At 36.9% G+C, this 144,179-nt stretch overlaps 4 protein-coding genes across 5 annotated transcripts in view; 1 reads left to right on the top strand and 3 right to left on the bottom strand.

Moving 5' to 3' along the window:
* Tao (Serine/threonine-protein kinase Tao) overlaps nt 1–19,645 on the bottom strand; it is a 31,944-nt gene extending 12,299 nt beyond the window's left edge. The window contains exons 1-11 of one of the 2 annotated variants that reach the window (XM_089253044.1): nt 19,265–19,637; nt 11,471–11,604; nt 8,737–8,851; nt 7,916–7,987; nt 7,435–7,536; nt 6,334–6,379; nt 4,637–4,786; nt 4,323–4,475; nt 3,967–4,060; nt 2,958–3,039; nt 2,607–2,780 (exon numbers count right to left, since the gene is read on the bottom strand). In XM_089253044.1, the coding sequence (XP_089109170.1) occupies nt 2,607–2,780; nt 2,958–3,039; nt 3,967–4,060; nt 4,323–4,475; nt 4,637–4,786; nt 6,334–6,379; nt 7,435–7,536; nt 7,916–7,987; nt 8,737–8,851; nt 11,471–11,487 (1,005 nt within the window). In that variant the 5' untranslated portion in view covers nt 11,488–11,604; nt 19,265–19,637. Of the gene's footprint in view, nt 1–2,606; nt 2,781–2,957; nt 3,040–3,966; nt 4,061–4,322; nt 4,476–4,636; nt 4,787–6,333; nt 6,380–7,434; nt 7,537–7,915; nt 7,988–8,736; nt 8,852–11,470; nt 11,605–19,264 lie in introns of both variants that reach the window. The other variant, XM_089253043.1, reaches the window with a different exon arrangement.
* A 4,564-nt stretch (nt 19,646–24,209) lies between these two features.
* On the top strand, nt 24,210–39,869 carry LOC149067108 (peroxisomal acyl-coenzyme A oxidase 1-like). Its single transcript, XM_089252849.1, has 14 exons — nt 24,210–24,419; nt 27,837–27,981; nt 28,951–29,120; nt 30,903–31,010; nt 31,323–31,442; nt 32,422–32,537; nt 32,820–32,989; nt 33,915–34,077; nt 34,454–34,644; nt 36,034–36,183; nt 36,456–36,561; nt 36,760–36,906; nt 37,158–37,361; nt 38,534–39,869. The coding sequence occupies exons 1-14, from the start codon at nt 24,299–24,301 to the stop codon at nt 38,585–38,587; spliced, it is 1,965 nt and encodes a 654-aa protein (XP_089108975.1). The 5' UTR covers nt 24,210–24,298; the 3' UTR covers nt 38,588–39,869.
* Nucleotides 39,870–62,846: 22,977 nt separating this feature from the next.
* Actbeta (inhibin subunit beta) lies at nt 62,847–72,845 on the bottom strand. Its single transcript, XM_089252988.1, has 2 exons — nt 72,336–72,845; nt 62,847–64,342 (listed from the first exon to the last, which is right to left on the bottom strand). The coding sequence occupies exons 1-2, from the start codon at nt 72,739–72,741 to the stop codon at nt 63,459–63,461; spliced, it is 1,290 nt and encodes a 429-aa protein (XP_089109114.1). The 5' UTR covers nt 72,742–72,845; the 3' UTR covers nt 62,847–63,458.
* A 1,636-nt stretch (nt 72,846–74,481) lies between these two features.
* Nucleotides 74,482–142,644, bottom strand: LOC149067106 (carbonic anhydrase 2-like). Its single transcript, XM_089252892.1, has 7 exons — nt 142,204–142,644; nt 84,902–84,967; nt 82,018–82,185; nt 81,730–81,884; nt 80,953–81,045; nt 78,330–78,554; nt 74,482–76,514 (listed from the first exon to the last, which is right to left on the bottom strand). Exons 1-7 carry the CDS (start codon nt 142,316–142,318, stop codon nt 76,305–76,307), a joined length of 1,032 nt encoding a protein of 343 aa, XP_089109018.1. The 5' UTR covers nt 142,319–142,644; the 3' UTR covers nt 74,482–76,304.
* Nucleotides 142,645–144,179: the final 1,535 nt, after the last annotated feature.

Below are 144,179 nucleotides of genomic sequence, written 5' to 3'. Positions count from 1 at the left end.
CAAAACACTGTGAAAAAGAACGATTGTCAAAATGACTTGAAAATTGACATGAATATTCCTGAAAAAATGCAATTTTATTTGGTAAAGGGGGAAAAAAAAACCCTTAAAAATGTAAAATTAATGACATCATCCAACATGTGGGAAATTTGCTCGCAGAATGGAAACGATAGCCAGTCATGGCAAAATGATACCTTAATTATAGCATTGCATGATTTCATAATTCATGGAAACATCACAAAAAACGAAGTAATTGAACAAATAACTACAACTTACTTAAGAAATGTTAAATATGTTGTCCAACCTGAGGTTGAAAGCACAAAAATTGTTGTTCAACAATAGAATCGGAGTATGCGAGGATCATGATGTAGATGTGCTTGCAATTCAGCTTTATTAAACCAAATGCCCCCCCCCCCCCCGTTAATATTCCTGAGGAACTTCTAACATATAGGGAATGTACTGGAGATTGCAATTCAAAGTTTGCAATCTGACCACTGTTTATTACACCCACAGCCAGAAGTTGCAAGGGTTAAGGTGCATCCTGTCAAAATGGGTCTTCAGCAGCTGCTTTGCTGGTATTGCAATGTGCATCTTGATAGAAGTTCTATCCACACACTGATGCTGAGGAAGTGCTGAAATGATGTGGTTGCACAAAATAGATTATACTGCTTGGCCAAGTACAGCATCATCTACTTGCACATTTTGCACTTTTTTCTTTTGCGAAAGAAACTTCCATTGCTTCAGGAGTATCCATGCAAATTTTCAAGTCATTAAGTCATTCTGATCAGTACTTATTATATAGTTTTGGGGAATCAAAATTCAAATTATAATCTCCCTGTATATAGCTGATTATTTTTCATAAATCTGTTATTATTATTCAGTAGAACCCTGATTAACTGGGTTTTTTTTTTTTTTGTTTTTTTTTTTTTTTTTTAACGTGTTCCTCACGTATTCCCAAGGGATCAGCATGATCCGTCCAGGGAATTTGTTAGAGTTAGTAAACATCCATGCCTGAACCGGGATTCGAACCCAGACCTGCACAGTGAGAAGCTAGTTCCCTAACCACTCGACTGCCAGGCGGCTTAACAGTGTGAAAGTATAAAAAAAACTACTATTGAATATTAATACTGGGAGATATACAGTAGGAGACGTGCTACTTCTTATGGGAAAGAAAATGAAAATGTATGTGAGGTAATGTAACTACTAGTACACTGGTCTTTGTCCTTTAAGGCCAGCTGATGTCTTTATTGGATTATAGGACCACCTGCCCCTAGCATGATGGTGTCACTACTGTTGCTGCTTCTTTGTGAAGGGAAAAAGAAATGCTGTGAGATAATACACCACTACATTTAGATGTGTGATGCAATCCTTATTCATGAATTTGCTAAAGATAGAGCATCAGAATGTAGCCAAAGGGTAAAAAATGTTGTAAGAATGAGAAATTTTGGCTTTTGTATATAACTTTAAATGACTAAGATACTTCATATGAAAAATATATATATATTCTGGCCACTTTTATAAGACTTTTTGAAAAAAACCGCTTATAAAATATTATGTCATTTAAAGATATACCATCAGAATGTACCCCAAGGATATAAAATGTGGTAAAAATGAAACATTTTGGCTAATAATGAACCAATATGATATTTTTCAAGGGAAAAAATTATATTTAGGCAACTTTTATTTGATTTTTTGAAAAAAACCACTTGGTTGAAACCATGGTTTAAACCAACGTGGTTTAAACCAAACAACCCTGGTTTAAAGTATTCTAATTAGCTACTGATAGTTCAACATTTATCACCAAAAAACTATTGAAATGATACAAATATATAAACTGTCTATTACTTCAAGATCTGAAAAATTACCAAATATCTGGAGTCTGAAATAAGCATGTATAATCTAATAACATAGTTTTGATTTTTTTTAAATATAATGATCATATTATAAAACTTAATTATTGCATTCAGAACTTGACAAATTGAAAATCAGCCAATTTTTTTTTCTGAGAAAAAGGTCAAAAATAATCTTTTTCTTATCAGACTTTGTAGATATGTTGACATGAACTCCGAAAATTTTGTATTGCTCTCAGGCTAAAATTTTGTAATCACATGTTGAAAATTTTAGATGCCAACATGAACTTATTTGCCAAGGTGAGTTTTTAGTTACCTGGTGCCTGGAATTTGTCAAGCCCTTTCTTTCTTTCAAACTGAGCACAACTCAAGTCTATTACAATCTCTGTGAGCAATTTACTACCTAGTGAGTTGTGCCGGAAGTGTAAGTGCGTGTACCTAACAGTCTGAGTGTGTATCTAGTGTTGTGTCAGATTTTTCATTGCTGCTATCTATATTTCAGAAGGGAAGTGTAATGATTGGATTACATTTGTACCGTTTGTAGGTCTGCCGCTCTCTGTGGCAAGACTTTTTAAAGGGGAGATTGGCTCGAATTTGCACCTTGAAGTTGGGAACCACAGAAAATCAACTTCAGCAGACCACTGTCAAGCCCTGCATTAATTCATATCACAAGAACATAATACAAATTTTGGTCACTACATATTGCAACAGGAAAATTTGAAAAGGAAAGGAAAGAGCCATTTAAAATAATATACACACCGTGCTATCTTCTTCAGTTTCTCCACTACAAACTTCATTTTCTTGAGAATCAACCATCAGTATTTTTTTCATCTTCCTATAGTTTAAATTATCTAATTCCCTTACTGCAGCCTTAGTTCGTTGAATGAGGTCTAATATCACCCTAGTTGGTCTAGGGCTCACTATAAATGGATGCTGAAACAATGAAAAATAAATGCTCTGAATAATTTATGAGGGAACAAAATTAACCAATAGACCCAAGTATTAAAAACACCTATGTATTTTTCCATCTATTAATTATTTTTTAAATTACGATAATTATGTAATAATCTCAAATATTTCTGAAATCTTATATAGGTTGAGTTTAATTACCAGTAGTAGTTTGCTGGCAGTTGGTCGATCTGCTGGATGCTTTTGTAAACAAGTGTCCACAAAATGATGAAATGTATCAGACCTTAAAAAAAATTGATTGCATGTAGAAAAATCTATGTTCAAAGTTTGACAAGTAATAAGTATACCTCAATTTACAAGAAATGCAAGTGACAAGCAAAAGATATTGATAAAAAATACATCAACTTGCAAGCAAATATTTGACCAAGTGATTACGAAACACAGGAGTAAAAAAGCTCATGCATAAAATTTTGACACACTGCTGAAGTTAACATGTGCAATTACTGGTCATGCACTTTCAATGTTAATCAAAAAAAGATAATTAAATCAAAATTCATTCTTAAAAGAGGAAATAGATTATCAAGTATGAAATTATCCTCATATCGTCTGTAATGATAAATGTTAAAGTCGCATCACTGATGAATGCATTATTTTCGTATTTACAGGGGTGGAAAATGAAAATTTGATTTTTGTAGCCGCATTTATCAGTTCTGTAGCACTTAAAAATTTTGGCAGTAAATAAAATACATAGTATCTATATACATATATACAGTAGTGTACACAGGATTACGTTTACGGCAACTGTATTTTGGAAAAAATAAACTGTAAATAAAAACGGAAGGGTTTTTGTTTGACCCCATTTTATACATTGTCGGAAGCCTAGGTGCCGAATCCTGGGGATGGGGGATGGCCCCTCAAGCTAATTCCATTTGCGGCTCCAAGAAATAAAATTGCAGGAAGGGCAAATGACGTCATCGAAAAGTCACCTTCTATTATGACATAACTTCAAAGTTTCTTAAGGGAAAATTTTATTTTTGGCGCAAGATGGTGCAGAACTGAAGAATTTCTGCTTTTTGTAACAGAATGTAGCAAATGAGAGGAAATTGTCAAAATTGTCGCGAAATGTAACAGACGTCTGAAATTGTAGCAGATTTTCCACTCCTGTATTTAGACAGCATGATTGTTAAATAAGGTAAAAATATTTACTTACCAATCACCTGGCCCCAATGAAGGAGAATCATTCTGTGCAATATGATACAAGGCACTCATTGCATTCATATTAAAATAAGGTGGTTTTCTTTCCGCTATATGAGCAAAAAATGTTATTTAATTTTCAAGGACTCTATTACAAGTTGGAAAAATTCACAAAAGATCTTTTCAAAGTTTTAACAACATTCAAAAGATCATATTTTAAAATGATTAAATATTTTCAAAGTTTTCTATCTTTATCATCATAGTGCCCTGGAAAGAAAGAGAGATCTGGTATATTTTTTTAATATGAAGTATTTGGTATGCAAAACATTGAAAATGTGGCAGATAAGCAACTGATCTGTTTTAGGCACTCACCTAATTCAATGCAGGTAATGCCGAGAGACCATATGTCCACTTTGCCATCATATTGGCCTTCATCCATGGCAAGAATCACCTCAGGTGCCATCCAGTAAGGTGTCCCAACAAAAGAATTTGCAGGAGAAGCCATAGATGCAGAACCAAAGTCAGCTATGGTGAAAATAATAGGTGTAGTTATAAAGATATAAAGCATTGAAATTGTGTAAAGACAAAATTAAAAAACTTTCATGAAATTATTTGATAATATCTACCCAATAAATGATTTATAATCATAAATGATTTATAAAAATGCACATGAACGAAGAACATACCTAACTTCACAGTTCCATTCTCTGTGAGGAGTATGTTTCCAGCCTTCACATCTCTATGTATTCTGCCAAGTGAATGAAGATAATCCAGCCCTTGAAGAGCATCTTGGCATATGGCTGATATCTCTTCTTCTTTTAAAGGCTTTTTGTGAACTAAAGAGGGAAAAATATTTCATTCATATCAACATATTAACTACATGCAAATTAAATTTTGTAATAGTTTGAGTATTCGCCCATTCATCTGGATTGCACCACACAGAAAGTTTATACTAACTATGTTTACATGGTTATAGATAGTAATCTATACTAACTATAGGATTTCAATTCGACTTTCCACAAGGTTTCACATTTCAACAGGTTTGCAGAAAATCAATTTTTATAAGCATCAATTAACAATTATGTAATTATATACAGGGTGATTATAAAAAAACTATCCCGACATATGGGGCCCCTAACTATCATACCATTCACAGAAACTGAATGAAATTTTGGCATAAGGTATTTTGATGTATGTGCTCAAGAATGATATGGAAAACAACAGTGTCACTCTAACAGTTACAGTGAGAAAATTTCGAAAATATCAAATGGCAACACCAAGTTTTTTGAATTGGAATGTGATCTCCATTGTGAAAAATCCTAAATAGCGTTCGAACGGCAACTGTAGCATGAAAATCACCTGCGGTAGATAGGCTAAAAGTGAGGACAACCAATAAAGACAGAGAAGCAGCATAAAATAAAGCATTTTATTGTGTTTCACAAATTTTCCACATGACCTTGTGGAGGACTAATCAGGCTGGGATCTCAGCCGAAGAAACGGTGTCACGAATGAAACGAATATTAATGCTCTGGTGCACGGCAAAGTCCTTTTTACCTTTTCCTTGCCTAGCTCCAGGGATTTTCGTGCTACAGGTGCCATTAAAACGCTATTTAGTGCTTTTCAGTATGGAGATCGCATTCCAATACAAAAAACTTGGTGTTGCCATTTGATATTTTCGAAATTTTCTCACTTTGACCGTAACTGTTAGAGTGACACTGTTGTTTTCCATATCACTCTTGAGCGCATACCTCAAAATACCTTATGCCAAAATTTCATTCAGTTTCTGTGAATGGTATGATAGTTAGGGGTCCATATGTCGGGATAGTTTTTTTATAATCACCCCGTATATTGGTATCTTGAATTGCACCTTTCAAAAATCAACCAATATTGCATGTATCAGAAATCCAACTTTCTTGTATAAAATGTGGCAACTAATCTTTTCCACCACCTCCTTTTTTTTTTACATAATGTGTTTCCCAATAATTACCAATATCAGGGGTCTGTCCGGATTTTTCTTCATAGGGCCAGGTTTTTGTGAAAATGTTCTTTATTTTTGTGAAAACAGTCATTAATTTTGTGAAAAGTAATTTGGGGGAAAGCAAAACAATCTAGTTAATATTTTGTAAAAGAAATACAATGGCTAATTTATTTGGTTTGGTTAATTTGAATTTTGTGAAGGGTCCAAAACAACGGACCCAAATTTCGACTGGACAGACCCCTGAATAAACATGCAAGTAAAACCAATTAATACTTTGAAATAATATAGTAAGATATTAGATCAATAAAATAAATTTTGAGATCCATGCTTTTATGAATTTTAATACATTATTGAAACAATGGGAAAAAAAGATCTCCTACACTAAAATATAATTACTTTACCTACCTTCTATGATATCTGATGCAGAACCAAGGCAATATTCCATTATAAGCTGAAAAATAAAATAAAATTTAACTTAACCATTTCAGCACAAACATCACAATGTAGAATAATAAGTCTCGTAATACACTGGGCACAGGACAGTTTACAGAAAGATGCGAATCTGTTTTTTTCTCAATCACAGAAGGCTAAGAATGTAAACTTAAATCAGTGGGTCATTCGGTTTTTACATATTAGATTAACCAATATATTGAACATTATTATCAACAGATTATCAGAGGCATTTGTCATTGCAAAATTGTTGTATTTTTATGTTAACTGATTTCTTGTTTGAAATGTGCAGACTTCATTTATAGTTCAAGTTTTGGATGGTGGGTATAAAAATATTTTTGCGCATACATTTGGCTTTGATCTTGGTCTTTTTACTTACCCCCGCATGCTTTTATCATTACTATCATGAATCTGGTTTGAGTAGCACAGAATTTTACAATGTCTGCTTCAATTCAAAACCCAGCTAAATGTGTGCTCTATCATAGGTTTTCTCAATGAAAAATGCCAGGGCAAAGTTTTCGACTATCAAACCATACAGCTTGGACTCTATGCCCAGTTACTTCTACTTGTTTCTTTAATTGAAAAGCCATCTTGGGGGACACTTCCGCAACAATGAGATGAAAAAAGTTGAAATATGGTTCGCATACCAGGCAGCAGAATTTTATGACTGCAGGATACTAAAGCTGGTACTTGAACTTGACAAATGTTTGGCCAATGGCAGTAATTGCACAGAACTATAAGCATGTACTATCAAATAATTTGTAGTGGATATTTTGTAAAATAAAAATGTTTGAATGAATATTAGCTATTATACTTTTCAGAACACCCATCATGATAATCTACATGTCTAAAATGTGAAACTGAAAAATGTTTAGTTTCACAGTATACCTTCAATTATGTGATACCATTAAAAAGTTTATACATCAATCACCAAATGTGACCCGTTTTCTTTAAAAAGTTGTCACAGAAAAAATTTTATACATAAAAAAATCTACTAGACACTGATTTTTAATAAATACTTTGAGTGAAAAATTAGTTAAAATAAATAATTCTCACCCATGCTGTATGCTCTTTTAGATAACATCCTTTGTAGTCAATTGTGTTTCTGTGCTTCAGTTGACGGAGAAACTTGACTTCTTTAATTATGTCTTGCCACTTCTATAAAATGAGATTGAAAATTAACATAATTTGTAGAGTACAGAAAATACTAGCGTTTCAATTCTGAAAAATTTTAATCAACATATTTATGAGATTATTTTATTTATGAAACAAATTTTAAAAATGGAAAATTATGTTATTCCATGTGGAAAGTCTGATTTATTGATTGAAACATCCAATAATACAAATTACAAAAAAATAATCAGAATAGCATTGAATATACACGTGTCTTCACTAAAATATTTCTAGTAATCTGTACATGTAACAAATTCTGGATCCAAGGCTTAAGTACCTTACATAAAACAAGACTATTTTTAACGCGTGCAACTTTGTTTGATACATACAGTAACACTAGCATAAGTAAAAATGAAAAACCTGCCTCGGCAGACTGCTTCCCAGTGAATGACATTTTCTTGATCGCCACAACCTCTTTGGTAACTGCATTTCTTGCCTGAAGTGAAAAAATTTTCAATTATACACATTTTTTCAATTAGAAATTTACGTACACATTTATTTACTTAATAAATTTCCCAAAAATTACTGTAAAAACTAATGATTTTTGATCCGAACCTGGAATCAATTCCTATACATTCAATGTTCTGGGGGAGGGAAGAATTGAAATCAAGATTAAATAGTATTCTAGTCTCAAAAAATCTTGTTTTTAAATATATTTAAAATGAGAAATTTTTAATTAAAAAAAACCTGTAATAATTACTACAATTCTTTTACTTTTCCGTAGCTATATAATGATGTCATAACTTATAAAATACAGGTTTTAGAATTTCATAATTAATTTTTAAAAGGCTGATGAGTGGTTGAAGATTTTAAAGGCATGCATTTCATTACTTTAAGGCAACGGTTCTGAACCGGTGCTCTGCGGAGCCCTTAGGGCTCTTTGTGTACTCTCAAGGGGCCCTGCGGCTGCTTGAGGAAAATAAAATAAAAAAAATTAAAAATAAAAAAAAAAAAAAAAAATTTAAATAGTAAAAATAAATCCGAAAATTTGATGAATAATTAAAAAATTGGCCTACGGGGCTCCACGAGTCAAAAAAGATTGAGAACCGCTGCTTTAAGGAATTTAAGATTTTCATACTGAGCTTTTTTTTTAATTCAATCAAAAAAAAAATCTGTATATTTTATGAATTTCAAGAAATGAAAATTTAATACTTTATAAAAATAATTATATTAATAACTACATACATAATACACAGCTCCAAAACTGCCATGTCCAATTTCTCGGAGATCAACAAAAATTTTCTCTGGGTCATCTTTGTCGAATAATTCTGCTATTTCTGGATCTTTCAAGCTTCCAGGCCTGAAACCATTATTTAATGATCTTGAAATGAAGTAACCATATTGAATGTACTCATTTAAAAAGGATTTAAAAAGCATGCAACTCTTTTCAATAGATTTCATCTATTTAGGAGATATACACTTTCATTAATATGACCATGACATCACAAATACTCGTGTATAAGTTAGGACTTGACAAATCGAGAAAAAAAAAATCTATGTGCCAACCAAATATTTTAGGAGCCAAGCGTACAGTAGACGCTGCTTATAAGAATCACGTTTTGTTCAGCCATTTTGATTCTTATATCCGGAAAATTTTGCCGTTACTCTTCCAGTTACCACCGGAGTACGCAAGGGGTGGGAGACCTTCGGGCGAGGTTATGATGTTTTAATGTGAAAACCGAAAAAACCTTAATTTTTTATTGAATATTTTTCAGGCTAGTTTCTAAAATTTTAAATCTCTAGCAATAGCATATCATTGTGCTTAAAGACTGTTCATTTTCAATGTAGACTGGCTAAAATATTACACAGTAACTGTGGTACTATTGTCATGGCTCCTGCAAGGGTAGAGCTGCAGCTCAGGGACCTGGAATGGGGGGTTCCACCATTTTTTTTTTTTTTTTTCAAAACTACATATTCGCTATGGTGGGGGGGGGGGGGACCCCGCCGAAAAGTTTGGTCTGGGGACATACCAAAAATTCTGACCCCTTCTAGTCACGAGTACTACTACTTTACCCATACATGCACCTCGTGCACATTCCTCTTTGGAATTTCTAATGAATCAGCACATGTCGGAATGTGTGTCATTCTGACATGTGCTGAATGAAAGTCAGGAGCACCGCCTGCACACATCAAAAGAAGAGCACCCTTATGGCAAGTTTGACATATGAATGCATGAAAAATCAGGATTGATTTTAATTCTTGAATGCAATTTGTACTAGGTATTTATTCGGGGCATTGATCAAGTGTTCGTGAGCACAAAATCGGGCACAAGCATAGAGTACTATGGGTGCTCGTGAGCAATGAGTTGAAGATACCTGCCCTAGGGGGCTCTGCTGCAAGATTTGGGGGAGGGGCATCATGACTATTGTCCGAATGCACAATTCTAGATCAGAGGTTCTGAAAAAATTTTTAAATTGCCCCCTCTTCAGAATATTTTTTAATCGCCCCCAACTAAAGCCAACCCATAGAATCCTATGTTATGCCCTAGCTTCTACCACCCCTTGGAGATTTGTTACTCCAAAGGAGCAATATTGCCCACTTTTGGAAGCACTGCTCTAGATAGATCCACTTATCAGTAACTCTGAAAAAAAAAAAAAAATCCAGCTTTTTTAAACCATAAACCATGCAGATGAAGCTGTAATGGTTTTATTACAAAGGTAAAAGTGACAATAAATAGTATTCCAAATAGCCTTGTCAATAATCAAAAATATTCTACAAGGTCCCACTACTGAGATGAGCGGTGGCGATTTTTGAGGAATTTTTTTTTTTTTGATTCTTGTAAGCGGAAATCTGAATTCTTGTGTAACTGATGATTTTCCTGTGTTTGATTTTGTTTTGTCGATTTGATTCTTATAAGTGGTGGATATTGCATTTCTTTTGCTTGAGCAAAGTAATCACACACAAAAATTTAGGCATCACTATCAATTTTTAGTCGCCATGGTGAAGTGGGATTTGTCAAGCCTTGGTATAAAATTAGTATACTTTTAGATTTGCCCCCAAATATAAAAATGAATTTTTGAACAATAAACTCTGCTTATACAGGCTGACATATATTCTCAATGAATTTTTTATGCAACCTAAGAAACATTTAGCTAATCTGTTGAGTAAAACACATTTTCTAACAGAGATACTAAAATATGATTTTTATGTTTGAAATTTCAACGTCAATGATTAAAATTTCATATAAACAAGCAATATGCACCTGGAACTACAGTTTCCAGTGCCAACCTCAAGCACCATCTATGTTTTCCAGGAAAGGTCGGCTTGGTTATAACACATACATGTACGTTCAAACAATGAAATAAATATAGCCTACAACCAAAACTGTTATACAGCTCTATTGAAGACTGGGTTTAAACAGGGCTGGACAAATCCCAGACACCATGGTGACTAAAAAATTGGTAATGGCACCCAAAATTTTTTTTGTGCAGTTACTAAATTGCAGGCTGAGAGTAGCACAAAATGTTTGGAATTTATATGTCCCCGAAAAGTCAAAAGAAGCATTATTTTGCACATTTTTCCTCGGGTAAAAATTGTTTTGGTGCCTAGATTTTTTTTAAATTTGTCCAGCCCTGCGTTAGAGGTATTTCTATTGAATATATGTGCATAACAAGAGCTTGACAAATCAAAAAAAAAATTAGGTACCAGCCAAATTTTTTAGGAGCCAAGAATGATTTTAATATCAAGAAAAAGCAGCCTTAAAATAATGAGGTGTTTTTTCCTACTTTCCCTATCCTATACCCATTTCCTATGTTGATGTCCACTGTCATGAAATCAGAGAATTTTGTGACATTCATAGACTCCGATTTAGCAATCAAATCCTACAGAAAATGTTTGGCGCTCATACTGATTTTATATTTGCCATGGCAACCTGGCACCCGGGATTTGTCAAGCCCTGCGCATAAGCAAGATAAATTACCTAGGTAAGGAAGGCATAATTGCAGAGACCGAACCTCTGCTGGTTCAGGCACTTGAAAGAACAAACTCCAAAAGTTCCGATGCTACATTAATCAGGAATTTACACATCAGCTTTGGTGTAAATCCTAAAATCATCTGCAATGATGAGAATTACAATAAATACAAAACATTCAATAATGAATCAAATCAATAATAATAATCAAATAATAAAAAGCATTAAGTGAAACACTTTTTAAAGGAGCAATAGAGACAATGGAACAGGGGTTGACAAATCCATGTAGATGTGCAGACATAAATTCTGAAAATTTTATGTCTTATAACCTTAATTTAGTGATTGAAGACAAAAATTTTTGGGCACCAATTTTTTGATTACCACAGTGGCCTTATACGTATATATGTGTGTGTGTGCGTGTGCGTGCGTATATGTTAAAAATATTTTCCTCAAGATAGCAAGGACCATACTTGAATTTAAGTTATTTAAAACACACAGAAAACTTTCATAAATCAGGGTTTAATGAATCCCAGGTGCTAGGTTGCCATGGTGACTAGAAATTGGAATTGGCACATAAAACTTTCTATATGAAATTACAAACTCTGGAGACTGGTACAATAATTGGTTGGCGCCTATATTTTTTTTCTCGATTTACCAAGCTGTTCTGAATATCTATCTTATCATGAAAGATATTCAGTTTCAGAAATAGCTAATTATGTTTTGCAAAAAATCTCTGCCATTATATAATGATGCACATGTACCATGATAGGAAATTCTACTACTTAGAGAAACTTGAAATGCCATGAGCCACGAGATTCATCTCAAAATCAAATATCTTTCATATGTTTTAGAGACAAGAGCTTTAGAACCAAAATAATAAAAAAAAACCAAGGGATTTCCAGAGCAAACCTTAATGATATTAATTAACATCTCAAGATCATGTCAATATAGTAACTACCAACAAAGGAGATAGCACCACGTCACAAAACCTGTGAGAAAAGCTAACTTTAATATCCTAGGACTTGAAATGCAGATATCCAAGACCACAGAAATTGTGATTTTCAGGGTAAAAAAAAATTTCGTAGCAAAGATCCTTTGTTATTTTTTTCTTCCAGGGTAGGCCAATTCAAATCAACTTGATTTTTTTTAATACTTGATTTAAATCACAAAATTTAAATTTCATTTGTCCTTTATTTAACTTCAATGATATTCAAGTTAAAAGTAACCTAGTATAGTTTGCATATTTTATTGAAATATGGTAAAGTTCTTGATTAAAAGAAATATAGAAAATTTGTTAAATATAGAATTAAACTTAATCCCTAGATACAGTGCAAAAAGATAGCCATTCTGTTATTTCAAGATCATGTGATTGGAATAAATTGCAGAGAAATATAAGGAGCTACACTTAGCTATAATTGCACTAAGTATATGCAATGTATTACAATGGGGCACTAGGGTTCCCCATAAAAAAAAAAGCAAAAGTTTTTGTATAAAGTCTTGAATTCTATGGCCTAATTGCTGATTTGAAATAATAATAGATGTTGTACCAACATCAATATCATTGGACTTTAGATTTTTACACGAAAGGTGAAAAGGCTAGAGTTTTCTTGCTTTTTCACCAAATCTCATTAAATCTGTGAAAGACTAAAAATGTGTAAATTATCAAGCAACATATGATGCAAGCTGGAAACACATCATAATAAATACATCCATCAATTGCATAAGAAACAATCTTATCAATCGAATGCTTTCTTCAAGCTGAATGACCCTCTAGTTGTACATCGAGTGAATTCAGAAAGGTACATATGTGATACTGAGTCGCCACCAGGTATTTAAAGGGGAAGGGGCTCATGAATAAAAGCACTCAAGATAAATGTTACCTAATCCATGCAGTTGATTTAGGCTCAAAGGCTTTTCATGTTACATATAAACCAATTTTTAGTGTTTATATTTCTTGCTTGTGGTTCGTTTGTTAGTTTCTTTATTAGGCCTATCGCTGAATTAAATTTAAGAGATTGAGCGAAGACTTGCATTCTTAATGATTAACAAGATTTGTTTTAATTAATAAGCAGTCAGTTAATTTTAATTTAAAAAAATCTTATTTAAATTTAACAAAAATTGATTTTATATGATTTTTTATACCCTAAACCAAAACTATAGTTATTCAACAAATTTACTTGACACGATTTAAATCCCCAAATTTATAATAAACTTTAAATCCATCTGAATTCATTAGAAATTTTTTTTAATATAATAAAGCTTTTTTTTTCTTACAATTTTGGGAATAAATGATCCCTTTCATGATGTTGTTGGGCACGAACATAATTTCTGAAAATTGTGTTGGCCTCAGAATCCCATAATTGTAGACCTGAGAATGAAAATAAGGTAAGACTCCAGATCAATTGAAATTGGATCTTGCCGCAAAACAATGTTTTGCATTATTCTGTAATTAGCTCTTGGCTGACTGAAAATGTTATGTGGTAAAAATTCCCATAATAGTGTTTTCTACACCTTTCTTAAAATTTTTCAAGATTGTTCTGAGACAGTGTCACAGATTTCAGTATATTCTGCTTGGAAAGGGGGGGGGGAGAGAGAGAGGGGTTGCCATGTTTTCATTCAACCAATGCACAACATTTGGAGTGAGAGCGAAACAGGTGTAATTGACCGGTTTGTCACGAGAGACCAGAAGTATAAACCTAATGCTGTGAGTAGGAATGAGAAGCAGACAAAAACTTGGATGAGTCTATGAAATTAGTGTTTTTGTATTCATCTTGTTCTCATTCTCCCATCAACAATTATACATAGAAAAGTTTAGGCGCCAACACAAATTTTTTTAACTGTTAGGCCTGTCAGACTAGACATGACCTGGGCTCTGTCCCGTCCGGGATATAGTTGTTAGGTCTAGTACATTGGAATTTGTCAAGCTTGACACAGTTCATAAACATACACAACAAAGGAAGTGGTTTCTAATTTTAATGGAAATTGTTTTTCCAACATTGTCCCAAGCGTTCAATTGGGTGTTGTGAACTACATAGGGAATTTTGCAAGTGGCCACTCAGAACTACTGACATTACTTCTGGCTTCTTTTCATAACGATATGCTGAAGACAGCAATGTATAGGCTACCTCCTATAACTACAGCACAAAGGCACTGGCTTCAGTGACTAAAGAGATGTTTCAAAATGTTGTGCAACGTCTAATAACAGAATGTTTAATAAATTAAATGTAAATTGTTTGTATTTAATACTTCATTTAAAACACATTTCATCACCACAATTCAAAGTGGGTTTTTTTTTTCGTGCTTGTGATTTAGCAGCAATTTTTTTAAATGTCAAAACACTCCTGCACAAGGCTTAGCTGGTTTTTTTATTACCAATGTGTGGTTGTCTCAATAACTAACAAATACCAACAGCTCTTAAGCATTGTCTGTACAGTGCCCCCCCCCCGTATTCGCGGTTTCCATATTCGCAGTTTTTTTTTCTTTATTGGAAAATTTTTTTGAAAACACTCAGCAATCGTTGTTCACGTGTTTTGTTTACAAAATATGAGTTGTGCTTGTTTAGGATGGCTCATTCTTCTAAATATGCACAGAAAATGTTTTTTTTTTTTTTTTGGGTACAAGACTGACACAAAAATGTATTCCAATTGATTTTAATATTACAACAGAAAAGGGGAAAAATTTTATTCTGCCATAAGGAAAGGGCTGGTGAAACGTCCATTTCATCAGAATTTTATGCAAGTAAAGGTTGTTTCATAGGTTTAAGAAACGATTCGGATTGTGCAATGTAAAAAGCACTGGCGATCAAGCCTCTGCCGATCAGGAGGCAGCTAGAAAATTTCCAAAGACTTTATAGAAAATTATTGAAGAGAAGGGTTATGCACATCAGCAGGTGTTTAATGCTGACGAAACTACACTATTTTGGAAGAAAATGAAGCAAAGAAGTTAAGCAAGAGAAAAAAATACGAGCTCCTGGTTTTAAGGCAAGTAGAGATAGACTTGCTATGTTGTTTTCCGCAAATGCGAATGGGTACATAACACCCACTATCATTTTCAAATCTTCGAATCCGTGAGCATTGAAGGGAAGGATAAGCCAAAGCTCCATATTTTGGACAAACAATGGACTATGAAAACACTTTTCCTGGATTGGTATAATATAAACGGTTTTTCGTTCCGGATGTCAGGAGGTACAGTACCTTGATAGTTAATACATGCTATTCTCAAAGTTCTTTTGATATTGGGTTGACCGAGGAGGAGTTAATGCAGTTGACTGGTCCTGAAACTGAAGCAGCACCAGATGAAGATCGAGATAAAGAAGTAGAAGTTCATCACAAATAACATAGCGGAAGGGAATCGCAAGCTCAAATCAGCAATAGACTATTTTCATAACATAGATCCCTCTATTTTACGTTCTTCACATGTAGAAAAATTAGTAGAGGAAGCCTTGTCAACATACTCCAACATACTTGATGACATGAAGAAGACACGGCAAATATAAAAATCACAACATTCTTTCAGAAAACATCGCCAACAATCGCTGCACCCTCTTTTACTTTGCCTTCTACCTTTGCGTCACCCTGCTTTTTCTCATGATGTTCCATAAACGAGATATAGAATAAAAAAACGCATGGTTTCTGTTATTCGCGTATTTCCGTATTCGCAGTCACTCCCGGATCGTAACCTCCGCAAATACAGGGGGCTGACTGTATTCTTGTAATGGTGAAAATGAGCTCCAGTCTTTCAGCAAAGATCAAATGGAATAAAAAGATCTATGTAATATGTAAATATTTTTTATAATTAGATCCATTTGAGATTTTTTAGTGGCCTGTCCAACAACTCCCAGAAAAGTAAAACAAGAATTATTCAGAAATTTTTGGTTAATTTTTTTTTAAATGTGCCTAGCTTTTAAAAAATTTGGCTGGTGTCTAAATATTCTTTGGAATTTATCAAGAACACACTTCAAAGTCAAAAGATTAAAAAATAAAAGGAAGCTGAAAGATAATTTCAAATAACACATGACCATGACATAACTAACTATAACCAGATCAGTACTGAAATTATTAAATCAAGGCAATACATAAAATACAGGACTGAATACTACTAACTTCCTCCTCACTTGAAGTTAAAATACTTATTCACGAACAAAAATTGTGTTCAAATATAACTGAAGAATACCTTATAATTATAATGCAAATTATTGTTCATTCGTTTGAATATTGATTATTCAAAGGAGGTGTGAGAATATAAATTGGAAGGTGTGGTTTAATTTAATAAAAAGGAGTTAAACATAAAAGCTAAGAACCTCAGTATTTATTTTGACAGCAAGCAGAAAAAAATATAACTACTCTGTATACTATTATAGACCAACACCCACACAAAACTTCAGAACCACTGTTTTGTCGGTTTTGAAGTGTTTTTTCTCTACAAAAAACTGACCTGTATGTATATAATTAATATAATACATATGTATAAACCTTCATAACATGAAACCAAGGTATTTTGTCGACTACTACTTTACAGCACGGTTACTTGGGTCATATCACCAATTTCCAATCAGTGGAGTGAGGTGGGAAATGAAGGTGCCATCTATTGGCGATTGTCCCAGGCTCAGTAGGTAAAGAATTTGCATTTTTGATTTTCTTTCCCAGATTCGAACCTGTGGACCTTGACAGTAACCTTCATGGTGGAAGAGAAGCATCTTACCACTCGGATTAGAGATGTGAGGTGAGAATATTCTCCTGGATGTAAAAATTGGAGAATAATCGAGAATATTCATTTTTCTTTTAAATAAATTAAATTTTTTTACTAATTTTGTTTATATTGTGAAATATAAATCAGTTTTCATTGCCTGAAATATTTACAACACAGTTTTTGGTATAATCACCTCCCAATGACAACTTTTAGTTCGAGAATATTCTCCAGGTCATGATGAGAGGTTTTAAAAGTTTGGTTATAAAGATTTTAGAAAACATTAGATTAAAACCTAAAAAATTATTTTAAAATTAGATAAATTTTCAGAAATAAGTTCACAACAAAAGAAATTAAATCAAAGTTGATTGATAAAGGAAGCTATTCTTATACAACCACTTTCATTCTAAGAAGATACACAACTGTTGTTTTCTTCAATGCACATACACTTAAATTCTGTATCACTCACATTTCTTTAAAAGCTGTGCAATTCAGCCCTGTTGGTTTAATTTTCTTGCTTTCAAACTTAAATATTGTGGTCTACAAACTTCAATATACCCATCTTCTTGACGGGAAGAGAGACAGGGACATTCCCCGAAGAATATTCTCTCAAAGGACTACTATTATAAATTACTCGAGAATATTCTTAACAAAAATAATTATTCTCAAGTTATTTATCGAGATTATTTATTATAATACATGTTAGAAACATATATTCTTGATAATACTATCTGGAAAGATTTCGGTAACTGAAGAATATTCTCATCAAGGAGAATATTCTCTGGCAGGACTATTATTAATAACTTCAGAATAATTCTTATTTTCTATAAGAATATTCCCCAGTAAGGGGCCATTCAAGTATTACATAAGCAGATTTTCAGCCATTTTTGACACCCTCTCCCCCCCCCCCTTCCCCCATCAGCAGCTTAGAATAGGCCTATTTCATATCTTCAAAAAACGGTGGTTGATGACGTAAGCAACCTTCAAACCGCCTCCCCCCTTGTCATCAAAAGTCAGCAAATCTGAAACCCCTCCCCCCCTCGATGCTGATGTAATACTTGAATGACCCCTAATTTATAAAAGTAATCCTTCCATCAAGAGCTTACAAGAATATTCTGTGAAGTTATTTATAATAGTAGTCCTAGCAGAGAATATTCTCTGAAAGATTATTCTCGAGAATTTTACATCTCTAACTCGGATGCTGTCAACTAGGAATACAATTAAATAATTTTTTTTATTTTATGCGATAAAGGATTTTTCTGGTTGTTATGCCAATACGACCTTGGAAAGAAAAGTTATCCCCTTTCACAACCGACCCTGGGTCCTCTTGCGTGCTGGGCAAGTGCACTAATCAACTATAAAACATTTCTTCCCAAAGGTTTGTATCTACATATAAAGAAAAATCTATTTCCTGGTGTATTATGGGGTGAGATAACAATTTTTAAGTGTTAAAACTTGCAAAAAAAAGTCAAACATAGCATTACAACTATTTATTTCCTGTTAGGCATGATCACTTCACATAAGGGAAGAAGTTGTTTTTCAAAGTTACCATAAACTGAACATTTGGTAAAAAGGGTCTGTGAGATTCATTTTATCTACACAAAGTGTCCGTTGCTTCAATTTATTGGCACAAGGTGTCTGTTACCTCAATTTTATTGGCACAGTAAACTGTGACCTTCATCACACAGCACTATGTAGGGCGCAAAACGTTAAGAACCTAATTTAAAGAATAGCTATAGTGTGAGGTTTTGACTTTTTTTAATGAAAGGAATAACAAACTTAAAACTTAATGTATGAATTTGTAAAATGACAATCAACGACCACTTCATAGTATAGTGTTAATTTGTATCAATATACAGTTTAATTGAAACATTCATGCAATGATGTCTCATCTCTACCAATTGTCAAAACCAGTAACACCCTAGAACTCCTCCTTGGAGGGCATTTCTTTGGATTATCTCGATGATGAATTATCGCATCGAGAGCACTATATAAGAGATAGTTCTTTACAAATGTAATAGCGCAATAACAACGTGCACATCATTAAAGCATCCACTGACATTGATATATTACTAATGCATCTTTTATCATGTTTAAAGTATTGGGATTGCTGCTTACATTTTCGGTATCGCTGTGATACCATTTGGAAGACCCATCACTTCGAGTTCATGTTGTTCTTATAGCGAGGCATTCGGATAATAATAATTCCATCGCTTATAATAAACAGTTTATGGGGGTTGATGATAAACTGAGAGAGAGGCAATGAACTCAACCTTTGTTAGGATACATCTTGAAAGCATTAAAATACGCAATATTGCATTATAAACGGGGGCCGGTGAATTTTCCGATAATTCGCGAACCAACAACAAATCAACGTTAGTTCATTTTCCACCAATCACAAAAAAAAAAAAAAATTTCCACAAACACCACTTAACAATTTACTCCTCCCTGCCGCAGTTGGCTTTCAAGATGGCGTGGTGTTCGAGCATGCGCGTAGATGCCCATCCATACGCTCGCACTCGCGTCCGTGCTATCGAAATTGACGAATCACAAAAAGCCTTATATTACAGTTGCATTAACATCACGATTCAATAATTTATTTAATTAGATAGACGTGTACGCGAGAGTCAGATGAACGTCGCGTTAGCTGACTAAACTATCAATTTTTAATTAATGATTATATCAAGATAGCAGTATTTGAAATAGGTTTGACTTGATGATTAATCATTAGGTGTTGTTGATAATCCTGTGTGAGTTCAATAATTGAGATCAATCCGTGAATTTCATATTTGTGGAGATTCATCACCAGCTGTTTATCCATTTTTGTGACCCGCTCTTTATCGACTCGTTCAAATGATCTGAAATATTTAAACGTCGTTCATGTGATGGACGCTCCTATGGAAAAATTTCTTGATCATGGAAATTAGTGATAAAATGATCATACGTGGGGCCTGAGTTTGCATGAGCACAGGAGGGCGGCTCTTTTGGGGCCCCGAAATTTCAACAATTTAGCACTGACTAAACGAAGGGTCAGCCCCTTAGAGGAGAAATAAATATATGTTTATTATATGTTGCTTATATTTCTTCTCGATGGTCAGCCCCCACTCTGCAGCAGGGCCTCCAGGTTACAATTTTTGGAGCCCCCCCCCCCCAAACCAGACTTTTACGCGCGCTTTCCATAACAAATTTATAATGTAGGAAAAGACCAAAAATAGTGAGAATCATCCTGGGCTGGAACCCTTCCAGCCACACTCTGGTGAGGGACATGGGTATTCGCCCCTGTTTGCAGAAAATCCGTGCTTTGCTCAGGCACGGCCGACACTCAGTCAATCGGCCGTGGCTCCAGCTCCCGTGGCCGCCACAAGGGTTGAAGTTGGCAGGGTTCCCATTCTCAGGGTTGACAATTCCCACCATTTTTTGTTTTTTCACAACAAATACAAGTTGTATTCACTACAAGTTGGCCCGTAAAAAGTCTGACGTGAGTGGGGCGGCCGCCAAAGATCGTGGTCGGATATACGGGGGGGGGGGAAGACAGCGTCAAGGGTGGAGCCAACTGATCTAATATTAGATTAGAATTTACATATGTAAATGCGTGTATATGAATTCAATCATCATGCCCTTTCTGCAATCATCGTCATGGGCGGAGATACGGGGGGGGGGGGACTGGGGGCATTGCCCCCCCCCCCCCAGTATCAAAAAGGTGGAGTCGACTGATCTAATGTATATATGAACTGACATCATCATCATCATCATCGTGCCCCTAGCAATAATGACCATGGGCCCCCCCCCCAGACTTCCAGGTCTATCTCCACCTATGATCAATCGTGCGTCCCCCCCCCCAGACTTTTAAGTTTATCTCCACCTTTGCCAAAGATCCAATCTTGCCAATAGGAATCCTGTCGCAAGATGTGGGAGCCCATGAAGTCAGGCCCGTCTGCTGCTGTGGTGTTTGAGTGGTTATAGTGACGGACTCGCATCGCAAGGACCCAGGTTCCCCACCGTCGCCACAGTGGTGGTCAGCTGAAGTAGGTTATCTGTGGTTCCCAACTTCGAGGCGCGAATGCGAGCCGATCTCCCCGTTAAATAGTCTCCCCCACAGAGAGCAACTGGCTTACAAAAAGGTAAATATTCGATTATTACACTCCACTCATAGATGTCAACACTGAAATTCCAAACACGACACTAGACGCGCACTCAGACTGTTAGGTAGTTAATTTCCCATGGCGGTAGACCGGAATTGTGCTCTGTTTGAAAGAAAGGAAGGCATGCACGTCTAGAGAGCCTTATATATATATATATATATATATATATGGGGCCCCCCCCTTGGCAAATAGGTTTTTCGCAGCAACTCCCCCCCCCCCCTACAGCCACTGTCCGTGCCTTTAGCTGACAAGAAAAATTTCTCACCGATTTACACGCTCATTCTCGAAAATATTAATGAGATCTCATTATCATGAGGCCGTACCCAGGTGGACACATACGTTAAGACTGCACTTTATGCAGACCTTCCCCCTCCCCCGTGTCACAGTCAGGTACTGATCTGGGTTTATTAAATATGTTAATAAACTATTATCTGGATCGTGAGAATATTTGTTTTCTGTTGAGCTCATTGAAATACTAGGCTGACTCATCCGCCATCTTTGAGCAAAACGTGACGTGTCATGTCAGTTATTATGACTATATAGCCAATCGATGTTCCCTACCCTGTTCTTTTCTCAAAGATTAGTTGTCGCACGTCGCACGGACGATGATAACGCTCTTCTTCATAGGCGACTTTGGTTCGTAATAACGAATTGGTGCACGTCGGAAAATGTAACGTTGTGTGTCCCTACGGTTTTTCTTAGTTCCACAGTTTTGCATGCTTCATGTTCGAAAAGCACTGCCACCTTTTTCTCCAAATTGGAAATGAAAGTGTTGGATGTTTGAATATTACAGCGAATGTGCGTCTTGAAAGCATTATGGGCCACGGGCAAAGTGATTCTCTGAGGCCCTCTAGTCAGGGCCATCTTAAGAGTATCATGGGCCCCCGGGCCAAATGATTTTTTTGAGGCCCTACCAAACAACTCGAAAGTTTCAACCAGGGCTCATTTTCGTGAGGCCCCTCTTCGTTTGACCCCCGGGCCGTGCCCGGGTGGGCCCATGCCTTAAGACGGCACTGCCGCTAGTTGACTATAAAAATGTCTACTTAACAATTTACAAGCTCAATCTCGAAAATCCTAACCAGATCTCATTATCATGAAGCCCGTCCCTAAGTACTCAAGGCGGCCATGCCAATACAACACTAGAAATATTTTTAGTGTAGATTTGGCCATGCTCGGGTGGGTTCATGCATAAGGACAACACTGATGTGAGCAGGATCAAATACTTTGTTTGCCGGGGCAAGCACACATTTTGGCGCTCTCCCTGTGCAATGTAGAAGGAGAGCAGTGTGTGTTAAAGGTGAATTTTCGGTGCCCACTCTATTCCAGCACCTGAGGCAACCGACCTAGGGCCGTCTTGAGAGCATCCACCCAGGCCGAGTGATTTTTCTGAGGTCCTATGTGGAAAATTCTAGAAAAATTCAACTACTTTTAGTTTTTTGTCCCCAGGCAGTGCTCAGGTGGGCTCCATGAGTTACGACGACACCGACCAGACCCACCTGCTCATCCTAGTTGCGGTCCTGAATGTAAGTATGGAGTTGAAGGTGTGCCTGTTCTAGTGACGTTTTAGGAGATCAGGTCGTATTTGCGTCTCGAAATTGGAAAACTATAAAAAACTAAATTGCAACTGACCACTGTTTACGGGTATTAAACCCGAGCTCTCTCAATGCCCAACACTAAACATCTGAAAAAAATAAATCCGTACCCAAACTGCGAATCGAACTCAGACCTACACAATCGACGGCAGGTAAACTAACCGCTCAGCCATAAAGTGGCCCGCTTAAGCCGAGTTTTCCTAGAAATAGGTTTTTTACGCAGCGTGACCGAATTAGCCGATTTCGCGCCGGCAGAAACGTGTTACATAATTACGCTACGCGTTTGTGTTTTCCTAGCGTGGCGCATCAGATCAGGGCGGTTATATTATAGCATATGGCCTTGGCATCAGCTACTCTGTCGTCTGCATGCTCTGGTTTGAAGGGGAGAGAAAAAAACACACAAGAGTGAAGAGAACATCGGCAAAACGCGCGGCGAAAGACGCATTTGACTCCTCTAGAAGTCGGCCAATAACGTCCGACGTAAAGTGCTGTCGTGAGCCGTATTGCGCTCTGTATGAAAACAGTCATACTGTTTTTCTTATTGGTGAGTGGACGGCGTGTCGCGCTGGGTGATTCACGTTGCGCGCGGCACGGAAAACCTGATCCTAGGAATAGGTATGTTGCGCAGCGTGAACCGAATTAGACTATTTCGCGCCGACAGAAACAAGTTACATAATCACGCTACGCGTTTGTGTTTTCCTAGCTTGGCGCATCAGATCAGGGCGGTTATATTATAGTATATGGCCTTGGCATCAGCTACTCTGTCGTCTGCATGCTCCGGTTTGAAGGGGGAGGAAAAGAAAACACAGAAGAGTGAAGATAATATCGGCAAAACCACGGCGCACGACGCATTTGACTCCTCCAGAAGCAGTCGGCCAATCACGCCCGATGTAAAGTGCTGTCGTCAGGCGTATTGCGCTCTGTAGGAAAACAGTCATGCTGCTTTTCTTACTGGTGAGTGGACGGCGTGTCGCGCTGGACGAATCACGTTGAGCGCGGCGCAGGAAACCTGCTCCTAGGAAAACCCGTTTTTTTTTTTATTTTTTTTTTATTTGGGTCCTTCAGAAACAACTCCCCGTGTTCCACAGAGTATGCCACGAGAAAAACCCGGCTTTAGCTTGTGAAAAAAAATCGGTTGATTTACTAGCGGAGAAGAAAAGAAAACCGTTATATCAACAGATAATAGACCCTCTGTAATTGGCGGAAATTTTATACTGAAACTTGCTGTCATCGACACGTGATTGATCGGACACGTGCTCTCACGCGTCTTCAAACTAACGTACTCCCGCTTCGTGATTGGTCGAGTTGTGCCAACACCTACTGCGTGGATATCGTACGATGTCCCCTCCCCCTCATCAACTTCTCCCGTCTCCATCCCTTCTCGTGGTATTTGTTTACGTTTACGTTGTGAAATAACAATGTCCGGAAAAATAAATGAGGATTTGGTCCGGGAAAGGAAGAAAGCCACCTTCGACACAACCGAGTTGGTGAACCTATTAGATGGAAACAAAGAGAAGACTAATAGGAGAAAAGAACTAGGTGACAAAAAATTGTGAAATAACATGTCCTCTCACTCTTTATCAAATCAGATCATCACCTATGAATGTCATTTCAATGATTACAATCACTATTTTGCGAATTTATATTTATTTTTGTATATATTGTCAATGATTTGTGGAATTATATACAATTTGTATTTGTATATTCATCCCAATTCAGCTGTGGAACCCTATGATTGCCAAATACTATTGAATGTTTCGCAATCCAATTGGTATGATGTTATCTCATTATCAAGATTTTCCTTATTGCAGTTGCATTGTTAATGCTTCTCTTTCTTTGTGTATTCATAAGGGTTATTAGTATTTTAATTTTAGAAGTGGGAATAAAAATGAGTATCAATTACATGCAGTGGCATATTTATGGTGGGGGGCTTTATTTAACTAATGAGTGGCCAAAAAAACTATTAGAATGGGAGAAGAGCCTCAAAATTTGCATATATCCCTCAATAAAACTTCATTTCTTTTGATAGCTAGGGACTAGATCAGTGTGCGACCATAAAAGTGACCAAGAGAGTTTGCAAAAGAGTGAGTTAGAGGGCGAGCAAGCATTTGAATTACCCAAAATAATGACCTATAAAGTGAAGGACAAGATCAATGAGTGACCTAGAAAGTGTGGAAAATATGTGAATGACGAAAAGAGTGATCAAAGCATGTGTAAACGTATAAATGAATAAAAGAGTGACCATAAAGCAAGGAACCATGTCAATGAGCTACTAAAAGAGTGACCTAGAGCATGTGCAAGTATGTAAGGGACCAAAACTGCAAGCATGTGAGTGATCTGAAAAGTGTGCAAGCACGTGAATGACTAAAAATGGGACTTACAAAGAGCGGGGAAGTGACTAAAAGAGTGACTTAGAGACGCAGGTAGACTTGGAGGAGTTGGGAGGGGGGGGGTCAAGTGGGTTATTAGCACTGGGTGGCAAATTCGAGGAAACAGAGCACAAGAAAATTAGATTAGAATGCGAGAAGGGCGGTAAAACTTATGTATCCCCACAGGTGGCAAAACCATAAATGCACCTTTGGTTGGCACTGAGAGAGATACTTAAAACGCTACTCTTATTGTGCATAACACTGAAATATATCTAGCGATCAAAATACTAAATTGTAGGACTAAAATGTCATTTAATTTTTACATGAAGCTTAAGAAACTCCTGTAACTTATCCTTAGTCAAACTTAGTTTATTCTTACTTTTGCACTATGATATGGTATATTTACTAGCATTTATAATGCAATGGTTTTCTAATTGAAGCTCTATTTAATTTTAAATGTGCAAAACAAATGCTTTGGGTATCAAGTCCTGTTGGCTTTGCTTTGGTTGAAAATACTCTTTAAAACTCTGAATTTATACACCTTGATCTAAGAATTTTTTAGGTGAAAATAAATGAGTTTAATTAGTGTATTAACAGATGCTGCGTGAGAATTTTTATATGGAATAAAATTTTGGGCTGATCACAAAATTTAAAATATCAAAATAGATATTTTTTCTCAATAATTATAATTCTGAATATAAAACCCTTTAATCGACATAAAAGTAAGTGTTTTGTTATTTAACATATATATCAAGTTAACAAAAACTATTTGACATCATTGACAGTAAGATTTTGATAGTTTTAATACCAAGTTAGTTTCTGGGGTTAAAAACCTAACCCTGATGCCCTATCATACATATTTTGAATAAGCAGCTCTATTTCACTTAGCAAATTGAACACAGGTAATGAGTAGCTTAGATAAATAAACCATAAAATTATATTTTATATGTTCATTGTAATATGCAAAAAAGTAAGTTTTTCATCATGTTGTATACCTGTTGTGTTCAAAACATTATCAAAAAGCATTCATTTAGGTTTTTGACAGTTTTTGGCAGTTTAAACCAGTTTTTAATACTTGTCATGCCAAAAACCCAACCCTGCATATAATGGATGATAAGTGTCTTATCATGTTTTCCTATGTTCTCTCGAAAGAGGCTGCTGTTAGTGTTGAGACTGACAGGACCATCTTAAGAGCATCTGGGAGCCCCTGGGGCAAAGCAATTTTTCTGAGGGCTTGTACCTTGCTGCTTATAAATTTACATGTGTACTCTCAAATGTTTTGACCAGGTCTCAGTTTTACCATGCCCGGGTGAGCCCAAGCTTTACGAAAGCACTTGGTTTAACAAGGGCCATCTTTATAGCATTATGGAAGCCCCTAGTTTCAAACAAATCACTTTTTTACTGCAAACCAACTCTGGTCATATATGACCATATGGCAATTTCCAACCATTGGAGTTGGGTGGGAAATAAAGGGACCATTTATAGTTGGTCATCCAAGGATCGGTAGGTAAAGAACTTGTTTCTGATGTTTTATGCCCGGATCCAAACCCGTGGACCTTGACAGTTAACCTTCATAGTGTAAGAAGAGCATCTTACCATTCGGGCAAGCAATGCACTGGGCCTCCTTACAAATATGAGAGAACAGCTGCTGATCTACGTTTAATAAGAAGCTCTCTCTCCTGGGTTACCTAGGCTGAAATTTGCACCTATTTGCACAAAATTATTGTGCAAATATGTGAAATACTATTTGCGCAATACAAACTGTTGCTATTGTGTGCAATAGCAACAGTTTGCATTACAAAGCAGTTGGATACATAGGCCTATTCTAGGTTTGGTGATTCTGATGCTACCCAATAGCATTCAGTTGTCTTCTGTATTTTTAAGGCACGAAGAGGCATAAACAATATTTACAATGCTCAGCAAAGAGCTGGAAATGAAAGTGCTTCATTTGTCAAAAATGATTACAATGGTATTAAACAGCAAAATGTGAACAAATCCCTTTAAAAAAGGATGGAGGACGCAGTAAAACTATCTGGTTCACCATGCCTTATTTACATCGGATCTTGTAATTTAGACATTTTGCACTGTGCTTTTGAAAGTGGTCTCGAAGGAGCGTCATTCTTAAAAAAAACACACGTCTTCAAAATTTGCTGTGCATTGTCAAAGAGAGTTGACAAACTCTGCACTTTGAAAGACCAAAAAAAAAAAAAAAAATGTAATATATATGAGGAGAGACAGAAAAGAATTATCTGTGGTTGTTAGTACACTGTTTTGTCCAAAAATTGGTTTTGTAACCAAGTCATTTGTCATTTTGCTTTGACTTGAGTCAATCTTATAATATACTGAAATAGTGTTCTGAAAAAAAGGTAATTCCAAATTAAAAAAAAAAAATTAGGGATTTTTTTATTATGTATGATTATGTTGTTTAAGGGGGTTACCCTCCCCGTCCTGCTTTTTAGTCCTGCGTTTTCTTACTTTTTCTAATTTTTTAAGTGGGAGCCCTGCTTCCGTCACCTATTGAAAATATTCATCTTGTACTACATTTGCAATTATGAATGATATTAACATGTTTTTTTTTCTTTTTCAGAGCAAATGTTTTATAATGATCCTCAGCTGCAAGATAAAATTCCATGTGACTACCTCACACATTCTGAAATTTATGATGATTCTCTCAGGAAATCGTTTCATATTTTTCATAAGGCGATGGAGCTTGCAGATCCTCAAGAAATTTTGTAAGTTGGAAATCTGTCCAAATTTTGGTTTTTAATAGTTTCATTAACCAAATCATGTTAGGGAAAAAAATGTGCCATAACATGGTTAGACTACACAGCCAGAATTTTTTTTATGATCATCATAGCTGCCAAGTCTCCAGAATTTCTACTTCACCTCCCAGACTCCAGAAAATTTATTTTATCTTCTGAATTTTTTTAACTGTGATTATAGAAAAATCCCTACTTTTTGAAATAGAAAAATTATTCCCAAAGAATTTATTTGAAAAAACTGTTTATGTTTTTAATCTCCAAAACGACATCACAATTATGATGTAAATTGTTGCCATTGTGCCAAATCATAAAAAATATTTGATTTTTGGAGGAAAAAGCAGAATTCACCGAAACAGCGAGCGTAAATTCATCCTTACGACATCAGAAATTAACGAGATAACTTATATAAACTTTGATCATATGTCAGGTTTCGGGCCCAATGCATTTTTTTTTATTAGCATGATTTGATTAGAAAGTAGTAATGGCACATAATTTAACTTACTGGTTGGTGAGGATTGCCGATTTGGGCACTGATTAGAAATGGCTTGCACGATGTCACGTTTTTGCAAAGGGGTGAAATCCTAACAAGTTTACTTTTGTTAATGGAAAAATTCCTATGTTGTTTTCCAAAAAAATCCCTATATTTATTTTTGTATGGAATTCCGATCTGTGCAAAAATCTCTTTAATTCTCATTCTCCACAGGTGGCAGCTATGCCTTGATTGTAGCTATTCCATGTAACATTGTCCTATCTGTTTTATCAGATAATTCCTAACCAAAATGTCTTTGTATGGAGGAGGGGGAAGAAAACTCACAAAATGCACGCACTGTTTAAATTTCATTGGTTTATGAATAAAAAAAATACCCTGTAAAAAAATTCCATGTTTCTTCAAATACATATCAATATAAGATATCTTTATCACTCCCATTATTTTATTAGGGCTATTGCTGATGCAATATTGCAAGAAGCTTCTCCAATGACAGTCCACTTTGTAATGTTTATACCCGCATTGATGGGCCTAGCTACTGAGGAGCAGCAATCTAAATGGCTTCCGGATGCTTTAGAGATGAAGATAATTGGTTCTTATGCACAAACAGAACTTGGCCATGGTAATTATAATTTTTCCTCATTATAGTAGATTCCCAATTATTTGATTCTCACAAAACCAGGGGCATGTTGGATGATCAACATCATCATATTACCATAAGGATGTATTGTGAGTGATATGTTTTAAGTTTTTGTACAAACTTTTGTGAACATAATGGACAAAATTCTTAGTCTCATCCCATAGGATGTTCTATCATTAGATCAAATACATCAAATAAAATTTCCTTTTCCTTAAGGTTATAAAATAATTATATGTTATAATTATTTGTTATTATGAGTACTGCTTATAAGGAGAATCTGGCTATTATAAATAATTTGCAACTGACTGTAAAAGAGCTAATGTTAATAATCCAAAAAAATATTAATTTATAGTGAGTTGGAAATTAAGATGCCTTCACCAATGTCAGCAATATTCTTGAAAATGCTAGTTTTTCTTTTGCTTTTTCTTAAAGAATGGATTACTATCATATGTACTCCTAGTAAAAATTATTTTTACACACTTTAAAGGAAGGTCTGACACCAGGTTTTTTTTTCTCGCTTTTATTTTTAGCCTTTGCATACAGGACATCTGACTTTTGACACTTTCAGTGACTGACATGCACTTTGACATAATGTAGTCATATTTCACTGTTAGGGTTTATTTGACAAGGACTTCCAGTTTAAAGTCATTTCTGAACAACTGGACAAATAATGATAGAAAGACTTTTAGATTAGTGGGAAAATGTTAACGAGTCCATAAATTCAGAGAACTGAGCAGTGAAATAACAATTTCATAATAATAATCATTAATTAATACTAATTGTTTTGATAACATGTAAAAACATTTTAAAAAATCAACTGGTGTGAGCCAAATCAATATCATGATTAGAGAATCCTGTTCATTTGCTGGCATCAGAATGAAATGATCTTAAAGACAATAATAATGTAGGTAAAAAATAATCAAGTTCTACAGCCAAAAAATTTAAATTCACTTATAAAATAATCACAGCAGTTTCTCCCATGATTGTGAGCAGCCATTGTAATGTCTGTTACTGTAATCATAATAACATGAATGAAATATTATTAGTAAAAATAACTGATTTTATAGTTGAACCTTGTTAACACAAAATCAAAGAAACAAAATGTTTCATAAGTTTTTTAGAAAATATTTTTAACAAACAAAACAGTTATTCTCTCCATCATTCTCAGAGTGAAAAATATATAATTTTTATCAAGCGAGCTCATCTTAATGAATTTCGACTGTAATAAAAATTTGTGAAAAAATTCTGTAACCTTTTTTTTTTAGTACTCTTTCATATACTCAGCAGATTTTATCAGTTATCTTCTAATTTTGTGTACCAGTGCATAATTTTTTAAACTCTGATAATTTTGTACCAATTATAAAATCAGTTTTTTCATTTAAACTAAAGTTTTAATAAAAATTTAAATTAAAAGATAAATTTGGAAGTGTGTATTTTTAGTATAAAAAATTAAAGCGTTTTGCATTGGATTTGAAGTGATGTAAATGAAGAAGATGGATAATTATGGTATATAATTTTTTTGAACAAAAGCGCATTAAAATTTTTTTGGTTTTATTTTTTTAAGATATGTATATTTTATTCTAGATGCAGATGTGCCATTATTTTTAATTTGGTGTCAATTTTATTCATGCATTTATTAATAAAATGAAAGTGAAGTTATAATAAAAACATGATTGTATTGATTTTAAGTTTATATATATTTTTTTCCCCTCCTTTTAAATGTTATGAGTGCAAGAGAAAAACTGGTATAAATTTTTTTTATAGGAACTTTTTTAAGAGGATTAGAAACAACAGCTTCCTATGATATAGAAACAGAAGAATTTGTTCTGAATTCCCCAACATTGTCGTCAGTGAAATGGTGGCCTGGTGGTCGTAAGTCTTTTTTTTTTTCTATGTCTGAGAAATTTTGCTGAAAATGGCTTTCAGTTAAATTTTGGTTCAAATTAATATGGCAAGCTCAAGTATTGCTCTATTTTCACCAGATATTTTCATCTGCTTCTCAAGTTTCATTTAGTAAGCTAGGTATTTCTATGTGATTTGTAGCATTAGATAAAATTTTCATCTATTAACTTTCAAAAACGCTTGATAAATATTTACAGTATGCATGGGCTTGTTTTATGAAGTTATGTATGTTATGGTTTTGTTGTGAACTTATATCATAGAAGTGTTTATTTTTTTTTCCAGTGGGAAAGACAGCTAATTTTGCTATTGTTCAAGCTCAGCTGTACATAAAGGGGAAATGTTATGGTCTCCATCCATTCATGGTTCAGTTGCGGAGTATGGAAGATCACAAACCACTTCGAGGTAAGTCTTGTGTCGATTTTATCTTGTGTGGAAATAGAACTAGTAGTTTAAACATGGTTCCTAACCCGCATGGCAAGCAATGCATAAAAAGCAGAAAAAACTTCACGTCAGGAGCACATCACATACATGCACATTCGACATGTACTTGCTCTTTAGCAATTCCATAGGATTCTACTCATTTATATTCCTATGGAATATAGATAAGGTGCATGTGCAGTTTAGTAGTAGCGGTAGTCTCAACCCTTTTCATCTCCCAACACACATGAAACAGTCTCTAAAATTCTACAGCACGCTTACTATGGTATAAATATTTGATTGCCAATGTTGGCTGTATTCATCGTTGTCTTTTAGCAGCATAATCTAACCTCTGTGGTGGGCAGGTAGCAAATTGCTATGCTGTAGTTCGATATCTGTCCACAAGAGTGCATAGAATTAATATTATAATTAAAATGACTGTTATTAATTAAATGAACTGTAAATGATAAAATAATTTTTTTTAGATGGCAAGTTTATTTTTTCCCCCAGTCAAATATTCCTGATAAACAGTCCTGTCTTGAAAATATGTACATGTGTGCAGTATATTCTTATTGTCTTGGATTCATTGAAATTGTTTAGAAAACCTGCTAAATGGCTACAGATTTTGTTTGTTAGGATTTGACTGCTTTCAATGAAAAACCATCATTTTGATCCATGGACTATAACGTGCATTATAACGTATAATTATAACGTGCATTTTGAATTATTTCACGTGTATGTGCCCTAAGGATTATTTTGATTTCTAATGTGGATTATTGCTGTGCGGTGGAGGAAGAAGGATGGGAAAAAACAGGGGAGTAGTGAAAAAAACTTTTTGTTTCCCTTTCTCCCTCTTTGCGGGGGTTACAGTAGACTCTACGGGGGTTATGGTAGTACAGTATTTACCTTTTTTTTTTTCGTTTTTAAAGATCTCTCTCATTCACCTCTTCAACTTTCTTTGCAGGTATAACTGTAGGTGAAATCGGTCCAAAAGTGGGTTTTCGTGCATCTGATAATGGGTTTTTGAAGTTGGACAATGTTCGAATACCCAGAGGAAATATGTTCATGAAAAATGCAAAAGTGTGTTTCTTGTTATGATTTTTTTTTTCATGATCAACATTAAACTAGTTGAAGCTAAATAGTATTTGAATGTGAATGAGTATCTGTAATATGAATATTATCATTAATGATTATTAATTTTGGATGGTTAAGTTGTTTGAAAAATTAATATCCTTCTTGAAATTTTTATAATATGCAAGATTTTTTCTGTTTCAATCAGTTTTTTTCTATCATTAAGTGTGATATTTTTTTTAGTTAATCTCTAAAGAATAATATTTCACTTTTCATTATCTCCTTCCAAAGGTTACTAAGGCAGGAGAATACGTGAAGCCAAAGAGTGATAAGTTGAACTATGGGACCATGGTCTTTGTTCGTGTTCTTATTTTGGATATGGTTTCTTATAATATTGCTAGAGCAGCAACTATCGCAGTTCGCTATAGTGCTGTTCGCAGACAAGGAGAAATAATACCCAAGTAAGTACTACCATCTTTTTCTCCTTGTTTCATAAGACAGCTATATAAGCAGTAAATGCCTCTCAAGTGTACAGTAGAAGTCAGTTGTAACAACAGCTTGCAGTCACGGGGGAAAAGTTTTTGCGATAACAGACTTCTCGTTATAAGCATGTGCTTCTTGTAACATTAGCTTTTTGATAATCAGCTGCAAATCACTTGTTATATTGAGATTGTTGTTATAAGCCATACTCGTTAGAATGAACTTTTACTGTATTTACTTTTTGAGAGAATGTGTATCATATCTTTCTATACTTTATTTACTACATAATTGTTTTATATCAGGGCTTGACAAATTGAAAAAAATACTTAGTTGCCAGCCAAATTTCTTAGGAGCCAAGAAACATGACCTTAAATAATGTTTTTTTTTGCTTCATAACTTTTTCCTATATTAGAAGACACAGTGTAATGAAATTAAAAAAAATTGTCATCCATACTCTAATTTAACAATCAGATACAGTAAATTTTAGGCGCCAATAATAATTCTATAGTCACCATAGTACCTGCATGTGGGATTTGTCAAGCCCTGGTTTATATGTCATTCAAGAATGCCCTGTTTAAAAGCTTCTGCATTTAATTGCAATCTGATGTTTTGATTCATGCTTTACAACTCGCCATGTATTTTGTACTTGTATTTTTGTAAAGTTTTGTTTCTTCTAAACCTTTTTCTGCTAATTGATGTATTTTCTTCCAAATACATAATAGATTGAAATGTCTAATTTTTTTGTGAAACAATTTTTTCTTGGAAAACTTTGTATGTTCTCCTTCTTTAAGAGCTGCTGTTCTTAATTTACATATTTATCTTCACTTTTTTTTTTAACAAGAAATGTTTTTAATAGTTATATTTTTGTGTATTTGCATTCATGTTTTCTTTCTCTAAACTCTATAGCAAATCAGAGGTGCAAATATTGGATTACCAATCGCAGCAATTCAAATTACTGCCTCTGATTGCATTCAGTCACGCTTGTAAGGCCACTTTCATTTCACTCATGGATACATATAGAACAGCCACACAAGACTTAGAGAAAGGAGATCTTGCAACTTTACCTCAAGTGAGTTTTTTTCCACCCGTTAAAAAGTAGAGATGCACATGAAATGTTCTGTTATATGTTTGATTCATTGTGCTGTGTTGACAAATAATCCACAAAGTATTTAATTAATTAGACTTTGTTCCTGGAAAGGTTTATCCCTTCGAGTTTCCTCATGAAAAATTTCATTTCTTGGCAGATATCTAACTAAATATCCTGAAGCTACTGTTTCCTCTACATTATATCTATAATACATATTTCATCACTTTACACATAAATGATTTCTTAATATTTTGTTATTCATGTTCTCAAAGATATAGCTCCTCTGCCACTTTATATTAATACTCTGCCAAATTATTTTTTGATGTGATATTTTAGCTTTTCCCAATTTACTTTGCAGCTACATGCAACATCATCTGGCTTGAAAGCTTTGTGCACAGAATTAGGCAGCACTGCTATCGAATCATGTCGAAGAGCCTGTGGTGGTCATGGGTACTTAATGATTAGCGGAATACCAAGAATTTACTCTACTACACTTGCAGCTTGCACATATGAAGGAGAAAACACTGTTTTGTATCTACAAACTGCTCGGTAAGGCACTGCATCATCCTGTCACAGCCAAATTTCTCATATTGAATCTAATGTGTGTATAAGATCTAAGTGTTTCATGGAATTTTTATCTCTTTCTATTTATTCTCACACAATTAATCAATTTGTTGACTTTGTGCTGAATTTAAAAAATCTTTTTTTTTAGATATTAATCCATTGGAATCATTTGACGTCCTGAAGTTATGCGATTTTTTGGCATATAAATCATATGATGTCCTTCAGGGCATCATACAGCTGTACATATCCATATGCATCCCCAATCATGCTGCTAGGGGATTTAAATCTGATTACTCAGGCAACTCTTTAGGTATTTAAATATGACACCATTGAGTTAAAAAAAAAATTACCCTCCTTTATAATCAATGAAAATGCCAGTTTCCTCAAAATTAAAGTCACAACGGTAAAAGTATGACCTGATAAATAGATTGTTACATCAAAAGCAAATGATTCATGATAAATTTCTACGTAAAGAAACTTTACTCAGTTTTCATTCAGATTTTTAATATATTTGAAAGACAGGTTTTTTCTCTTATTTTACTGGTTTCCACATTTAGGCTCAAAAATGGAAAGATAATACAAAGGCAAACTCTTATCCAGACTACCAACAGTAAACACCATTCCTCCCTCCAACGGTTTCATTTATTTGTGGTTTCAGACCATGATGTTCTGAAGACGGCTTGCCATTGTATGGCCGAAATGTGTAAATCAGTGGGGGGAACATTTGTGTTTAAAAGGTATTAAAAATTTTTGTGATTCTGACATGTTTCAGAATTTTTAGTGAAATAATTTGAAAAAAAAGTTGCAGAACTCTATAATGTAATGGTCAAGGCCGACCGCTCCTGTAAATGTTGGTGGTGCCTGAGATTTGCTCTTGTGGCGAGTAGTGTTTGAGAATCGCTCGAATGAAGAAGCAATTAAGGTGTCGTCCATCCGGTGTGTGTTGCTTTGTAGCCACGGTTTTCCCTGTGTGTGTGTGATGATGTAAATTTCTATTCCTTTCCTTTAAATAAAATTTAGTATATCAAACTGTATGAGCCTACAATAGGCGTTTTTTCTCAGAATGGAAATAAAGTAAATTTGTTAATCTTGATCCTTGAACAATAAATTTTGTGACAAGTTTGAAGTTTTGCTTTCTCATCATCCATATTAGATAACTGATTTAAATGTTGATGCATTTTTTTAATATAATAATGGGATCCTCACGGATTCCCAAGAGATTCGTATGATCTGTCCAGGGAATAGCACATCAAGTTTTTTTTTATGCATTCAATACTTTATTTTTTTCACCATTACAACACCCATGGATTTTTTTAAATATATTTAAGATATGTATTTTTTTTATATATTTAAGCTATGGATTTTAAATTTTAGGCATTTGCTGAAATGTTTAAAACAAAGAGATGTTGTACAGAAATCAATATTCTATTATTTGTTGGAAGAGCAGACTGTTCTTGATTTGCCATTTTATGAATGCCCAGCACCTACGCAACTTGTGTCATGTTATAGAGCAGTTGCTCAAAAGTAAGTTGTCTCCAATACTTCAAGTGCAGAAAAAAAATCAGTGATTATCTGTTCTTTACGATTACTATGTGAAAAACATGAAAAAGAGTTCATTATTTGAAGTAGTTTGAATTTTATTTTAATTCATTACATTCTATTTGATGTAGCTTATTTAAATATTATTTTTTATCTACTTTTATATCATGTTTGAAGCTATTTTTCTGTTTGTCTGTCATGATGCTTATGATTAGCTGTGATATTAATGAATTACTGAATTTATTATTATTTTGAAGGATGGTGTATAAAGCTGCTGACAGGGTGCAACACTTCATTGACATTGGAAATGTGCCAGAGGTTGCTTGGAATTTGAGTCATGTGGATTTGATTGAAGCTGCGAAGGTCATTAATATGATTATTTTCTTAGTAATTTATAATCAGAAAATTTCAAAAAGAATTCATCAATTTTTTTTTCAGATAAGTAAGATAATTTTATTGATTCAATCAAAATCCAATCAAAGTTTTTATTGTTGCTGTATGCAGAAAATTTGGTTTTAATATATTAACTTCATACATGAAATGATAAAATTGCTCTTTCAGGCTCATGTTCATTATTACATAGCTCAGAAATATGTTTTATGGGTTGAAAGAAGTGATGTATCTGAGAGCTTGAAAACCGTATTATCCCAGCTGTGCCATCTCTATCTCCTCCATAATATTTGCGAGAATGCTGGATCATTTTATATGGTAATAACTTTAGTGCTTTTGAATAATTTCTGCATATTTTCCTCCAATTTTAATGTTTCAAATATTTTATAGCTAATATTATTGTCTAAGAAGTTTATATAATGAATTATTACCTCTCGAAATGAATAGAAATGAAAGAGTCAATATCTTTTAGAAGCTCATGAAAAAAGTAATAAAATGTTTTAAAATTTTTGTTCTATCTTTTTTGTCATGTATTTATTTAAGTTATTCTGATATATTCTATTATTAAGGTTGGTTTATCAGCAGCTGATTTCGATAAGATGCATGATACCAGAATGAATCTGCTGTCTCTTCTTCGTCCTAATGCAGTGGCTCTGGTGGATTCGTTTGATTTTCATGACATGGTTCTGAACAGTGCACTGGGTAGCTATGATGGCAATGTATATGAAAGACTGTATAATTGGGCTCAGAAAACTCCCATGAATCAAAAAGATGTAAAAATTACTTTTTTCTTCCTCTTTATTTAAAACAAAGTTATTTTCATTATTTTATTGCAATGAAATAAATATTATTTACCCTTTGTATTTATAAACAGCCCTACATAATATCTGTAAATGCTTAAAAACAGGTGCCTGTTTATTGCATAGCATTTAGATGGCTTTTAATTTTAAAGACAGATGGCATACTTCTCTGGCACATTCCCCAAAACAATCACCCTTATATTGGATACATACCGCCTGATTCCACAGCAGGGATCAAGGTCCATATCAGCACAATCGATAGCTTAATTTCCATGCTTTTGCAGAAGTAATAGAGGCCAATCCAACTTGATGGAAGAGATTCTCAGGAAAAACTAAACTATTTGTTAGAAGGTAATAATCTTTATATCTGTGTCAGCCAGCAAGACAGTGATTCAGTATCCTATCAGAAAGACTCTTTGGACCAAATTCTCTGTCACTCCTGCAAAGTGATATGTAAATAGAGCTGCAGAATTTAATCATTTTGGTATGACCTTCAATTGTCTGGTCTAATTCATCACACTATTGCTTGATTCATTAAGACTAATGTGAAATTTACTAAGGCTATCATATGGCTGTCTACACTCGTTATAACGACTCCCCACCCCCATTGTTCTGATGAAAATGGACGTCATTTTGGGTGGGCATTATATCAAATAGAAAACATATATATAAGATAGTCGTATCTGTGTGTTATGTGAAAAGATAGTTTTGATGAGTAATTTTTTACTTCTCTCCAAAATTTTAATGGATATTTTTGTTAAAAAGATTGTATTTTTTTATTTGAAAAACAAGAAAAACAAGAAAAATAACTATTTAAAGAAATACATAAAATATGAAAGGGTATTTTACTTCTCAATGAAATCTGAAGGAGTAAAATTGAATTTAGATGCGTGTTGGCAAATATTGGCCATAGTGACCAGTATGTGAAAACATTTGGGACTTATTGTATTGGTCGTTGCAACAGAATGATCGTTATAACGAGTGTCGACTGTATTATTATTTTTTTTTTGTGTGTGTGTAACTTTGAATGTTTATATGTTTGGCAAATGATTTGAGTCATGTTCATTCTTTGACTGAGAATCTAATCACAGAAAAAAATGAAGCGTCACAATCATTTAATTTCTTTATTATTTTTTTCTTTCTAGGTTCATGATTCATACTTCAAGTATCTACAACCGATCATAAGATCAAAGTTGTAATTTTGTGCAATTGAGAGTTCCCTGCATTTTATAGAGAGGCTCGTAAAATATTTTCTATATATATAAAAAACTAATGTGGATGGGCATCAAAACTTCATTATTATTTTACTGTTGCAGTTATTTGTATATGTTATTATTAGTTACTGTTTGTATATGCATGAGAGTATTTCAACCGATTTCTTCATATCAAAAGTTGTTTTTTTCTCAAGTATCTCATATCAATGCATTGTTTATTTTCTGAATTCAATATACCTTTAAGACCTGGAAATTTTTGAAAACACGAATGTTCAGTATTTCACCCGCACGATCATTTGAGCTCGGGCTTAAAGGCATATTTGTAAAAATCATGATTTTTTTTTTCTTTCAGAAGTCTCAATTCCATATTTATTTTGGTTTAGGTCACGTGTTTTCACCTTTTCTGATCAGGCAAAAATGTTTTTTTTATGAACTTTGTTGTTTTTTTGTTATGGTTCAGAAGTACTTAAACTTGGTATTTTATCTGTTACTATTTTTTTTTTGTTGTAAGATTTTCTGTCATCCTTCTCATCAGCACAAAATTCCTAAAATTAACTGAAAATGTCTTTATGAAAAAAAAGAAAATTTTCATTTTATAGAGGTATATGCATGAGAGTATTTCAACTTGATTTCCATCTTAATGACAGGTGGAAATGATTGCCTCTTCTAATCTTGCTCTGTAGTTGCTAATAAATGAAAGTTTATTATGTTCAATTCTGAGAATATTACAAGTTAACTTGTCCTTATTGACAAAGCATTTAAATTATCTTACATGTTTCATATGTTATGTTACTTGTGATATGTTATTGTTGTTGACATTTTCACATGTTCAATGATACAGTAGGACCCGGATGGTCTAAGCTAATGTAGATATCAGATAACCGAAACTTCAGATGATATTAATTTACCTCACAGAATTTCGGGATTAAATGAAAAAAAAAAGGGGAAACTGTGAATTGAAATTATTTTTAGTAACTGTACAATACTCCTGGGAAAAAAATTATTTACTTGAAAAAAGATCATGTGAATAATTAATTTTCTGTGTGTGTGTGTGTATTTTTTCTATACAAATCCACAATTTTAGACCGATCATAGTTAAATTTTGCATATATATATGGAACAGGACCCAGATATTGAAAAATAGGCTATTTTAAAAGCTTGTCAATATATTTCACAATGCAACTGTCACGAGATTGAAAGAGTTCAGGATTACAACTACCTAGGAAGAATAATAAAAGATAACCTAAAATGGAACTCGCAATGTGAGAAAATAATAAAAAAAATAAGAACTTATGCTGCCATTTTATATAGATTAAAAAACACAATCGACAATAACTTTCTAAAAGATTTATTTTATGCTTAGATTTACTCAAAAGTAACATATGGAATTACTGCCTGGGGAAGGGCTTATCAAACAGATAATTATATAATAAAATAAGGTCTCTAATAACAAACACCACAGCAAACAACAATGCAATAGAATGTCACAAACTTACTATGAGACAAAACTATATTTATAGGCTAATAAAATTTTCATTCTTAAACAATAAATGGCTAGAAACAAAACAAAATAGAACCGTAGAACCTCATCTAGATTGAATAACATATATTAAGGGTGGAAACAAATACCGCCCCAAAAATAATGAACCTATACCCATGGCCGTCTTAAGAGCGTCATGGGCCCCCGGGCCAATTGATTTTTCTGAGGCCCTACCTGGAAAATTCTCGAAAATTTCAATTAGTTTCCATTTTTGTGAGGCCCCTCTTCTCTCGAGGCCCCCGGGCTGTGCCTGGGGGGGGGGGCCCATGCGTTAAGACGGCACTGCCTGTACCACGCAATTAATCAGACAAATAATAACATAAGATCCAATCACAATATATTTATATTCTCAATAAACACTTGTCTTGAATTCATACTACAACAATAATAGATCATAAAACAACACAAAATAAATCATTCTAAAGAAAGGGGGGGGGGGAATTAAAAAATATAACCATTTCTGCTATCAACTGAAAAATACATGTGATTATATGACCATATGCCTATGCCAACTGAATAATTTTTTTATGTTTGTATTTATACATATATATATGTGTTTTTCTTTGTTCAGCTAAAAAGGAAAGAAGGGGGGGGGAACTAAATAAATAAATATTTTTTTAATAAATATTTATTTTATTAAGTGTTATATATATATATATATATAAAACACTTAATAAAATATTTAACCAAGTAGTACATTAACAAGGCTGTTGCATAATCCAATTAACTCTTGAATCTAATTTATATTGACCCACTGGAAGGACTTGTAGTCCCTTGGGGTCACAGAGTGTCTGTGCTGTCATTGTAATGTCTTTTTTTTTTCATTGTTTTGATTGTATGTTTTGTGTGTTGTGTTCAGTCCAATAAAAAAAAAAGATATTTTCATATCAAATTATGTAGCGATACTACTCATTTTACTTTAAGAATTTGTTTTTGTATTCATATTGGCGCGATAACATCTAGAATCTCATATCGATGAGCATGCTGTATTTCATTTGATAATTTTGATAGCAAACAATTTTCACCATTTTGCAGTTAATGAAATGAACTTTTTAAACATTTACACTAAATGAAGTTCACCATCCATTTATAGGCTTCGTTTTATGTGGAATAATTTCTTTCAAATCGTATAAGATAAAATAAGGGGGATACAAAGAATGTTATATATTACTGTTGCCATATATTTAATTGAGAATTAGTTTTGAGAACAATTGAAGCATTCGGCCAATGAACGGTCTATGCCATTTTCTCAAACTTCAGAGGAGACAACAAAAGTCATCGTTAAATTAGGGAAACACTATTTTTTTGCATGGATTACAGCTATGTAAAGGTGCATAGCAACTACATCTGTTGGTTTGTACTCTATATTACTTTAGGAACGTGTAACAGAATCTATATGAAACATTATTCAGTAAAAAAACAATTTCCCCCAAAAAAAGGTAATATAGACCATTATTCTGCCAAATGTTTTTTTTTTTTTTTAGTAATGCAATACAAACAAAACGATTTGTTTTTTACAGCTGTTTTTACTTCCATATATTTTTAGAACTTTTTTATGCACTTTTTATGCTTTTATACAAGGTTTTTAAATATTTGTAGTTTTATATCCATTTACATTTGTATATTCATATATGTGAAATTGTTCTCAAATGCAAGCCGTCCAATATTTATTGATGCAACAAATATACTTATATATATCGATGGAAAATTATATAGACAGAAAATAAATATTTATTCAGCATTATGTTTTTTGTGTGTTTTGGTTGCTATTGTAATATTCATAGATTCTTAAACTTCATGTACATCAATGATGCTTTTGCGGGACCATATCATGGCCTTCTACATCTTAGGTCCATGGCCCCTCTAGGCTGAGATCTTTGACGGGCCATTTATAGTGTAAAAATAAAAATGAGATTTGTCTCAAGACTTCCCTTCCGGGCTGCAGCCCTACCCTTATGTGTGTGGGGGCGGGGACCAGACTTGCTGTCCTTTAAATAGATGTCTCTTATTCAAAGACATAAGTTCCTAAATAACGTTTTTCGATGTTTATTGGATTTTATAGATTTTTATGAATTTTATGCCAAGACAAAAGTTAACAAATATACTTTGGCTAAATATACTCTTTAAATCTGCTAATGATGGCCAATCCCATTGCCCTGGACGAATTTTTTGGGCAGAGGTCTTCAACCCTTTACTAGTCGCGAGCACTGCCTGTACCCATCATCAAAAGAAGAGCACCTTTACGGCAAGTTTAATATATACGATTGCACGGAAATCGGGATGATTTCAATCCTTGAATATAATTTGTACTAGGTGGGGCTAAATTGGAATGTTCAAGTGCTCGCGAGCACGAAATTGAACACGAGCACTCTGGGGACTTTAGGGTGCACCGTGGTTCTCACTCGCGAGCATCGGGTTGATGTCTAGTTTAGGGTGTTCGCCAAGGCCAATATCTTAACCAGGCCTGGTTTCCAGGGTGGGAGTGGCATGGATCCAAATTCATTGGAATCTTTTCTGTATTAAACTTTTTGATAAATTAAAATGTATTGAAAAATTTTGTCTTTTGAATTACTCTTACGTAATTCCATTGATTCTGAGATATGCAATTTTGCATGGAGTAATATATATATATATATGCGTGTGTGTGTGTGTATATATATATATATATATTCTCTGCGATTTGGAGATCGACCTTCACATCAAGTTCCAAAGAAGATTTTTATGCATATAATTTTATTTTTATTAGTATTTTTTTTATTATTATTGTTTAGCTCCATAGTCAGTTCCAGAATCGATCCGTTGCTTTGAGAAGCATCGGCGCCAGACATCGGCGACGACGACGACTATTCCTTTTATTTTTCTTATTTTATTCACTTTTTACGGAAAATAAAGAAATAAAACCACAACCGCACACACATACAGATATCTTCTTGCCGAACCACCCACTCATTCTTTTATCTGTCTATATCAATGCTTGTATCAAATTGTTTTATTCTGTCAGCCAAGCGAGTGTCTGCAGAAAAAGAGGCCGCTGCTCTCCTGCATCCGATCCCAGCATCCTTCTCTATTTCTCTTTTGAAGAAATTTCTTCTTGTTGAGTCTTCCACAATCGAGATCAAGAGTATCCATTTATATTCGGGAAAGAAAAAAGTTAAAAAACATTTTTATCAACCACGTTAATTACTTTATCAAACTAAAATTTTTAATTGCAAAAAAAAAAAAAAAAATTGTAAAAAAATAAATTGCGAGTTTTTTATCGTGAAATTGAATCTTTCAGGCAATGTACATAAAGCCAATTCCCGTTTTAACGAATACCGTTATAGTGAAAAAAAAATCTCGTTTTAACGAAAACTTTTCTAATCCCCCAGATTATGTAGCAACAATGTAAAAATCTGGAATGTATTCCTTTATAACGAAATTTCGTTGTTATGAAGTGATTTCTCTGGTCTCTTGGAGTTCATTATAACGGGATTCGACTGTATTAACAATTTTTTTTCGTTTAAAGTTATAATAATACTTTGGCTATAACGTGGTTCCGGCGGATTCCCATGGAGCAGTGGTTTCCAAACAGTGGGTCGTAAATGAGCTCTGGCGAGGGGGGGGGGGCACGAAAAATTTTCCAAAATTTAAAATTTTTCTCAAAATAAATTTATTTTATGCTTTCGTAACGTAAACAAATATATTTTCAGCCTTAAACACACCTTAACTCTTAGTTGAGCTACTTATTATCCACTCATTAGTGCAATGTAAAGCACACGACTAATAAATTAGAAACTACAGGTTGTCTGGGAAAAATAAACTCCATTGAAATTGAAAGTCAAAAAATGGTAAATGAACAAAAAACTAGTTTTTTTTTTCATGCTTGCAGGACAGACCTGTAAAATTTTAATAATCAGGTTTGATGGGAAAAGGATCGTCTTAAGGGCATCATGGGCCCCGGGCCAAGTGATTTTTCTGGAGCGCTACCTGGCTGAAAAAGGCTTGCCTACAAATACATTTACATGCTTACTCTCGAGAATTTCAACCAGATCTCATTTTTATGAGGTCCCAGTGCTGTGCCTGGGTGAGCCCACGCATTAAAACTGCACTGGATAGGAAGCCCTACAATTATTCAACTTTTATTGGTTGTCAAACCAAGGTTGATGTATCCTCCGCATACACACATACAAGCACGAGCGCTGACGTATCTCGATCTCAGAATGTCGGTCTTTCAAAAAAATTCAAAAATTGCAGACTTGATTATGCAGATAATTATGGATAATATTGGTGCAGCGTCATCTATCAATAGAATTTTAACTGAAATTGAAAAAAACAAAGGGTTGGGGGGGGGGTGAGTTTCGAAAAGTTTGGGAACCACTTCCATAGAGAATGAAGTTTATAAACCTCTTATAAAAAACGCTGATGAAAATGCAACGACGATTTTGGGTTTTAAGACGGGGTGAAGCATTAAAATGAATAATATGTTGGTATGATACTGTATATTGTTAATTTTTTTATACTCAATACCGGTGTAAATCCGATGCACCATAATACCGGTTAGTACATTTTGCCGCAAAATTATTTTGTGGTAAACATAGCAACCGGTATTATGGCACATAAGATTTACACAATGCGTGACATAAAAATGTATGGTAAATATGTCTCATTTTTTTTCATGCTCCACATCGGATTAATTAAAACCAACAACCAATTTTACTTCAAGAATTATTACAGATAGTTTTGTATTTATTTTGTAGATAGATGGTAAGCGATGTCCCAGCTTAACGGTGTTTCTCGCACGTATAGTAATAGACACATGCCAAGTAACAAGTCAAAAAGGTTAGAGAGAGAGAATTTTCATCCTGTTATTTATTTTATTCGAAAATAATTCCCCTCATTTATGCCGGTCTGCGAAATTCTTCGCTTGATTTCACCGCGGTCCGCAAGTATAAAGAAAAGGTTGAAGAACACTGGTATAGAGTAATATTCGTAATAAGCTTTCCGTAATGAATGTCTTCGCGCAATGGATTAATAAAAATTGAGAGAAAAAAAAAGAAGAAATTAATTTATATAAAAAAGTTTAAAAAATGAATTCTCACGAAGTGGAAACTTTAATTTAAATGTTAATTTTGTCCATTGTGAGAGTAAACAGCTTGAAATCGGGGTCGAAACCCACCATGGCGTCAGTAGACTAAAGAGAGTCTGGCTAGGCTATTTTCTCCAAATGTATTTAAATATTCAAATTCTGCGGTCATTTCTTCAACCATCGGACACAATAATAATAATAATTAATTTGAAATGGTGGCCAAGAATCGACACCAGTTCCATCAATTCATGTTTTTGAGAAATTAATTGCTAAACCACACGAAAACGTTTCACCTCAATCATAAATCAAAGATTTAAATGTTTTGATCACTGAAGATGATTCTTGATGCGATTTCTCTTCCCCCCCCCCCCCCATGTTAAATAAATTAAGACAGAAATTATTTTTTTATATATAAATTTCTTTTTCCCCTCTCACCGAACGTTTCCGATTCTAAATTAGGTTCTTCTTTTTTTTTTTAATTTTTCTGAAGATTCGTGTCGTGTTGTTTTCTTGTTGGCTCCGACCCCACATCAAGTTTGTTTTTCGTGGACTCGACAACTTGATGAAGGATGGGGCGAGGCCTGGTTACCTTGTTAATCATCACACGCGCGCACAAACACAAAGAGACGCCGAAGAAGAAATTATGTTTCGTAACATTTATAATAAGGTAGAAGTCCGCCGCAGGGTCAGTCCTGTCTTCGGCCATCAAAGGGTGTTAAGAAATTATTATTTATTTATTTTTTCTCACAGACAGCCTTGGAGGCCACTCCTTCGTGTCTCGGGTTTTATGTGAGCGAAATGTGTATTTTTCTATACGCACATCTCCTTTTACATGTATTACAACTAATCTTCCATCTTTCCATTCGCCAGTTCCAATATTCGGCAAACGCGCGTCTTAAAATCGACGATGACTGAAACGAGAGGAAAACGCTGACTTCAAACACTTTCCTACATTCCGGCTTATACATACATGTCTGTAACCCTTTAATTGGCAAATATTGAAATTTGCAAAGAAAATTTTTTTACGAATTATATATCAAATAGTCTTGAATATCATTTTTTAATGTCACGTGACATCTCGGGATTGGCTAAATTATTTTCGCCAAGCTGAAGTTGGCTCCAGTTAGCATGCAAATTCGTGCTCGTAAGCTGCATTGCAGTAAAACCCCCTCTTAACGGATACTCCCTCTTTTACGGACAAATAATAATTTACAGATGTATAATATATAAAAGTATGAATTTCAAACCTCTTTTTAACGGTCACCCATTTTACATGTATTTAATTTTTTTTGTCCTGTCCGTGTTCACAGAAAGGAGGGGTTTTACTGTATATACTAATAAAAATATTCATGTAATGAAATTTAATTTTCTATAACAATATTTGCCATTTGAAATTAATTCAGAGTTTAAGAAAGACAGCCTACAAGTTGACCCATTATTGATGCTTTTACGATTCGTGACCAAATCGCACAAAGTTTTTTATATATGATGACTGGAATCATCATAATTAATTTAAATAACATATATATTAAAAAACTATTTAAGTAACATATTTTTGAAGCTTTGGCTTGAAGAAAATTATTGGCCATGAATTTAGCACGTTTTTCTTTGTAATTAAAGTAAATTTCCAATTAATTAAATTTCTAATTAATGGAAATTAAGCACAATAATTGTAATTTTGGGAAACCCCATATGACCAAAAAAAAGTCAAGGAAATTCCTATCCTATTTAAAAAAAATATATTTATTTTGATGGTCAGGAAAAAAAAATTCAGATAGGAAATCGGAATGAAATTTCTGAATTTCATGTCTTAAAAACTGTAAAAAATCAATTTTTTTTAAAAAACATTATGATACTCATTAGACCTTTTAATTCCCAAAAATGTTCATTTGGAGACGATTCATTTATACGAAATTATTTACATGCTTCACACTAAATCTGTTTCCAGACACAGATTTATGGCTTCGCCACGTGTTGGCTATTCGAATTGCTCTGCCCCCCCCCCCTATTCACGTTATAATTTAAAGTTCTTGACCACGAATTACTCAAATTTGCCGCCCCTCTGAACTTGCTACCCCGGCCCGCTTAACACCCTGTACATACGACATCAGGGCCGCAACTAGAGAGGAGCAGGTGGGACTGGTGCCAGGGTAGTCTTAAGAGTATTATGGGCCCCCCGGGCCAAGTGGTTTTTAGGAGGCCCTACATGGTAAATCCTTGAAAATTTCAATCGGATCTCATTTTCGGGAGGCCCCTCTTCTCTTGAGGCACCCGGGCCGTGCTCGGATGGGCCCATGCGTTAAGACGGCACTGACTGATGCCCCCGAACTCCGAGCCAGACAGGAGCGCAAATGTTAACCCTTCATCTCTCCTTCAATATTAAAAGGGGGCGCCAAAATGCGTGCTTGCCCCGGCTGACCACGCATGTCGTTGTGGCCCTGTTCATCAGTATGTATGTTGCAAGGTTTAAGGTACATACAGGGCCGCAGCTGGATACTTTTTTAACTGGAGCTAGCAAGCTTTTGGCGTCCCCGTATAAGGAAAGGTTAGAAGGAGTGGTGTTAAAGGGGCAATTCGGCGCCCCCTCTAGTTCAGCACTCGATACAGTGAACCCGCTCTCCCCAGTTGCGACTTTGTGTGTGTATGTAAATTAAAAACTGCTTGAAAAGAACGGTAGGTGTGAAAATTGTTTTAGTGCACTCTTCGATATTACCCGCATATAACGTTTTGTCTAAATCAGCGGTTCTCAATCTTTTTTGACCCACGGAGCCCTTTCCAGTATATAATTTCTATGGCGGAGCCCCGTAGGCCTATTTTTTATTTATTCATCAAAGTTACTGATTTATTTTTATTCAAAAATATTAATAATTATTTTTTTCAAATTTACTGGTTCTTTTTTTATTTTCCTCGAGGGCCGCGGAGCCCTTGGGAGTTCACACGGAGCACCGGTTGAGAACCGCTGGCCTAGATGGTTTTTTTTCATTGCAAAAACAACAGATAGACAGCCACATTCATATACGATACAAAAATAAATACCAAAAAGACAGAATAATGAAAGCAAAACACACAATGCAGCTCTTAGGGACATATTTCATCCCCGGTTCATACTTAGGCTTTTAATAAATGTTTCAAAAGTTTGATATGGAGAATTTGCAAATATAAAAATATATTCCTTCAGATGTCTGATTATTTTTACTTCTAATTTTTTATGAATTTATTATAAATGGTTGGGCCCCGTGGTAATTTGTACACTTTTGGATGAGGTAACTAATTGGTTTTTTGCTAACACGTTATAATCGGGATCCAATGCATTTCATTCAAGTGTTCTAAAATATACATCTCGGTTTTAGCGTAATCACGTTAGTTTATGAATGCCATTATAACCGAGTTTCAATGTATGCTCATGTAGGAAAGCAAAAAAATTTCACTAGTTAGAAAAATTTAATTTTTCCTTCATTGGTTTTTTTTATTGTTATCAGTGCAAAAGCGCCAAACAAAGAATTAGTTTCCGTCGCATGGAACTTCACCATACAGTTCCTCGAATTTGTCTTTTCCCCTCATTTTTTTATGGCAGCCTGAGAAGGAGAGCAATTCCTTTGTCCAGTGCATCCGAAATCGCATCACCCTCCTTGTCAAACCACTTAATAGACAATAGAAGAGAGCAACCGCAGGTCCAGCCGAACCGTCATCAGGGAGCTCAAGCCTTTGCAATACATGATGGCAGCTTTCCGGTTACCCCAACCGTCCCAAAAAATGTGGATTTTTTCGGTTGAAAAAACCGCGCTCAGCGGTTGCAGTTGTATCTGTGCGTTGACAGAATAAAACTATAGATGATGCCAGGGGCGTAGCCAGAAATTTCGTTCGGGGGGGGGGACCAAAGTGACAGAACAATAGATTTGGCCATCTTTTTCCCTTTTTTCGGTCATTTTCTCACATTTCGGGGGGGGGGACCAGACCCCCAAGTCCCTGCCCCTGGCTACGCCCTTGGATGATGCCTTCCCCCCCCAACCTCAACCGCGTGCAACCGCGCCGTAGTCAGGTCCCAGCCTTACGGTCTGTTTCTTTTCACTCACGTCGATTGCCAAGCGATACATTTACAGCGCATAAATATATCGATTGCACAGAATGTGTAACTCCGATAGGCTATTTCATTCACAAGATTCACGTCAAAATATCATTAGGAGTATTATAGAGTAGTTTTGTCTTCACTGGTATAAAAAATTTAAGATGAGTTGGCCAGATCCGGTGAGAAATATCTTGTTCACCCAATCGAATGTTCTGGCGTTCTTCTGCTCTTGCTTTGCTTTTGTACTCTTTGTCAGTGCACATGTCAGTAAGAAACTAGTTCCTAGGAGTTCATCGCTTTCCGAACTATAAAAGTATTCTGTAGCTTCCTGATGAAAAATTCCCAACTTGCTTCATCATTGAAATATGACCTACTGTCTATCATGCTTATAACTGGCAATTTCGCTTACATATAACACATAAAGTATTGTATGTATGAATTACATAGATAATATAAAAATATCATTTATTGTTTGAAAACGTAACTGTGTATCATGGTTTTGTACATCAATATTTCTCCTCACACGGTATGTTTCACTCCAAAATCCAAGGGTTAGACATCGTTCTCGCTTGACTTATCAAAAAGTAGAACACGCGCGTATTGAGTCATCTGCAGGCAATTGTAAAAACTTCAAGCACAGTTCACAAGTAGAGCCTCCTAGTGAGGCAGTGGTAAGATGCTCATCTTCCTCTATGAAGGTTACCCCCATGGATTCGAATCCGGGCAAAGAACATCAGAAACAAGTTCTTCTTCTACCAAACCTGGGACGCCCTCTCATTTCCCTCCCATCTCCACTGGTTGGAAATTGCCGTAGGGCGATATATGACCCCGACGGATGTTAACAACATTTTTACTCACATAAAGATTTTTACTGTGAAGCAAATTCTCCTAAATAAAAGTCTGGGAGTTGCTTAGAAGCATCAATGCCAAAAAACGAGCTCAAAATATAAAAATAGCTTTACTTGAAAAATATACGAAATCAACGTTTCTCTTAAGAGCAACACGGTCGAATAAAGGGTTAAAACACACAGTAATCTAGCTGGTTGAAAGAGATTTACATGCACATAACATTGATATTAATCCATCGGTATATCCACAAGAGGAGAAAGCTTAATTTTGAAACCTTTTGGTGCGTATAACTGACGCATTAGCTATATGTTCGAAAAATATTTTAAAGGGCAGGGGCTTGACAAATATTAAAACATTAAGGTGCCAGACGAATTTCTTAAGGGCTAAGCATTTTTTTCCCAGATAAAAAGTTTTAAATAATGTTTTTTTTGTGTGTGTGTGTGTGTGTGTCTTGCGGTTTACGCCCACCTTGTTCAGTGCCTAAAGCCGGGTTTTCCTAGGAGTAGAATTTCTGCACCATGTGCAGCGTGAAAACGCTGATTGGTTGAAAACTTGAAATTCAGGTTTTTTTGACCAATCAAAGTTTTCACGCTGCTCACGCTGTAGAATCCTGCTTCTAGAAAAACCTGGCTTTAAGCCGATTATTCTATATGTTTCGGGGTACGACAAAAAACTATAGATTTTATAATTCATGTACAGTGCTAAGGAATGTTACTATCTTTCGACGCATCATGTTTAGTACATATTCTAGAGTCGGTATCACTTATGTATACATATATACAGGGTGATTCAGAAAAGATGGGGAAAAACTTAAAGAGGTGACAGTACACATTAATACAAACAATTGTCATCAAAGAACGCATGGTCCAACATGAAACGCAAACGCGCCAGAGCGTTTCAAAACGGCCGTTCCGCAAAAGTTGAAACGGAATTCCTGTCGAAATTTATCGGGAGAAAAAAAGAACACCGTGCATGCAAATGTAAAACCTGGGGAAGAAAAAGAAACCGCACGTGAATCTGCGTCACAGTGAATAAAAGGCGTGGACGCCAGCCCTGCGAAGTTATCCTAGCGTGCAACCGTTCTAAAAGTTGTAACGTACGGGATAATGGCGCACTTTAGTAATACTGAAAAAAGCAGACACGCATTTCTGTTACGGAGCTGCAAACCGAAGTACCGCATAGGCAGCACGAATGTACGGTGAGCGTTTTCTTCACAGGCGGTTGCCCAATCCGAAAACGTTTGCGCGCTTGCATCGGCAGCTGTGCGAAACGGAGTCCTTTCTTGCTTCCCGGTCTGATGCAGGTCGTGCAATGACTGCCAGAAAAGCAGGTGTGGAAGAGGTGATAAGTACATTCATTGGTTTTCTCCGATCAGACTTTAATGGTCCTACTGTTTTTTTTTTTTTTTTTTTGGGTAAAATTAATTGATCTTTTAATTTAGTGAATAGGTTTTTAGGTTTTACGTCATGAAAGTAGGTTGACGTCATCTAGTGAATAAGTTTTTTTACGAATTGATTGGCGGATTTTGTCATTTCGAGGTAGAAAGTTCAGCCCATGTTAAATCAATAGACTCCATGTCAATGGAGATTTTGGAGATGGTGGCAGATCAGTCAACACTACAAGCGCACGAGCTGTGAACAGCAGCCTTGGTGTGCCACATTCCACGACATGGCGGGTACTGAAGGGTGAGAGGTTGCACCCATACCATTTTCAACGAGTTCAAGCATTGAATGAAGATTATGCTCGTCGCGTAGACTTCGCCCCACTGGCTCCTATAACAGAGTGCAGCACGCCCAGATTTTGCGGCAACTGATTTTTTTTCCGATGAATGCACTTTCGCCCGAGATGGTCCATTTAATACTCACAATAAACATGTCTGGGCGTCTGTAAATCCACATGCGCATCAGCGACGCTTCTCTATCAATGTTTGGGCAGGAATCATCGGCGGCCACCTATTAGGACCGTATCTTCTGCCGGAACGCCTTAACGAGGGCAAATAAATGGAGCTCCAGCCCATTTTGGGAGAGAGGTACGGCACTATCTGGACGTCACTTTTCCAAACCGATTGATCGGGCGAGGTGGTCCTGTAGCTTGGCCACCACGATCGCCTGATCTGTCTCGTGTCTTGATTTCTTTTCGTGGGGCCAGCTGAAGAGTCTGGTGTATGAGACTCCTCTCTTGACTGCGAAGAGGACCTAATCGCAAGACTTTCGGCTGCTGCTGCTGGGGGAGGTTCGCGATATGCCTGGAATATTCCAGACCGTTCGCCAATCCCTCCTTCACCGCTGTTCTTCTTGCATCACCTTCTTGCTTCATCATCTTTTGAGCAATTTTTGTATATTATTCATTAAAATTGCTTTTTTAGGTATACGTTATCGTGTTTTCTCCTCGTATCCTCGGTTTTACTATGTTGCTCCCTGTTTAACATGAAAATTGTTTGTTTTTGTGTGTACTACCACCGCTTAAAGTTTTTCCCATCTTTTCTTAATCACCCTGTATGTGGAATCATTGTTGCGCCCTTTTTTTTTTTGAGGATTTAGCGTTGTTGTTGCGTTGCAATATTTATGGGTATGTAAATATGTGCAATATATATATACAATAAAGTTCCCCGACATGGGTCTGCTAAAATTGGCGAATTTTGCTGGTAGAGACACAGGACCATGTACGGTATGAAAGAAAGAAAGAGCGTCTGGTATTTTTATTATTTTTATTATTATTATTACATTTAGCGTTTTCATGCATTATATTACGTTGAGGTGCGATTAGTAATGAAATTTGAATTTTCCATGTTTAAAATTAGAGTTACCAGGGATTGAGAGCTATTACAAAGAGATTTATTTAATCCCCAACCTAATGTGGATATCAAACGGGTTTCATTTCCCAGATGAAAACAAAAATAAAAATACGGAAAATTCTAAAATTTCTGAAAACAGATGTTTTTATGGTCCGAAATCGAAATTTATCTCGTCAACATTAAATAGATATACATCACAACAGATTAGATACACATGTGAAAGTGTTATCATCATTAGTAGAAACATATGTTCCGCTTAAAGAGACTCATGTCGAAAAAGAAGGGAAGAAGAAGAAACAAGGGGTTGAGAGGTAACGCTTTTTCCAATTCATTAAACACGTTGCAAATTAGAGAGCGGCGTAAACATAAATGGTATTTGATAAACAGCTTTTAATTTACTTTTTTTCTTATAAGAACATAATATATCTTATTTCAAACAAGGCGACAACAGATTTTAACCCTTTTTTTTTGTATTATTATTCAGCGTGTTCTTTTTTCTTTTTTTTAATATTTTCCGAGAAGCAAGAAGTAGCAGCAGCAGCCGCCGCATGAACGTCATAAAACAGGTCGATACAGACGTGATCGGTGAACGGGAAAAGCTCAGCCGAATGAATAATAAAGTAAAAATAAATCGAATTATTGTTCGTCTAGACTGGGCGGAGGACCTCGTTCAGACTGACGGATAGTAAGTATGTATGTATGAGTTATAGTAGTTATAGTTGCTGCTTCTTTCTTTCTTTCTTTTCTATCCATTTAACCCCCAACAACTAACTCTCTGTCGGCGAAAAGCTTTCCTCTCAAAGACACGGAACTCAATTCACCTTTGCCGAAAAAATTTCTAATTTTTCAACCCCTCCATTTATTTCTCATGAAAAAAAATTCATTCGTCAGCTTGAACCTGATCGTAATCTTTTTTTTTTTTTTTTCCTAAAGAGAGAAGCGAGAAATGGTAGATGTGGGGAGCTATATCATCAGTGTCACCATAACGAGTTAATATTCTAAAACGAAATTATGGGTTTTCAGCCCGTCCAGCTTGAAATGACCCTTTGTGAAGTCCACCGCCGTATTTCCATATTCTTTTCTGCATGTAGCGGGATGGGGCAATAAGTCATATCTATATTATGCATATGAAAATTATTAAAATGAGAAATTGTATAACGCTGATTGCATAAAAAAAAAATATACATATATATATAATTTGTGTAGATGTGGTAGGAGCTTTCGATAACTACCCCGTTAGGTTCGAGACCAGACTGAATAATATGAATGTATTTTGGTGAAATAGATGTCTTATTTCCAAAAAGGCTCTCGAAAATAACTCTCTTTTTTTGACACGAATATTGTTCATTAATGTATAATTTTTTAACAAATATACCCTCCACTTGAAGCTGAATAGCTCCACAGAATGTAATAAACAGTGTTTCATACGCATACGCATTACTATTGCATTCTGTCTCAATTTTTCAAACATTCTATATTTTCTTGTATGGTGCGAGATTCAGCTCAGTAGGTGTCGTTTTTAGACTAATTTTTGGGAGAAAAAAAACAAGCAAAAGAATTAATTTTAAGAACAGAACTTTCATTTTGACGACTTCCATGAGTGAAAAAAATGAAGATAGAGAAAACGTGGGTAAGAGTGTACGCATCTAGTGGATTTTTGATCATGAAAATGAAACAGAAAGGGGAAGTCTTTTCTAAAGCCCCGAAAATTTCACGAAAAATAGTTCATTAAATCAGAAACAGAGATACGAGAAATGAAAGTGGTAACTTTATAAACAATTGAGTTACAAGTTTTCTAAAAAGAAATAGCGAATGCGGACTCTTCCCCCGTCTCGCCGGGAAAGAGTACGACGGGCGGGCGGCTAAGAGTGCGCCCTACAAAATTTAACAGTAATCGCAAACGAATGTCTTCGTAATTTCATAATTAAAGCATATTCTTCATGTTCTTACTCCTTACATATCACACACTGAGTCCAATCTTCATCGCCGGATTTTGTACAGGCCGTGCAAATGGGTTTCCATTGCATGGTCAAACTTGTTTATAAACGTTATTCCGATGGAGTTTTAAAAGCTTTTTTCCTGTGTTTTCAGAAAATTTTCAGTTCTGTCGTACTTTTTCTTTCTTTTAAGGCCTCAACGGGTCTTTACTTTCTTCATTGGCACGAACTTCATTTCACATAGAGAAAACTCCCATCTCAGTTGTGTGTGTGTATTCTTGGCCACCCGTGTATTACTCTCCTAAATTGATCATAGATTACAACAGCTTTAGATACAGTTGAATTTTAACGCCACCATATTGTCAGACGGAGAATGTTCTTCATAATGACTTAAAATATGAAAGCGCTTTCATATCAATTATCTATCTACAGACACTTACTTTCAAACACCCTTGTTGACTTGGTCCATAGTCACTTTACTTACCGTGTTGCTAATAGCGAAAAAATTTAATGCGTGCTTTTTTGAAATTCTGATATCATTCCGTGGTGGGCAGCGGAAAAGTAAATTTTGATTTTGGGAAACCCTTCTCATAAATACGTATAGTTTGTAGAAGACAGAGAAGAGAGAGGCTTTATTCTTTCCTGCTTCTTTTCCAGAGGTTTGCATCCATTTGTCATAGCTAAAGACCGAATCTCGAACTGTCCGAACTTTGGTCATTGGCCGTAGCATATAAATATACAGAACAGGACTCAACTTTGACTTGAAAATATTACTTTCACCATTTTCAGAGACGTCCGGTTAGTCAACGAATGTACGATAGGAAACCGATACTACAAGTACGGCTTGTAACGGGGATCCCGCTGTAACGAGTGATTTATTTGCAAGTGACTTTTCAAATATCTAATGTTAACGAACAAAAAATATTCGGTTATAGCGAGTTGAAAAATTATGACGCATTCGCTATAACGTCAAATAATTTTCAAAATGCGTTTCTTCCTTGTCTCACTTCAAGAATGAAACACTCACTTCAAACATGATGACTCTTATGATGGCATATGCTCCTCGTAAAAATTACTCGAGGTACTTCCAACAAAGAATGGACACTGAAGAGCCAAATTTATTTGCCTCCCCTCCTATAAATTTGTGAGCTTCTCAATTATACCCACGTTGGATTCGACTTTTGTCCCTCCCGGTGACTAAGAGACCATGGGATCAGAAATTCGAAGTCGTTCCCGAATGACTGAAAAAAATCAGACTAAAAAGAAGTTTGATGAACGGAAAATTGTTTAGATGAGTTTGTACAGCCATGAAAGTGAGCAGTGATGTAATAATTGAGAATTTTAAGGAAACATATACATTCGAATCCCGTTTTAACGAATACCGTTATAGCGAAAATCTCGTTTTAACGAACACTTTTTTAATCCCCCAAATAAGTTTACATGGGAACAATGCTAGGTAACCTGGAATTCCTTTATAACGAAATTTCGTTTCAACGAAGTGATTCCTCCGGTCTCTTGGCGTTCGTTATAACGGGATTCGACTGCATTTTCTGGATATCATGCCAAGTCGAAGTCAGAAAGGAAAGTCATTTGGTTTCAACAGGGACTCGAACCCAGGCCCTCTTGTAAACCGGCCAAGCATGCTATCATCTGCACCACTGAATGAATGAACGCCAGAACTTTGCCACTGGATTTATCCCGTTGCCGAGATCTCTTCCAGCCCAGCTTCGTGGCAGAGTCTGGAACACTTTATTTTGTGCCAAAAAAAAAAAAAAAACCGTACAAAATTTTTACAACATATTTTTCCCGGACAATTGGGTACTGTCGCAATTAACAAATTTTGTGGGGATTTCAGACGAGTTGGGGTTGGGAGTTGAAGAAAAGTTTATGGGTTTCGTTAAAACGGATGAATGTACACATATTAGGATGGATGTATATCTTAAAAGAAATTGGAGAGGGTCCCCCGCGCCATCTCATCTGTTATCTGCTACCATCAACACCACTGGAGACACGACCTTGCCTTCCTTATATCACGCACTGGGGCATGAGGCGCTCAAGTATAGGCATTAGTACCCTCTCTTAACTTCAGGAAATGGCACCCCCCCCCCCAGGTGGGATGGTAGAAAGAGAGATAGACGGTAAAGAGAAAGCCGTCTAATTGAGTATTTTAATTGTTCAGTTTTGTCAATTAAATATGTTTGATATTCTATGCAAAAATGTTTTAAAGACTAAACTGCTGTGGGATCAAAAAAAAATTTCGTGACTAGAGTTCTGAGCATTTATTAATATTAGAAAGAAATGGTCTGATAGATGTTTCAATGCAGACAAAGCAGAAATTTTCTACAGTTTTATAACCTGAGAGATCTAAAGATGGCAATTCGCTTATAAGGAGATGTCCGTTATAACGACAGTTTTCCTCGTGATTGTGGACTGCCATTAAAACAGACTTTTATTGCATGCTGTTCAAGTTTGATATCCCTCTGAGCAAACGCCTCACTCTTGTGTTCATGAAATAATCAAGCCTAGAAGCCTAGACCACGTGAGATTAACAAAAACGTACGCATATACCACGTTTTGGCAACGTTTTATTTCTTATTCCCCCTACGGGGGGTCAATGGCCATGTTACCATGGATACAACAGACATCGATGACTATGTGACCGATGCGGAATCAGTAAATGTGAGTTATAATATGAATCTCGAGTATCATCTCATATAATGAATAAAAATTATTCATAACTTCATAGCTGCCTGCCTTTGCAAGTTATTCTGGTAAACATGGAATTTAACCCATTAAAGACGACTTTGATTCTTAGAAAGAAAAAAAAAAATACTGAGTGAGAAACCACTGACAAACCATTGACAAAGAAAAATTAAAATGTCGAATGGCAAATTTTCTTACCAACCGGCGTCTCAATGGGTGAACGGAATCTTTTCCAGATACACTTTAATTTACGGTAAAGGTTTCGTATTGGTGTTGCCTAGAAATCTTAGAAACCTCCGTGAAAGCCTTATTGTTCTGAGGGGTTCCTGCAATGAAAATACCTATATTGGACAAAAAATACTCGCACGCGTTTACGTTTTGCACATTTCAAAGAATGTTCAAAAAAGTCAAAACATTGGAAAACTCATTGTCTGTATTTTTGTTTTCCGAAAAACCCTGACCTCTTGATGAAACACCAGTGTAGACAACCGCTGACCACCCAGAGAGACCATCTTAGGATGATTTTCACTCTTTCCCAAAGGGATGGACAGTCTCGGGGAGCTGTAGAGGCCACAGATTCCCTGCGCATTGCATTTTGCGGACCTCTTCACAAACCCCTACACCAGTGCTTTCTAACCTTTACGTACGTTATATACATGCGTTCAGAGCTTTCGTACCCACTTGAAATGACTAGGAAGCTTGCATAATCCTATAGATACGCGCAAGAGGAGTACGTTGCTTATATACTCCTATGAAGGCGTTCAAGGTTTGAGATCGCGCCTATAAATTTATGGGTTTGCGAATACTCCTTGAAATGGGCGCCCCTCAAAGTACGTGAGAGGTTTCCATATCCTCATAAATTTGAAGAGAAATTGTCGACCTCTTTAAATGCGCAGAAGGCTTTTGTATACCCAGAAATGCATATTACGAAGAGGGCTTACCTCTCGTATATTGTGCCATGACTAATGTTTTACATGTTTTTTATTACTTTACTCGTTTTCCTCGCCTTGATAATTATTTTGCGTGTGCCTCTCGCGAATAGCCCATCACGTTGAATACTTTTCAATACACCTTCTTTGAATACAACTCAGTCCATTTCCCTTAAACGGGTAAAAAAAAAATTATCAGTAAAAATGTGCCTTTTAGAAAATATTGGAAATACGTATATACACACGCAGTATAGTTGAGAAACACATCAATGAACTTCTGCCACCTATCAAATAAAACTGTTATGATTTTTCGAATGAAATTTGTAACCGGATTCTGAATTATGACCAGCATAAAAAAAATCAATGCAATACGATATTAACAAATATTTTATGAGCAATAATATTGATTAAATTATTACGTTTACGTCAAAATTTTAACCGTCGAATTTTATATGCGGTAAAGTAACATTAGTAAAATGCACCCATGTCTTTTTCGTAATTCTAATCAAAAAAATATTCGATTCTGTTTGATATTTCTTTCGATTACAATCACATTTTGCACATTGTACTAACGTTAATTTACCGTACATAAATAATAACGGTTAAAATTTTTACGTAAATTTTATAATTTAACTAATATTATTACTTAGAAAGAATTTATTAATATCCTTCTGCATTGATTTTTTCCGTGTGGTACATAATTCAGAATCCGGTTACCAATTTCAATCCAAAAATCATAACAGTTTTATTTGATAGGTGGCAGAATGGTTGCGGTGGTACAATATAATACTGTACTGATATACTTATTTTCTAGTAATATATATAGTAAAATATATTCTAGAGAGACAGAAGGCACATCCTGATAATTTTTTTACCCGTTTATATATATATATATTGGTTATGGACCAAAGTAACTAAGAAAGGTACAATTTTTTTCATGTTGAATAAGTTCACAAAGTATGGACGTTTAGAGTGAGAGAATGAGTATAAGCTTCCCTTCCCTGCACATAGTTTTTTGCGAGGAGAGAAAAATTAATTATAATTGTATAAGCATTTCAGCCATTTCACACGGATATCGAAGTTCTGTGAGGAGAGAAACAACAGGTCGGTACAGGTGAAAAAAAAAAATGTAACCCCCCCCCCCCGTATCTGGGAAAAAAAGTTGGAGATTAACTTTAGGGGTTCATTCAAATAAAACTTTTCTTTTCCTCGCGCTCATCTCGGTGCTCATCATGCCTCCCCACCCCCCATAACCTGGAGCTAAGCTTCTTAAGGCGCGTATACACTAGCGAGCCAATCTTGCAACGCACGACCACATTGAAGATGGATGCTTCATTTCGTAATCAGAAGAACATCTTCTGATTCAATGATTATTTCAATTTCAGTCAGAGTTCTTGCACGGGTACAATTAAAGCCGTTGATTCACGACTATGCCTTCCAATAGATTCACAAGGCTCCAACCTCGCGGCTATGCATCGACTTCAGGGACATCTTTAGAGCATTATGGGCATTCAGGTGCCCCTATTTGGTTGAAATTCACAGCTTACCAGTTTACATGCTTTCTCTTGAAATATCTGCTGTTATATATATATATATATATATATACATATTATATTTATATATTAAAAAATCTACTGCTGGGTCTCAAATAATCATATACATCCGAGCCATCTCCCCTCCTGTGTAAGCAAATACTTATGACCTGCCGCTTAGGGCGTACATAACAGGCCCCACGAGTAAGGCCTATGCGTTGAAGCGAAACTTGTGGGGAAGGGAGGAGGGGAATGCTTGCGACACCTGTGCAGTGGGTTGGCCAACCCTGGTATAAATCATACTAATAAATAAAATTGGAAAAAAAGTACACAAAACTACTAAATAGTTTTTTTTAATAATACACAATTGAGGTTATACAAAAAAAGGAGAAATAATATCATACATAAAGATATACATATGTATACATATAATAGATTATTTATATTTATAGCGTGAGAACATCACTCACTAGGAACTTAGGTGGAATTCATAACAAAACATCTTCCCTCGTTCATAATCATCATCATCCATAATAATTATAGGCCTCTTCTACAGCGGAATTTATCACAATGAACAAGATCAGATATCACAAGACATTTTTTTCACACTTTCTTCTTTTTAAAAAGATCTACATTATTCAATAATTATAAAAGAATAGTCGGTATAATTATTTATATAAGATGGAAAGGAAAAGAACACATTTATCGTTTGATAACACACATTAAAAATGGACGGAAACATAAATGTTTTAACCACTACTTTTTTTTTTTACCCTGAAATATATGCGATATTAATTCGATGGAATCGTTTGATATCATGACAGAATATAATCTTATTTTAAAAAATTGAATTTTTTTCCCTCCCATTCATCAATGTACACGTAATGGGTATAATTCGCTCAAAAGAGAGATCCAGAAATTAATGACTACTATCATGTAAAAAACTTCGGTGGTATTAAGTTCACACATACAGGGTGATTGTAATTGAAAGTTCCCGTACTCTGAGTAGTTTTATCTTGAAAAACCTGCTTATATATCCGAATACAGCCAAATTCTTAGGATGTCTTAATGAAAGACCATGGGGGAGAAGAGAGAGAGATTTATGAAATAAAAAAAATAATAGTTCAATTTTCGACCACCAGGTAAAAAAAATGCCGCTTTTTTATTGCACATTACATTTTCCCATTGCCCATATAGCGTATATATACCAAGTTTCAATGGAATATATCTACCAGAACGGGCGCTATTATAGGTTTGAGTAGTTTTAGTATACTGACACTGTTCCGACGTATGTAGCGCCCGTTCAGGAGGGCTTATTCCAATGAAACTTGGTATATATACCATAGTTTCCCAAACTTTTCGTTCCGTCGCCCGTTTCTTCAAAAAAATTTTTCTTCTCATCGCCTCCTCAGCTCAAATCAACCCCATAGCATCCTATACTAAACCCCGAGTTTCTACCACCCCTCCTGGACTTTTTCATCGCCCCCCAGGGGGCGATATTGCCCACTATGGGCAACACAGGTATATACGCTATATGATCCATGGGAAAAGAAGAAAACGAAACAAAAAAAAGGGTCCACTTTCTTTACCTGGTGGTCGAAAATTGAACTATTTTTTATTTTATTTCATAAATCTCTCTCCCGTGGTCTCATTAAGATATCCTAAAAATTTGGCTGTATTCGGATGAAAAAACTACTCAGAGTGAGAGAACTTTAATTTAATCACCCTGTATTAGGATCATTATGGGCCTCATATCCAAGGATACATAATGACTGGGCATGAGACACCTATTGTGGTTGGGATGTCCGTGCGAACGGGGCCACATAAATTTTCTTTAAAGGGCTTAGACTGGGCATCTTAAGTCACTGAAGCTCCCAAGGTTCCAAGATTATAGATTTAGATCGACATCCCATGTAAGTTGCATATAAGGTCATATAACACGTGCATGCTTGTCTTGATTTGAGTATCTGTGTTGCCATATTATACTCTTCTGATACTGGGCATAAACAGTGCTCCACGACTAAACATCAAATACCATATGCCCATGACCATAGAAGAATCGTTAATATCATTCCCCTGGAACGGATCAGAGGAGCGGCAGCAGCTGACGTAAGTTTCAATACGCACCTATGTATTTGAAGACTAATAGAGTTCATGAAGGAACGTAGTAACAGAAGCTAACGTGTACTTGGCTAAGAAATCATATGTAATTTTTCGCAATGTCCCAATTTTATTGTAAAAAAAAAAAAATGGTTACCCCTTTAACATAGCAACCATTTATTCTCTCCGAAGTGCCAAAGATAGGCCAGTCGGGCCAAGTAAGAATGGTGTGCCAAAATGCAAGGGAAGTTCCGCTCCACAAGTATTTTGTGGTTTCTCCTAGCGGCTCAAAGCACGAGCTTAGTATGGTCAGTGGTTGATTCAGCCCTGAATGTAGAGGTCCCCCCCTCCTGCGCGGCGTGAGGTGACCATTGTGTAACATTATCATCCAGGGAACGTCTCGAGACAAAATTGTCATCCGTGTGTCACTGTTTTGGTGCAGACCCAGGGTGACGTGTTGGGATGATAAATTTATTGTGTAGGTTCATTGGGTCATGTCGCATTTTGCAAAGACCTATTTCCCCCCCCCATATAGTCCGGCTCTTGGAAAGGATGACCATCTCCCCCCCCCCTTTCTGGAACCGTGCTTGGCCCAGGGTTCAAGAGATCGATTTAATTTAATAATTTTTTTTTTGTTCATTATAAATTTAGTTTTGATTAAATGCAATTTTCGATAAGTAGAAAGGGTCCTCTCTTGGTTGGGGGGAGGGGGGCACGAGAGACAAAATTTGGTTAAATGGGGCCATGGGCTGAAAAAACGTTGAGAAACACTGATTTAGAGCAGATCAAATTAGTTTAGAGCAGATTTAAATTACGAAAGAGATATGAGATTAAAATATTTTTATATTATGAGTATAGAAAAAAATATTTAGATGGCGGAAAATCGCTTTTTTTCCCGTCGAAATACAGTGCCAAGGCGGCCGTCAAAGGACCGGGCCGTAAACGAGAGGCTTCAAGCTAATATATTGATCCTCCTCCATCAATCTTTTCATTGTATATAGTTACGCTCTCCATCGTCTATATTCGTATCCACGGATGTAACGAATCGGGTTGACTTAGATCTTAACGATGTCTCAAGCATATTTATCATAAGCCTTTGCGTTGAAGCGGGTGTCACGTGTAACTGGGCTGAAGTTTTTGGCAGTGCGGATCAGGAAAAAGGAATAATTTCCTGGATTTGCGATCATCGTGAGAGGAAAAAACCCTTCAACCATTGCTAATTCAGTTTTGATACAATATGCGATGGGGGAAAAAAATTCCTTACAAAGTGTGACATTTGTTTTTCACTCCTTACCCCCCGGATGAAGAATAACGAGCGGTTAACTAATCAATCGGTTAACTCTAAGTGCAACCGCATTCGTCGACGATCATCTTCGGCAAGTCCGTCTTGATGATGTTGAGATCGGGATCGAAGTAGATCAGAGACATCGGCGATAACCTGGTCGGGGCGCAACAGGGGTGTATAGAAGCGTAAGGATTGCGGTTTCTGTACTCTTCTATGACGTGCGTGTGGAACGTGGCGTAAGTGTCCGGGGTGCGGCGCCCGACGCAGTCGCCCATGCAGAAGTTAGCGTAATACCCCTTGGGAGCTATTATCCAGTCATCCCAGCCGAGCTCTTTGAAACTGACGTACAAGTTCTGCCTGCAGCAGTGGGTGACGCGACCGTGGCATACTTTGGAATGGCGCCTCGGACGGTTCTGCTGCTCGTCGGCGCTCTCCGTGGCTATGGCCAGGAACGGGCGCAAGCTCACTAACTGTTCGTGGTGGCTGCTGACACCACCGTGACGCACCAGGCGCGCGGCCGTGGTCGAGTTGGAGGAGTTGGCGTGCGGCTGGCCGGTGTCGTGGAAGAGCACCATCTCCAGCAGCGAGTCGCATCCGACGCAGTCCACGAGCAGGGTCAGCTTGTTCTGGCGCAGCGATCCCCCGGCCAGCCACTGCTGCACCGCGACGTCGATGTCCAGCCTCCTCCAGCCGGCCGTCGCCGCTCCCAGCTTGTACGACGTCAGGAGCTCCATGGGCAGCGCCTCGGACGTGTCGTTGTTGACGCGGAACACGTACAGCGTCAGCTGGTGGTCGCGCAGCAGGTGCCTGAGCCTCTTGGGCAGGGACGGAGAATACCTCAGCTGGATCCAGAGGGTCGCCGCGGTCACTTTGAGGTTTCGCTGCGAGTGCTCCTTCAAGGGGAAGAAGTCCAACAAGACGTGGCCGTTCACGCTCACACCTATATTGATCAGACGAAAAAGTACTAATGAGAACAAGGGTTTGTGAAACATCCATGAAAATTATTAGAGAAGGAGAATAGAGTAGTAGTAGAATAGTAGTAGAATAGACATACATAACACCAAACATGGCCCCCGCTCTGTCCCTTGCGGGATATAAGCGGATTACCTTGCGGCTGGGCCATGCTGGAAGAATTCTCCTGACATCCGGGCCCGGCGAACATCCCCCGACTCGCAAGCCACCGGGTCCGTCTCGCCGGGACCCCACTCCATCCCAAGCAGCCACACTCCGGGAAGCTCCCGGAAACCTCCGATGGTCAAGAAGGAGCGCAAATGGACCGCCCGCGAGATCTCCGACCCAGCAAAAACATTCCGACGGCCCTCGGCTCCACTAGTCCACGAAAGAACACCCCCGTCCGCCACTCATCGCCCAAAGGAGCAACAGAACGGAACCAAACGTCCGTCCCCCTCCGGCAGCCCGTGCCCATCCATGCCACCACCGCACTCCGTCCCCACCAATCCATCCGCAGATGGACCCGTGGAATCTCGGTTGCCAATCACTCGCTTCAGCTCCTTTGCCACCTGAAAGAAAACATACATACATGGCACATGCAAGCACTGAACAGAAATGACAGCAAGTGCTTAACATCAAGTGGAAATTGTCAGGAAAGAACATGACAAACATGGTAGAATAGACAAAAATGGTTGACCCTTGGTAAAAGGGGGGGGGGGGACACAAGCAAAAAACATGCTCCACCGGGGCGAAATTTTCGGAGGTGAAATGTACCGGGACGAAACATGTCAGGGGCGAAATGTTTGGGGCAAAGATTCCGTAAACCGTATGAGTGACCAAGCACACATAAACATATGAGTGACCGAGTGAGCTACTAAGTGAGTCGGACATTCAGCCCCGGATATTTCTCACCCGACATTACGTCACTATGTGTAAATATTATGCGATCTCTGTTACTCACTTGGTCATTCACATAGTCACTCACTCAACCATACAGTCATTCACACTCACATACTCATACGGTCATTCAATTTGTCATTCATACGCTCATTCACTTTGTCATTGATACGGTCATTCGCTTTGTCATTCATACGGTCACTCACCCACTCATACAGTCAATTGCACATTCATTTGATCATTTATTCAGTCACTCACACACTTATATGGTCACTCACTTAACCACTTGGTTACTCACACAGAAAGTCACTCATACGGTCAGGGCATGCGAAATGTCAGGTGCGAAATTTCCTTGGGCGAAATGACAACAGACGAAATGTCCCAGGGGCGAAATGCCGGGGATGAAACATCGGGAGCGAAATTTCCGGATCCCGTCCAAAGGAGGGGAGTGAGTGAATAAAGGCTAAAAAAAAGCAAAAAAAAAAAAAAACAACAACAACACCGGCCTGTAACATTGTCCCTGAACAGGAGGAGGAGGGGGGGGGGGGGTTCTCCGAGAAATAATAATGAGTATCCGTGGCAAATAATTCTAAAAATTTTCTTTTGCACCCCTGCAGTGTATGAGTTTTCCTAGAGCAATACCTTTCAACCTTTCATATTTCAGATACCCTTGTAAACGGAGGAATCCTTGCATATCTCCAAGAATGCATAGAAGAAGTCATGTGTGCTTCTTGAATTACATTTGCCTAGAATTGCGTAGAATGTGCTTATCACACCACATGCCGGAAATGCTCTTAAGGTGTGCGTACCCCCCCCCCCCCCATGAGAAACGCTGTCTTAGAGCATGCATATTGATTCAAGAAAGAGTTTTAAGAAAAAAATTCTAGAAATGCTGCGGTATACAGCGGATATACCATCCTCATGAAAACAGAAGTAAAGGTCGCGGAATCCGATGACACCCGGTGTGATCCAATGTTTCCGTCATATGTGCACAGACATAGTCTCAAACATATCCTGAAAGGCAATTGCGCAGATAAATATTTTACAGCCCAACGTGAATATTTTTTTTCCTATTTGTTTTTGTGTCTGAGATGCGTCCGCAATAATCGGCAAAAAAAAAACTCTGCTTTTTTTTTTCCTCCCGCTCATCTGATGATCGTGTTCCTGGAAACGAGGCGCATTCACTTCGAAATGTGATGTAAATGTGTCTGACGGCTCGAGCTTTTTATTCGACGCATCGCATCACGAACCTGACTTTTAATTCACGTGTTTTACATCTGCGTGTTTGTCGTGTGTGTGTGTGAGAGCTTTTTTTTTCTCTCTCCATTTTTGACGCGATGACAATAAATTACTTGATGCCACCGAAACTGAAATAAACTGTCTGGATTAGTTCTGCGCCCGAAATGTTTTGGTCTGTCCTCTCGGAGGCCACGGGAATTTCGACAGTAACCGAAAAAAAAAAGAATTCAATAACGACTGCGGAAAAAAAAACCAAAAGAATGGAAACCAATTCCGTTCTGCAACATTCAACAATATGAAACAACGAAACAGGCCATGAACCTCGGCTATGTCGGTATCAACGTGAAATATAATACAGTATTTATATAGGGTGGGTACCCTATAACTAAAAGCATCCAAAACTTCTCTAAATCAGAGGTTTCCAACTAGGGTCCGTCTCGGAACCGTGGAAAATCCCGGAACCCGGAGATCTTTTTAAAGAAAAAAAAAACAAATTTTTATGTTGTTTTTCGCTTTATCTGGAAATTTTAAATAGTGGAAAAGATAGGGTTTTTTTTTGGAGTTTGTAACTGAAGAGAAATTATGCAAACTTTACGGGACACCCTGTATGTTAGAAATTGTTTGGTTTCTGTGGAACAGTACCAAGCTCACTATACAGGGTGATTCAAAACTCAACGTACAAACTTTCAGTCATGGCTTTTTTTCCCTTCAACTATCTAAATTAGATATATCTTAGATAATCCCTCTAATTATCTAAAAATTTTCGAATTAAACAAGACATTTTAACATTAAATTAGATAGAAAACTCAAGGGGGGAATTCGTAAAGGTTCGAATGAATCAAGTTCTACTGCAAAATGAATATTATTTTCATCCAGATTTTAGCAAAGATTACAAGTTGTGTACGGGACATTTCACAAAAAAAAAAAAAAAAAAATTGGCACGGAATAAACGACGATGTCTCATAAGATACGAATCATATCCTACTTATAACTATTAATCCTACTTACAACTATCTAGAGTTCCGTGGAACATCACCAGAACCATCAAGAGTCCTGCAAGAGTTTCTAACGTTACTAGGAAACCTCTGCTCTAATATCATCGAATCATGGAGGTGAATGATCAAGTTCGAATGATAGAAAAATATTACGGGTTTCAGTCACTGGTCGTTCAGTGCTATCACGAGAATGATACTGTTGCTGCTTTCAGAAAATGGTGGGATCACGAAAGACATTTTTCAAATAAAAAAAAACGCCAAGAAAATGGTTTATTACCATACTGAAACAATAACTACACTTTACGTGCGTGTGTGTCCTGTACCTCCCCTAACTCATAACAAAAAGTTCCCGAACTGGAGCTTCAATTCGGAAGGGAAAAATGCGCGAGACATTTAGTGATGATGTACATAGGCTACCTTCACACCTGCTTATCAAATTTTGCCGCGGAATCTCGTTTTTGTTAGAGATCTTTTTGATCTCGACCAAAAAATATAAAAAAAACAAAAAACAGTGATTAAAAAACAGTTAACTTACGCAGTAATTTCCTGCGCATTATCCGCACCTGGGAATTTCACTGATTTGACGGACAAAATTGAATGGTGTTTAATCCTCATATGGATGCCCCAGTTCATTGACATAATGAGCGAGATAAGACAGTTGTTGTTTATTATAGTATGTTATTATAGTGTTATTATAGTAAGTTATTACAGTGTTATTATAGTATTATTATTATATTATTATACGCTTTTGCCATCCTCTTTTACCATGACTCTAGTCACCTTTGGGATCTCACCCGCTCCACCTTGTTTGGGGGAAAACTTCTCTGACGTTTAACGCCACGGGGGTTTCAATCCAGAATACTTGTGGTTTATCTGTTGTCCTGTCTTTTTGTACACACAAATACAGGGTGGTCATAAAATAATTTTGCCGATATACAAGCTCCTAGCGGTCGTAAAAAGCACCGAATTTGGATGAAATTCGAGATATAGGTGTTTCAGTATGCGCTCGAGGATGTGAAAAAAAAAAAAAAAACTCTTGCGGTTTAACGAAGAAATTTCGAAAAATTGGAACTGCAATACCCACTTTCATGCATTGCAAAATGATCAGAGTGTCAAAGAAAACATAAATGTTGTGAAAAACATAAAATAATTGTAGCGGTACCTGTATCACTATAAATGCGAGTGTAGGACGCAGGCAAAGGAAGAAGATCTCGCCAAGGGGTTAGTGCGGTACACGGAGATTTGAAGAACTTCCCCGACCGACCATCAAGCACACCGATTCCTTGGTGAGATATTCTTTAGTCTGTGTCCTGCTTCCGCATGTATAGCGAGTACTACAGATATCGTTTCAACGCCATTTTGTGTTTTTTCGATACACTAATCATTTATACAATACTAATCAATATACAATAATGCATAAAAGTGGGTGTTGCGGTTAGAATTTTTCAAATTTTGTCCGTTGTGATCGTAAGACCTAGGTTTTTTTTATTTGCTCAACTCTGGGTAGCGTAAGTCGGGGTATTACTGTACTGTATTCGCATAAAACGCACTGTTTGACCTGGAAAAGTGAATCTGAAAAAAAATTCGGTAAAAAACGTTCGAATCATCAGTCTACAAAATATATACTAAAAGAGGGTGGGGCTTAATCACATATGCCGGCGAATATTACAATTATTTTATTCAATGGTTACAGTTAATTCCGCTCATTTTGAAGACTAATTCTGACGCAAGTATACAAAAAAAATATTTTTGAAAGCGTTTTTAGTTTTGATAACTGATTTTTAGACTGTTTTCAGTCCTGATTCCAAAAACGCGATCCATTTTTTTTTCTATCACGTCAGGTTTTACCACAAAACAATTTCATATTTTAGGGGGGGAAGTAACTCATATTCAAATATTTTGGAATTTTTATTTTTTACTTCATCACCTCATAAATATCGCATTTATATCCCAGCTGTGTCATTGCGATGATAGGCCGGACTAAAACCAATGAAATATCTTTGGCAATGACTTACTACATTTATTCAGAACTCACAGTTTCAATGTGATTCGTATGCTGCTTATGCATTACCATTGAAATTCGATTTTCACTTTATCTCAAAAAGTAGACAAAACAAATGCCAGATTCGGAATCAGCAGCCCAAAATGACTCTAAATTGAAAATATCTTTGGAAAGGATTTACTATCTTGCTTATAACGCATAGTTTCATTGTAGTTTGTGTGCTTGCTGCCTATGCATTACCGTTGAAATTTAGTTTTCACTTTATCGCAAAAACTAGACGTGATGGGATTTTTTAATTATTTTTCCAGTAATTAGCAACCAAAAAATTATAAGAAACATTAATTGTTTCTAAGAAAGCTTTTCCACATCGCAGGCCTGTGTAATTCACTTTCCCTATCGCAGGAGGAGGGGGAAGGGGTTTCGAATTCCCTTGGAAAATTTTTCCGGCCTCTCTGTTTGTAAACATTGTACATTTCTTTCTACGTGGTAATAGATAAAGTCGAAATTATCATATGCGAAACGAATCTCCGATCCCCTCCGGTTTCGTTAGTTTCTTTGCAAGTCAGGTATTCGTGGTGGAAAGCAAGCTGTACGACATTAAGTAATGATAACTGGAAAATGCCGGATATAATTATATAGTGATTTTCCCCTTTATTAAAGAAAAAATACCCCATTTTTAAAGAACCCCAATTTCTGAGTGCGTATTATTTGCAGATTTTTTTTCTTCAGAAAAGTAGGAATAAAATAATAATGATATTTTTCTTGAAAGGTAACAGTTGGTGCATTAATACGCACGGAAGAATCGATATTATCTCTATCAAAACATTACCAATGACATCCGTTCCTTCACATTTCATTATTGGTGATGACCAGAATCTTGCACATGCCGATAATATAGGATGACTTTTTTTCCGTCAATGTAGTGAATATTTGCATGTTCGGATTATACGCCGTCAATGATTGCAATCCAGAATATAGACAGTGACTTACGGTACTTCGGTATAGTAGACAAAGGTCTCATTTACTAATTATATTCATGTATGTGAATGGTCGTTCGTTTCTTAAGAAACCACATGCGATGCTCTTTTGTCGTGAGGGCAAGTGGGACACATGTTAGCAAGTGGGGCAATTTTCAGGGGCCCCAAAAACTATTCAACATATTTACTTTCTTATCTTGGTGAATTCTTGAATGGTGTTTTTATAATTGAAGACTGCGGCAAATTATAAAATAAGCAAATGCTTTATCTCTCATATTCTTCAGAATCTACTTTTAAATTAGTTTGCATAATTATAATTGTTACATGATAATTCCTCGAAGAATGCCAAGTGAGACCCGAGATATAATTCCTAGGCGGCTTGAGAAAAAAATCTCTACCCGTGCTGAACATATTTTTTGGTGCCCCTGACTATCTTTTTTTTTTGGTCGAAGAAAAAGCTTTTTTCGGCCTTTTAACTCGTATTTGGCACCTATAGTAGAGTGGCGCCCTGTGTGGCTGCACTGGTAGCACAGCCCAAGAGGGCCTGATCTTGTGAGGAAAGAGCTCCTGCCCACAGATCACACGCCTTATTCGACTTTTGACGGAAACATAGATGGTTGAGGATGTCATTCATGAAAACCCCAACTTTCTGTGCATTGTTTTGGTTTCCTTATCAATGTTTCTTAACATTTTTTCTCCTTGTAGTCTGTGTCTCCGTTCTATGGGCCTCACATTCTTGCACGAAAAAATTCTTACCCCCGTCAGACCTAAATGTTACCTCAAATTCTCTAACACGTCTTTTGGCTAATTAAATAGATTATTTCACGTGATTTTCACCCTTGCGGTCTTATTAGAATATCTCAGGGGACCACATGACATCAGGTCGAGAACCATTGGTTTATATACATAATATCGTTGAATACGCCAAATTTCTGTGAAAAAATAAAATTTGATTTCTTCCGAAATTTCAATCTGAAAATTTAGATTTTCATTCCTTTCAAACTGAAAACTTGCCAAAATATTCTCTGAAACGAGTTCCAAAATGGCAGAAATTCCATAAATTGAATTTAATTTTAAAAAAAATTGCTGAAAATTTTAATATTTTAAAAAATTCTAAAATAATAGTTTTTTTAAAATTCCAAAATAATATTTTTTTTAAAATTCCAAAATAATAGTTTTTTAAAAAATAATAATAATAACACACACAAAATAGGCCTTAAAAGTTAACGAGAGGAATGGAAAATTTCCTAAAATTCAGTGTAAATCTATAAAAATTTATTGGAAATTCTGTAAAAATTTCGTAAAAAGTTTTTAATGTTTCAAGTAATTAATGTAATTTTCTAATGAAAGGCAATTATTTTTATGCGGACAAACTTTTCGGTTTGCTGCCCGTATAGGAGCCCAGTTACTTTTTGATGGGGTCGCATAAAACTTTAATTAATTTATCTTGGCCGAATTTCGTCATTAAGGGCCGCATAAAAAAGAATTAAGGGCCATGTGTAATAGTTATTACTTCTTGGTGAGTCTTAAATAATGCTGGATATAATTTTTTGAGGACCATGAAAGTTTGAATGGGCATGATTGGCCCTGGGGCAAGATTTTGTGCACCTATATCTATATATTTAGTTTTATGAATTTTTGGACCATAAAAAGTTTTCTATGATTAAAATAACAATTTAGAAAGAAATTAACGAAACGGAGCAGTTTTTGAATCCAACTGCGGAATGAATTTGCATAAATTCAAAGATGCATTTTGAAATTCTCGAAAAATTTACTACCGTTATCATTATTGTGGAATTTTTTTTCAAGGTGACGTTTCTCCCTTGATGGTTGTGTCAGCAAGTGATTGCTAGATTTGTCGATTTTTCTTACCTGGCTCGGCAAAGGCAATGATTTCGGACGTCCTGGCGTAATAATCGTCACCGCCGACACCACGACTCTCGTTGTCCATCTCGTCCTCCTCGACCTCGTTCTCGGACGGCAAGTTGCCCTGGGTCCTCCTCAGGGCTTCCAGGGCCAGTTCCCTCGGGAGCGGCGTGGTGATGTTCGGCCTGCCCCTGAGGTGGAGCTTGGACAGGATCTGGTGCTTGATCGCGGCCACTTTGAGCTGGGCCGCCTGCTGCCGGTCACTGACGGCCTCGCCGGCGCACGTGAAGCACGGCGTTTCGGACGACGCCGTGGCAGTCAACGGGGCCGTGGCGACGGCTATGACGGCCCCCACCACGAGCAGGATGCTTGAAGGATTGTTCGGACGGCGCTGTGGTTGTTCGAGAGCCATCGGCAGTGTGCTGAAGAATCATCTCTCCATCACCGACTGGACTTTCACCCAATGCGTGCTGTTGGCCTAGTTCGCGCTGCCGCGACACCTACTCCTTTCTCCAACTCGACCGAGGCCCCGACTAGCGGCAGCCTATCGAAGTAACTTACGTAACGTTCACATAGGCCTTTATCAATCATATTCCTAACCATTATACGCTCTAATTCAAGGAATATCAAACAATTATTTTCAAATTATATATATAATTTCTAAAAATTTTAATTATTCACTAAAAATTACATTTATTAAAATACGGAAATTCAATCGAGACCGTAGAAAATAATTATTTAAAAATTTGTTAGAGCAAGTTCACCTATTAATTGTCACAAATAATTCTTAAAAATTGCTGTAGATAAAATAATTATTAAAAGTATTGCAGTGTAAAAATAATTATGGAATAACTAATATAATTTAGCAACGTTCACACATGATTTGCATACACGGTTAAGTAGTTATAGTAGTAGTAGTAAAAATAATTATTACAAAGGAAGAACTGAAAAATATTACTTAAAGAAAGTTGTAATCAAAAATCAAAACAGAAAAGGTTGAGATAATTATTAGAAAGAAAAACTCAAATAATTAAAAATAATTATTTTACTACTAATATTGTAATTAATTATAAAAAACTATTATGAAAAAGTTCTCTAATTAAAAAAAAAGTTCCCATAAATTTTTTATTAGCGAAACAATATTCAAAAAATATTAAACTATTATTGAGAGAATTCTTATGAACTCTCATTGATGAAAGAATTGTGGTAAGAGATGTTACAAAATCTGTTGGTGAATGAATTCTTTTAAACTCTCATTGTTGAAAGTGATTACACAAACTGTTGTTGTTCAAAGCATTCTCAAAAACTGTTATTGGAAAATCCTTATAAGCTGGTATTGTTAAAAGAATTCTCGAATGAAAGAGATTTCATTGCTGTTATTGGTAAAGAAATGAACTGCATTGTTGAAAAATTGTCATAAACTGCATTGTTGAAAAATTGTCATCAACTCTCATTGTTAAAGATTATTTCATAAACTTCATTGTTGAAAAATTGTCATCAACTCTCATTGTTAAAGATTATTTCATAAACTGCATTGTTAAAAAATTGTCATCAACTCTCATTGTTAAAGATTATTTCATAAACTCTCATTGTTGAAAAAATTCTCATAGAACTCTCATTGTTGAAAGAATTCTCATAGAACTCTCACTGTTGAAAGAATTCTCATAGAACTCTCATTGTTGAAAGAATTCAAGAATTCTCATAGAACTCTCATTGTTGAAAGAATTCAAGAATTCTCATAGAACTCTCATTGTTGAAAGAATTCAAGAATTCTCATAGAACTCTCATTGTTGAAAGAATTCAAGAATTCTCATAGAACTCTCATTGTTGAAAGAATTCAAGAATTCTCATAGAACTCTCATTGTTGAAAGAATTCAAGAATTCCAGTATACTCTCTTAAACTTTTATTATTAAAGAATATTGCATAAATCTTTGTTGTTTTCGAAAGAATTCTTAGAAGTCTAATTCTTACAACAGATGTTAAAGTTATTGTTGAAATAATTCCCATAAACTGTTATTACTGGTACAATTCTCAGAAACTATTAATGCCGAAAACATATTATTCATTGGAATCGTTAAAAACCCGAAAGTTTCATCGAATTGTTTTTCGTACTACCTTATAACATCAAGACAATCAAACACCACAACAATACCAAGATTCGGAAAAACTTTATTGATCATAACTTTAAGGTCAAAACACATATAGAAGCTATTTTCATTTAAATATCTTTTTTTTTCAACAAATAGAAGCAACAACAACAGAGGAAAAAAAAGTGAGGATTAGATTCCAACAAAACGAATAAAACACACACAACAGGATAATAATAATAATAATAGTAATAGTAATATTGGCACACGAAAAATAAACTGCCACATTTTCTTCTAATAATAAAAAATATTATTTCATTAATTTGAATGGGAGGGGAGGATCTCTCATCCCCCGTGACTATACAACAACAATAAAAGCCTTATTATTTCTCAAATACATATATATATAATTGCTACAATATAATAATGTCTCTCTCTCTCGATGCGTGGCAACAATCGCATTCAGACTCGGACCAATTGTTCGCAGAACGATCGTGGGTCATGATATGTAAAATAGCTTCTTGTTGTCAGGCGAGTTTCAAAGTGAAGTCTTTCATCGTTGTTATTATTCGATTGTCGGGCGCAACCACAGTGCCTGCTTCTCGCATTAGGCAAACGGGGCACGTGCAAAGGCCCTACAAATTTTCGGGGGACCTTTGGCAAGTTTCATCCGAAACTTTAATTTTTCAAAAAATATCAACAAATATTTATAATATTTGACCGTCTTATAAGTGGGGAGGGAGGGACTATGGGTTCTCCGTGTCCCTCTGCCCCCTGCGCACGAAGAACGCCCCTAAAAAGTTTTGCTTGCTCAGGTCGGGTTGCCACTGGGGAGGGAAGGGGGATCTGGTGTCCCGGGCGTTGGATCAGGAAGGGCACAAAGTTTGTTTTTTTAGTAATTTAGCAATTTAGGTTATTTATTTAATCGCCAATTGAGAGATTTAGCGCAATAGCGTTCTGCAGTGGCAACCCTGGACACAAATATATCCATCCCTGATTGAAAGAATGATAATCGAATTGAATAATACCGCAATCTGTGGTATTTCTCAAACTGGTGTCCGTGGACAGGATCGGGGGTACGGGGGAGAGATTGCTGAGACCATGATGATGAATCAAAAGACTTCCGAATTGAAACTTGCCATTGCCATCGAGTACGTACCGTGTATTATAGTTTTATTTTTAAATATGGCTATACAGTGGATATGTTTAAAACCGATTTGGAAGAAAAAAGTAAAAAAAAATATATTGGAACGAAAAATGGTGAGCATAATTATTATAACTTATTATAGTTGTTAGAAAAAGGATTATAGTGAAAGTAATTGTTAGAAAGTATTATAGTCAAACTAATTATTAAAAAAAATAATTATCAAAAAGAAGAATAATGGAATTAATTCACTGAAAATGATGCTCCAAAAGTATTATATTAAATATGATTCTTAAAAAGTATTATGAGGGAAATAATTCTTAAAAAGTACTACAGTGGAAATAGTTCTTAAAAGTACTATAGTGAAAATAATTCTTAAAAAGGGGGAAAATTCTTAAAAAATAGTGAAAACAATTCTTCAATTAGCACGAATTTCGTGTGGAAAATCAAAAATCGCATACGTGAAGGCGATAACAATGAGTGGTATGAGGGCTATATGGCACCTGCGTTTTCAGGTTAAAGCCTATGGCATCCAATGGGTTTTCTTATTTTTTGGCATGAACATGTTCAACGTGAAAAACAGAAACCAAGTTCTTGGCCTAGTTGACAAGGCCGTGGCATCACCCATTCATGAACAGTTTCTTAGAAATAAAATCGGCAATACAACAGAGAAAAACAAAAATAAAAACAAGAACACAATTATCTGCTCAGTTTGGATGTGTCTGTACGGTCATTACATGCATTTACATCTTACGGCCGACCGTCAAAGCAGCGACGGCAAGGGCCAAGAAGACGAGTGGCGAAGACACAGAGAACGACGCCGAAGATTTCGATTCGTCCGGTGATACTTCAATGACCCGGCCGTGGAGAGGCTGGACGTTCCTGTAATTGTCGTCGAGGTCCTCATCTGGTTTGCCGGCCTCACTTGCGAGGAGGTTGCGGAACTGTTGCATCTGTGGAGAAAACGGTCAAGTCAATATCATTGGGTGTTGGCCAAAGCTGCATCAAGAGTTACTATTATTACTTTTCAACCAGTAAGTGGTACACAATATAACTTCATACAGAACAATCCGAGAATGCAATCATCAAGCGAGTCTGGATCATTTTGCGACTCTACTCTACTACTACATACCAGCTCAACTCCCCCCCCCCCCGGTCCTCGGAGTCCGTTGATGAGATCCGTGACCTGGAACGCTGTTTCCGATCACTTAAGTGGTCCGCACTTCAATTAAGTGGTCCATGGTGCACTCCCAGATCACTTTAATTTAATAACTCGTGGCACATTTAAAAGATAATTTATGTAAAGCGCAGCATATATCTAGAATATCACTTAATTGACCTGGGATGCTTTTCCAGATCACTTAAGTGGCCTGCGACATGGTTCAAGATCACTCAAGAAGCCCTCGGCACATATGCGGATCACTTAAGCAGCCCACAGCACATTTACAGATGATTTAAGGGGCCCGCGACATGTTTTCGTATTAATGAAATGGCTCACACTCTCCAAAATTGCTCTACTTCATGCATGTTTCGCATTCGCTCGAACGATGTGAGAGGGGCTCCATCTTACAAACCCGAGGAATAACTCTTTTTTTTTCTTTTTTTTTTTTTTTGCTCTATAATATCAACGGTCCAGTTCAAAAAGGCAACAATTCAAAACTCAATGTTTTGAGAATATTTATGCATTTTAAAGGTTCACTTTGTAAGGAACTGAATGGGAATCTCAACTCTCGGGTTTAACTACACAGTAGGGAGCATGAAAGCAGAATCAAGAGTTGTTGCTATTTTGCAATATGTGGAGGCGTTTTCCATCGTCCTCACGGCGTGCATAACGCAAAAATGCAAATTTTCTGCATCTTGGAACTGGGTCGTCGACGTATCCACCGATAATCAATTAAGGCAGGGGCTCTTAATCTTTAGCAGCCGCGACCCAAAATCAATAACAGGATCAGCTTCGTGACCCATGGGACTGTTTGCTTTTCAAAATTAGTGAAACCAGTGACGCGATAAGTGAATTCGTAACAGGACCACAAGTGGACCCATCTCGGATGCCTCTGCGACTTAAGTTTGGGCCACGAAGAGTGGCTTTTGGTCAAGAATTCATGTTAAGAACTCCGGAATTGAGGGTACTTCCTAGCTATAACTTGAGGGAATGGGCAGAACTCGACTCTGAAATGAGGGGCCCGTGGGAAAAGCAAGAATGGGTGGCGGTGGGGGGGGGGATCCTGTATCTATGACGAAAGATGTGTTGTTAGTCATCGGATATATGTTATGTTGTTAAAATTGTGAACGCTCCGAAAATGAAGGAGTCTAGGCAAATGCCTTATTTGGCTAGCAGAAAATGGGCCCTGCGGTCAATCGCAAACACTGTCCCAACGAGTATTCTGCGTGGCAGGTTGCCTAAACAAGTTCGCCTACCCGATAGGGAAAGGCACAGGACCATCTTAAGAGCATTATGAGCCCCCGAGCAGGGCCATCTTAAGAACATCATGGACCCTGTGCCAAATGATTTTTCGGAGGCCCTTCCTTGCAAATTCACAAAAATTTCAACGAGATCTCACTTTCGTGAGGCCTCTTTTTTTCCCTCGAGGCCCCCGGGCCGTGTCCGGGTAGGCCCATGTGTTAAGACGGCACTAGCTATGAGTTCATGTTCATATGTGTGTGTCTGTTAGAAAGACTGTTAAGATACTTGTCAGCGGATTTTGATCTAATGACGGGGCGTTTGAAATAAGATTTAAGTATCAGAGTGGTCAGATTGATTTATTTACCTGTTTTTCACTGATATGAACGTAATCGGCGAAGACGGTCCAGGTGACGACTTCGCTGCAAGGTGGAGTGGTCAGGGAGCCCCTGTACCTGTAGTATGGCATCAGGTCGTCCGGCAGCAGCGACATCAGGTCGAAATCGTCGAGGTCGGACTGGTCACCCTTGTGCTTGACGTCGTCCAGTTTGTCGATTATCGGTTCGAACGCTTCATTGTCTTCGGCCGATATCTTTTCCGATTCATTAAAAAAGAAGAAAGAAAAAACGAGTAAAATGAGATTCTTTTCATGAATAGAAAAATGAAAATAGTCAAACACTTCTCCCTGAATCTGAAAATTCAGTCTCTGATTCACTCCTCAGAGAAATACGAATGACAGAAAGCAATTTATCAAACCTTAATAATTAAAACAAATCAAGTGACTTTCTGGTTATTATGTTCGGGTGAACTTCGGAAAGACAAGCTCCGGGATTGACTCTCCACCGGGATTTGAACACACGACCTCTCTTGTGGGCCGAGCAACCGCACTCACAGAGACGTGCTCCCATCATCCTGGGATGATCTGGATTTATTTTTACGAAGAAATTTTTTTAGTTGTATGCTCGGACCACAGAGTTATAATAATAATTATATCTTTAGTCTATGGCTCGAACCCTGATCCTCCGTATCAGATCTTTTTTTTTCTTATTTGTACGAAACGGAACGTCAAGAGATTGAAATAATATTCCATTTTAAAAACGTGCACGCATGCACACCATAGGCGGAGATAGACTTGGAAGTCTGGGGGGGGGGCACGATGATGATGATGTTAATTCATATATACATATATACATTAGATCAGTCGACTCCACCTTTGACGCTGGGGGGGGGGGGGGCTATGGAGACAACAAACGTTTTTCTCTTCTGAAGTTTACCTCGGCACGTTGTTTCGGAGAAAGTCTCTCTATTTAATGTATCGTGGGAGAAGGAGAAAAAATCATCCATCAATAAGATTTATCGTATTTGATAATTATAATTCATTTTATTTTTTTTTTATAATTTAACTTATTTTATAGTTAATTTAATTTAATAATAGTTTAATTAATTTCCTCTAATTTAATCACAGCCCCCCCTGGTAGATGAGTGGTTGAGAAGCTAGCTTCTGACTGCGGTTTTTTTGGGAATACGTGAGAATCGCATTATTGGCTGGGGGGGGGGGGGGTGCTTGAAGTCGATCTGCCTCGCCACAGAAAGAAACAGGCCTTAACCGTTTGAATCCCAAGCAGCGCTGTTGAGATTTTATGTCGAGAAAACCCAGTACATTTCGAACATTGTGGACAACTGACGGTGCGTTACCAATTGTTGGAGTCGCGCGCTCAGATTTACTGAAGCAAGTACATCACACAGCTCCTTTTAATGTAAATAGTACATTTTACAATAGGTAGGATAATACTATAATAATGCAATAATACATTACAAAATAAAAATTTTAATTTCATTGTTATCTTCTCAATAATTTTTATCGAACAAAACTTGAAATATTTATAAATTTACAGTACGCATATGTAATAATACAGATGTATTTTATAAAATAACGAATTACAAATTAACAATATTTTTGTGTTATGAACAAACAATTTAAACTGCAATAAATGTGGCGGAGCGATGAGAAAAAGACGAGAATCGCGTTACCTAACAAACACAAGAAGCGCTATTGCTCCGATTGGGATTCATCGATGTAAAATAAACAAAGCGCTATCGCGCCGCTTGGGTCTTTTCCTACTCATTCTGCACATAGCAAGCATTACACAGAAACAATCTTCATTTTAGGTTCGCAACGCGTACGCGCGCATTCCGGCATGTAGTACCAGTTCGTTAGAAATTCCGTTGAGGAATGTGAACGAGGTGCATGTGCGGTTACTTTAATTAAATCTTGTGAATAAATCAAAAATAAGCATTTTGATAAACTTTCAGAACAGTTTCAATTCAATTTTCATATTCGTTTTTAAACGAACGTTTATTAATAAATTTTTAATGAATTTTTTTCACTTTCGATAATTTTTAACAATTTCTGGAAAAAATATTTAAATGAGCAATTTTGTGAATACGTAAAAAAAATTTGCAAATTTAAAAAATAAATTATTTGAATTAATTGTTATTGTAATTGATAAATAAATTATTGAATTTTCCTCTAAATTTTAGATAAACTACATTAGCTTATTGGAGAAAATAACATACCCCAGGGAACCGCAAAATTTGCGTAGCACCAATTCTGTCGAATTCAATTTATTAGAAAAATTTATCAAAAATTTATTCGAACAATTATCTTATTCGAACAAAAATTATTTTAACTCATTAATATTTTTCCGATCATAAAACAACACTCGAATTCAATGATTTGTGCTGCCATCTTCCAGCCTAATGCGTAACCCAGGGATTTGTTCGATAAAATTCCGCTAGATGGCGATAAACGCTTCATAAGAAATCTTGGAGTAGGAAATAGCCCGAATGTTAGAAACAAAATCACTTCAACTTCGATATCTCAACACATCCAATCGCAAGGAAACGAAACACAGGATTTTTTCCCCCCATTTTTCGCCAAAATGTTTAAAAAATAAATTCAGATTTGTGGGAAAATGATTTGGCGGTACCTTGAAGAGAACTCCCAATACGGCCAGACCGTCTTCCTTCTTGGTGGCCGCTTCCATGGTTTTGTATTTCATGTTCCTGTGCACCAAATGCATCTGCAAAATAGCAATTAAATACCTGTTACATTATTCGATAATTGAAACAAAAAAAAAAATTCGTTCATTTTTTCCTAAATTTTTTCATTTTGACCGTGTTGCACTGGGTCCAGACTTGGTTTGAATTTGAAACCGATACCCAGCCCGCCAGGGCCGACGGTCGGCATACGAACTCACCAGGAAGGTCTATGAAGGGAGGAAGTTAAATTATGTTAGTGTTAAATAGTGAAAAGTGCATGTATGTAATGAGAAAAGTTTGACCGTGTTTCAGTGGGTATCACTGACCTGGCCTTAAATAATGTGACATGTGAATTCTCGCGTCACGGAATTTCCACGGATCAGAATTCACCACGTGACGTGGGACCACGTAACGTCAGAACAGTGTGTAGCGGTATGGTCGTTTCGCTCGCGTGCTTGCATGCTCTGTAGGTCATTCGTGTGGCTATTCACATGCTTGACCACGCCTTAGGTCACCTGTGCACCTGACCCTTGTTACGTCTCTGCCTAAATAGTTACTATCTAAGCAGAGGCGGATTTATGGTTTTGACGGGCCACCTTTTTCCTATTCTGCTCTAATTTCCCTGACCATTCATCCCTCACATTTGCAGCCCTGGCCCGCTTAGCCGCCACCCCCTGTAAATACTCATCTGAAATTCCCTGGACCCAGCCCAAAGGTGTTCTAACCTCGAGTGGGAAACGTTTGCCGTTGATGGTGTGCTCTGATCCCTTCTTGCTGTCCGATCCCCAGTGGAAGTGGAGCTGAACGAACTCGTAGGTGTCATCCATGCCGCCTTCTTCGATCGTCCTCTGCTCGTCACCGGCTGCGGGAAAAACCGCAACTAGAAAAGAAAAAGAAATAGGAGGAAAACGAGTGGGATAAGGTAATTGCCGCAACTGACCACATGTTAATGTTTGATATCTAAATGTGCGTATGTCAGACAGACCGAATTCGCGTCGTATATATTTATTTACCTGTATGGCCATTGTTCTTGATGACGGCATCGTCCAGGTCATCGTTGTAGTTGTCGAAATCGAATTCGTCAAGGTTATCGTTCAGGTCAGCCTCCGATGTGTCAATGTTTATCGGTGACTGGTCATCCGCTCCACAGGCCTTGAACATCTCCGGCCAATGGTCTTCTCCTGACATAATAATAACAAAAATTCATTCTAATGCATGTTATGTGCTTAGTAAGTGCCACCATCTACCGTCTAAACCAGAAGCGACAAATCTGCATAAATAGATTGCTAGTAAAACCACGAGGCACTCCACGAGGATAATTGTCCGAATTCTATATGAAAAAAAAGAAGAAAACTGTTTGGGGTAGTGAGAACTCTCGCCAAGTCTGGTGAAGAACACACCTGCGAAATTCCGGAAGGTAGATGGCAGCACTTCTGAACAATCGAGACACTTCAGAGGAACACAATTTTCTGGCATTTAATTCTACAATTTTCTCACGGAATTGTTACGAGGGGAACTGTGCACTTATATCATTGATCATTTTTTGTCGCACCACGGTCATTTTCTTCACACGAGGGCTAATAGACCGGGACCTACAATTTATTGCCGATTCCGAACGGCAGGCTTGTTTTTTATACTCATCGAGAGCTTGGTGCGCTAACCCCTCGATGAAGGACTCCCTGCGGTAGCAATTTTTTGCTGCGGTCAAGTCGTCGTTTGTTGTTGTACCCTTGTGTCAGGAAAGTTTTCTGACAAGGACGAACCGGGTATCGAACTCGCGATACCTCTAAACATCCTTCGGTACTTTAGGCGAGTATCTTATCGACCTGGGCCACCGCACCCATGTGCATTTATAATTCTTGTAGTCAGTGTTACACCTGGGAGACCAGTGGCGTCAGAACCGGGGGTGCTGTGGGTGCTCGAGCACTCACGAAAATTTGTGACATGGTTCCGAGCACTCCCAGAATTGATTCAGAAATCAAAATTTCCTTTATTAAGCTCGGGGTGAGCACCTTCATGTTTGAAACACTTACGTTGCCCCTGTGAGACCATTCAAAACCATAGCATAATCCAAAGGTATAATCCGTAGCATAGTTCAATACAACCCAACCATGTATAATTCAACTTTTCAGAAAGTGCGGGCCACTTCATTGGTTTGGAAACGTGTCGCGAGGCCACTGAAATGACCCGGAACAGCACCATCACAGGTCACTTTAAATGATATGGAAATGTGCCATGGGCCACATTTAGAATGAACTGCGAGCCACCTAAATGATGTGAAATGGCACCACGAGGCACTTAAATGATTTGAAACTGCACCACGAGGCACTTAAATGATTTGAAACTGCACCACGAGGCACTTAAATGATTTGAAACTGCACCACGAGGCACTTAAATGATTTGAAACTGCACCACGAGGCACTTAAATGATTTGAAACTGCACCACGAGGCACTTAAATGATTTGAAACTGCACCACGAGGCACTCTAGTGGTCTGGAAATGTGCTGCGGACCACTTGAGTAGCCTGCAACTTTGCCGTGGGTCACTTAAGCGATCTGGAAATGAGCGAGGTGCCACCTAAGTGATGTGAAATTGCACCACGAGGCAACCCAGTGGTCTGGAAATGTGCCGCGGGTGGCTCAAGTGATGTGAAACCGCACCAAGGGTCCCTTCAGTGATATGGAAATGCACCACGGGCCACTAGAGTGATGCAAAACGTTGCAGTTTCAAACCGATTTGCAAAATTAGGTTTGAGATCAAGGGCCACATCAGATTACTCCGCCACATTTGACCTACGGGACATGGGTTACGGCCAGCATTTACGGCCCAATCTCTCTCATGGTTATTTCGTTGTTCCTTATTCTCTAACACATTCTATGGGTTAGTCTTTGGACGAACATCTGCAAAATACTACGCCGAGGGGAAGGATCGCATTAACGATGTGGAACATTTTTAAGCCGGGTTTTCCTAGGAGCAGGTTTCCTGTGCCGCGCGCAACGTGATTCGTCCAGCGCGACACGCCGTCCACTCACCAGTAAGAAAAGCAGCATGACTGTTTTCCTACAGAGCGCAATACGCCTCACGACAGCGCTTTACGTCAGGCGTGATTGGCCGACTGCTTCTGGAGGATTGCGTCGCGGTTTTGCCGATATTCTCTTCACTCTTGTGTGTTTTCTTTTCCTTCCCTTCAAACCGGAGCATGCAGACGACAGAGTAGCTGATGCCAAAGCCATATAATTTATATAGCCGCCTTGATCTGATGCGCCTCGCTAGGAAACACAAACGCGTAGCGTGATTATGTAAGTCGTTTCTGTCGGCGCGAAATAGTCTAATTCGGTTCACGCTGCGCAACAAACCTATTCCTAGGAAAACCCGACTTTAGTGACTTTCATGAAATACGTGGCATTTCTGAGTAATGGGGAGGGGATGGTGATAACCACTTAGGTGCATAAATTTTGATAAAAACACCAAAAACACCGAATCGATAAAAAATATTATTGGGCCCCAGTCCCCCCAGAGATTACTGTGCAGATTCAGCAATTCCCCGATAGAGGGCATTGTAAACGATTTCAATTCTCGTGGGTAGAAATGCATCTTTCATAGTTATAATTAGCACTATTTCTATCAACACTAGATGCGGGTCCAGAGGGGGGGGGGGGGGCGAAAGAGACTGATAATATGGAAATTGAGCTTTACATTTTCATATTTTAAGGGATAGCAGTGACTACTAAAACACAATAAGTCACTCCCCTCCGACACCTGTATCCCTGCCTGACTAACAGTTTTGTTGTTATGTAGATGGTGTGTCGTAGCGGCTCGTTTTGTAGTTGACCCTGCACATTAGGCTATGCATGCACTGTTATTTTGAAAGTAAATAAAAGGGAGAGTGAAATTTACCTGTTTTACCATCGTACGTCCAGGCATGTGACTTGCTGTCCCTCTCCACCCTTACTACATCTGTATCTGAGGAGGGAGAGAAAAAAAATGAATTAGAAACATTAATCACATTTTTTACACATGCAACCAGGTGCCACATATTCTACAAGCCTTGGCCCTCGTATTCTATCACATATCTGGTTCACAGCGCTCGACTAAGTTTGATGACACCCCCTGGAAGCCGCGACGGCATGCATTTTGAGAATTAATTGTACTGAGAGACTCCATGATTAAAAAACACTCCAACCAGAACCACTATTCCGCTCTGCACGAGCTCTCCAAGACATCTGTAGTGCTTTTATTTCATATAATAACCATGTAGTTTTCATTTTTGTCGTAAGATGGCAGCAAGCGCGCTATATATATTTATGAACTCGATATTTTATTACTGTAAAAAAAATATATAGATGACGACACGTGCCCCCCGTAGCTTTTATATATATATATTATTTTGTACGTAGGGATAGGGGTCATTCAAGTATTACGTCAGCATCGAGGGGGGTTTCGGATTTGCTGACTTTTGATGACAAGGGGGAAGGGGGGTTTGAAGGTTGCTTACGTCATCAATCACCCCAATCACCCTTTTTTGAAGATATTAAATATTCTAAGCTGCCGACGGAGGGTGAGTGTTTTGCTGAGCTGACGAGGGGGGGTCAAAAACGGCTGAAAATCTGCTTGCGTAATGCTTGAATGGCCCCTTACCAGACGTCCTCCTACGTTTCAGAAAATTCGCCCTTTTTTCCCCCTCTTTTCAGGTTCCCGGAATTATTATTTATTTTTTGGTTTGAAGGTTGCTTACGTCATCAACCGTCCGTTTTTGAAGATATGAAATATTCTAAGCTGATGACGAAATTTTGTTGACGGCGGATGGGGGGGGGGGGTCAAAAATGGCTGAAAAACTGCTTACGTAATACTTGGATGTCCCCTAGCCAGATAGTTAAACATCGTGTATGAAATTAGTATTTTCGCTGATAGATGGCAGCACAATCTTCAATCCTGTTATGTCATTGTTTAAATATAAGCACCAGGCCCGTAGCCAAAAATTTCGTTCGGGGATTGGGGGAGACCAAAGCTGTATTAAAAATCTTGAACCGCTTTGGGGGAAGACCAAAATGATAGAACAATAGATTCGGCCATCTTTTTCCCCTTTTTTCGGTCATTTGCTCACATTTCGGGGAGGGGAAATCAAGACTCCCAATTCCCCCCCACCCCCTCCCTCGCTACGGTTTTGTAACGCGCCAAATTGAATAAGTTTTAATTATTCTTTTATTGAGATTCTGAAATTACTTTTAAATGATTTTTTGTGACACCATTTTTTTTTTCTCACATTTCTTTCAATTATTTTGGAACTACCCCAGCAGCACGGCGATGTCGGTATTATTCGGACCAATACTGGTCCGGCACTAGAACGTCGGATGAATATTGAATGTCGGAAACACGATTTTTAAAAAATACGCAAACTCTATTCACCCCAAAATACCGTATATACTCGTGTATAAGCCGAGTTTTTTTGTGGAAAAATCCCTTCCTCAAGTGTGTGTGGGGGGGGGGGGGTCGGCTGGCTTATACTCGGGTCAGTTTTTGATGAGAAAATATTGACCCCTCAATCAGTAGTCATTTTTGTAGCAGTGTTCGAGAAACCAGCATTATTGGTATGGGCTATGTTCAAAAACCCGATAATGTCAAAGACGAGGCAAAGAAATCGAAAACATCATTGGCTTTGATACCAGGTGGGCTAACGTCGATTGTAAAGCCTTATCTGAGCATCAACAAGTCTTTCAAAGACTATTTGAGGAATTTGTGGATCGAATGGATGAGTTCCGATAATAAAGAAACTACAAAAACTGGTGCCTTGAAGAAACCTGACATTGGCCTAGTGTGCCAATGGCTACATGAGGCGTGAAATTCTGTTTCCGCCGAAATTGTCCCTTCAAAAAGTGTTGCATCAGCAATGCGATGGACGGAACTTAAGATGATATCCTCTTTTAAAGTGTCAATGGCGATGACAGCCCGGATGAAGATAAAAACAAAGATGCCGCACTCCCTATGATGATCTGATGGATTACGATGAGCTTGGAGACTCAGAAGAAACGGATTAAAATGTTTGAATCATTTTCCATTGTAAATTTCCGTGAGCTATTCATTTTGCATGAAAATATAAGAATTTTTTTTCTCTGAAATGCACGGATTTTTTGGGGTCGGCTTATACACGGGTTTTCAATTTATTGCGGTTTTGGTGGTCCTGAAGTGGGGAGGTCGGCTTATACACGAGTATATACGGTACCTTCTTTGTTAAAATGGAATTGAATCAATAACTGCCTTTTGCTTTTTAGAATAATCTTTTTTTTGTGATCTTATCTCGTTTGAGATAATTCAAATGTTCCAACTTCATGACGTCGAAATTACGATTTGTACACACACACAATCCGACAATCGACCTTTTCAGACGCTCTCCCAGACCAGCAAAGGTCAACTATCATGACCGACGCCATCTTATTCAAGCAGAAAGCACGTGATGGTGACCATATTTCCTGGGATATTCACGCATTTTGACGTAATTTTGTCAAGCTTTTTTTGTAAAAAAACATCCCGTTTTTTTCCCCCACGTATTTGTAAGGAAGTCTGCTTGAATTTCTATTCTTTATTGAAATCAAGGATTGAAATTACTTTCAACTCATAAATTATGTTACGACAATTACATCTATGAATAAGAACATTGATCTTCATCATTTTAAACCTTTTAACTTCGCGGAAATCACTCTGATCCACACGGCAGTGGATTTTTCTGTATTACTTCCTTTCACGCACTTGGCGATTTTTCAGTGATATGTGAATTTTTTGGTAACTTTTTAACCTTTGGCATCGTTTTTGACGATAATCTGAGATGTTCCGTATTTTCCCGTACCGAATCCCGAAATTTCCCTTATTACTCAAGGAAATATGGACATAATCACCAAACATACTCCCGTTCTGTCTCCATGGGAGATATAAGTTGGTTACCGCAAATGGTGTGAGTATGTTGGAATAATCGGGCGATGTAAAGGCAAGGTTAAAAAAAAAGCGTTCCGCTCAGGGTACTACAGCCACGGCTGCCACCCCCGGATCGAACTCCCGTACTCCCCTCGCAACGACACCTCGACGCTTATTGTATTTTAAGAAAATATGGAAGTAAGTGTGAGAAATAAATGTGTATTTCAAGAAAAAAAGAAATACGGACAGACTAGTAAAGGCCCTCTGAGTACTGGTTACTAGGAGCTGCCAATAGATTGTGTTTCCAAATCGAACGTGACTCAGGCTCGCTCACCGATAGCAACTCCAGCTATTTCCCCAGTTAAGAAGATGGACAAGGACTGAGATCACTGTGCTGCATACCAAGCTTTTATTTGTGGATCAAATTGAAGACATCGTATTTCGAACGAACCAATGCCAATTTTATATTGTTCGATATCGGAGTACGACATCGAACCATATTGGATTTCTACATCGAACTATGTCGCTTAACATGCATTTTCTATACTGATCGATATCGAAATGCAACATCTAACGACATGGAGTTCTAAACTGTTCGACGCCCGATTTTCTACGTCTAACTGTATTGGCGAGCCTATGCCATTTTTATACATAGTTCGATGTCGCACTACGATATCGGATTTTCTACGTCACCCAATATGTAAAATATATAATGATAAACCTTACACAGCAATTAACATTAATCGCGTCAGATTTGTAGAGGGGACCTAGTACATTCTTATACCGGAAAACCACGATGCTTTTACAAGATTATCTTTCATTAATTTCTGGAGAATCAACTGAAATCGAAACTGAAATTCCAGACCTCTAAACACTATCATCATTTCGTGCCCCCTCCCCACATCCTGCAGCTGAGCACCTAGACAGATCTTTGACGGACCCCCCTCCTCTGGTGGCAAGTATTTTTATGGGCTTCTACAATTAATTTGTAGCGTAAAAAAAATACAAAAAAAAACCCCGCAAAAATCATTTGCCCCGGGTCAGAGCCTTGCCATTGATCATCATCATATGTCATTGCGTTGCGTGGTGCGCAAATCGTGGGTATCGCGTCAATGAACTCTGGGAGGGGGGGGGGGTGTCGCGAGATAGTCTCCAAAATAAAAACTTCCGAATAAAAAATTCATTTTTTATTTAAAAATACGTCAAAACTAAAGAATACCTTTATCCAACTGAGCTAATTACCTCACCGTCGCCACAGTGGGGGTCAGCTGAAGTTTGTTTTTTGTGGTTCCCAACTTCAAGGCGCAAATGCAAGCTGATCTCCCCGTTTAAAAGTCTCGCCACAGAGAGCAACAGGTCTACAAACAGTACAAATACAAATATAACGCCACAACTGGCAAAATGCCCAACGAGGTGGCTGAGAAAAAGATGCCCATAAGTACACAAATATTCAGTCACTACACTTCTGAAACATAGATGGAAGCACTGAAAAATCATACACAACACTAGATACGTGCTCAGACAGTTAGGTACACACACTTACACTTCCGGCACAACTCGCTAGGTAGTAAATTGTCCACGTCGATAGACCTGAGTTGTGCTCGGTTTGAAAGAAAAAAAAGAAAAAAAAGAAAGCTGAGCTATATATATAATATATTACCAATTATCTATCTTTCTTTTCTTTCAAACCGAGCGCAACTCGACATCTATGGGCGATTTACTACCCAGTGAGTTGTGCCGGAAGTGTGTAACTGTGTGTGTAGCATATGTAGTGTTGTGTTGTGTTTTTGATTTTTCAGTGCTGTCATCTATGTCTCAGAAGGAAAGTGAGTGATGTAGTTGGGTAGCGCTTCAAAAAGTTTGCGCACCACTGATGTAGCTTGATACCACTTTCATCAGTTTTAATTATCTAGGCTCGGCCGAAACGAGAAATACTGACATAACTGCTTCATCAAACATAGGGTTACCAGATTCGAAAACTGAGAAAGGAGGGCACGCACCTCTTGGTGACGTCACTTATTCTAATTTTCACAATCGATAGCGCCACTATTCCGATCAATAAAACTGGCCACAACAATAATTTTTCCTGACTCTTAAAACAGAACTGCTAAAAAAACAAAAATCTGGGAATTTCAATGGCTATTATTGAATGTATGTGGAAAAAACCTCTAAAACACTCATAAAATAATAAAATAAAAATAATTTTGGAAATCTGTGAAAAGGAGGACAAAAGGGCGAATCTTCCGAAACGTAGGAAGACGCTTGGAATGACATCAAAAAGGCAGAAGGGTAAAATAACCCTAATCAAACATCAACTCTATCGTCATTATGGAGGCGCATATCTATCGGTGGTCGCCTCAAGCTCTTTAGGAGAAAATATCTCGTTATCTTTATTCTTACCCCGCTTCGAACCTGGGACATGCCGGCAAGATTCGCGGTGGTTAGACAAACATCTTACCGCCACGTCACTCGGGTGACTACTGACATGACTGACCTTTTTGAAGAGACTTATGTCAACATGCCAACATTTCGGTTCAACCAGTATAAAATTTAATCACTAGATAATATTCGGCCCGCATCTGTGAAATGTAGGTCTCAGTTTTACAGGCCATAACATTCAAAGATGACCGAGGTTTGACTGTCATAGGACGTGACACTGGTGACCACATCACGAAGAGCGTAAACGTCGTAAAAGCTGGGGAAAAAAGAGCACCACGTCGACAAAAACTCTCACTTCCATTGACAGGTCAGTAAACGATTTTTTCCATTGGGTCAGGGGCAGATTCCAGCTCAGAACGAGTTCACCGAACTATCTCGTCCCTTTCATATCCATCCAGTAGGAACACACACACACACACACAAGGACAATACAATGCGCAATATATATCCTTGAACAATAAAGTCTTTTCTTTGTCTTATTGTATAACATATAAACGGATTATTCGTCTTATGGAGAGGGGTCCCGTCTGTCAAAAATTCCCAGATTGTCGAAAACAAACGGATCTCGAATCGTCCTGGGGCACGTTTCGGGCATTAGCGAGAAAAGGGCCATGGCCTATAATAAAATGTATCATGAATATTCTCGAAACCCGGTGTAACCAGAACGTTTACGTCATGGAGTCCGTCCTATCCAAACACAAAAATGGAAGAAACTTCGATGGCGGAAGTAACAGTGACATCAATATGATAACGACCGCCATCTCTTGGCACAAGGACAACGAATGACAATTGACGAATTTTTAGATTTGTTTCTCTCTGTTGTTCATTCGTCCTATGGGAGTAAATATTTCCGTCACGAGCAGCAAAAAGCAAAACCAAAAGCAAAAAAAAGAACGTTTCTTTTGTTCGCGTTGGTCGGAGATTTATTTTAACTCACGCAGTGAACGGGACAAGTGTTGCCAGAGGAATTTTTCGTTTTCTTTAAACTGAGTTCACCTACATGTCAAAGCCGTCCATTATTCGCCAGTTCGTGGATGCGAAAGCTCCATGTCAATGATATGAGTGTCCACATGACCCGCGTTTCACGGGATGTTCCTATAGTTTTTAGTCTTCATAAAAATGTCCCGTTTTTTTCGTATTTGATCTTGTATGTTGTTAACGATCAATGTTTTTTGTTAAGCACACATTCACTCACACATTTTTCATCTTTTTTTTTAAACACGTACATTTCTATTTTATTATGTTACGAAAACGAACGTTATGTTGTAAAACGAATTGTTCACCCATACCTTCTTTGCGACGTGGCCCTAAACAATGAAGATTTATTTATTGATAAATTTTGAAAATTTATTTTAGTATCGAGACAATCAAAAGTAAATTCAGTGCTTAGAAAATCAAAAGTAAATTCAGTGTTTAGAAAATCGAAAATTAATTCAGTGTTTAGAAAATCGAAAATTAATTCAGTGTTTAGAAAATCGAAAATTAATTCAGTGTTTAGAAAATCAAAAGTAAATTCAGTGCTTAGAAAATCAAAAGTAAATTCAGTGCTTAGAAAATCGAAAATTAATTCAGTGTTTAGAAAATCGAAAATTAATTCAGTGTTTAGAAAATCGAAAATTAATTCAGTGTTTAGAAAATCGAAAATTAATTCAGTGTTTAGAAAATCAAAAGTAAATTCAGTGCTTAGAAAATCAAAAGTAAATTCAGTGCTTAGAAAATCAAAAGTAAATTCAGTGTTTAGAAAATCGAAAATTAATTCAGTGTTTAGAAAATCAAAAGTAAATTCAGTGCTTAGAAAATCAAAAGTAAATTCAGTGCTTAGAAAATCAAAAGTAAATTCAGTGTTTAGAAAATCAAAAATTAATTCAGTGTTTAGGAAATCAAAAATTAATTCAGTGTTTAGAAAATGAAAAATTAATTCAGTGTTTAGAAAATCAAAAATTAATTCAGTGTTCAGAAAATCGAAAATTTATTAAGAATTAATTCAGTGCGATTTATAAACTATAATAAAGTAATAAGTACTTTTTCTAGATAAATAAAATAAAGTAGAATATAAAAGTTTTGCTTAATAAATTGTAAAGCTTGAGCTGTTCTTTTTCAAAAAAAAGAAATTGCTTTTTTTGGCAATAGATGGATGTGGTTTGAAAAATTTGTCGCGGATGCTATTTCGGGTTTGAGGGGGGGGGGAGGGGGGGGGGAGAAGCAAAATTTCACCGAGAAAATTTGGCACAAGCGCAAGCGAACGGTAACCAAGTCATTATACAGACAGCACCAACTACTGTCTCCGTGTCGACGACGATTTGGCAACGCGTATAATGTGATTCAGGCTGAATATGTATGCTATGCGTGATGCTACTGATCAAGATCAAGGTAAACCTGGTGTATAAAGAAAAATGATTTCATTTTCAAACAATAAGTTTATTTAAATTGAATTTTATAAAAAAAAATTATAAAAAAATAAAATTTCATGAATTTTTAGAATTTTTATCTTCCATTTACATATAATTTGTCAATTTTTGAATTATTGTACAGTTTCTAAAAATATAAAAACTACTTTTATAATTTTATTTTTTTTATCACGTTTCACACCAATAAAATTTACATAATTAATGTTTTGGAATTCATACAAAATGCTGTTAAGACGGTCAAAACGATTATAAGTTTTATAAAAGAATATTGCTAACGTTTTTAAAATTTTAAAGAGCATTCGTCAATTTTTTGTGCCTCGCATATTTTTTTTAATCTCTCTCTTCTTCACGATTTTTTAAAATTTTATTCAATTTTTTTCTATGAATTTTTTTTGTTATCAAGTTTGTGTTGAAGTTTTAGCATTGATTTTCATTAGGTATTTCTAATGACGTATTTCGAAATTTTCTCGATGTTTTTCGCAGTTATAAAGTAATACTTTGATAATTTTAAAATTAAATAAACACTTATGTTATACACGAGTTAAATACTCTTCAAAACATTCTTGATATATAATTTCAGAAATTTATCAACATTATTATATTTTTGATTAGTATTGAAGTGGTAAACACATAAATTTTTTATGAAAAACTTTTATGCATTCTTTTTTCAGGAATTCTCTTAAATAAAATAATTTTTTATATAATTTTATAAATTTATATTTTTTAAAAATTCAAATATGTTCATTACTTTGAAAAATTTTAGTTTTAAAATGTTTTTTTTAAGATTTAGTTAATTTTAAATTTATTTGAAGGTATTTTATACGTAAAAATTATAATTTTATGTAATCATAAATAATTTACTTTCAATGACTTGATATAACGTATACAAAAATTTCTCCCCAAATTTTTTTTAGAGGTTTTTATTTCTTAACCTTTATTTATAAAATACATTTTCAGAAAATCAATCAATCAGTTTCGATGATTTTTTCATTGGAATGATTTTTTTCATTGAAATGATTTTTAGTCTTCAATGCAATTTTTACAGTCTTCAATGATTTTTTTCATTGGAATGATTTTTATAGTCTCCTATTATTTTTTTAATTTTAATGATTTTTACATTCTTCAACGCGATTTTTACGGCCTTCAGTGATATTTTTCATTGGAATGATTTTTACGGTCTCCTATGATTTTTTTATTGGAATGATTTTTACAGTCTTCACTGTGATTTTTGCGGTTTCCAACGCGTTTTTACGGTTCTCAATGATTTTTTCATTGGAATGATTTTTTGTTTCATTGAAATGGATTTTCAATGAAACAAAAAAAAAACCGATATTCTAAAAATATTTGACATATTTTTTATCGTTCTTTTCAATTTTAAGACGTGTGTGTGTGTGTTTATTATTTTTTTCCCTTCATTTTCATCTTTTCGGGAATACTGAACATTTTTAAGTGAATTTTTCAAGCACAAATTCAAGTGTTATTTTCTAAATAGATTTTTCAGATGGAATCAGATAGAATATGTTCATTTATTCATTACGTTAAATTCTATGATCAACTGATTTATTTTAAGATTGCACTAACATTTTCAAAGAATTATATCCGATTTTTAATATAAGCCCTATAATTTCTTTCAATCTGCAAAATATTTATTTGGGATACTTTCCGCTCTGAATTTTTTCTTCAAGATGATTATAAATAGTTTTGAAAATTTCACAAAAATAGTTTTTTGATCAAATAAATTAAAAAAAAAAATAGAATGAAATTGAAAATAAATTTAGCGAAATTTGTTTTTCCTCGAAGCTTTTAGATCTTTCACATTATACAGCTTCTTATCTAAAGTGTCCTTGAACAGGGAATTCAGAGAGGAAAAAAAAAAGAAAGTGAATCCATCACTATCGCCACTTTAGCATTGGGAGGGCGAGACGGCCTTGATCGAAAATATTTGCTAAAGAAAAGAAAAAGAATATAAAAAAAAACAGATTCTGTTTGATCAGCCCCCCCTTTTTTTTACCATACTCATTATCAAAATTTCGCTTCGGAAGCGATTCATTATTCAGCTTTTTTTCTACCCCATCAAACTCATTCAATTGATTATTTATTGGTGATAGAACAGCAGGGAAACATTGATAATGAACCTCTTATTAGCGGATGATACTCCACAGGACGGATTTCATTTTTATATCCCTTCAAAAAAAATAAATAAAATGAAGGTTATGATGAAGCAACTCATTAAACATTGATGCCGATAGAGAGCCTTTCTGTTTTTAGTATCCTTTATGAATAGGTGTTCATTATGGAGGAATCTTTGAAGATTTTGCCATGAAAAAAGATTAAAGAATCTGGTCTGATTTAGATGTAGAATAAAAAGGTGTCTGACCTGGTAACGAGAATTTGGTTTCTGAATTGATATTAAAAATGTCATTTAAAATTAACTGTAGAACATAAGAATCAATCATTAATGCATGATCGGAAGATACGTTAGTGAAGTAATTATTTTTCATTTTTCAATATTAGCGATATAACAGGGTAATGAATGCGTCGTACTTCCCAAAACTGTTTGGGGAGTAAATATTCTGTTAGGGTATTCAATATACATGGGGTTCTGGGACTAAAGCGTCCTTGCTCAAAATCTGATTGAATAAAATTTTGTCTTATTTGGTTCAGCTGACTTCTGCTTTGAACATTCATTTACAGTTCTGGGGCATCAATGCTAGAAATGAGATTTGAAGAAAAGTTTTCCAATGAAGGAAAATTTTGTCTAACCCCAGGATCGAGAATTCAGAAAAATATAATTCTGGAACCTACGTGTTCATGCTAGAAATACGTCATATGACGTGTTCATGCTTAGAGTTGAAAAAAAATTGTTTCAGCAGGATTTGGGCTTACCCGGAATCGAGTATTCAGAAAGAGGGCGTTTTAGGGTAGATGGAATACATGCTAGAAATATGATGTTTTACTGGCTAACCCTGAGTTTGGGTATCCGTTAAAGAAGTTCTGCGGCTGCGTGATGGAAACCCACACTGAAGAAAGCGTTTCGAAGAGGATGGTTTTCAGGTTCGAATGGTTATTCGAAAAAGTGTTTGTCTTGGCGGGGTTCTGGTATTCATTATAATTGATACCAGAATCCCGTAGTTGTAAAAGTTCTAAGAGAGTTCTAAGAAAGTTCTTTTGATGGTGTCCGTGCTCGAAATATAATTTGAAAAAAAAAAAAAAGTTTGTCTTAGCAGGGTTTTGTTAACCCAGGGTACAGGTACTGTTCATTAATAAAGGGTTTTGGTGCTGAGAAAGTCAATGATGGAAATCGGGGTTTTTGGCTTATTTAGGGTTCGGGTCTCTATTAATTATGAGCGAACTCTGGGGTGAAGAGTTATAAATGTGTAAAACGGATTAAAACCCGTTCCCTTTCCCAGTTTTTAAATATTTTTTCCTACGCATGCGCGTTGAAGACAGAGATTCCGCTAATTATGCTCATTGTACGTGCAGTTATTGCAAACTGAATCTTTCTAGTCTGAACAAGTCATCATTAGTCATTTTTTTGTCACCCCTCGTTTTACGCAATCACTTAAGTAAGTAAATGCTTACAAGTCAACTAAATTATTATTAGTTCTTCTCTTTCTTTTTTTTTTCCTGTCAGTCTGAAAATGTTGATCAAGGCCGTTCTGTCTGGCCGTTCCCACCCAGAAATTATTACACCCATCATTATTACTGTTATGCAAAAGCATGAAGAGGATTGCGTATCGAATGTCTTGCAATTCTACCGCGTGAGTAGTGGAATTTTGCAGACTTTGTTATTATTGATATTGATGCGTAATGGCCGCGTAACACGCTACGGAGATCGAATTCAAGGATTTTTTTTGAGTAACTCATCATTACTGCTGTTACCAGATGCGGTAACGTGATTATATAAGATGTGTAATTCAGAATGATGTAGCGGGAAATAATGAAGAAAATCGGATGACACCTACCGGAGAAAAAATGAAACTAACACATCTTTGAAACACGATCTAAAGCTGTCCAACTATTATGTAATCTGTTAATTAACATTCGAATAGGATTTGAAAATGTGATTTCATATGGAACTAGCTGATGCCCGGTGACGTTGCCCGCCCCGTAAAAAATTTATATACGTATATTAATTCTTAATCAAAAAAATTCTGCATCAAGTAAGAAATAACTACTTTTATTTTTAAATATTTTAATTAAAAACTTGAAGCAATCGCTTGTGGATACACAGTATTTTCTGTTTTTCCATCTGGTGTGTAGATGTACAAATTTTTGGGATTACCAACACGCGAAAAGGCAACGAAAAGCTGTCCGTGAGAAATACAGGACTCAAGTAGGTTGATACCTGCCACTGCTAACGACTGGCCTTGCGCTTTGTTGATTGTCATGGCAAAAGTTGAACCAATCGGGAACTGTAATCGCTTGAAAGTGAATGGAATTTCTTCAGTGATAATTGGGATGCGTGGAATGAAGACGTCTTCTCCTCCGGTACATCCAGTTAGAATCGGTGCTTCGATGATGTAATTGTGCAATTTCTTCACGCTGAGTCTGCTGCCATTGCAGAGTATCGGTGTCTCCAAATTTCTTAAAAGCAATACAGGTGCTCCGACTTTCAGGGTTAAATTGTGTGGTGGCACACCCGGAATATCCAAAGACTGCAGAATACAGAACTGTCTGCTCTGTGTCTGTGACAGTGTCAACCGATTTGTAAGATGTGGAGTCTCCCGGAATAATTTTTAGGATTTTTTCGTTGATCTTGTTCACACTGTCATTTTTCGGTGCCGGAATCGCTCTCTCGCAAAGTCACTCATGGTTTCGGTGATTTTGTTGAATGTTTGGGAAGACTTTGTCTGCAAGTTCTTGAACTGAGTTTAACTACTGGCAAAATCCATTTGAAAACGTAATGAGTCCAGTGCTTGGGTCTCTACGGGAATTCTTCCATTGCCAAGTTTGATCAACTGACGGGAAAATGATCGCAGTGCTGAGTCATTTTTCAGTTGAACTCGCATGTTGGTGGATAATGATAATTTTTTAACTTCGTGCCAGAGTGTTGATGATTTGAGGCAAGCATTGAGTTCATCAGCTGGCGTTAAACATTTTTATTCCCAATTTTGTCGTCGTAGTTGTTGTCCTTTGTTGTTAGCGACGTCATACGTCCAGCTTGTGCAGCGAATATTATTCAAACGCCTTTTAAGCATTTTTTAATTTGAAACTATACCTCTACGATGGGCGGTTGATGAGATAAAGGCCGCATTAGCACTTACAGGATACCCTGTATATAGGCTAGCAGAAATACCCGGCGCTCTTCCTGGGTTTTCTTCAATTACTGGGATAATTGGAAAAGTTACAAACTGTTATAATAACAGAATTAAAGGTGTGACAAACCATTGTAAAGGCATATATACACGTCTGAAACGCATTGTTGGAAACCACGGTAACCAAAGTAAATGTTCCGAAAGTAATTGTTGAGGCCCCAAAACCATTGTTGCCTGACAGTTTTTCGCCCATTTCGGGAATTTGCCCAGCTCTGACGAACTTTTAAAGTAGCCTACGGTTCAATCCCGGTCCTGTTTGGTAAATATGCAAAATCTGGCGACGAAAGGCCTAAAACTGTAGATTTGTATAAAGAACAGACATACATACATACAGACAGACAGACAGACATACTTTCACATTTATATATAAGATTAAAGTTTTTTTAAAAAAGGAAAACAAAAGGAAAGTGTCAACAACACAATATCTAAAAAATAATTTAAGATATTGGGTGATATCTTAAATTTTTTTTGGCGATAATTGGCGATGTCCCGTATTTTCCCGTATTTGGAACTCCAATTTCCCGTATTTCTCTCGAGGAAATATGGTCAGCCTATTCATAAATATCTGAAAAGGGGGTGATAGTTGACTGACACTTGCACTGAAATGTTTGCGAGCAGTTGGACGGAAGTGTTTGGCTAACACTTACGCTGAAATTTTTGGCTAGCACCTGCGCTAAAATACTTTCCAGCACATTAGTTGGAATGTTTTCGAACAGCTGGGCTGAAATATTTGCTAGCGACTTGCTTATAAAAGTTTGGCTGACATTATCGCTGAAGTATTTGACAGATACTGCTGAATTTGCTGAATGGTGTTGAAATGTTTTGTCAAACCCTTGCGCTGATACTTGCACTGGAATGTTTCGATTAGATTAATTTGAGATTTTTCAACAATGATCTCTAATGAAAGTTTTTTCCCTACAACCGGTCTTGCACCATTTTTCAAACAATGGTCTTAGACCAGTATTTTCAGTGCTGATCTTGATATTTTTTCAACAATATAAAACAATAGGGGATATTTTCAGTAATCTATATATTTTTCTAAAATTTTTTAAAATTTGGATGACGCAAGAATTAGCGCCTTACATAGACCTATGTCAAAGTTTTTTTGCAAACACTTTCTTAACAATGAAGTAAAAAGAAAACGTTTTGCACAAAGAGTAAATTCTTTAAATTTCTCTTCGAATAATTGTCTTAATAATGCTGCAGTGAAAGAATATGCAACGGTTAAAAAATGCAAACCATCCCCCCTCCCCTTATTGCAATGGTTCTTTGAAAATATACTTTTTGAAGCAATTACTATCGTCACTAAAGACTTGATTTCTTGACTATTATCTTCATTAAATGGGGTTTTCAGCAACATTCTCGAGGGAAATAATGCTTGTGACAATTCTCTCGATGAAAACGAGTTTGCAACAATGCCATCGTAAAAATTTGACTTTTAAAGAATGATCAAATTTTGAGGAATGAAAAAAAAAACAATTTTCTTTTTTTTCCCATCCTGTAACAATAGCCTTTAAATTACGCGTCAGGTGAAAATGTTTCCATCGGAAACATTCAAAGAAGAATCATCGCATAAAGAAGAAAGGGAAGAGGGGGGGGGGGTAAAAACAATGACGTCCTGAATGACGTGTCTTGGTTTGTCATCATGGTGCAATCATCACCTTGTTGTGCTGCCAACTGTCCCCGACCAAAAAGTCTTGCCCAGTGAGTCCCATTCACTTCCTTCGAAGCACACGATACAAAATATGTGCCAAGTCATCATCATGTCACGGTTTGTACGAGACGCCAGAAAATGCGTCGTCGTCAAAGCAAACACACCATCTTTTTTCTTTTTAGTTCCATCTGAAGAAGAGTCTTGAGAAGAAAGGAGGTTGGGCCCAGAAACCGCTTCCAAAAAAGACATTCTTTGAATGTAACGGAATCGATTGATGTGCGATAAGTGGCACATATGCATGTCGTCCATATTGGATTCTCTCTCTAAACCCTCCCTTCTCTATACATTTTTCTGGTTCGTATTTCCATCGATGCAAACAATATCCACACAAAAAGACCAGCGGCAAAAAAGGGTGTGTCACTGCATATGTCGAAGGCCGAAAATGCGTAACACACATACACACAAGTGACTCTTTCTTGGCTAATGTACCATCACAATCGGTCTTTCATCTTTGCTGTGTTAGAAACATTTCTTTTTTCATTCTCTTTCTCTTCTTCTTCTGCTGCTGCTGCTGTCTCTTTTCTTGACGTGTCAGCTTTTCTTCAAGAAAATAAATACAAAAAAAAAGAAAGCCATCACATTCTTAGTCGCAGTTGCCAGCAGCAGCAGCAGCTGTCACACACGTACACAGGGTAGGAGCAACCAACGGAGAGAAATACCGTGCATATTATATGTTATATTCACATAAGTAGAGCACTTATGTACCCCCATGAAGATATGCGGAATCATTGGCCCATCCAACGAAGTAATGAAGTTCGATTGACGTGTTTCGCTCGAGTGTCATCAATGGGATGGAATGCCAAGTGGCTGTCGATTCTCTCGGAGACGTTTGAGATTTCTCTCAAATGACATTATTGAAATCTGGGTGACATTTTATTGAGTAAAAAAGGGCCCTCGCGATCCGGTAATGTGATAGCACACGTTGAAGGCTTGTCGACTTGAATGACGAAAAAGGGCCATGCTAACTAACTTGCTTGTATGAAGGGCCATGAAGGAAAATGCTCCATCATCCGTATTGGTGGAGGATGTCGTTCAGATATTTTGACACGAGCGTCGATGAAATAATACACAGTTTTAATCTAATCGAGACATTCCAATGCAAGTATCAGCCAAACGTTTCAACACCATTCAGCAAATTCAGCAGTATCTGTCAAATATTTCAGCGATAATGTCAGCCAAACTTTTATAAGCAAGTTGCTAGTAAATATTTCAGCCCAGTTGTTCGAAAACATCCCAACTAATGTGTTGGAAAACGTTTTAGCGAAGGTGCTGGCCAAAAATTTCAGCGCAAGTGTTAGCCAAACACTTCCGTCCAACTGCTCGCAAACATTTCAGTGCAAATGTCAGTCAACTATCACCCCCTTTTCAGATATTTATGAATAGGCTGACCATATTTCCTCGAGAGAAATACGGGGAAATTGGAGTTCCAAATACGGTAAAATACGGGACATTGCCAATTATCGCCAAGAACAACGCCAAAAGTGCACAAAGTTGCCAAATATAACTGAAATTACAGTTAAAAAATATAAATGGCGGGAAACGAAGCGTTACTGCAAATTGCAGTGTATTAAAATGAATTCCACGAAATAAAACGTTCAATAAGACAAATGCGAGAGATTAATGTTCTTATAGTTGTAATTATCATAATATAATTTCTGAGATGAAAAATAATTTCGATCGTTGAGACTTCAATAAAAATAAAAATCCAAGTAGGCGTCATGTAAAAAACGGGAAAAACTGGGACACTTTTGCAAAAATGTCCGGACGACCAGAAAAAGAAAGAAAATCGGGACTGTCCCGGGAAATACGGGACGTATGGTCACCCTGTTTATTAACTGATCTCTACGAACAATTTCAGCTGAAATTTATCCACCACAAATATTTCAACATTATTTTCACATAGAATCAAACATTCATGGGCAGTCTCTATCAAAAATGTCAACAAAAATTTTGAAAGTGTTCAACAAAACTTTCAATGAAAGCGTTCAGCAAAAATTTAAATGAAAGCGTTCAGCAAAAATTTCAATGAAAGTGTTCAGCAAACATTTCAATGAAAGTGTTCAGCAAAAATCTGACCAGAATAAACTCGAATCTGACCACGACAAAATCGTCTGACTGGAATTTAAAATTCGTTCTTCAACTACTACTACTACTACTACTCAACCATACATACTGTTACGAAGGGTAGAATTTGAAAAGGCTTGGTTAACGCATGCAAGGTTCGCGTGGCATGCGATTGTGATAATAGAAGAACGAGATTAAAAAATAGACTCGGAAAGTAGAACGCGAAGGGAGAAGACGTTCGGAAGGCTGCTCTAGTTTAGCAGTAGTTTTAGCAGCTCATGTAAATAAAAGCGAGTATTTGTTCTCGAATCCTCGTTCGTGTGATTGTCTACCCATGTTCAAGTCTTCGGCGAAGAACCCTGCAGAGATCCGCGCGACGGGACGGGTCTGGTGAGAAGAGGTTCGACGAGTGACCCGGCGGCGCGACGTAACAAAACTGGTGTCAGAAGAGCGACGCTGCAAGGACTTGAATGGTCAAGACAAGAAGTATGGAGAAGAACGAGACGGGAGAACAGTTCAAGCAGCTGATGGATATGATGGCCCAGATGAAAGTTAGCATGGAGTCCAATATCGCCGCCGTCAACACATCCATCGCTGCTGTCAAGGAGGATATCGTCAATGGTGTGAGGCAAGCCATCGCCGCTGCTTGTGAAGGAAGCGCCTTAAGTCGTGTGTACCATGGCTCACAGCGGCATGGTGGGGAGCGTAGACTGTGCAAGGAAATTGAGTTTCCATGCCAGATGGACATCGACCCTGGAGTCAACGTCAGAATCGTTTGGAGAGACCTGGATCGAAGATTCCAGCAGCGAATTCTGTACGTGGCACCGTCGTTGACCCTACAGACAGTCACGGGAGAGAAGGTGACTGTGCGTGGAAAGTTGGAAGTCTCAGCGAGGTTGGTGTCGGTCACCTATCGTCATGCTGTCTTCGCAGCCGACATCCAGGACACGGGCATCCTCGGACTGGACTTCCTGAAGAAGCATGGACTGTCTTTGGACATTCGGAGTGACCAGTTGTCTAAAATGAAAGAACAAAACGTCGTCCTACTTGGAGGTTGTCACGACGAAGTCCTTCAGCGGAAAGTGATGGCTGTCCCAGAAGCAGGAATCCCCGATGGGAGCATGGACGATGGTGGAATCGGAGCCGTTCTCTTGAGAAGGCCGGGTAGCCGTAAGAGAAGAATCCAGCATCGTGAGGGAGCATCGCGGAGAGATGCCGTTGCCATATCGAGGAAACCATGCCCACGGAACTGCCGTCATTGTCTCAAGGTAGAAAGGAAATACAGGTCTGCAGAACCTATTGCGAGGCAGCTACAGTCTCAGGACTTAAGTGACGATCGTTGGAGTGACGAGCACACTCGAAAGGCGCAACTGGAAGATCCGGACGTACGAGTGGTCATACACTGGAAGGAATCCACTAGAAACAGACCAGGGTGGCAAGACGTCGTTTCTTCCAGTCCGACCACAAAGAGATATTGTGCCCTCTGGGACTCCTTGGAGATGAGGAACGGCATGCTCTACCGCCGTTGGGAGTCAGAGGCTGAAAAGACTTTCAGATGGCAACTCATCATACCCGAAGGCCGTGTGAAAGAAGTTTTGAAAGGGTCGCATGGAAGCGCGACTGATGGACATTTCGACATCACCAGAATGGTACGGAGGATTCGTGTGCGATACTATTGGGACAAGTTCAGGACCGATGTGGAGAAGTGGTGTGAGAACTGTGACACCTGTGGCGCCCGGAAAAGACCTCCGAAGTGGACTTGTGGCCGACTTCAACGCTACAACGTTCGTGCGCTATTCAAGAGAGTTGCCTTAGACATCTTAGGACCGTTACCTGAAACCCACGATGGTAACAAGTCTGTACTTGTGGTGATGGACTGTTTCACCAATTGGACGGAAGCATTTCCTGTTCCCGATGAGAAGGCCGAGACTCTAGCACAAGTGTTGGTGCGGAATTGGGTGTCTCGATTCGGAGTACCCATGATGATCTATTCCGATCAGGGACGAAACTTTACGTCAGCGGTGTTCCTTGAGATGTGCAAACTTCTGGGAATGGAAAAGACGCGTTCTACTCCGCTTCATCCGGAATCCGATGGGATGGTGGAGAGATTCAACAGGACCCTTCTGAATCACCTCTCGTTGTTCGTGTCGAAATACGAACAAGATTGGGACTCGAAGTTACTGCTGGTTTTGCTGACCTATAGGAGTGCCGTCAACGAGGGCAGTGGATTTTCACCGTCACAGATGATCATGGAATGGGATCTTCGGCTGTCGAGTGACCTGCTATTTGGGCGACCGCAAGATGCTCCTCTTCGTATGGAAGAATACCTCGAGGAATTCCAGGAGCATCTTGAGGATGTGCATCGAATCGCCAGAGACAGGATCGACATCGGCCCCGAGAAGATGAGAGTTTGCTACGATGCGAAGGCCCCATCTCACGACTTCAAGGAGAGAGACCTTGTCTGGCTTTGGAATCCGAAACGCAGGAGAGAAGGACGTCCGAAACGACGGATAGAAAGGCGTCCGAAACGACAGGAAGAGTGGTGCCCGAAGCTCCGGAAAGGAGGGTGTCCAAAACGATGGAAAGGAGGATGTCTGAGACGTCGGAAAGGAGGATGTCTGAGACGTCGGAAAGGAGGATGTCAGAAACTCCACACTTCATGGAAAGGACGTCACCGTGTCAGGAAGAAACGGTGTCCGAAACTTCAGACCTCATGGGAAGGACGCCGTCGTCTTAGGAAGAGACTAGACATCATCGTGATGTGGATTCAAAGGACACTGAAGTTCAAGGTTGTCTATGTCATCAGACTTACTTATTACCATAAGGACTACGGAGGACTCACCGATTTGAGGACTGCATTGCCCGGGACGTGCAACTTTCGAAGAGGGGGGCAATGTTACGAAGGGTAGAATTTGAAAAGGCTTGGTTAACGCATGCAAGGTTCGCGTGGCATGCGATTGTGATAATAGAAGAACGAGATTAAAAAATAGACTCGGAAAGTAGAACGCGAAGGGAGAAGACGTTCGGAAGGCTGCTCTAGTTTAGCAGTAGTTTTAGCAGCTCATGTAAATAAAAGCGAGTATTTGTTCTCGAATCCTCGTTCGTGTGATTGTCTACCCATGTTCAAGTCTTCGGCGAAGAACCCTGCAGAGATCCGCGCGACGGGACGGTTCTGGTGAGAAGAGGTTCGACGAGTGACCCGGCGGCGCGACGTAACAATACATTTCGTAAAAATTTCTTTGCGGAATTTCTAACGAATTGGTTCGTTGTTCGGCTACTTTCTTCAGCTGCAGAAAGGGGCCGAACGAGAAATCTTTTGTCACATTTTGAAAGCGAAGCAAGAGAAATAGTTGTTCGAGAGAATTCGATCTTTCTCTTTCCCTTCCCTTTGTCTAAGGCCGGGATTACACTATAAAGGTTTGATGAAAGATCTTTTCAAAACTTGAAAAATAAACAACTAATAAGCCTATTGGTTAACATTCGCTCGAATGTAATCGATACGCCCGATTAGAGCCAGAGTGGCGCGGTGGTCAGATGCTCGTCTACCACTGTGAAAAAGTTGCCATCACGGTCCCAGATTCAAACCCAGGGAAAAAATATAGATAAGATATTTTTTCTAACGAGCTTGATAGATGGCACCTTCATTTCCAACAAAACCCATTCATGGCAGTAAATTGCAATATGACCAGAGTTGTGTTTGGAGAAGTAGTATGGCTCTTCGAAGAAACGATAGAACTATTTTACCATTATTACAGCTGAAAAAAAATCGCCCGCACAAGAGGTGTTACGTATCAACCAAACATTTCAGTGCAAGTGTCAGCAAAATGTTTCAACACCGATTTTCAATAAAAGTTCACGCGTTAGTCTTTGTCAGGACTTTTTTGGGGCACGCGTCAGCCAAACATTAATTACAACGCAAATATCATCATCATTTCAACGAAACTATCAACGAAACATTTTTCAGCGCAATTATCAACCAAGCATTTCAGCTCACGTGCCAACCAAATACAGTGACGTCTGAGCCGGGGGTGCAATGGATGCTCGAGCACCCACAATATTTTGCAGCACAGGATTTAGCACCCACAGAATTAATTCAGAAATCGAAATCTCTTATATAGACACCAAGTCCAGCACCCGCAGGCAGAGGCGTATTTAAGATTTGGCCGCTTGTGGGGTATACGGCGAAATTCGTAATTCCTCAGATTCGCCATGGGCAATGACCTGCTTAGTCCACGCCCCTGTAAATGCGCCTCTGTCTCTGAGTCACTCTTTTTTGTCACACACATGCTTGCGTGATCTTTTGGTCACTTCAGTGCTCGTAGGTCTTCAATGCTTGTGCTTTAGGGCACTCGTTTGATTCATTCACATATTTGTATACTGTTTTGTTTACTCTACTCGAATGCTCACGTACTCTCTAGGTCCCTTTTTGGTTACTCCCATGCTCATACACACTCTAGGTCACATTTTTGGTGATCCCCTGCAATGCTCACACATGCTCTAGGTCAGTGGTTCTCAACCTTTTTTGACTCATGGAGTCCTTTTCAACATATTATTTCTATGGTGAGCCTTGTTTGAATCGAGGAGTCTCTTTTTGTGTAAAATTTTTATGGCGGAACCATGTAGGCCCCTTTTTTTTAATCATCTATCAAATTTACTGATTTATTTTATTTTCCTCGAGTCGCCGCCAAGCCTCCGGGAAGTTCACACGGACCACCGGTTCAGAACCGCTGCTCTAGGTCATTCTTTCCATCACTCATACTCACACGCTTTAAAGGTAACTTTTTTGGTCATTCCTATGATGCCACAGTCTCTAGGTCACTCCTTTGATCATTGACTGACCTGATCCCTCACTTTCTGGGTTACTCTTTTGTCACTCTCACGCACTCTCTAGGTCACTCAATGACCTGATCCTTTGAGAGGGGTAGGTCACTCACTACGTCACACTTTTGGTCACTTATGTATCTGCACACTATTTTGTTCACTCACATGCTTACAAACTTCCTAGGTCAGTGGTTCTCAACCTTTGGAAGCCCGCGGAACGGTTTCATTCATTTTTATAAGTGGAAGGCCCGGTCAAACACATGATTAACGGAACATGAATGGGGGGGGGGAAAGGAAACGGAAGATCAGTCGCGGCCCGGTATGAATGATGTCACGGCCCAGTACCGGGCCGTGGCCCGGCGGTTGAGAAACACTGCCCTAGGTCACACGTTTGGCCAGTCACCGACCTAGTTCCTCACTGTCTAGGGAGAGGTGGATCTGTTCTGTGCAGTTTCACCACCTGGGGACTACACAAATTTTGCGACCACTCATTTCTCAAATTTTCCACCTCCTCCGAACTCGCCGCCCTGGGCTATAGCCCGCTAAGCCCCCACCCATTTTAAATACACTGCTGCACGCATATCAAAAACATTCCCGACGACTCCGACCGAAGAATATATAAAGAGGCTCAAAAGCCTCACAAATCTTTCAACACAAGTAACAAACTAACATTTCACACCACCTTGAACTTCTATTGATGAAAACATAAATCTAAAACGAGAAAAAGAGATAACTCCATCTTTTCCATCGACTGCCGGCACCTGATCCGTCAGACAGTTATCGATAACAAACAACAACAACAACAGTTTTTGGTCGAGTTATATCTCATCTCACACGCAAACACATACACTCTCACCAATATAGTAGGTTAGTGAAAGAGAAAAAGGAGATATCAGTTTTCTCTTTCTCCTTTGGTCCCAAACAAAGATAATGGATCTCTTTTTCGTTGTGGCACTACCACAGATCCCAAAATCGCTTAAAAAACTGCTGATGGCGGCTTCGTTCACTCACCATAACACACACCGGTTTTTTTTTTCCTCTCTCCGGACATTCTCTCAGTTGCTTCGTAGAAGATAACGGCAAGGCATTAGAGAAGAGATGATTCGTTGCTATCTTTGTATTATGTCTTTACCATGAAGATCTTTTTTTTTCCAGCGTTGGTAATAGGATCAGGGGAAGCGGGATGTAAGAAAATAATCACCCATGATCGTTTGAGCGCGCCTGTGTTTCAGAGGTGACGCCTCTATTTTCTAGGAAGCCGTCTCCCTCTTATATATATATATATATATATTATACATAATATTATATATGTGTAGATATAAACATACATTCCACCTGATTATCCTTATTCATTTGTCAGCAGCACCGGAAACGCCATCTCCCAGAAGAGGCGAAACTTTCCGAGAACTAGGGAGAAGACCCCAGCGTAATTTTGAATGGAAACGTAAATTACATCCTCTGCCTTGTTTTGGAATCGACTTGTAGATGTCATTAGTGTCGACGATAAGTGAAGGAAGTAGAGTAGATGTATTCGTTGGAATTTATGTTTGTGGTATTTCCTCGTTACGCTTAATTTCGCGACGTATTTTAGGTCTTTAGCGGAATCACTACTTAGGACTGGACTTATTAGGAGAGCGAAGATTCCTTTGAACCGATTCTCAACCAAATATGATGACTCACTGCTGACCATCTTGCCTTGTAGATCTGCTTCAGGAAGGGGGGGGGGACCATTTTCAACCTTTTCCAGTTCAGGCATTTGCCATCTGCACTTTAAAATGTGGAAAACAGGTGGCAACACCGGCACGAAAACGAAACAAGCATAAATTTGACAACATAAATACGTGTGTGTGTTAAAGCCACGCATATACATACACAATCACTATACATCCCTGCGTTACCCGGCGAGATTCGCCTGGTCGGGGTAAATAACACATACGTCCCTGCGTGTACCGTTTCATTAGAAAATCCGCAGAAGAATGTGAACGAGGTGCATGTACGATTAAGTAGTAGTAGTCACCAGCACCGTTTATAGCAAGTTATGAGAAAAATGCCGCCCTCAGTGCTCAAATTTTGTCCAACAACAATCGAATGGGAATTAATGAAGACCACGCGAGAGCACGGAATCAGGCACGCACAAGCATCTGGCACTCTCGAGTGCTCAAGTCAGTGACAAGTTGAAGATGCCTGATTAGCGTCCCTTGTTAGCGCCTATCAAGGGTTTTCCGGCAACCGCAGACTTTTGGGCCAGGATATCTTCTTGGGATCAAGTTCGAGTGTCCATCAAACGCCAAATCAGCCGATATGGGGATCAAGGATTCAGCTACAGGCCAGTTGGTAGATTGAACCAATTAATCTACCACCACACTAACGACCAGTTTAATGGTAATCTGGGGAAATTTATGGACTTCAAAGTCAGGGGTGATCCACCGTTTGGAGAGTGCGAGTTACTGCATTGGTTTAAAAACGTGTCGCGGGCCACTTTAGTTATCTGGAAATGTGTCACTGGCTGCTCAAGTGATATGGAAATATGCCGCAGGCCGCTTAAGTGCTGTGGAACTGTTGAAACTGTGCCGCAGGCAGCTTAAGTGCTCTCAAATGTTGAAACTGTGCCGCGGGTTATTCAAGTGATGTGGAACTGCATCGCGGGTTATTTAAGTAATGCAATCTATAAATGTGTCACATGTCACCTAAGTGATCTGGAACTGTGCCGCGAATCACTCAAGTGATCTGTAAATTCACAGCGAGTCACTTAAGTGATCTGAGAATGTGCTCCGGATCACATTTGTGTGATGTAGAACTGCACCACGGGTGCCTTAAGAAATCTATGCTAAGCCGCCTACTTCATTTTTACAAAATTGATTTCGAGGTCACGGGCAACATCAGATGACTCCGAGGGCCGTATTCGGCCAGCGGGCCATGGGTTGAGCATGTATGCTCTAAAACCAAAACCAAGCCTGGAATTTTAACCATTTGGAACCTTTTCTAGAAGATCTGGTTCCCAAGACTCTAATTGCAGTCGATTAGAATTTTGTGAAATAAACCGAAGATAGTATCACACCCACCGTAGATTTCTCACCATCACCTTTGTTTCCACTGAAATTACGACATGCGTTCAGGACAACAAGGGCATTAGAACCTACGAACAATATGACTTCGGAGAGAAAGAAGCTTGTTTTGATTGATTTCATTGTGGTGGGAGTTTTGCAATCGAGACTCGAACAGGCTTTCAGAGAGGCTCTCACGGCCCGTTGCGGAACGAGAGGTTGCTTTTTTTTTTCTAAACCTCCATTTATACTCCTATAATATACAAAACATTTGTTGAACCAAAGCAGAAGAAACCAGACAAGCGTGTATGGAAATACGATTCGCATAGGCATGCATCCGGCTGGCTTTTTTTCTTCTTCAATTCATCATTCAATAAAATTCAATAACCGTGGATAACTATTCATCTCTGCACACACACATATAGACTATTCAAGACTTTTCTTCTTTTTTTAAAAAACATGACTTTTTCGGAGAACAAATACATGCTATTCAAAACTGCCTTTTTTTTTTAAACATGACTTTTCGGCATAAAGTTAACATCTATTAAACGTTTTTGATTCAGCTGGGTCACACCAAGGTCTTTTATGCTCAGTTCGGCAATTCGAATGAGATTACTACTGTACCCGAAACGTTCGTAACTTTCAATGACGTATCTCGGAATCGTACCCCCCAAAACTGGAAGATTCGAAACTTCTGCTAAAAGAATGTCTACCTCGAATCGAGTACCAAAGCCGTTCCATCCAGCACCATCAAGAGTCCCAGAGGGGAAAAGAATATCCTGAAATTCTCTGCAAAGCGGAAATTAAAAGCGCACCAATTAATTAACATGAAAATCATAGCGCTACTACATCTCTTCATCAAAGGGCTTTCTCTGCATCTGACGCACCGGGGTCGTGTCCCGGTGAGTCCGAACATTTAAGCGCAGGTGTCAATAAATTTTTCAGCCCAAGTACTAAACCAAACATTTTAGAGCAAAAATTGAACATTTCAGCGCAAGTATTCAACCAAACATTTCAGCCCAGGTACTGAACCAAACATTTTATAGCAGATATTGAACATTTCAGCGCAAGTATTGAACCAAACATTTGTATCACAAAACATTTCAGCAAAGGTGTCACCAAACATTTCAGTAAAGGTGTCACCAAACATTTCATCGCAAGTATCAACCAAACATTTCATCGCAAGTATCATCCAAACATTTCATCGCAAGTATCAACCAAACATTTCTGCGCAGGTGTCGCCAAACATTTAAGTGTAACAAAACATTGCAGCTCAAGTATGTAACCAAACATTTTAGTGTAAGTGTAACCAAACATTTTGGTGTAAGTGTAACCAAACATTTTGGTGTACGTGTAACCAAACATTCTGGTGTAAGTGTAACCAAACATTTTTTTTAGTGTAAGTGTAATCAAACATTGCAGCACAAGTACTGAACCAAATAAAACATTTCAACGCAAGTAATGGCAATCAAACATTTCCGCGCTAGTTTCACCGAACATTTCAGCTCAGCTGTCCGCAGCAGTATAGATGGCAGCACTGAAATATCATACACAACACTAGCTACACACTCAGACTGTTAGGTGCACTCACTTTGTTCCAGACTCTGCCACGAAGCTGGGCTGGAAGAGATCTCGGCAACGGGATAAGTCCGGTGGCAGAGACCCTGGCGTTCATTCATTCAGCTCAGCTGTCCGCAAACATTTCGAGACGCAGTAACCAAAAAATTTAGCGCAAATATTAATCAAACATTACAACGTAAATATCGACCAAACATTTTATCTTCGGTACCCCAAGCCGAAACAAGTGTCAGTCAAACATTTTCAAATTGACTTACTAATATATTGAGAATATTCTGTCATCAATCAATGACAAACATCACTGAAAATAGATCCACACCCACTATCAAAAAATTCTAAATTGCTTCGGAACTCGTAAATAGCCGATACTCTTGAACGCGTCCTTACCTCTACATCTTTCTCAAGATGTATTGTTGGAGCTCTGCTCAAGAAATCCAAATAGTTGGATCCATCTTCGGAGAGATAAGAACTGATATAAATCGGAGATGATGAGCCCGATTGATCATACAAGCATCAATCAATCAACTACAGAAGTTATGCCTCCTTTCTCATTGCCGACTTTATTCGGGCCCAGTCTTTTATGACATCTTAACTCATTCCTCCGCCGCTGTCACCACTGGCATGCCGGCAGGCACGCACAGCAAGGAACTATACTTATCCTTCATAGGCCGGGCAGTCTAGGACACAAATTGGCAGAAACATTAAAAAAAAAGAAAAAAATTCTATCCATTCCCGTCTTATTAAGATCAAATCAACGCTTCTCGGCGCCTTATCAGCCCAAATCAACTTCAAATGGCGCAGAAGAAACACGCAAAAATAAAAATAAAAAGCCCCTCTATTCCGTTGCTGTCTCCAAAGTAGAGAAAATTAACTTTGTTTTTTTTTTTTTTCTCATTCGCAAGAAGAACCGCCATTACCATATCCTAGATTCCACTGAGTTTTTATGGCCTGAATATTCCCCCCCCCCCATACGCACAACACCAATACTCCTTTTATAGTCTCATAATAATCCTCCGATCGATCACCAAAGGATCGGAAAAAATACATTAAAAGGAAGCTCCAGAGGATCCTTATATTCTCTGCCGCTCTATTTTTCTAGTTCTCTATCTATAGTATAACCATTATCTATTTTTTTTCCCTCTCACCCTTCCGCCATCATCTTTGAAAATGAAGCTAGCTTTCGCGGCTCAAGATGGCGTTAGTAGAACGTAGTATACGGGACTTCTTTATAAAGTATTCAAATTATTGCCGATATAAAATCGGATGATTTATGTATGAGGAAGGATTTTTACTACTGGTTAAATGGGGAGGAAATATCGACTTGTGGGCTTTTTTTTTTTGCTTGGTTATCAATTTTAAAGTAGGCTGTGTGTTCAGTAGTTAAGACCCATAGACCCCCCCCCCCCCAAAGGGTGAGGCTAACAGGGCCCGGAAAGAACAATTACCATCATTTTTTTGTTTTATCAGGCTATAAATTCACTATGGAAGGACCCGTGAACAGTCGGACTCGGGAACCCGCTCCAGGATGTGGGAACCATGTCAAGACCTATATTATAGTCCTGAGGATTTCGTGTAACTACCACGATTGCTTGCAAATAATGGAATCAGGAGGTCATTGGTAGTTAGTTACCTGGAGTACCTTAAGAAGTTCCGGGGGGATTCCAAATAACTTTGAAGGCTCAACCCTAAAAGGGTAATAGACATGCATTTGCGAACGGAACTTCTTGAAAATAGGTTTCCAAGACGGATTTAAATAAGTGTCATTGTAGAAATTCGATCCAAACCAGTAAAACTTTCTACCAAATATGACATTAGTCCTTCTACTTGGGTGTGCGGACACATTCAGTGTGTGTGCGGACACATTGTTATGAGCACCTTCATTGGTTCAAGCGTGTGATGTCCCTCAAGTTATCCCACCTGCCTCTTCGGTCAAACAGGACTACAAGCGATTTCTGCAAAGGAATATGTCAGGTGACAGAATTCTGTCATTCATGTCACGTGGTCAATACGAGAAAGCACTCTGACATCAAAGAGATGCAGCCGTCCTAATCCTTCTCGGCGATTCGGGGTTCCCATCGGCGTAGGCAGGATTTTCTCGGGATGGTTTGGTTTTTTGTGGTTCCCAGACGCGAATGCGGGTCGATCTCACCGTTGAAAACTCTCGACATGGAGAGCAACAGGCCTACAACGGTACTAATGTTCGATCATTACACTTTGCTCATAGTTGGAAAAATAGATGGCAGCAATAAAATTTCACACACATTACTATAGATACACTTTCAAACTGTTCAGCACACGTACACACTTCCGGCACGACTCATTCGGTAGTAATATCGCCATGTAGATACACCGGCATTGCGCTCAGTTTGAAAGAAAGAAAGTGGAATGAAAGTCGCACAAAATTGAAATGCACCCCATATTATATGTGTTACGAAACATTAAGAGAATTTCCCCAATCGAATTCGATCATCAACAATTCCATTCGAAGTAGGACAGACACACTTATATAAGAAGCGGTTCCGTAACAGAGATAATTCCCATCATCACCCGAAGAAAAAAGAGAGTTATGTTAAGATGAGAATGATCTTGAACCTGATGACAAGATGGAGAACTTGCGAAGGACCTTGGGAGGGGAAAAACAGAACAGCGCGAGAGGGTTCTATAGATTCCTTTTTTTTTCTCACTCAGAGATGATATTTTTAAAAAGATTGTACACTCTTATCTCTACTCGCTCATGATCGTGATCGGCTGGAGCTTGTTCTACATCTTCCTGTCATCAACTCCACGAGAGAAATGGCTTAATAGCCCTCGTTGAAAGAGGCCATAAAAATATCACAAGAGCCAGATAAATGAGTACTAAAGGGATGTTTATTCGACTCCAGAAACCAAAATTAATAACGATCGCTCAGGGGGAAAATGGCCATTGAGTATATCGATCAGAGATTTTCCGCAGAACAATCTCAGAACTGAGATAATAACCGGTATATTCCAAGTTATAAAGCCTGGTTCAGACCCGGCGCCCAAAAACTGTGGTTTCGGATGGCAAATTTAACTAGACCACAACCTAAAAAACCGGTTTTTAAGCGGCTCGGTGTGGCGTAGAGCAGCAGATGTGAATCCAACTTTAGACAGAAGTTTCAAGTTAATGGCCCACGAGAGCTCGACATCAGACCCTCAACTGCACGGCCTCACATCCTGGAGCCTGGCCCATAGAGATTCAGTCGATCTCCAAATTAGAAAAGGATCCCATAGATATCATTCGAGTAACCTGCAGCGCAGTTATAGAAGCACCTCAGCGGCCCGCGTTGCAGCCTCGACATCGGACTTCTCAACTGCACGGCCTCACATCCTGGAGCCCGGCCCATAGAGATTTAGTCGATCTCCAAATTAGAATTGTTCAAGGATCCCATATATATCATTCGAGTAACCCGCAGCGCAGTTCTAGAGCACCTGAGCGGCCCGCGTTGCAGTTCCACATCAATCAAGTAGACCGCGGCACATCTAGAGCATTTAACTGGAAGGCGGCGCATTTCCATTCCTTACGTGACCCGCAGTATATATACATTATTCGAGTAACCCGCGGTGGCAATGTCTCCCCCCAGCATTAAAGGTGGAGTCATCTGATCTAATGTATATGTGTATATATGAATTGACATCATCATCGTGCCCCCCCCCAGTAATAATGACCGTGGCCCCCTCCCACAGACTTTCAAGTCTATCACCGCCTACGGCATCACCCAGTACATTTTCTTCTTCCTATTATTTAGTTCATTGATCCAAAAGTTCAATTTAAAAAAAAATTTCCAGGGATAAAAAAAAAAATTCGCTCCAATTACTTCAGTATTAATTATCTTCATTTGAAAGGAAAACGCAACAAACTTTAAAAAAGTCCTGAATTTATAAAAATTTTCTCAAAGGGAGAATTTTTTTCCCCCCTAATCTCTGCGTGGAATTCCCCTTTTTTGAAATGTGTGATTTCTCTTCCTCGGGGTAACATATCATTTTTTTTTTCATTTTAGAAAGAAAAAAAACTTACCTAGAAATAAGATTAATTATTCCTTCTTCTTTTTTTCAATTAGTTCTTAATGGAAAAAGTTCAAAAATGTCGATAATAGAGTCCGTTCTTTTTAAATGCTATTTCAAAAAAGATTAGTTTGGGACCAGGGGCCCGAATTCAATTTGAAAAGGGGTCCTGGACAAAGCTAGCATTAATTGGGGGCCCCCACGAGTAGGATGAAGAAATTATTTTTAGTTAGCAAAAAAAAAAAAAAAAAAAAATATTCAAATAAAATATAGATCTCAAATTCGCTTATAACGACATTGGAAATTCCGCAAACTTTTACCCATTATAACCGAGTTTGATATTTTCAAGATTTTTTTTACGCGTACAGTTGTATGAGTAAGCTGTATTACGCAGATGTATGCAGTTGTAATCTCATTGCAATTTCGGTGACCATATGTAGTGAAGAAAATTGTACACATGAATACGAGACGCGTATCGCCAAAAATGCTACCAATCGTAGGGGGAATCACCAAATATCTCTGACAAACAACCCTTGGCGAGAAATATAGCGATCCATCAAATCTGCAACCGTTCCAAATGTACAGGGTGTCCCACAAGATTAGTTAGTATATAGTTTAAAAATTTGTTCAAGAATTGGTACATTTTAATGCGGTTTTTATGAAAAAGTTATCCTCACGAAAGCGGATTTTTTTTTAGGTACAGGAAGAAAATAATAGTAACTCAGATGTTTTTGTTGATAGAGGGCGCTGCAGAAATGCAAATTATCCGGAAATATGCAAATCAGAGTCCTATAAAATGAAGGGTGTGCGATTAACAGCTCATTTCCCGTTACTGGCACTTACGTAAGGTTTTATTGTGATGTTGACACTGACGGATAAAGCACTGTTGAGATGAAGTTGTTTAACCTCAGCCAGCTAAGGTAAAATAACTTAAGCTTTACGAACGCTTCGGTCATTAAGGAAGGTTCAGATCCGATTCTTTCGCCGGACTTCTGTGCAGCATCGTCTATTGACAAAAATTTGAACTAAATTCTTTTTCCTGTACCATAAAAAAATTCCTTTTCGTGAGAATAACTTGGATAATAACCCCCTAAGCGTGCTCCCATCATCTAGGAATGATTCTGCGCTCATATGGCAAAATGTAATAAGTCACTTTTCAAAATTTCACGAATGTAAATTGGCAAACAATATTTTGTAAAAATGTGATACTGTGGCTTTTTTGGATTATTGCGATTTGTCTTCGTTGGTTCTTCATAAACCGAAAGAGATGGACGAAATCTTGTCACGTTCCAAGATTTTGATACACGAGACTCCAAAATGCGTACAACTCAATTTTTTTGGGGAAAAGTGACTCGTCACATTTTGGGCCGTATTCACCGACATGGTTCAAACTGTAGTTACAATTTCTTGGATAAGAGATCATATTCGATATTTTGTCTGTCATTGTGGGTTCGTATCCACAGATTCTCTGTTTGAACCACAGCTTTTTGTTTCGATTATATTCAATTTGCAAGTCCGAGTTGATTGCCATCTATCTTTCACAAAAGTCCACTGAAAAAAAGGGGGATTTTTTTTTTTTATTTAGCCGTAATGAGAGCAGCTTTCGCCGGCTATTCCCGAAGGGTTAATTTTGCAAACCCATTACACCAATTCTTTCAATTTTTATGACTTTTTAACTGTTTACGAATTTATGGGACACCCCGTATTAAGCCATTCGGTGTACGCGACTTCCATTTGAAGACACGTGTGGACCTACCTCACCATCATCAAAATTAGAATTATTAATGTGTCTATTTTTTACATTCAATCATGCTATCTAGGATGAAAAAAATACTTGTTGTGAGCTACGTTCTCTATCACTTCTAAGAGTTTGGCCCTCTAGTATTGAATCACCCTGACATCGATATAAAAGTTGGTTGAAGTCCTTTAAACAAGGAATTGGAATGTAAAAGAAATCTCAAGGAAGAAAAAATTATGTTTCACGTAAAACGGATGGAGGTACCACGGGACTGCTATATAAGATAGTGGGGCCTGGCTACAGTAGTCTCGTATTTATGACACAAACAACATAAGGTTTTGGCACTTGAAAGAATGAGCCATAAGGAAGTAAAAGACGTTGGTGAGAAGATATATTGTACACGATTTGTGCGACGAAAGCGCGAGCTTAAGCTTCAGGATTATTTTAATGGTGTGAGGACAGATCTATTTTAAGGTTGTATAGAGAAAAAAAAATTTCCCCCCATTTTTTTTCCATCCCCTGCAGAAATTCAGTGCAGGGACAATATGGTTAAAATAAGAATAATACACCTCATTGATGGCTGGTAAATGCATAGTTATTTCTCATAGTCGCTGAGTTGTCAGTTGTCTCTGGAGCACATAGTGAAACGAAGAGGGTACGCACAATACAAGAATTGCGACCAGGAACAAAAATTGCATAGGGGTGGAGAAAGAGATGGCCGCACATAGTCAACGAAGAGGTAGATAGAGAAAATGACTGACGATGATGATGATGATCCCTCAGAAGAAAAAGGAAAGAACAAAAAAAGGTGGAAACGGACCAATCAGCGAGGTGAAAACAAATAGGTTTGTTCAAGTCATGCACGTGTCCTCTTTGTCTCCTCCACCTCGCTTCTCGAGTATGTACAGCGTAGAAAAAAACAATACGATCGTTTTCGTCGATAGTCAGTCTTATACACTTCCGCATCTCCCTTGGTCGCTTCACATTTTCAAACTGGTATTCACCCGGTACAAGACAGCGAATCAAATCCTTTTTTTTCGATCATCTCGTGTTAAGCGTGTAAAAACAGGCTATCTAGTTGGTCGGCAGGAATCATTGAAATTTCAACCAATCAACCATACCTTAACTTTTGAATTAGTTCTCTGAAGCACTGGAGAGCTGAGTTTTCACTGAGTTATCAACTGTCAAAGCCATCGCTCTTTTTTGACTGCTCTCAAGTTTTCAAACTGGTATTCATCCAATAAGACAAAGAATCATGCTACATATTCGATCCTCTCTTTAAAAAAAGTGCAACAAGTACAAGCTTTCTGATTGGTCACACAGGAAGCGTTGGACTTCGGGCTACCCAGCTGTACCTAAGCTTTCGAATTATCTCTCAGAGAAAGATCCCCGTCAGAGTAAGATGAAGACCCAAATAGAAAACGAAATTATATAATTAACAATTACGTATTAACAGCTTTCTGTTTCCTTTAAGATTAATTATCTCGTATGCTACAAGGTTTTATTTCGTCTGCGTCAGTGTTGCTCCAGATTATCTTTTTTTTTTTTTCTGCAACTTCCGTTTTGTAAGAGAATATCTTCCGCTTTTTCAGAAAAAAAAAAAGTCCATAAGAAAGCTCAATGTCTCGAGAAAGTCTCGGATACACCCGTCTTAACATAACCTTGTGTGCGAATGCGCGAGCGTGATCTTGGGTCGTCAGAATTAAGAAAAGATTTTTCTAAGAAAACCTAAAATATAAAAGGAGGACCCCCAACCGACAGTTTCTTGTGACTGGAAACGAACGGAGGACACTGGGTAATGGCTCATATTTCATCTTAAAGGGCTGACGTTAGATGAATATATGTAGGACGTGTCTCTCTCCCCGCAAGACGTTCTCTGTACGAGGGCCTGTCTGGTGATGAGAAACGTCTGACGTCTCGGTAACGTTGACGTTTTTTTTTTTTTTAACAACGGCAGATCATGAATGTATTCCGATCCAAGAAATTTACTGTAATGTCAATTTTTCTTGTCACCGGTGATTTTCGGCCAACGATCCATCAAAAACTTAACGTGCACATTCACCAACTGTACAAAAAGTTCCCGGACTGAAGCCGTAAAAAAAAAGAGGGAGAATATACCGTTGAGAAGTTCCAACAAAACACTAGTCACGACAGCCGAAATCCCAAAAACATTTCAAAATAAATTTCACTGAATTTTTTTTTTCAACTAAATCACTTTGAAAATTTGTCTTAAACTTAAATTTTTTACGATCAAATAAATTTTGCAAATGTAATTTTACACAGATAAGCCACATTTTTCGTATTTTTTTTTTTCGAAATTTTAATTTCTTGCACTTGAAAGCCAGAAGTTTTTGGGTTGCAGATTTAAAAAATTAAGAAAGGAAGAGAAGTTAGACAAAAAAAAAAGGGAAAAAAAGGATTTTTTATTGCCGGAATATTTTAATATTCCAGTAAAATAATAAATTACGATCAAATACATTTCACGCAGTTTAATTTACGATCAAATGAATTTTACAAATTTATTTTTTGAATTTCGTAAAATTACGACCAATTTTTTTTATTCAAGTTTATCCACTTTTATCATATTTTTCATCCACGCACGATTCAAGTGTTGCAAATTTAATTTTGAAATTTCGTACAATAACAAGTGACGGTCAAATAAATTTTAAAATTTTACAAATTTGATTTTCAAATTCTTTAAAATAATAAATTGCGATCAGAGTAAATTTTTAATAATTTAATTGTTAAATTTAATGTATAATAAATTAAGATCAAATGTATAGGAAATCATACATACATTCAAGTACATTAAATCAAGTACATTACATACTTAATTTATTATACATCAAATATATAGGAAATTAATTAAAATTAGTAAAGTAATAAAATAAGATCAAATATATTTTGCAAATTTAACTTCCAAATTTTGTGAAATAATCAATTTTAATGAAATAAATTTAAAAATAATAATTTTCACAATTTCTTAAAATGATAAACTACGACTGAATAAATTTGAAAAAAATATAATTTTTCAATTTTGTGAAATAATAAATTACAACCTAATTTTTAATAATGATTTACTAATTAATTATCAATTAATTATAGAAATGGATTTGAAAATTAAATTTTACAAATTTAATTATGTAATTTCATAAATTATAAGTAACGACCAAGTTTATTTTACAAAAGTAATTTATAAAATTCTTAAATAGTAAATTCCAAATAAATTTTACAAACAAAAATTTTCCAATTTCGCAATTTGAAAAAAAAATTTAATTTTGTAAAATAATAAATTATGACAAAATAAATTTTACAAATTTAACTATCGAATTTCGTAATTTATTATTCTACTTTACCTCCCCTTAACAGCCTTTATGGCACGAAAGATTCAAATTTCGATGGGAAAAAAGCGAAAAATGCTGCTTAGGCCGGGATTACACTATAAAAGTTTTGTAAAAGCTCTTTGATAAAACTCGAAAAATTCAACCAATAAAATTACCGGTTGCATTTGCTCGAATGTAACCGATGCGCTTATTGGTTGAATTTTTCCAGTTTTATAAAAAAATCTTTTATCAAAATTTCATAGTGTAACCCCGGCCTTTACACCATAAAAGTTTTAGAAAGGTTCATTTATAAAACTTGAAAAATGCAACCGATAGACGCATCGGTTACTTTCCAGCGAATGAAACGGATGCACTTATTATCGGTTGCATTTTTCAAGGTTTATAAATGAACTTTTCTTAAAACTTTTACAGTGTAGTGCCGGAAAGTACAATTGAAAAATAAATTTGATCGTATAATACACTAATTTATTCTAAAATGATGCATACTTCAAAAATATTCAGTTGTATTCAAAAAATCTTGTACAGCATTTAATATTTGATTCGAAAGAGAAACAACGTTCACACAAGTGTCGTCTAGTCAGGGAAATAGGAAGACGATCGTCACGAATTCATCATGAATCAGAATATGCAAATGAGGCTTTCATCAGATTGATATACATTCGTACGTTAGATACGTTCACTTTTTTCTTTTACGTAATAAGCGGTCGGTCAGCGGCCAGAGAAAATGAGGAACATTTTCATTACTTCCTTGGAGCCCGAGGGCCCAGAACTGGTTGAAACCGTCTTGTTCTTCTTGGAAAAAAAGTTCTTTGATCTTTCCCTTCTTCGTTTCCTTTAATTATTCTCCCTGTTATTTCATTTCCATCTTCCGATTGTATTGGAAATTAGTCGTCATTTTTTGTCTCTGATGGACGTTGATGGATGCACATAGTTTCGGCTCTATTTATTCTGTGGATGATGTTGTGATATTTATGTGACGATCGGCAGGGTGGCTTTTGCCCGACGCGTAAAACTTGGTCAAGGCTATAAATATCGGTAATACGCTATAAAAGTTTGATAATAAATCTGTCATAAAACTTGGAAAATGAAACCAATAAGCGTATCGGTAACATCCGAGAGAATGTAACATTTAGGATTTAGAAGACTTATTGGTTGACTTTTTTTCCGTTTTGTGAAAGATCTTTTATCAAATTTTTGTTGTGTAATCCCGACCTAATCGGAATTTTCGGGAAAATTTGAATTTTTGGAATTCCCCTTTTGTTTCTTATTCAATTTGATGCTAAAATTGCCTGTTTAATTCGATTTTTTTCTCCTCATGTTTTAGTTAATTCGAAGTTTGATTCAGATATGTGATTTGCAAAATGTACATCTCAGAATTTCTGGCGAAATTTTGGTCTCATTCCTTTCTTTATTCCGTGGTTTACTGATCTTTTGCAGAATATAACATGTAGCCAACATTGAAAAAAGTTGCAATCCACAAAATTTAAACTTCTTTGTTGCGGCTTTTACCAATTAGTGAGAGAAGCAATGTTTTCGTTACCAGTTTCCACACATTAACTATTGTCTTTCCGTGGGCAGCTGGGGGGGTGGTGGTTTACCTGGTGGTTCTCGGGTGACTTCATTAGCTCCTGCCAAGAGCAGATGCCACTACTCAGCAAATACGAAAGTTTGTGTGTGTGAATGGAAATCTCAACAGTCTACTAGATGAAATGTTTAAAAGTTGGAGTCTAAATGTTGAAATCCCAGTCACTTGTCTGGTAAAATGTGTTGGGGGATTCACGTCTCTCTCTACCATTATTGTTCCTTTATTTTGGAATATAAATGTAGTTTAGCAGCATTTTCGCCATGTACCACCATACGCTTGTTCAACTCTAGGAAGAAAAACTGCTACTACTAAACCACGAGGAAGAAAAACTGTGGGTCAATTTTATGAAGAAGAAAACGAATGTAAGAAAGCAACAGAGGTCCTTTCTCCAAAGTTTGCATTAACTACGGGCATGTTAGAAAAAATAACACCGTTGAAACTCGAAAAACACATCTTTTGTTCCCTAAATCAATTTGAAGATTGATTACATACAGCGTTTGAGAGCATCCAAATGGAAGCGAATTAAAATCACAAATTTACTATTGAAATAGTTTTCGCGATCGTTTACTTTTTATACAGGCTTAGTATAAATATGATAGCATTCAATAAATTTTTATACCTATAAAGAGTTTTTGATTCTTTGTGAAAGTATAGTTATCCTATGTTGATGAATTGGATAATTCGAAATTCAGATAATCAATGTCAATCAATCATATAGTATTGCTGTCCCGCCCCTACCGCTCGGACCGGGCAGCACCCCTAAGGGCGGCTCTGAAATTGTAGTCCTAACACCCACCCCTTCCTTAAACTGGGATATTTAACTGAGGCAAATATTTTTCACGGGCGTCTTTTTCGTAAATTTATAGTGTAGCAATATACGGGGAATGACAAAACTGATCCCGACCTCACGGTTAGATCCCTGTCAACCTCCTCCATTAGGAGCCATGTTGACACTCCGTTGTTGACTGTAAACATCATAGGTAAAGGGAAGTAGATTGTTTTAAAAAACATTGTTGCATTGAGCATTGTTGAAAACGGACTGTTAAAAAATAATTGTTGCATTGAGCATTGTTGAAAACGGACTGTTAAAAAATAATTGTTGCATTGAGCATTGTTGAAAAACGGACTGTTTAAAATGAACTGTTGAACTGCTTGTAATTGAAAAAAAATCTCTGCATTGAGCATTATTAAAAATTTAATTGTTTGAAAAAAATCAACGTTGTATTGCGCATTCTTGAAAAGAAATTGCTGTATTGCGCATTGTTAAAAAAATTAACTGTGTAAAATAAACACTGTTGTATTGCGCATTGTTGAAAAGAAATTGATGTATTGAAAATTTTTGAATAGCTACTGTTATATCAATCACTGAAAAAAAACTACTGTTGGGAAATTGATTGTTAAAATGTCATCTCGACGTGGAACATTGTTGAAAGTCATCTCAACATATAACATTGTTGAGAATTCATTGGCGTATTTAACATCGTAGAAAAGTCATTGCTGTATTGAAAATTTTGAAAAGAGCCATTGCTGCATTGTTCATCGTCGAAAATTTTTGTTACTGTATCATCTGTTAACATTGTAAAAAAAAATCATTTTTCTGCATTAAACATTGATGAAAACCATCATCGCATTAAGCATTTGTTGTACTGAAAACATTGTGTGTGAATCATAAAAGTCATTATCACCAAGTTAAGATTCAATAACGATCACTGATTTCCTATAAATTGGTTCAAATTACTCTCACTGACTCTCCAAGAGACTACACAAACTAATTTCGAATACTTTTAGCGAATGGGGGATTAAACTTTCACAATGCATGGTTTTCAACAATGACGGTTAAAAAATTTGAAAAAAAGAGTTCAAAGCAAACAATGGACAACGTTTCTCTGAGGAGTTAAATCCTTGAATCCAACAATACACCACGACAGAAATAAAACAATAATTATTATTTTCGACCGTTTTAAGGAAACAATCAAGGAACAATATAAAATGAAATTTTTTTCTCTTATTTAAATACCAATTAAAAACGTATTTAGAGGTTATTTTCTACGGGTTTATTATTGTTTTCCCGTATTTTTAAAAAGTACGAGACGTATGCACTCGTATCAGGCTCGTGTTTCGTCATCACGTGTTGCAAAATCTCGTGGATACGAAGAAAGGACTTCAAGTCGTACGCACGGTGATACGCTGGCGTATAAATAACGGGAATACGCCCTTCTTGTTATTTTTTTTATGCGAATATACGTCGCGTGTGATGGATGCGGATTCTGTCCTTCGTCGCAGCAGCAAAAAAGAAAATTCCGGCGTTATATGCAAATAATTTAGGATTATTTTCCTTCAACCCCTTCTGCCATGAATTTTTCTTGTTAATAAATTTCTATCCGAAGTGGAAATATCGTTTGGGAAATATTCTGTCTCGTTAATCTCGTTTTCTTTAACGATGAACAATGTTTTATATATTTCGGTATTGTTATGTTTTGTTAAGAGACAACGATAATCCACATCAATAATCCGCGCGGTCACGTGAGGAGGGACGACGTGTTTTATCGCGTCTTGATGTGACGTCATTGGGATCTGTTTACTTTCTGTGCGGGAATTTGCATTGTCTTCCCAGCGTGGTCATTTTTGTTTTGTTTATCCCGGTGTTTACTTGAACCCGGGTTCTAATAAGCGTGATATCTCACGCATGACGGGTTTCCACTGTGGATGCTATCCTCAGTCGAAATACCGTTCCAGAGACTCCATCACGCAGAGTGGCCTGGGTGGCGCAGTGGTAATATGCTCATCTTCCACTATGAAGGTTACCGTCAAGGTCCACGGGTTCGAATCCAGGCATAGAACATCAGGAGCAAGTACTTTACCTACTGATCCTGAGGCAACCACTGTCTCGCCTTCAATTTCCCACCCAACACCACTAGTTGGAAATGGCGATATATGACCGGAGTAAACCAGACTTCACGAAGCCGGACTGGAAGATATCTCGGTAACGGGATAAGCTCGTTGGTAAATGTGATCATGATAAATGTAGTTATGCAGTCTTCAAATTAGGAAAAGAAATCGGCAGATACCCTCCAATAAGAATCAATGGCAGAAGTATAACACATGCCTCATTTATTAGGTACCTTGGTATTCGAATACAGCACAATGCAAGCTTCGTCGAACACTTAGACGAGGTTAAGAACAAAATAAATAACTTCACCAAAAAACTGCGAAGGATCGCAAGGGCCACTTGGGGATTACACCCAATGGTAATCAAGGAAATTTATTTGGGATGCATTGAACGCATAGCATTATACGGCTCAGAGATCTGGTATGAGGACTTAAAATATATTGATACCAAGCTTGAACAAATACAGAGGAAAGCTCTTATAATAATAATAACAAAGTGCTACACGACAGTGTCCAACCATGCCATGCAGGTCCTATCTGGATGTATGCCACTGAAATTCAAGGCCAGAACTGAAAAAAAAATGTATGATATTACCCAAAGAAACAAAAACATCATAATTAATGAGACGACTATAAACTATGATAATGTGTATAAAGAAACCACTCCTATAACGAACCCATGGGACAGAAGACATCTAATATGGGACAAAGAAGAAAAAGACCTAGAGAATATTTCGATTTACACAGATGGCTCAAAAATGATAACTGGAATAGGATTTGCCTATATCATATATAGGGGCCCTGAAAAAATAATAGCTGAAAAATACAGACTCTCAGACAACGCCACAATTTTTATGGCAGAACTGCTGGCAGTTAAATACGCCCTGGCTAGAGCAGTAGAGGAACAATTTAAGAAGGTTGACTTATACAGTGACTCAATGAGTGCGCTTCAATCACTGGACATAAGTAAATATAATACAGATATAAAGAATGAGATCTTGGAGATGTGTAACGAGACTAACGTAAAGATGCATTGGGTCAAAGCCCATGTGGGCAACCCTAGGAATGAGCTTGTCGACAGCATGGCCAAAGAGGCCACATGCAAAAACAACATAGACATTAATGTAAAATACACAAAGAAACAGATAAAGACATTGTTAAAAGCTGAAAACACCAAAAACTGGCAAAAACTGTGGGACAAAACCGAAAAAGGAAGACCAGAATATAAGTATTTCCCGACAGTGTGCAATAAACGATTAAAGTCAAACTTTTATATAAATCAATATTTCACAGAGCATGGATCTATAGGACACTATCAAGGGTGGAAGCACGGCAGAGACAGCTCATGTGTATTTTGTTACACACCAGACATTAAAAGGGAACACTATATCTATGAGTGCCCATTTTGGAAAGAAAGAAAGAAGAGATCAGACTATCCCCGTATTAAATCGACAACTTCCTTTTTTAACACTGATAAAGAAAAAAGAGGTGCGAGAACTCTACATCGAGATATTACAAGAAGCTACAAAAATCTATCTGGAATTTTGGCCATGAAAGACACAAATCCGTTGTTCAAAAAAGGAAAGGAAGAAAAGAGTGGGGGTAGCTGCCCCTAAGAGGAAAAGCTGATAACTATATCGTTGGCGAATTTGTTGCCTTAGTTTAACAAATCGATATGAATTATTGTTGCAAACCGTTTTGCTTTATTTACTGGGAACAGATTGTCCCAGAACTGCTTATTTTGTTTCCTTTTTGTCAATTTTCTTTTTTTTTTTGAGAAACAGCTTTCAAGTGAAGGGCTGAAAGAACTGTATGGGTTTGCGATCTTTTCCTTGGTCTTAGCGGCCTTGATTGGTAATGCTGTGTTTTATTTTGTTTTTTGGCTAGGCAGTCTTGTATAGGTTATCTTAGTTGATGGGAGCGGATAGTTCCCTCAAGCAATTTAATTTTTTTTTTCTCTTGTATCGACTTATTTTACTTAATTTACTTATATTTGCTTGCCCTAGTATGTATATGAATGTTTATGGGAGAAGCGTAATGACGACAGCACAGATATTAGCATAATAATTGTAACAGTATAATTTGAATGGACAGTTTTGATCGAATGAAAGAAACGTGCTCAGTAAAGGTCTCTTAGTGCGAACTTCGACCATCAGACTAAGCGCATGGCTTTAGGGCCGGGTCGCAATCAAATATGGTATACTCGTTGCATATACTGCAGAGAAAGGTGAAGACATCTAATGCGTCGGCCTGTTATATCCAATGGCTACAGGTGAAATTACCTCTTCTGTGAAGTGAACCTGTGTCACGAGCTTCGCGGAGGCCTTCTGCTATGGTTAGATGGTGTTAAAATATCTCGCCTCTTATTATTATTCTTAATCTCCGTACTAGCTTCTTATTTTAGTACTGACAAGCCCAGATATTTTATATAGTTGGTTTTTCTCAACAGAACACACTTTTTCCCCTTAGTTTTCGTCTCCTGAAAATTAAAGAGAAGAAAGGGTTACTTCATATTAGAAAAGATACGGCATTCTCGGTTTACTGATTTCTGCTGTGCCGCTTAAAGGGTTAATTTGAGCAATGGAAATGGAAGAAAAATGCTCACAGTAATAGTTGCTTAAGCACCACACACGTTACCATCAATCATCACCTGGCAATGGGGGGGGGGGGACCGCTGTTCTGGAAGCAATACCGGGATACAAAAACTCAGTACAATGTCTCAATTCGTTAACATTTTTTCCTGCATAAAGTTTGTGAAATAAATAAAATATACAAATATTATCCATAGGTGCCGGAACCTAGGAGGCTGAGGCCATTTGAACCCCCCCCCCCCTCCAATAAATTTTATATGTGAGCTCAGCCGTCTCCGTCCCCCAATAATTTCTGAAAAAAACAATACAATGCACCTTCCCCTCCCTGCGTACGCGCTTGAGTCCCGTATATACGGAACGACCAGAAACTTTCACACCCCCCCCCCTCAAGCAAAACATAAAAGACCAGAAAAATGACGAAAAAAAATTATGGGAATACATTTTGGAGCTGACTGGAGTTTTTCCACCAGAAAATTCGCTCATCCCGTTTGACTTTACATTATCGTATTGTTCAATACGCAACCGTGAGTCCACCTGCCATCAATAAATTTTTAACGTTATCGCGTAACTTCACCTGTTGAAATCAGTTGGAAGAGTTCATAATGCTAACGTCGCGATCACCTGTTCGATTGACTTTATTGCGTTATCATTGGTTTACGGTTCATATAATTCTACCTTGACTTTCCTCTTGTCATAATAGATGCATAATAACGCAACCGTCTCTTCACCTGTTGGAATCAGCTTCTGAAACTATCATTAAATCGCGTGTAAGAATTGCTACATCCTCTTCAATTTTCAGTCGATTTCAAACGTGAGCCAAAAAACTGACGATTAAGAAAAAAAAATTTCGACTGATTTGTGTTTGTGTTGTATGTCAAAATACCCTTTAAAAAGAAAAAAAATTAATTAATTGATCAATTAATTAATTTGGGGTTGATATCTTTATTTGGACCATTTAAGTTAGGTCCTCATGTGTGCCTAAGGTGTCTTAACGTGGGAAAAAAGAATCATTAGAATCGTTAAAATGAAAGTACACATACAGTCGGTCCCACTCAATCGGATAACGGATAAACGGATATCCCCAAATCGGATAAACGGATATCCCGCTTGCAAGGATAAAATACTCCGTCTCCGAAATTTCTCCCATAGAGACAATGTTGAAGTTCCCCGTTTAATCGAATATCACGCTTCACACGTCAACTGTTAGTACACATCAACTACTATACACGTAATTTTTTTTATGAATTTAAAAAAATATATATATTTAATTAATTCATATATATATTTAAGAGTAGTAGTAGTATTCCAGTTGCCTTTAATGCGTACATTTAGTTATTTTATTTTTGTTCCCAATAGAGGGAGCTAACTCTCCTAATGAAAAGTAAAAATCTTAGGTATTGCCGTGATCACATTGTAATTAAATATAATTTTCATTTCAATTTTGATGTTTGAGTTGTTCGAGAAATTTTATTAAATATTGATTCTTCATCAATTTTCAGTGCACAAACTATGCCAACGTTGTAAAATGGCAATTGAATTGTTCCAGAGGTACAACCTCGCCCCCCAGTACAACCTCAGGAGCGAAAAGAGGCTATAACGCTACCGTCCCATCGCTTCTACCCGAGTTATAAGTTTAGTGAAGGGATCTGCAATGCGTGGCCCGCGAGCAACATTTGGCGCCTCGGAGCTTTTTTGTCGTGTGGCCCGCAGATCATTTTCAGAAAATGGTTAAAAACATTCAAAAAAACGATCAATTCTAGAAAAAGTGAAAGAAATAATTCCTGAACAAAATGATGAAAACTCAAAATTAATGAAAAAATAATAATTCCAGCATTGAGAGAGAGATGAAAATTCAGAATTACTCAAAGAAATAATTTTTGAAACAAATAATTTCAGAATTGGTGAAAAAAAGGAACTTACAAATTAGTGAGAGAGATCATTTCTTCATTTCTGATAGAAATTATTTCACAATTGGTGAAAGAATAATTGCATAATTATTGAAAGAAATGATTTTTCAAGATATATTGAGAAGGAAAATAATTTTCCAGAATTATCGAAATAAATAATTAGAGTTACCAAATTAACTGCCAGCCCACTGCCAGCCGCTGTGGTGGTCGAGTGGTTATAGTGCCGGACTCGTGATGCGAGAATCCGGGTTCGAACCCCACAGTGGTGGTCGGCTGAAGTTGGTTTTCTGTGGTTCCCAACTTCAAGGCGCAAATGCGAGCCGATCTCCCCGTTAAAAAGTCTCGCCACAGAGAGCAACAGTCCTACAACGGTAAATCATTCAACCATAACACTTCACTCATAGTTAGTAAAACTGGGGGCAGATGGCAGCACTACACATAACAAGCATTACACAGAAACAAACTTTACGTCAGGTTGCACTACACGTACACGCACATTCCCGCATGTACCGATTCGTTGGGGGGTTCCGCGGGGGGGGGGGGTGTGGTGTAGCAGTAGTTGGTAGGGGCTCGGGGATCCATGATGTTCTTAAGTCAGCCACCTCGTTGGGCAATTTGCCTGTTGTGGCGTTGTATTTGTATTGTATTTGTATTTGTATAAATAATAAAAGAATCATTTTTAGTGATTTTAGATTAAGATTAATCTCGGAATTAATCAACTTAATCGATAATTAATCAAATACTTTTCACAATCAGTGAAAAAAAACTATTTCAGAGGAAATTATAATTGATAATTTACAAAAGAAATAATTTCAGAATAAATAAGTCTTGAATTATTTCTGTCCCGATTTAACTCGAGGTCCCTTCTACATACATGAGAATACCCGAATTACGTGAGTAGGTAGTCTATGGGCTTTTGGGAAGTTTCAATTGGGCCCGCCGTGTCCGAAAGGTTGAAGACCCCCCCCCCCCTGGTCAGTATATCATCATATGTTTAAAACGCAACCGTGACTCCACCCGCAATAATAAATTTATAACGCTGCTGCTGGGGTCTGAGGTTATACAGTCGTGTCACCTATCTGAATGAGTGCAAATTGTTACCATTGGTCTCAACCAATTCAGCCTCCTGGAATTAGTTCATCAAACTGTCGTTAGGGGATGTCCGCTGGGAATGAGTTGATAACAATAGCTGTCTCAATTTATCGCTTTTCCCATCCTGGTGTTCTTATTAATTGTATTATCATTATTTTTATTTTTTTTACTTTCTCAATTTTTGTAAAGTGCAGCCTTGCACACTTTCCACGGCGATTGGTAAATAAATAAAGAAATATGTCTACTGGGTTGGTTTATTAGTTTCTTTTGAATCTCAACCAGGTGCGAATCCAGGGCAACAAGCTGGCAGGGGAGACAGTGTGTATTTTCGTTGGATCGTCCCGTGTTTTTTACGAGACAAGCATTTCCCATATTATCCGGCTCTTGGGAGGGGCGATCACCCCCTATCGCCCCGTTTTGTATCAGCGCCTGAGTGGAGGCAAGCATCTTCAGCTGCGAATGAAACCGAGGCAGGCATCTTCAGCTGCGAATGAAACCGAGGCAGGCATCTTCAGCTGCGAATGAAACCGAGGCAGGCATCTTCAGCTGCAAATGAAGCCGAGGCAGACATCTTCAGCTGCGAATGAAGCCGAGGCAGGCATCTTCAGCTGCGAATGAAGCCGAGGCAGGCATCTTCAGCTGCGAATGAAGCCGAGAGCAGATATCTTCAGCTGCGAATGAAGCCGAGGCAGGCATTTTCAGCTGCGAATGAAACAAAGAGAGACATCTTCAGCTGCGAATGAAGCCGAGGGCAGCTATCTTTAGCTGCGAATGAAGCCAAGAGCAGATATATTCAGCTGCGAATGAAGCCAAGAGCAGATATATTCAGCTGCGAATGAAGCCGAGAGCAGATAGCTTCAGCTGCGAATGAAGCCAAGAGCAGATATATTCAGCTGCGAATGAAGCCGAGAGCAGATAGCTTCAGCTTCGAATGAAGTCGGGGCAGGAATTTTCAGCCGCGAATAAAACAAAGAGAGACACCTTTAGCTACGAATGAAGCCGAGGGCAGCTATCTTTAGCTGCGAATGAAGCCGAGACAGCCATTTTCAGCTGCGAATGAAGCTGAGGCATTCATTTTCAGCCGCGAATAAAACAAAGAGAGACATCTTCAGCTGCGAATGAAACAAAGAGAGACATCTTCAGCTGCGAATGAAACAAAGAGAGACATCTTCAGTTGCGAATAAAGCCGAGGGCAGATATCTTTAGCTGCCGATGCAGGAGGATCCAGGAAGATGTGTCGGAGAAGCGACTTATTGTTTCGCTGCATCGGATCATCCCGTATTTATATGAGACAGATAAGTTTTTTTCATATTATTCCAACTCTGGGGGACGGGGGACGGGCTGAATCGACGCTCGATCTCAGCCCCCAAGATGCTAATTTATAGAGAACTGGAAAAGAGTTGATATATCCATAAGATGGATTCCCTCACACACACACATTTTCTAATTAAAACGAGTCCTGATTCAAGATCTGTTAATGCTCATAGCAAAAAATACTAACAAAAATTGATATTTCAAAAAAACTCATTTTTTCGCAATCACTGGAAAATTTCTCATTTATCGATCGCAACAATCGATCACGTCGAGACGAAACGAAATCGCTATTGTTTTAAATAAGTGATTGGGAAACCGATTCTCTCTCTCTCTACAGTCACTGAAAACAACAAAAGTTCCATCCGAATTTCGATATTTCACGAGAACAACCACGTGACTCTTATCGTTGCGATTTTAATTGTTTTTCGTTTTGTTTTTCCCTATCATTCGTAAGACCACTGTTAAGAAAAGATTCATCGATGACGCAAAAGAGAAATAGGAATCAATTAATTCCACGTTTAATACGAAACTATCTCAACTCTTTTTTTTTTCCCCCCCTACCTGTAATCATCGGAGTTAATCGATTTTTGATGTTCTCTTCGTCACTAATGAGTCCATTACCCGGGTACTAAACCTTTTCTTCTTCTTTTTCTTACCACGTGATAAGCAAATATTTATTGAAAAATTATCACACAACAGAAGAACATCATGTAATTCAATGGCAAATGATTCCCCCGCTGGACCGATTCATATCGGTTTTGAACTCATCCCAAAACATCATTTCCATGAAAAAAGGCTATTATTGAACCATTTTTTTTTTCATTATTATGCTTCGGAATTCTTAAAGAATTGGTTATTAAATATTCTGAGAGGGAGGTTTAATTTAATAAAGAGTAAACGGATGCAGTTTAACCTCCACGAGATGGCACTACAGGTAGTAAACGGCAGGGAAACTCTCTCACTATGTTTGCCATTACTTAGAGCAGCGTTCTTTAATCCCTCGTCACTAATTTTAGATTTATTTCAAATCTTATATTCGTAATCTTTTCATTTCTGTCTAAGCCGTACAGCAGGTCTCGAATTATATTTATTTATTTTTGGCTGTCCCACAAATTATTTCTCTCATTTGTTTATTTTTTTAACCGGTTCGCCAATTATTTCTCCAACTTATCTAGTTTTTCTTGCAGATCCGCAAATTATTTCTCCCACTTATCTATCTTATGCCCCGGTCCACAAATTTTGCCCACTCACCCACACACAAATTTTTAATACATTTTTTTATTTTCTGCTGGTCCGTAAATCATTTCTTCCACTTATCTGTTTTTTACCCGGTTCGCTAATTACTTCTCCTACTTATCTTTTTTTCGCTGGTCCACAAATTGTTTCTCCCATTTGTTTATTTTTTTGCCAGTTTTCAAATTATTTTCTCCTAAAAATCAGGTTTTTTTTTGCCGGTCCGAAAATTATTTCTCCCACTTCTCTGTTTTTTAGCCGGTCCGCAAATTATTTCTCATACTTTTCGGGGTTTTGCCGGTCCGCAAATTATTTTTTCCTACTTTTTGGTTTTGCCGGCCAGCAAATTATTTCCTCCCATTGATTAATTTTTTGATGGTTCATAAATTTATTCTTATATTTCTACCGGTCCGCAAAATTGTTCGATTACTTTCACCCGTCTACAACTATGAAGAGGTTAAAGAATGCTGACCTAGAGGCATTTTATCACCAAGTCATGCCAAAAGCCTATCCTCATTTTGTGAAAAATCCAGGACGACTCATCATCCGCCATTAGTACGCAATGTAACATCAGTATTATCGCTACAGCAAATAACTGTTCTCTATGCCGTTTTTTTTTTTTTCAACGATTAGACGTCACTTTAAGCAGAAAATTGTTTTTACCACCCTGGATGAGCCCGCTAGGGCATATAGTCACTTTGGGACAGGATAGAACTCCCTGAAGTACTAGGCTGACCTATCTGATATCTCGTTTCTCCCGTGGTGGCGTTGATATTTGTTATTACTGTGTAGATTCTCGTCGAATGCTACTTTTTTTAAGGTTGAGTGTTTAGAGTTTTTTCCGAATTTCCGTCAGACAAACGTGAAAGTTCGATGCTGTTTGACACCGAAATGTATTTTTAAAAAATGATTCCGAATGTCACGACATACAAAAACCTGACATCCAATATGGCGGATGAGTTTGCACTTGGAACATGAGACACCTGTAAAGGAGAGCGGACTCGTCGTCTATCTTTGAGCAAAGAACCAGTTTCTCGCTACAAGTGGTGTCAGTGGTAGTTGATGTTGACGGAAAAAACAGAATGAGGAACACAAAGTTATAGCAGGGGTGCACAACCTCCGACCCGCGAAAGGTCTTCCGGTAGAAAAGTATCAACACACACACAATAGGATAAAAGCCTGGGCTGGCCATATTTCTTTCCTAAAAATACGAGAATTTGGGATCCTTACGGAATATCGCCAATTATCGCAAAAAAAAAAAAATGTCAAATGCAAGTAAGGTTATCAATTACAGCTAAAACAATTGTCTAGGTCAAATAAGGTTGCCAATTACAGCCAAAAAATTATCTAATTCAAATAAATGTTGCCAGTTACATCTAAAAACAATTATTGTCTCTCTAAGGCAAGTAAAGATGACAGTTATAGTGGAAAAAATTGTCCAAGACAAGTAAGGTTGTCAATTACAGCCAAAAAAAAATTATCTCACTAAGACATATATAGTTGCCAATTACAGCCAAAAAAAAATTGTCTCACTAAGACAAATATAGTTGCCAATTGCAGCGAAAAATTTATCAAATTCAAGTGAAATTGTCAATTGCTGCCGAAAAGATGTCTAAGGCAAGTAAAGTTGCCAAAAAACTGTCAAAGGCATTAATTTATGTCATGAAAATGACCTCAATTCTCGATTTCAAAAATTCAAGTAAGCTTCGTTGAAAAAAAGGGATATTTTTTATGCAAATGTTGGAATGACCGAAACCACGAGAATGTCTCGTAAAATACAGGCCATATGGTCACCCTATACACAGAAGTTTCTGGCCCATGGATGGCAGAAATACCGCATATTTGGCCAGTGGTTGAAAAGGTTGCGTGCCCTTGAGCTATAGCTATCAAAGAAAATGCGATTCTAAATACGGAACATCACTGATTATAGCCAAAAAATTTAATTTGGGCGAAATTGCTAATTTCTGCAAAAATGGATGAAGGGTGGGGGAAATAAAGGGTTGCTGCAAATCGCAGTAAAAAATGTATTTAACGAAAAAAAAACCATTCAAATGAATAGATGACCATATTTCAAAATAAGAGAATCTGGGATCTTAAATACTGAAAAATACGGGACGTCCCCAATTGTCATCGAAAACGTTGCCACAAGTCTGCAAAATCCTTAATTGTGGTTAAAATCACTGGAACATTGAAGAAAAACCGTTAAACATAACAAATACGTATGATGAATATTTGTATTTATATAGCCATAATTATCATAATAATTATGAAAACGCTGTTTATTCACGATTTTAGTATTGTATTAACATTACAAATTTAAATAAGTATCGTTGATAAAACTGGACACAAAAAAAACAATTCGGAAAATACTAGAATGTCCCGCAATACGGGGCACAAGTGGTCCGTCGAACTGTTTCAGATATTTTACTGGTCCTTGGGTTGAGATAGGTTGAGTAAAAAACGCTGGCCTAATGTTTCTCTTGGGCCGTTTCATTCTAGAAGCTCTTTGATGAGTTTTCGGAATGGATCAGGATCGGCTGATACCAGCCATACTGGAAGAAACGATACTGTCCATCACCAAAATGATCATGACGTTAATAAAATAATCTTCTTCTTCCTGACAAACTATTAGTCAAATAATGAACGTTTCAACGGACCATATAACGAACGTCAGAGATACCATTTCGGAACTCCCAAGACCCTTAAGGCATCAAAAAACCTAGACATTATAGTTAATTAAAACACAGGAACTGAATCTCAAATGAGTTTTCACACTGTTCATTGTGTAGCAGTCAAAAGGGGGGCCCAGAGAGAGAGAGAGAGAATTTTGAGACTCGCGCAGTTGAATTAGCATGCCTCAAAGAACTAAGCTAAATTTAAAACGTTGTAAGCTGTAGAGCTCTGTGCTCTACTAGTAGACGCAAAAACAAACTATTCAACACCAGTTTGAGGAAGAGAAAGGGAGCGGGAGCGGAAAATGTGCATAAAAAGAACAGCCGTGTGTGCGCGCCTTCACCATGTAAGTGTGGCCCGAAAAGTTCTGAAATTAAACCTTCCTCTTGCATACAATCACTTTTTTTTTTGCCCTTAGGACTAAAATAAGCCTTTCTCTTTCCCACGTCTGTCGTCTTTGAAAAAAGGTGACTGTGGGGCCTCCTTCAGCTATTTCGACACGCGCTCGGTCTAGATGCGCGATATTCTAATTATTTTGCTCTCACCTCAACCAATAAAAACGAACTGAATGGTTCTCAAGCGTTGTTCGGAAAAATCCGAACCGTTGTTATCTGAGCTTTGTTGGCGAGCAAACCATTGTCTCACTTTAACAATGTTAGGAAACTCATGTTACTTGAGTGGTATTGGAAAATCATCATCGTTAAGGAAAACACCTATTTCATTTGAGCATTGTTTGCAAATTTTGTTTCATTGATATTCTTTGGAAACTTGAGCCCTCAAACGTGTTTTTAAATGTTTCGATAACATTGTTTAGAAACAGCTTAAAGCATTGTTTAGAAGCTGTTGTTACTCGAGCATTGTTCAAAAACTACTGTTACTCGAGCATTGTTCAAAAACTACTGTTACTCGAGCATTGCTCAAAAACTGCTGTTACTTGAGCATTGTTTGGAAGTGGCTGTAACAGTTGAGTATAGTTTAGAAGTAAAGCTGTTTTTCTACTTGATCTTTGCTTGAAAATATTGTTTAGGAAAATAATGCCTATTTGATTATTGTTTGGAAATACTATTTAGGGAGTTTAATACTACTAGGGAGTTTAATACTATTTAGGGAGTTTAATACTATTTAGGGAGTTTAATACTATTTAGGGATTATTTGTGCATGATATAATAATTTATTGCGTACATTGTAAGTAATAACTGGAACATTGTTTTGAAAGAAATACAAGTGCTTAGTACATTGTTTAGAAACACTGGAACATTGTGTGTCTGGTTCTCAACTTATGACTTACTACTTGAACATAATTACGAAGTTCTGTAAAACTTTGTTTCTTTATTCGAAAATATGTAACGCTACCTTAAAGTGTAAAAATTCAATAAGTCTCAATATTGTATGCTGAATATAAATTAACGAGAAACCATTTATGATAGTCAGAACGTCGAACTCATACTGTGAATCTGGATACCTTCTCTAAGCCCGGAGGAGAATCAACTCAAAATAAATCTTACTGAAAATTTTATAAGCTTTCTACAAATCATAGTCTTAATTTTACGATCATTTCATGGCCGTTTACAAAAGAAATCAAATTCATACGGAAGGAAAGATAGGACATGGTCACAGACCGACGCCATTCAGCTGCTTATTTCTTCAAAACGGGAAAAAAGTAGTTAAGGGGAGTGACCTCTCTGCATATTTACGAGAAGATTTCTATTCGGTCGTATGAATGACCAGTCTAGATCCCGAAGACTTGTATGAACGCTTTTTATATATACGAGAAACCCTATGATAACGACAAAATACTGGATCGTTTGAAGCCATGGAAGTGGAACCAAACGGTATAATGACATAATTGAAGGTTCCATGCATATTCAACTTTAATATTGAGAAATAATGAAAAGTGTCAGTTTCTAACGATTTGTTACGATTCGTTGAACGTGTCTTTTGTTGCGGAAAGACATCTTTCTTTTTTATTATTATTATTTTTTATAGTATCACGGTCATGGCCACGGCCATATTAGGCATAATCGTAAACCGATTCAACTGGAAAATCTATATCATGTGTAACCGTAAGTTATAGTGATTTTCTTCGATGAAATAATGTCAAGGAGTGACAATGTTATAGTCATTTCCGATATTTCTATTTTTTTTTAACTTCGTGAAATTTCCATTGTTTATATTTTTTGGCAGGGATGGGCACCATATTGCAAAATTATAAGAAAAGAATTGAAACCGACATGTTTAAGAAAAGACAAAGATAACTTTATAATTTCATTGCGAAATGCTATAAGTGAAAGATTTGGGGATTTTAGCTTGAAATTTTAAAAGGAATTTTTTTCATCATTACAATTTTTTTAATTTACTGAAACTTTCAATTCGATTTCTTTAGATTTAAAATATTTTCCCCATTTTTAGTTGATTATTTAACTCCATAAATCGTGATTTTAAAAAAAATTGAATTCAAGTGATTTTTAAGTTGTGAATTTGAATCTTATTTGTTTGTTCGTTTATCTAGAGTCCAAATATTTCCTTTTCCTTAATTTTAAAAATATTCACTTCTACAAAATTTAAATTAATAGTTTATTTTTTTACTCAATTTTTATTAGTTTTTTTTTTTAATTTCTACAAAAAATTCCAAAAATGCAAAATATTTTCGTTTTTAATTCAAATTAAAATTTTTAAGTGAAATTTTCATTTCTTTTTTTTTAATTTATTGTCCTAAAGAGTGTCTAATTGAGTTAATTAAATCAACCATTCCAATTCTTTCAAATGTTTATAGAAATATATTTGAAGTTCATAAAAATTCATATTTAAAAAAACTGAAGAAAAATCTCAATTTTGTCAGGAATTAATTGAATAAAGATCGCATAAATATCGTACTTTTCCGTGAAGATTTAGTCGATTGATTTCACCGAAATTTCTTTCAAATTTTAGAGACCATTTGGGTAAAACAATGGTTTTTGTTGATGAAAGATGATTTTCTTTTCCGTTTAAAAATATTTTTCAATTTTTCTGCATAGGAAAAGAATTGGAATCGAAAACTGAAAACGAAACTATTTCTGAAAATAAGTTAGACTGTTGGCTGATTGTATTGATTTATCGATTATTAATCAGTAAGTGTAGTCGATAAAATAATACAGTTATTAATTAGACATCACATCAAGAACTGAATATTTCAACTAAGTTATGAAACGGACTGACTTCGCGAAATCAGTTAATCATTACATTAACCGATAAACCGACTTGAAAAATTTGATTCACGTATTCACTAATAAACCATTAATCAATGAATCACTTTCTACAAATTGATCAATAATCAATAAAACTGTTTAATCAGATCGACACGGAGTCATCTATATTATAAAATCCTCTGAACGAAATTGACGAGTACAAATACACAAAAAAAAGCGGGAACTGAATGTATTGATTTTATCAATTGATTGGTCAAAAAGTCTGAACGAAATTTTTTTTTTTCGTTTTCCTGCAATACACAAAGCACTATAAGAAAAAAATAAGTTGATTAACTTCATTCACGTAATCGATTTCAATTTTTAATTGACGAAATGTCAACCAATGGCACTGATTTCAACGAACTAATCGATACTAACGGACTAATATGTAAATTGACCTCGACAATATCGGTCATCGATTGATTGATTTATAAATACAAATACAAATACAACGCCACAACAGGCAAAATGCCCAACGAGGTGGCTGAGAAAAGATGCCCATAAAAATATGACTAATCGATTATAGAAATACTTTCGAAAAAATGATCGATAATTAACGAACACCGATCCGTCATGCCAATACAAATCAATCATATCGATTTATCTAATAAATCGATTTCAAAAATCGATTGATGAATTACTGATTATTGAATTACTGATTCATCGATCTCGACAATATTGAGTTTATCGATTAATTGGTTTAAAACTGATTTTTAGTGCGAGGCACCAAAGAAGAAAAATTAGTAGTAAAATTTATTCGTGGTAAATTTAATCGATAAAATAAAATAACCCGATTTCATCAAACTAATCGATAGTTGCTGAAAAAAAATGATCGATCATATCGATATAATAAAAATATTGACATAAAAATAAACATAAAATAAAATCTTATCGAAGAGTAGTGGATCAGATGATTCGAAAAACGACGAAATCGCTGTTGACAATATTGAAACATCATTAATTAGTTGATTTGACAATTTTGAAAATGAATTTTTTTCGCGAGGCACTGAAGTAGAAAAAAAATTAGTCGATTAAATTTATACACATTAAATTCAATCGATTTTAAAATTTAATTGATGAGCCATCAACCAAAGAAATCGATTTCATCAAACTAAACAATAATTGATGAAAAGTAACCAATCACATCGATATAATAAAATTATTTCTACAAAATAAATATAAAATTGTCAAATAATAGCGACATTAAAAACATTAAAATAGTTTAGACAATATTGAGAGATCATGAATCGATTGATTTCATCTCTTATTCAGTTATTCCCTCTGGAGAGAAGGTATTTGATCAAATTCAAATTATAATCTATTCATCAAACTGATCGATAATGAATGAAAACTAATCGGTCATATCGGTATAATAAATTTTTTTTTAGATTAAAATAAACACAAAATTGTTAAATAGTATTGAAAAAATTTCATGAAATTGATCTTGACAATATTTAAAAATTTGGAAAAACAATTACCTTGAGAGAAGCTATTTGATGAAATTCAAGTTATAATCGATTTTTCATAACTGATCGTATGTGCTGGAAAGTGGTCAGTCACATCGATGTAATAAAATTTTTTCTAACAAAACAAGCATAAAATTGCCGAACAGTAGCAGAACGGATGATTATAAAAATTTATAACGAAATCGATCAATATTATATATATATATCGCCATTGAGGATTCGATTGATTCATTTAAAAAATTTGAAAAAAAAAATCACCTGGAGAGAAGCTATTTGGTCAAATATAAAGCTATTGGTTATAATCGATTTCATGAAACTCATCGATAATCAATGAAAACAAGCCAGATCGTTAATCGGAATTAACAATAATCAAAATTTATAAATAATAACCAACAAAGGGGAAACAATTAATATAAAAATTAATAACAAAATCGATCGAAAAAATCAAATTAATAATTAAATTCGAAAACCTCAGACATAAAAAATTCATAAACATATAAAATTGTAATTAAAAACTAAATTTTAAATTTACATTAAAACTCAAAAATGAAAAAAAAAAAAGAAATTCTGTTGAAAATCCAAAAAGTAATCAATAAAAATTTAGTAAAAAAATAAACTATCAAATCTTAAAGAATCAAGAGAATTCGAATAAAGAAAATTAAAAAATTAAATTTAAAACTTGGAATTAAAAACGAAATTCAAACTGGAAAAAATTTCTGGAAATCAACTGAGTATGTATGACAACAAATATTTTTCAATAGAGTTTGTACTTGTTTTATGAGTACTTCTCGATAAGTCGAATGTGCAGTGGCCGACAAAAAACTTTAGTTATCTTTAGTTCGACTTATCGGAAATTCTGATTTCAGTGTAGGAAAAAATTATTATAGAATAACAGCGCTACATACGAATATTGTATTAAAATAAGTTAAGCTACTGAAGATGAAGAAATTCGAAAAGATAAGTTATTTAATTTAATCATATTTAGTTATTGAATGAGAATATTTAGAAATAAACTATAGACGTACAAACTCTGTATTACGGAAACGGACGCATATGGGATACTCGTATAAATGAAACGAATTATAAATAATGCGTAATGTTTATGTATATGATTAATTTCTGTCAAAAAATGCAGATTTTTTACTGTCTCTCTGTCTTTTGTCTTTCCTTCGTAAGAAAGTTATTCGCTTTTTGCAAACAGATAAATGAATCCGTTCTATTGCTAAATGCTGAATTATGTTCCTAAATGCCAAGTTGCATTGTTAAATTCTAAATTGTGTTGCCAAATTCTGAATTGTGTTGCCAAATTCTAAATTGTAATGCTAAATGGAATTTTTCTAATTTATCTTATTCCCGAAAACTTCGAGTTAATGGAAAATTTTAACATTAAATTACGGGAAAGTTCTAGAACCGAGTGAAAACTTCGACTTGAACAAGATATTCGAGTTATCGGAGTTCGATTCACTGCGAATTGACTGTATTTAACAATATTTTTAGTAGAAGAATAGATTTTTTAAAAATTAAGAAAAGAAAAAACATTTTGATTAACAACCTAACAAATAAGATTCAACTTCAAAACTAAAAAAAACTTGAAATTGACCCAAATTAATAAAAAAATATCAAAAAATTAAAATAATATATTTTTATTAATTAAAGCTAGTTATTAAATATTTTTTTCTATAAAGGGCATTTGACATACTTGACAACTTGACATACAACAAACACAAATCAATCAAAAAAAAATTTTTTTTTAATAGCCGGTTTAGGCTCAGGTTTGAAGATGTTAAGAATTTAAAAAAACTTTAAAAAAATGGAACTGTTTGTTTACCTGCGATACACAAGGCACTAAAAGAGAGAAATCCAAAGATGAGGAGGACCAATAGATTAATATAGTATCCAGCAGAACCACAACGTCTAGTCTTCGTCATCGTCATCTCGCACATCTGATCGCGATAATACACACCAGATAAATGAGAGGAAAACAAATACAATAAAAAAAGTAGAGAAGACCTACAACAAGTCTCTTTCTCTCTCTCTCTTCGGTTTGTGGCCGATATATTCCCTCTCACTCTCTCTCTATCTCCCTCTGCAAAGCACGTGTTTTCCAGTTGGAGAGAGAGCACAAGATTTCGCCAAGATGGAGCTCAAATCGTCTTTTTCTTTACTTTTTCTTGAAGAAAAAAAAAAGACGTCATGGCGCTTCTCTGCTTGAATCACTCTGTATCGCTCTTTCTTAGATATTTCTTATATCTCTAATGAGCTTCTTGCCGAAAGCCTAACCCCTGATGAGAGAGAGATACATTCAGAGAACTTTCCCCTCCCCTCTTTTTATGAAATCTATTCCATCATTAAAAATCAAGGATTGCTCTTGCCATCTCTTCTTTTCTTTTTTTTTCTGCTCTCGTGCTGAGATGGATATACATGAATGTATATGCATGATGATTCCTTTCGACATCGTTAAGTATAGATAGATGTTGTAGTACCAGCTGGTTAGTACATACCGAATTCGCGAAAATGAATATTCATGTTTTTATCTCTTTTTTCGAACTAACTTACTACTACTGCTGTAACATTCCGATATCGAAGACGGAGTATTTCCTGTGAAAGAGAGTTTCGATCTGAATGAAGTATCGGAATTTCTTTGCCTTGGAAGTATTTCGGAAAGTTTGATTTTCCTGCGAATTTGTAAGAGGGGAATTTTTCTCTCCTGAAGGAAAAAAAAATTTTGTGCAGAAGTGGAAATTCGCAAATGTTGTCTCGTATTTTTCCGTTTGGAAATATTTTTTTTTAAGAAATCGGTCGATGATGAGATATCAATTTATGGAAATTGATCGATTTTGAATCGGTGCCTGGAATTGGTTTCTGAAACTATTCTGAGATGAAAATGATTGATCATCAGGATGTTTGTTGAACTTGAGGAAAAAATTTCTCTATGAGAAACAATCACAATGAAAACTGATTGATCGTAAAATTTATCTTGAGGATTTTCTCGATGAAATGATCACACCAGAAACTGATTGATTAGGAAATTGATTTGGAGGGTTTTCTCGATCAAACGGTCATGACAGCAACTGATTGATCAAGAAGTTGATGAATATCTCGATCGATAAAAAACAGGTTGATATCAGGGAGTTGAACTCAACAATTTGCTCGATGAAATGATCACAATAGAAACTGTTTGATCCTGAGTTGATTCTGAGAATAAATTTAGGTAGTAGATCATCATCAATCAAAAACTAATTGAATAGGAAATTAATCTTGAGGATTTTCTCAATCAAACGATCGAAAATACAAGATCGAAACGAACATAAAATATTAGATCTTGAGAAATTGATCTCTAATATCAAGTATAAACTATCTTTAATCTTAAGGAAATTATTAGAACTGAAGATATATTGTTGATCTTCCTTCCCCCCCCCCTCCTCCGAAACCAATCAAAACCAAAACTATGATTGGCGTCGACGAATTGACCAATGATTCATTTCAACAATAGTTTTAGTTAATTTCGAGGAGTTAATGGATAAATTGAGAGATCACAGCATAGCTTATGTTGAAATCAACCGGGGAATTTATCTCATCAGAAACTGCGAGCGATCTTGAGGAAATCAGTTGAAATAGAAACTATTAGTGGGCGATCTTTTGAGTAATATATAGATTGAAACAAAAACTATGAGCAATCTCGAGCAATTGATCGAAACAGAAACGATCAGCGATCTTAAAAAAATTGTCGAAAGAGAAACGGTGCGGGAGGAGTTGATCTTGCTTAATGGATAGAAACAGAAATTATGAGCGATCTTTAGTAAT

The sequence above is a fragment of the Pholcus phalangioides genome, unplaced genomic scaffold (assembly GCF_987345545.1).
Source record: "Pholcus phalangioides strain wild (caught in Gottingen) unplaced genomic scaffold, Ppha-v1.0 ptg000031l_1, whole genome shotgun sequence".
Classification (NCBI taxonomy): domain Eukaryota; kingdom Metazoa; phylum Arthropoda; class Arachnida; order Araneae; family Pholcidae; genus Pholcus; species Pholcus phalangioides.
This window is presented reverse-complemented; position numbering and strand designations above follow the sequence as displayed.

Bases quoted from the DNA above. Each gene is read 5' to 3' on its own strand.
- LOC149067108 (XM_089252849.1), top strand. From the start codon at position 24,299: ATGTCCGGAAAAATAAATGAGGATTTGGTCCGGGAAAGGAAGAAAGCC. The intron at 31,011-31,322 runs GTAAGTCTTTTT...TTTTTTTTCCAG, and splicing joins GAAATGGTGGCCTGGTGGTC to TGGGAAAGACAGCTAATTTT. The intron at 34,645-36,033 runs GTAAGGCACTGC...TTTAAATTTTAG, and splicing joins TTGTATCTACAAACTGCTCG to GCATTTGCTGAAATGTTTAA.
- Actbeta (XM_089252988.1), bottom strand. From the start codon at position 72,741: ATGGCTCTCGAACAACCACAGCGCCGTCCGAACAATCCTTCAAGCATC. The intron at 64,343-72,335 runs GTAAGAAAAATC...TGATCAATATAG, and splicing joins CATTGCCTTTGCCGAGCCAG to GTGTGAGCGTGAACGGCCAC.
- LOC149067106 (XM_089252892.1), bottom strand. From the start codon at position 142,318: ATGTGCGAGATGACGATGACGAAGACTAGACGTTGTGGTTCTGCTGGA. The intron at 82,186-84,901 runs GTAAATTTCACT...TTATTATGTCAG, and splicing joins GACGTACGATGGTAAAACAG to GAGAAGACCATTGGCCGGAG. The intron at 81,885-82,017 runs GTAAATAAATAT...TTTCTTTTCTAG, and splicing joins CAAGAACAATGGCCATACAG to TTGCGGTTTTTCCCGCAGCC.